At 41.5% G+C, this 115,719-nt stretch overlaps 4 protein-coding genes across 18 annotated transcripts; all 4 read left to right on the forward strand.

Annotated features, from left to right (window-relative positions):
* Nucleotides 1-1,690: 1,690 nt before the first annotated feature.
* On the forward strand, nucleotides 1,691-61,499 carry ubr5 (ubiquitin protein ligase E3 component n-recognin 5). 15 transcript variants are annotated; one of them, XM_015357949.2, is made up of 61 exons: nucleotides 1,691-2,054; nucleotides 19,485-19,529; nucleotides 20,362-20,443; nucleotides 21,323-21,399; nucleotides 24,055-24,174; nucleotides 24,972-25,212; nucleotides 26,308-26,467; nucleotides 26,893-27,042; nucleotides 27,864-28,075; nucleotides 29,774-29,890; nucleotides 29,974-30,084; nucleotides 30,328-30,482; nucleotides 30,723-30,840; nucleotides 30,983-31,167; nucleotides 31,440-31,549; nucleotides 32,101-32,213; nucleotides 32,709-32,852; nucleotides 33,582-33,693; nucleotides 35,098-35,252; nucleotides 35,426-35,623; nucleotides 35,981-36,191; nucleotides 36,322-36,375; nucleotides 37,007-37,133; nucleotides 37,695-37,846; nucleotides 38,480-38,575; nucleotides 38,962-39,085; nucleotides 39,276-39,373; nucleotides 39,643-39,791; nucleotides 39,922-40,013; nucleotides 40,433-40,579; nucleotides 40,663-40,781; nucleotides 41,170-41,296; nucleotides 41,387-41,516; nucleotides 41,631-41,791; nucleotides 42,105-42,344; nucleotides 42,650-42,773; nucleotides 43,204-43,315; nucleotides 43,682-43,813; nucleotides 45,389-45,421; nucleotides 46,037-46,294; nucleotides 46,922-47,190; nucleotides 47,514-47,725; nucleotides 48,879-49,112; nucleotides 49,429-49,502; nucleotides 49,699-49,779; nucleotides 50,344-50,585; nucleotides 51,823-51,936; nucleotides 53,198-53,415; nucleotides 54,411-54,531; nucleotides 54,995-55,340; nucleotides 56,535-56,622; nucleotides 57,352-57,496; nucleotides 58,201-58,331; nucleotides 58,412-58,472; nucleotides 58,852-59,027; nucleotides 59,149-59,233; nucleotides 59,316-59,471; nucleotides 59,685-59,798; nucleotides 60,040-60,184; nucleotides 60,562-60,647; nucleotides 60,851-61,499. In XM_015357949.2, exons 1-61 carry the CDS (start codon nucleotides 1,993-1,995, stop codon nucleotides 61,061-61,063), a joined length of 8,664 nt encoding a protein of 2,887 aa, XP_015213435.2. In that variant the 5' UTR covers nucleotides 1,691-1,992; the 3' UTR covers nucleotides 61,064-61,499. The 15 variants fall into 15 exon arrangements, with proteins under 15 accessions (XP_015213435.2, XP_015213434.2, XP_015213436.2 ...); XM_015357948.2 differs by having other exon boundaries at nucleotides 1,692-2,054; nucleotides 58,849-59,027; XM_015357950.2 differs by having other exon boundaries at nucleotides 1,692-2,054; nucleotides 27,882-28,075; nucleotides 58,849-59,027.
* A 2,452-nt stretch (nucleotides 61,500-63,951) lies between these two features.
* On the forward strand, nucleotides 63,952-70,426 carry rrm2b (ribonucleotide reductase M2 b). Its single transcript, XM_015358072.2, has 9 exons — nucleotides 63,952-64,101; nucleotides 64,837-64,995; nucleotides 65,743-65,859; nucleotides 66,661-66,794; nucleotides 67,528-67,622; nucleotides 68,127-68,260; nucleotides 68,621-68,725; nucleotides 69,093-69,206; nucleotides 69,592-70,426. Exons 1-9 carry the CDS (start codon nucleotides 64,060-64,062, stop codon nucleotides 69,742-69,744), a joined length of 1,053 nt encoding a protein of 350 aa, XP_015213558.1. The 5' UTR covers nucleotides 63,952-64,059; the 3' UTR covers nucleotides 69,745-70,426.
* A 1,257-nt stretch (nucleotides 70,427-71,683) lies between these two features.
* Nucleotides 71,684-87,946, forward strand: mtdha (metadherin a). The gene is made up of 13 exons (XM_069194826.1): nucleotides 71,684-72,572; nucleotides 73,488-73,592; nucleotides 74,177-74,261; nucleotides 75,229-75,396; nucleotides 77,791-77,838; nucleotides 78,768-78,938; nucleotides 79,164-79,253; nucleotides 80,496-80,579; nucleotides 81,069-81,196; nucleotides 81,847-81,960; nucleotides 82,236-82,352; nucleotides 83,955-84,114; nucleotides 86,167-87,946. Exons 1-13 carry the CDS (start codon nucleotides 72,225-72,227, stop codon nucleotides 86,235-86,237), a joined length of 1,689 nt encoding a protein of 562 aa, XP_069050927.1. The 5' UTR covers nucleotides 71,684-72,224; the 3' UTR covers nucleotides 86,238-87,946.
* A 2,904-nt stretch (nucleotides 87,947-90,850) lies between these two features.
* laptm4b (lysosomal protein transmembrane 4 beta) lies at nucleotides 90,851-113,566 on the forward strand. Its single transcript, XM_069194827.1, has 7 exons — nucleotides 90,851-91,244; nucleotides 95,307-95,418; nucleotides 99,087-99,160; nucleotides 100,663-100,785; nucleotides 102,683-102,781; nucleotides 104,972-105,067; nucleotides 112,219-113,566. The coding sequence occupies exons 1-7, from the start codon at nucleotides 91,152-91,154 to the stop codon at nucleotides 112,294-112,296; spliced, it is 675 nt and encodes a 224-aa protein (XP_069050928.1). The 5' UTR covers nucleotides 90,851-91,151; the 3' UTR covers nucleotides 112,297-113,566.
* The last annotated feature ends 2,153 nt before the right edge of the window (nucleotides 113,567-115,719 follow it).

Here is a 115,719-nt window from a genome sequence, read left to right on the forward strand (position 1 = left end):
GCTGTTTTCCTGGGACAGCAACAATAATAGTGACTTAAAGTCAACATGCTCAAGATATTGGCACATGTAAGCTCACTTACAGTGCCTTGCAAAAGAACTCACCCCCTTCCAACGATGTTGTAATATCTGTGTGCGTCAGCAGTGAAACTGCATGCTGATTGGTGGAGGGCTGAGTGGGAATAACGGTTGTTTAGGGTCACAGGTCATAGGAATGTAGGAGCTAACGGGTTCGGAGTTACAGGTTAAATAATAAAGAGTTTGTTCGAGTGTCACATCGTCGTCCTGGGTTGTTAATTTCTACACTTTATGTGTACGAGAAACGAGACATGGTGTCAGCAGTGGGATTTAGATGCATAACTAATGGGTTTGCCTTCTTGTAGCAGAACAGCACCCAAGCCATGCTGTGATGCTGTGATGCGTCAACTTGAAGTTGGAGATCTTTGCTGGGGTCAAAGTATGCCAGAACTGGACCTGGTTCCCTTGTGGTAAGGTCCTTCATCTTCTGGAAAGCCTTTTCCTGCTGCACATCCCAAACAAACTCACTGGATTCTTTTAGGAGGTGATGCAGTGGGACGTTAATGTCAGACAGGCTAGGGGAAAATTTTGCTAGTAGTTGTAGTTTGCCATGCCTAGTATTGTTTCAAGCTCTCCTTTGTCTTTGGGAGGTTGAATTCAATCTGTCTCTATAAAGGCCCCTGAATCTGGTAGTGAACTTCAAGCAAAGACCTCATCATGAAGCCCAAGGGCCTCCAAAATCAGTTTTAAAAATACTGCATAGATTGATTTTTTAAAAGTAGACTTAAATCCACACTTTTTTGTCTTGTAAAATAATTGTTGCGCTCTCATAAAGACTTGATCAAATGACTGAGTCAAAAATAAATATTTTGATGTTGCTGTGTTATCAAGTACACCTGACCAAAGTTCCATATATCCCAGGTCGTTTCTCAAAAAGAGTAGGGGTGTAACCCCGGCTTCCTGGGCAAATTCCCCATTGGCCCTTACCAATCATGGCCTCCTAATAATCCCCATCTATGAATTGGCTTCATTACTCTGCTCTCCTCCCCACTGATGGCTGATGTGTGGTGAGCGTTCTGGCGCACTATGGCTGCCGTCGCATCATCCAGGTGGGGCTGCACACTGGTGGTGGTGGAGGGGAGTCCCCATTACCTGTAAAGCGCTTTGAGTGGAGTGTCCAGAAAAGCGCTATATAAGTGTAAGCAATTATTATTATTATTATTATTATATAGCCTACAGAATGTTGAGCATGAGCTCTTATCAATCTTACATTAAAGCAAAATATACAGGTACCTAATAAACGTGGTTATGTTTGCAAATCATTGCATTTCATGAAGTTCTTGTGTTTTACTAACCTCTGTCATTATCTGTTTTAATCTGTGTTTAAAAATATTTGAATCATAACAAGGTACAACCAGTGTTGAGTGTGTAAGTGGTCCTTACTGCACCAACTCAAGGCTTAATATCTCCTGCTCAAGGTTTACTTATTTCCTAAGACTTTTGATATGTTACACAGCAGATTGGACAAAAAGCACAGACATGCTGATGCCGGAAGGCCTTCATCAGTGTTGATCACAACTTGTCTCAGTTTCTCAACCTAATGGACAAAACAGGCAGCACTAGCAAACTTGAGTTGACAGCACATGGCTGCGGCTTCTCACATGATAAACTCCACCCCTCCCAATCCCCGTGACTGTCTTTATTCTCGACGGCCAATCCGGTCCGCGCTTACATTGTGTCAGGTGACCTGCCGTGGTCCAATCAGCGTCGCGCTTGTATTTCTGCTGATCATCACAGAGCGAAGGAGCTGGTAGAGTTAAGATGGCGGAGTGTGGATGAGGGGGTAGCAAATCAAGGCTCTGCTTTTCTTTCGTTATAATTCCGAGTTGTATGAACGCCCGACATTACAGCTAACGCGGAAACACTATTTCCCTACCATATCTTTTGCATTTATTCGTCTTATGTTGGATTGAAGTCATGACGTCTATACACTTCGTGGTTCACCCGTTGCCTGGGACCGAAGACCAGCTCAATGACAGGTATTTCTTGCGCGCCGGGGTGGTGGTGCTGTATGTGAGGGGGGGAGCAAGGGTTTCAAATCAATATTAATGTGCAGGGTGTGGTGCAAGACCCCTGCGTTTCGTGTTATTGCGGTGTAGGTGATGCCGTTTCGTCGATCTCGGGCGAGTAAGTGTAGCATTTGCGGGGAAGTACTTCGAGGCCCGGCAGATCGCCCAGTCTTTTCGGCGCAGGGTGATTGGCGGAGGTTTCCGTATTAGTCAAAGTTGAACTGAGACGGACAATGCGGGCTGGGGGGATGGGAAAAGAGCGAAAAAAAAAAAGAGAGGGAACATCAAAGGGAATAATATTATTTGTTTTGTGCCATCGGAGAAGCCTTTGTGTGTTATGCGGCACTTGTTGGGGGGTGCTCGATCCGATGTAGTCCCGTGCATTTATTTCAAGGCCGGGCTTTAGGGATCCAAAATAAATCGCTTGGAAGAGCCACGCTGCCAAAGCGTCGATTTCCGTGACCGATTAGCAGCCCAAAACACAACTCGGAACATTTCCCTCCCCCCGTTGTCATTTCTGATGAAAATGTTAAACCCGTGAACGCGGCTTTTCGAGATGTGATGCGTTTTTGATCTGGGCTCCGAGATTCAAGGCAAGCTCCGTGTGCTTTGGATATATTTTTTTTTTCATGGGGGTAGCGGGCGTTGTGTGAACAACACATCAGCGCTTTATTTAAACACTCGTTTAGGAGCCCGCAGCGTAACGTTTTATCTTCGTTGAGCCTGGTCGGTTTCATTTCTGTGCGTGCGATTATGTTTTTTTTTTCCGATTAGGCCTCTGGAGTTCACTGACTGTACGCGTTACACACGGAAACCCTGCAAACTGTAGCTTTATGTCGACCAAAAGGAAAAGTTTCACAAAAATGGATTGGGATTTTATCAAGTAACTTTGAGATAAACCCGCCGAGCGACTGCGACCTTAATTCAGAAGTGTAACGTGACCCCATTTTAATGGCTTCGATCACTAGCAGGAAAAAAGTTTATCTAAATGTAAACGACTTTTTCAGAAAAATTTTACGCGAGTGCAGTGTGTAATGTTGTTCCAAGCATTGTGCGTGTCTAGCTGTTTGTTTAGCATTCGCTTAAAAATTAGCTTCGTAATGGTCGTATTTCCAGTTGGATTCTGTTGCTTAACGGACACCTTAATTAAATCGGTAATGTAATGGACATTTTAAGTTTTCTTTTTCCAAAACTTTGATTTTCAGGTTACTCACACGTTCACCGGTAGATTCGCTGAATGCCTTGATGAACTGTCAAAAATGTTTTTCATGAGCTAATTGGTAAATTCTTAAGGCCGAGATTCAATTAAACATCCCGAGGACTGAGATGGGGAGTCGTGGACTTTTGAGTATTGAGTATTATTAATATTAATAAATACTTTGAGGCCTTCATGAGGAAAGGAAAGCAAAACCGCGTTCCATCCCACGGAGGGAGATTAATTGCCAGCAAAGTATCTAGAAATGATATGCCAGGAAAAAGAGAGACAGAGCTGTAAAGATACAGACAGGAAACGTCTTTCTGCTCTTAAGAGACATAATTCAGAATGAATGTTAGCAAGCAGCCATCACATCTGTGTAAATAGAGATTTCTTAGCCCTGGCAGTTGTGCCCTGTATTTTAAAGTTACAAGTGCTTTATGGCAACACTATTTATATCATTGCTTTTGCCGCAGTCCTTCTATGCCTTGATTAATGGGTCATAATTCTACCCTTGAATTCCTGCCTATAAAGAGGTGAAGTTAAAAATGCTTGGAGCTGCTGTTTCTGGGGGAAAAAACTATCTTCAGAACTCGGATTATTTTCGTTTGGAGTTTTTTTTTTAGCAGAGAACCTTAATATGAGATTCTCATTTTGTGTATTTTTTCTCAGGGTTGGTTTTCCAGTACTTTGGGGATTTCAGAAATGTGTGAAAGGCACATTTGATGAAAACAGCCAACAGCAAGGTCCAAGTAAACGTTCTTATGCCATTCAGGAAACATCTCATCTTGGTTTATCAGCACATGCTTTTAACAGATATGACTCTCTTTCAGGATGTGTTATGTCTCTCATGGGTCATAAACTGGCAGTTCACAGATATGGGAGTCCTTGCCTCCTGATTTAACCAACAAATACTACTGGAGTGAGCACCTTGAAACCTTTACCCATGCTTGACTGATAATTGTATGATTTAAATCTATCATTAATTTTGTGTTTAGCAGTTCCAAAATATTAAATACCAAGTCAGCCATGAACATAACTAAATGTTTCATTACTTCTTCAATCTTTTTGTTAGCACATGCTTAATCATTTAAGCAACTGATTTAACTTGGCCTCTAGAGGTGCTGGGGAAAAGAGATTTTGTATTCTGAATTGTTTTAGTCCGTGTACCTAGCAGGCCAGACTGTTTTCTACATTTTAATTACGTTCAGCAGGTTTCACTTCAGGGTGTGCCTAGACATTTGGCACGGTCCCTTATTGAGCCCAGTTCATGGTTTTAAAGTTCTTTCTCGTATATTGGAATTTTACAGTGCTCACATGAGAACCTCATATGTTGTGGAAGATTAAGGGGTGGCCTTCTTGATTTTGGTAGGCTGCTGTGGCGGAACGTATTGAAATGAAAAATGCAGATGCACTCATGTAGGCAAAATAAAATCTAAAATCTTATTCCCAGCTGTCATGGTCAATGAATCAATGCATAGCTGAAAATTCTCTTATCTGAAGTTAAAAAAATGTATCGTGATTTGACCATTACTCTCCATGCATTTGGAAATTAAGTTCATTTTTGTTGTAAGAACAGAAATTGGCACAAAGATGAAGCTAACACAGAAGCAGTGCAATTGTAGTTTTGACATTTTGATGTAGTGTAAAGCATTATAGATGTTGGTAAGCTGGTGATAAGGTGCCAGTTGAATGAAAATGCTTGGATTGGTTGTTTTCCCATGTCTGGAAATGAGAAGCAGTGATGGTACTGCTCTAAATCCTAGCGATTTGGTTGACCAATCTTAGGTTGCACTGGGTCCTGCAAGGAGCTGAAACATAACTGACCAATATGAGGCATGCTTACTGATCTCTGGAGTCTACATTCACATAAAATAAGGTCCACTAACCATGGGCCGGGAGAGCCCCAACTCAATCTGCCAGATAGGTCTCTTGATTCGAAAGTGTAGTTAACACCTCTGTTATTAATTATATAAATGGAGTTTGAAGATTTTGGTCATAGGTGATCTCTAAATTGGCGTGGCACAGCTGCACATAGGTCAGCATTCCTTCCGTGCAGCGTTGGTATCCTGGATTCAGTTCAGTGGGTGCTGTCTGTGTGGAGCTTGTATGTCCTCTCTGTTCGAATGGTGGGTTAACTGGCCATGGTTTGGTTTGAATGTTGTGTGAACTTGGCTTCTGTTGCTTGCTGGGATAGGTTGTGGCACCCCCATGACCCTGTTTTGAATAAAGAGGTTAGGAGATGATCTCTAAATCATGACAATTGTTTCATATCTTCAGAAGTTGATAATTTAATGGAGACTAAGGAAAGAGCGAGTTGGATTTTTTTCTTGTAGCAATGACTGCTTGCACCCAGTGATGCTTATTGTGCACTCTGCTGAGATAGATTCCACTCAGCGTATTCTGCCAAGGGGGTAAGAAGGAAATAAGATGTAATTGGTTGCTGGCATTTATAGGTTCTGTGTCATAAAGACAGAGTGCTGCCTGTATTGTTAAAAATGGTAACTTTGGCATTTTATACATTTAAAACAAATTCTCAAATGTACAGATCCTTAAAAGGTACTCGGATAGTTGTGATTCTAGAGGATATCTACAGTACTTGCATGTGCTTTGTTAGAGATGTATTTGGAAACTGGATGTTAGCCTCGCAGTGGGGGAAAAAAAGCAGTTCCCTTCTTGTGCACTGTATACGTTTACCTTATACAACATCCTTTATGTACTCTTCTTTTGTTATTCCCTGTGACATGCATTCTGAGTGGCAAAAACAAAATTGATTTTGTAAGTTATGAAATTGCTTAAATAGTTCTGTGAATTTTAATCATCCTAAGAGATGAAAGCTCTGGTTGGCAGCATGTAATTAGTGCAATGCCCTTTAGGATCACTAATTCACTAGATTCTGGTAAAGTCAAGTTTGCATTATACAACAGTAAGAGGATTAGCAAGCAGTGTATAAGTTGCAAATTAAATCTAAAAAGATTTAGAACCCAGGACTGGACAGTTACCTGGAAGATGTTTAATTTCCACAAGTGGAGATTGAATTCCAGGATTAAAATCCTCTAGGGCATTTATCGAGTTAACTTGGCTGATTCTGAAGAAGTCGGTAATGAAACTTGAGATAGAGGACACAAATGAAAACTAAGTAGAAGTGCATTAATAAGTGAAAACGGGAACCTTTAACACATAGGTTTGTGAGTATGAAACAACTATTCCCTGCCATCTTGTTGAAGCCAACACGATCTTTCAAGAAATGGCTGGATGAGATCCTTGTAGCAGCTAGTTGCTGTCATTGCCAAAGATGGGCCTCTCGTCATCCCTGAATTGATTTTAATTTCTTAATTATAACTAGCATGCCACTTCAGATCTCAGCTCAAAATACACTGTACCTATCCTAAGGTCCTTTCATTAAGATTTCATGCTTATGAATAATAATTAGCTTTAAAATACACAAATTGCCTTTTTTAAGCAATTAATTACTTTTTAAGGAAGTAATTGCTTTCTCTTAATTGTAGTATCAAGCAGGGGCCGTATTCTTGAAACAGTCATGCTAATGAGAGGATTTACACAACGCAATAAACTAGCCTGTATTTGTGATGTAAGTTTCTCCTGAGGCCATTGATTCTAGAACATATGGTGGAGTTGAGACGCATTTTTGTTGATTCATTTTTCTTATTTTGTATATTGTTAGTTTTCTTCTTTCATAACTTAAAATCTTCACAGCTTGGGCTGCATAAGTACATATAGAAATGTGTGACATCCCTCTCCATCATACAGAAAATATACTGCTTGCTTCTTCAAGAGATTTCAGTTTTTCCATAATCTCTAGTGTCATCAATAGATCAGACTTTTTTGCTGCAACTTTTTTTTGGGACAACATTATATTATTTTTAATGTTAGTAACAATCTGTTCAGTTAAAGACGACAATGTGACTTGAACAGAAATAAGAACTATGAATTTCTGCAGTGTTTATTTAATAGGCCTCTGTGACCTGTAGTGAAAAGATCACTTCTTATGTGCTTTTCTCAGTTTAGGCTTAATGTTTTGTGGTCTTTTCACTCTGCTATTTTTTACACTTCTCAGCAGAGTTTTTAATGCAGGTCTTTATGCGAATATTTTGGTTAAAGGCATAAGCTGAAATATTTTAAATAATGCTAGTGGTAGCTCAGTGTGGAAAGTTCTCTAAATTAAGTTTAACCTCTACTTTAAAAGGTTATCTAAGGAGAGAGAGTTATATAAAGCATCTTATTTGCACTTTAATAAAACAGTACCCCATGTTTCTGTTAAGCTGTGATACTCTTTTTTTAAATGTCTTTTAAAAACATGGAAACATTACTTTTCAGTAACGTTTATGACAAAAACTTGATGGCACAGCAAAAAAATGAATTTCTGTGTTATGTAATCTTCATTTTTAATCTTTTCAGCTGCAACAAGAGGAAATCTTGGGGCACAGAACTGACTTCTGTTTATTAACCTAATCCCATTGCAAATAGCATTTGGTTTTCTTACTGGTATACTATTTACTTGACACCATAGTCATGGTGATACAGGACGGGGTTGCTTGTTCAAGATGTTTCAGTAGTTGTTTGGTGAACTTCACCACACTTCGATTGGGAATGCCAATTACATTTAATCTGCGTGGTCTTAATTTATGAAGTGTTTGACTTTGAAACACTGTTATACTCAATTTAAATAAACTGACTATTCTAACCCTGTGTTAAACACTGCCGAAGGAGAAGTTACAGGTGACAGAGGTTTATAACTGCACGTCTTGATGGCTGGAATCTTGTTTTGAAATATTGACATTTGGACACGTTCAGATCTTTCAACCACCGGCCTTTGGTAAATTTTGCCACATCGTATGCTCCCTTATGACATTATGCCTTAATTTATTTTAACCCTGTGTTCGCCAGCCTCTACTCTGAAGTATGGTGTCCCATTAAGTCCAATCTGTGCGGGTGCATTTTATATCATGAGCCCACCTCGGTTGCATTGTGTATAACCATATGCCTTAAACTCATCTTTCACACTTGTGAAGCTATACATTTGGATGCTTCACCTATCCCATCCTTATCTTTGACAAACTAGGCATAGTGAATGTCTAGAAGAAGCCCAGGGTGTGACTGTGTTCCACAGCTGCGAGTTTCCTTCAGTTCATTTACTACTGTTTTCACATCCCAACTGTTTGCAGCAACTGCAGCAACATATGGGCTTCAGATTTCAGCAGGCTGAACTGTCATGTCTGCCATATCTGTGTAATAAGGCTTGTATTAAGAACCCAGCTGAAGTTTTATGCACCCGTTCAATGACGTATAGGGTTTAAGTTCTGCAGGTCTTTACATAACCTGGCTTGCACAAATCGGAAGCAACGCTTTCTTAGTTGTTTGCATGGAAACACTTATAAAGATCCTGAGTGGTATTTCTCTATAACATTTTGCTTAATGAAGAAGCATTTTAAAACCCTATTTAGAATAAAGATCAAATGTTGACTACATTTAAAATGTACAGTAAATGTAACATTGGAGAGAGACCTGCCTTTTGCCAAATTTAAATGCTGTTGCATTTTATTGCCCTACACTGTACTGTTTAGGAATTAAACAGATGATTAAAATACACAGAAAATGATATTCACTTGGGTGCTTCTCTGATATGAGTGCACTGCGGGTGAGTCAGTTTTCAGCCAAAGAGTGAGATGTGTAGAGGAGGTCATGTGCTCAAAAACGGAGCAGGGATGAATGTGAAACAGCGCCCTGCTGGATGCTGGTGTCTGCATTAGATTAAATAAGATCACTTTATTGGCCATATACAATTTCTTGCATTAGGAATTTGTCTTTTTGCGTACCCCAGCTTGCTCTCCCTGAGATACACAGATGGGGAGAGAGAAGCTTGGGGTCAGAGCGCAGGGAAAGGCATTTATGTGGCGCCCCTGGAGCAGCTGGAGTTGCCCGGGGGCCCAACGGAGTAGGATTCCTCTGCCGGCTGCGGGATACGAACCGGCAACCTCTCAGCCACAGGCGCAGATCCTGAGCCATCGCAGGGCCCCTGAGCTTAAGCTTAGTCCGCGCGGTTCATTCGCACTCCTTGCTCTAGTTTCTAATGTGAACTTGTCCTAACCTTGAAAATTTCAACTTGGGTTGTGGTCCCTGGAAGTTTTTTACATGGTCACATTTGCATATGTTGAGTCTTGAAGAGCCTAGGGAGAGAGTCCTGTATTTCAAGATTTTGTGTCCGAACTTATTTTATTAAAGGGTAAGCAATGACAGTACTGTGATGGTTTCCAGTACTATAAGCTATTTTTCTGTTGTGTTCCGTTAGTGCTTGTGAACCCTGTGCACGCTAATGAGATAACCCATTTTCTGGCCCAATTCATAAGTTGAACCACTCGCGAGGCAGATAAATTGATAAAGAAATCTGATGGTTAGTGAATACCGATACATATCACAAGTATGAATGTGAATGTTTCCTGAGAGTCATGGTGTTTTCCAGAGACCCAGTTAAAACCACATGTAACAGTTTTCTTTAGTATATCTAGGTACAACCTAGAAATCTGGGACTTTACGGGCACAGTGCTCAACACGAATATATGCTGCATTATAAAAATGTTTAGCTGTGAGGTAATCGCTTCTAAGAAGTGAAACAAGTGCTACAATTACATTTAAACAATCTGAGATACAGTCAACCCTTGTTTTAACTGCCTAATAGGGGGAAGAGGTCTGTTATTGACATTTTTCAGCCCCAAAGCAGTATCATATAGGAAAAAATATACTATATATGCTTTCTGAATCTTTTCATGGATTTTTTTTAACAATAGGACTCAACTCAATGATGGCTACGCCTAGACTTTATCATAAATATACAAGATTTTTATTTCAGGTGTTGCAAATATACTAAAGTTAGACGAACACCCATAGTAAGCACTACGCCTACCCCTGTGTTTCAAGCAGTGTTAGTTCTGCAATAATGACTACCTGACTTGCAGGGGTTAACTTTATTTATCTGACCTGTCTGTGGTACAAATGGTGGGCAGCAAATAGAACTGACTGACACACTCACACCATGTTATTCCCTGTCAACCCTGATATGTCCCATGAGGAAACAAAACACTCAATGTAGTTTCTGCCTTAATTTCTACACCCTATACAATTTGCCCTACCCTGTAGGGCACCAATGATATTTGTGCCTTACAGACCTTTTTTAATGTATGTTGTACAGAAGATGTTATTGTTTCCTTATTTTTTGCATTTTACTATTCTTGTAAGGAAAGTCTGCCGTTTCTGATTTGACAAATTTTGTCCGTTAAATCTGTAATCTCTTAATTCAGGGGTTTCCTGTATTAATGAAGGCTGAATCCAACAGGTTTAAAGAGGTGAAACGGTGAAATGATTAATATCGCATTAGAAAACATTTTAAAATTCGGTTTCTGACTAAAAAAGGTTTTATTTTCTATGCACTTGAAGTATTTGTAAATAAAAGGTTGTCAACTGCAGCAAGTATTCATGCTCATTATTCACCATCACTATGTGACATAAAATAAAGATCATTTAATGTTATTGATAAATCTGTTCATCATTTATCACTGGGTCACCTTGTTAGACCGTGTACGTAAGTACATAATTTAAGATGGAAACCCTTTACATATTTTAAGAAGATCATGGTTTCTGGCCTGTAGAGAATCCTGTTCTGCCAGGAACCATGTTTATTATAGGGAAAGCTGAAATGAAAAACCTTGACTCATTTATGGTTTTCAGTAAGAGTTGACTCATTAATGGCAGATTGTAACTCTTAATAAACTGAAGTTTTGAATATTATTTTCCTCTCAAAGAAATAGTTTTTATCACCCAAAAATTAAATCACATGGTATGGTGTGACCTAACCATCTGTTGCTTCCTTACATGCAACAGAAATCTTAAAGAAATTTAAATCTAGAAAACTCTTGATTATCAGTGACCACTCCCACACAGCTTTTCCCTGCTTCCCTGGGGTACAAGGCTAAGATGTATCAAATCTAGAACAGAGCAGCTCTGGAAGACCACCTATCCTGACACTATTCAGTCTTGTTACTCAGCATTGTTATAAAAGAAAAGGTAAAGGTTTCTTCCATGCTGAAAGGAAAAGAAACGCAACGTTTCAGAAATCTTTCTTTTCTACATTTCAGGATGCTACCCAGTTCCCTACTTAACCTTTACAAAAGGATTTATTGCTAAATTTGTGAATTTTAGCCCGAGTGTAATGTAGCTTGATAGTTTTCTGTATATGTGATTGTTAGGTAAGAAGATCACTTCATTAGCCATATACGATTTCTTGCATATGGAATTTCTTTTTGCATACCCCAGCTTGCTCTCCATGAGACACAGACACACAGACAGGGAGAGAGAATCTTGGGGTCAAAGCGCAGGGTCAGCCATTTATACGGTGCCCCTGGAGCAGTAAGGGTTAAGGGCTCAGGGGCCTGACGGAGTAGGATTCCTCTGCCGGCTGCGGGATTTGAACCGGCAACCTTCCAGCCACAGGCGCAGATCCTAAGCCACAGAGCCACAGCTCCGCCCAATTATGTATATTCTCTTGTATCTCTTTTTTTGCATCTTATTTGGAGCACAACAACAAACAAAGGGTGGGTTTGTAAATGCATTTGACTTTGACAACGCTTTGCCCCTAACCTGTCGATGAAATTTGTTTGTTAATTTTGACCCTGCTGAAATTAATTTGATGTATAGCCACTACGCATACTGCACTACGTACGTAATACCATAATCTTGTACTGGATTAGGGAGAGTAAAAAATGTTGTTCCTCCCCCATTCTCACCCCCCCTTAATGTGTATGGTTATAGTTGCTTCTCTTTTTTTAGCAGCCATTAAAAAAAGACAGACCAAGATTGCCACAAAGAGCTCCTCCCACTTACTTAAAGCATATTCTTCAGCAGGTTAATTTTGTGTGCACATTTCTAAACCGTTCTGTCCTTTCACACTTGGTTTCTGGAGCCAAGTTGGATTAAGTACGGAAATAATATCCCTTTAACTTTTTGGACACCAGGCATCTAGCCAAGCAACAGTGCTTTTCCACTCATTCACGAAGCTGTTCCTTGTTGCAGCATGGGGAGGCATCTGGCAAATTGCTGGTTGTACTACTGTGATAAATTGTGTTTTGGGTTCAACCACATTTTTGTCGTGACATCTGCGTGTAATGTGTTGAGGATTAATGAAATGATTGTAGTTAAAAAGTTCGATGTTTCTTGTAAACAAGATTCTGGTTTACCGTTAATTCCACCTGAAGAGGGTGCTTGTGAAAACCCGTTATGCCTGGACTGAATAAGTGTCTGTAGACAAGAACAGTTGATTGGTCTGTAATTGCCTGCATATGTTTTTTTTTTTAAATAAGACATTTTAGTTTGGAAATGAATTTATTACTGCGTGATATTGTTGGCACTCTTTAGAACCTTCTGCTGAGGCTGCTATCTGACTGGACCATCAGAAACCGTCATTTTTTACATTTAGTAGATTCCCCGAGTTACACACACCTTGTAAATCGGGTTCCTAACCCTGAAATAGTCAACAATTGGCAAAATCTGAAAATGATGCAATGCTACATAATGTTTCATTATGCAGAAGAAAAGCTGAATGCTTATGATTTTTTAAAGCAGTAATTCTGGATCAAGGACATATCCACTCCTCTTAACTCATCCAGTCATTTTGCCCAAATTTCCCTTCATTTTTACTATGCAGATTGACTTCCAGTTCAGGCATTTTTTTCCACTATTTTTTTGCCCCTTTTCTGAAGTAAATCCAGTCTTCACCCCTCAGGTATGGTCTTCGTGTTTCATGATCAAAGAATAAAATAAAGCACCATTTGAAATCATGAGTGCGTGAAAGTAAGGAGTTTTGCTTAATGTGATTGTAAACCATCCTTACTAAAATATTGATGTAATATGTACTAGTCCTTATAATAGACTATCCACAATTCAGGTTCCCTGTTTTTATTGTATTATTGGGTATTTTTACTGGCTGAGTGAAATGTCTGCGTTTTGTCTTTTACTGGCTGATTTTGGGGTTGAATTCCATATCCTTTAAAACTATTAAATACTATTATTTATACTATTAAACTACTGTTACTATGAAGTTTTAGTTTTAAAGGATAAGTTTGTCATGCTGTCAGCAGTTTTTCATACATCGTTTTCCTTACAGTGTGTAAATACTGGTACTGAAATACAGATTTTATGGTTCTACATCTGTACCTTGTGTAATCATTTTCCCTACAATCATGAGGAAAAGGCGGCAGTGCTACCTCTTTAACATATCTATTTTTACTTCTCAGCTGTGTTCTTCAGTGTGGCAGGCATCTGACCCCAGTGCAGAACTACAACTGATGGGCATTGTTTTCTGTTAAGTTTCTTGTTCGGAGCTCTGTAGTTTTGTGCGCCCCTCTGACAAGCATAAGATGCAGATCAGACTTGAAAAGCAACCGTGTGCAACTACAATGTTCTTTTCCCCTCAGATATTTCACAGTGCTGACAGCAAAATAAGTTTGTCCTAAAGGATATGTGGCTCTTTTTTTAATAGTGTCTTTAGCAAAGAACTGGTAGCCAATGACTTACTTCTGTTCTAAAAATTAAGACCCTGCATGGCAGAAATTAACTGGAAGCCATCTGCAAACCAGTAGGAAAAGCCTTCATACATTGTACAATGGAAAGTTCTGTTATAGCAGCTGTTCTAGCTACAACAGCAGTTTCTGTTCTAGAATGTCTTTTAACTATACTGTTTTCTCTAAAGTAGTGTTGAATCTCATTTTATAGTATCTCCGTTATAGTAGTGGTTGTGCAGCACTGCGTGTCCAGCAAAATAGTTAATTGAAGACAGAACAGAATCTGGTGAGAAAGGTGGTTTTTTCCCGTTTTGGCACTAATAGGAGTTTCTTCCATTTCTTACAGGTCTCTAGCAGTGCCCTTGCATAATTGTTCTTTCAGAATAAAGTACTGTGCTATAAAGCAATATTAAAACTAGGGGCGGAAGGATCGACCGGCTATAGATCGTAATGGGCTGATTTCCATTCTAAATACGTGATTTGCGATTGGCTGACGTTCCTTACATTTGACCGATTGCTGAGACAAAATATTTCAGCCAAAATTTCGCCTTGTGCCTTGGAATGAAAACATGTCATCTGTCTGGCAGTTTTTAAAAAAATATTTGTTCCAGATCAAGCCAATGTTAATTGCAATGTTTGTAAAACTAACTTGTCTCTGGGGGTGGGAGCGACACAAAGAATTTTAATACAGCTAACCTGATACAACGCTTGAGAGCACATCCCTCGACCCAGTTCTGATACTCACTTTGACTACCAGAGCTAGCAAAGATGGGTAAAGCTACACTGACATTAAGACAACTGTCAGTGCAGGCGACATTTGAGAGATGCCAAACGTACAGCAGATAAAAGAACTGTTAGAGCACAGCTTGTGAGTTGGTTGCAATAATCGTTGTCTTACTTGTTAATAAAAGAATTTTAGCTTATACCATCTTTTGTGTCTTTGGCTGGATTGTGACACACCAACCTCCTCTTTGTGGTTTTAGTATTAGCACCATCCAGTGGAATTAATTGTTAGTTACTGGTTTTCTGTTTTGCCTTTTGCTACAGTTCTGCTGCCATCGGCCATATTAATGGAAATGTCTGTGACTGCAGTTTATAAATAATACGTTACGACTGCAGATTTGTGGCCTGGGGGCTTTTTTTAAGAAATGTTTCAACAACCTATGACTACAATGATTCTCAGCTCTTGTTAGCTCTCGCACAGAAAAACACTTTTAGGGTCTCTATTTAGATGACTCTTATATTGAAGAATTTTAATTTCTTTGTGAGAGGTTAGCTGATGGAGAGTCCCAAGTTGGGGCAAAATACAGACCGTGCTCTTGGAATGTGTAGTGGGTGCGATGCTGTGTGCTGCTGGGTAGTTTATTGCAGGAGATGAGTGGCAAAGAATTTAGCGGAAATACAATACCCAGCAGATGTGATCCTTCTGTAAAGGAAGAGGAGACTGTCAAAAGGACGGTGAGGGACAAACTGCTGCGTGGGTGATCAGAGGGCCTCTGGGATGCAGCATGACTGACTGGTTTTATTAATAATCGCATTAGAGAGGTTTACAAAAAAGTTTGTCCTTCTGCATCTCAGCCATTGTTGTTTACTGCATTTGGATCATTGCTGTCATCAGACCTCTGGCTCGTGGGCCTGGCATGCTCTTGTAATTCGGACACAACCACTGCAATTAATTCGTGTAAACAGAATACGCAACAGAGGTGTCTTCACCTGTTTTTTCAAAACGGACAGATTTATAATCTGATTAGCTGTTTTGTAGACTGGGCATACAGGGGAATTCATTAGAGACAAGAAAACTGGAAATCATTCTAATGCTTTTTCTGTGTACACACCTACATCCTTTCCATGGTGTATGCCCTTTTCCATTTTACAGGTTTAAAGTAAAGATTGCTAAGTGGAGGATAACAGATGTATGGTTGTACGGCGATTGTGGGCTTTTCACCTTTCTTTGTGAATGTGTTCCTGTTTTTATAAGTTATTTCTTAGTTTCCTTTTGGCTTTTGTTGCAACTAGTCTCATGTGGTGCTCCGGAGGAACTTCATGGTAAACAAAGTCTCCAGCAGGTCGAAGTGTTTCTCACCATCGGCTCTGTGTACATGAAAAAAGATCCGGATTCCATACTGTTCTGAAGGAAAATGAAAAGCGTAAGACAGGTGTGCTCAGATGTAAGCGTAAGACAGATGTAAAGACCTAGCAGGTCTGTATAGCATTTCATGTTTGGTAATTAATTCTTCAGGTTAATTTTAAGTTGTAGGGTAAAATTTACAAATCCATTGATAATTTTGGCTTTTTAGATTCTTTTCGAGCTTATCGTACCTTCAGGTTTGGAGCTCAGAAAATGGTTTGTGAGGGTACTTTGTTTAAAAGTATTTTTAATGTTTATTAGGGTGTAGCAAAGGGGAAGCATTTGTTTGTTACATTGATCTCGAAAAATTTTCTGCGTCAATACTGAAAATCCATCCTTTACCTCAGACAGGAAATGCTAGGTTTAGTGATGGTTTTTGTACCACAAACACGTTTTAACAGATTGTGGCTATTTGTAGCTCTGGAATGAGTAAAGGTTAATTACACGCTGAAAGGAGATGGAGAAGGCACGATGTTTTAGAGGTGTCGCCTGAAGAAGGCTTAACAGACGAAACTCTCCTCTTTCTAGTTTTCAGCATGGAATTAACCTTTGCTCGTTCCTCTGGAGCCGATGGACTCAGACACCGCTCCTTATTCAGTCCTCTGTTTGTAGCTTTGGCAGTTCAAAATTATCCAGGATAAAAGCACTTTTCTTCTTTTGTGTTGAATCAATGGACAGGACCGCGAGGTTTTGACGTGATCAGAATAGCTTTTTTTTTTACTTGTTCCATTTTTTAAGTGAATTTTAAATGCCTCGTCTCTGTTCTGTTTTCCTGCTCGAGTTTCTTGACTGCGCTTCAGATTTTTAATTAAAGGAAGTTATGTGCGCCTTATCATATTTGCAGTTTTAGCATTTGCGCTCAGTTAAGGAGCAGTCAGATCGGTTTATAGTTGTACTCCTGGCTTTGCTGTTGAATTTGTCAGAGGTTTTCCTGGGTTTTATATTTTTGTAGTGGCCGTTGTCTTTTTTTTTTCTCCTAGTGATTTGAACAAGTAATTGGGTGTTAAGAACTATTTTTAGGTTTTTAATATTTTTTATTTTTTCCAAGTATGTGAAGAAAATGAACAATAATAGCTGAGAATTGTAGGTATCTACGAGCTTAAAGAATCAGAACGAGCACCAAATGTAGCGTGTTAAAAAAATAAACAGTACGGTAAATTAGGGAGTTACCCTTTACAGAACTTCTCTGTACTGTACTTACTGACTTGCTCTGTCCTGTTCAGTAATTAAATACAAAGAGCAGAACATCGAATAAGATCACTGTGGTGGTTTCCCGACATGATTGCCATATGCATAACTCAAAGTTTTCAACCAGTTTGAAGAAATGAGCGAGAGGCTGCCACACCTGCCTGAAAGCACCTCCAGACTGAAGGAGAAAGTGGGTGGCTGTGGTGGTGGCTGCACTGCACTTGCTCCTCACTATTGACCCTGGGAATAAAGTGCTGTGCTACTTACTCCTCATGCATGTGACATCAGCTTTGTCTGACTGGATTATTTTGTTATAATGAGACCCATGGGAGCTTTTTGCATAGTTGAATTTAGGTAAGCTGAGTCTTGCCTAACCAGGGGAGGGGATGCAACACAAGTTTCATATCATGAAATGCAAAAGAGAAATCTACTGCATAAAGCATTATTATTGGTATACTTTCTAAATATCCCTTTTCTCCTATCTTTATTGTTGTGGGATTTGTCGGTTCTTTGTGCTGTCCGTGGAGATGTGTTCTGTGAGTCCACGGTCCCCATGCTGCAGCTTTGCCTGAGCTCTCGTTACTGAAGGGCCGTGGTCTTTCCTCTGGACCCTGATGAGCTGGTCAGGCTGGGATGAGAATCTGCTGTGCTGGGGTGGATCAAATAAGGAATGCACTAAAGAGCTTGGCAGAGAAGTCCTGTTTCTCAAGAGTGAGCAATTGACTTAAGCTGGGCTATCTTGAGGTTTATAATTTTCCGTCCGTTGGATGAGAAGTAAAACTGAGGTACTGACTTCCCGAGGTCGTTAAAAATCCCAGAGCGTTTATCATTAACCCCCATATCCTGTCCCAGTTTCCCCCTGGCCCTTCCCAATCTTGGCCTCCTAATAATCTCCACCTATTAATAGGCTTCCTTACTTCATCACTCTGTTCTCCTCCTCACTGAGAGCTGGTGTGTGGGGAGCGCACTGACACACTTTCGTTACCATCACATCATCCAGGTGGGGCTGCACACTGGTGGTGACAGTGGGGTTGTCCAGAAACGTGCTATATAAGTGTATTCTTATAACGTAAATCATTTCGTAAACACTTTTTAAGTAAGACTCGATTCGACTTCAGTGTCAGTCCCAAAATTCAAATAAAAAATCTAATTTATACTCAAGTTTAGAGATTGAGATTCGAATACTTTTAAATTGCGAAAGTGAAAATCATTTGATAACTGATGAGATAATTTTAAGAGCGGCATGAAAATATATCTTCTGATCAGCACATTTCACTTCCTATGGCTGATGTAGGCTGATGCAGTAACTATGTTGCAAAGGGCGAAATAGCAGGTTTCATATAAACCAGTTAGGTCCTCTTAAAAAAAAAAAACTCGATGACAAGCCAACTGCTATGGCAACCTTGTTTGGCTCGGAATTATATGTGGAGACTCCCTCATGGCAAACAGAACGTGATAAATACACACTTGACGTGTGTACTTCACTTTATTAAGGGCCACTTAGGAGGAGTGTGAATGAAAATAACTAGAGAAATATAGCACCTTTAGCAAAGCCAAAGATTTGTGCATCCTTACCCCATCTGTTGCATTAGGATTTGTTTAGTGAGGTGTACACTTGTGAAATAAGTGTACTGTTTTTTTTTGTTCTGCTCATTTTGATAATGGTAAACTATTTTTTTTTATTCTGAAACGGTAATTGCATTTCTATGCTCTGTTATCTTTAAGGAGCGAATGTTTTGTGCAGTATTAAAAATGGTTGTTGCATTAAGTTGTGATGTTTTTGATTTCCCTTTATTTTCGTTCTATATCTTGTATGTTGTGTTTTCGCAAAGGTGTTACTCTATTAAAGACCTGGAATTCTCATTAATGGTCTAATATTTGAATGCCTGAAATGTTTAGAAAGAATAACTGGAGTTGCCATTTGAATTATGGATGTTATCTTTCATTTGATTGTCATGTTTATATTTTGTCAAGAAAAAAGAGTTTTTACTGTAGGTCTTTTATTATGTGAACCGGCTGAAACCATTTATCCTAATCCACCTGTGAATATTGATCTTGGTGAAACTGAGAGCTGAAAATATCCTGTGTCTTTCTGAAACATGCCCAGTATGCTATTATTTTTTTTGTATTGTAGTTTGTTCAAGCTTAGTTTGTAATATTACCAGGTTAGGTTAAACCATTAGGTTTATTCTTCAGTAGATTTAAAAGGTCTTGGTCCTTGTCGCCTATAGGGATCCCTGTAGTCTTACCAGTTTGTCATAGTTGCCTCAAAAGGGACCGACAGCTTTCTCCAACCCTTCTGCCTTTTCTTCCAACAGGCTGCGGGAGGTCTCAGAGAAACTTAACAAATACAACTTCAGCAGGTAAGCCTTTCATCCACAGAACATTGATCAATTACAACATTTTAGCCTGTGACGGAGAGCTGCTATTTGCCAATGAAAACCTAATTGTACAGTTCTAAAACCTAAACCTTAAGTCCTTGCTTAGTGATTAGGTGCACATCTGCAGCCTCCAGGCTATAGGACTCTAGCGTTTTAGGCAGAGGGCTTTACTAAATGACTGAAGTTAGTACTGTGTTCTAGAAGTATATTGTGAAGGTTCTTTAAAAATGTCTGATTTACCTCCATTTTTTTTGTAGGTAACTTCAGAAACCAGGGTGACTAGTGAATGGATGTGCATGCTTATTTTCTAATCGGGATGGGAATTCTGATCTGGCTGGAAATATTTATGCTTCCCAAATTCTAATTGTAAATGTGAAGTGGACTTGTAAATGCATACACGTATGACGTGCTTACATATATAAATTAAAGCATGGATGAGCTTTTCATGTCCGTGGCTGTTTAGATTGATTTTCTCCCTTAATTCCCCAACCTAATTGTTTTGTTAGTTGGAGTTTGCCAGCATCAAACATACTTTCTCATGCTTTTCCAGTACGTGTTAGTTTTTCTATCCTCAGAAAGTGGTCTAGCTGGCTGTTTGGAATGCATTTACTGACAAGGTGATTAGCTGCTGCTGATTTAGCATCTTCTGGACTGCTGGGTACTGGCTGGATTGCAGCACCAGCGTTAGTGTTAACATCGCTTACATCTAGCAAACCTATGTCCTTTGAGGAATTTTGGAGACTGTGCTGTATATTTTAATATTTGACTGTTATGTCCTGAAGCAGTTTTGTCTTATTTTTTGTCTTCCCTTCAGCCATCCTCCTCTAAATGTATTGGAACAGGCCACAATTAAACAGTGTGTAGTGGGACCAAATCATGCTGCTTTTCTTCTGGAGGTAATTCTTAATCATTCTAAGTTTATTTTAATTTCACATTTCACATAGTTAAAGGACAAACACTTTGGTACATTGGTACTCAGTACAGGACACAATCATTCATGTTCCATCTGCAGTACTAGTAATTGTTAACTAAATCTGATAGTCAACACATTAAATATGTACTGTGCAAATTTCAAGAAATGATCACTGACAAAGTAGTTGGGCAAAAACTTCTGTAGAACTGTCTTACCTCATGCTTCAATATGACGAATTGTATGTTTTTAAGATGCATGTAATAATAACTCTACTTTTGAATGCATGCTAAGGTTTCAAAAATCCTTACAAGCAATGGATAATGCACATTGTATCTAAAGGGAGGATGCCTGTATTCAATAGAAATATTACATTATCATTAGATATTGAGTGGCAGTGGCTCTCTTCTTAGATTGAGAATTATTACCATGAATTCAGATAATGTATGTAAGCTTATACAGTTCAGAAGAAAACTGTTAAAACTGATTAGATATCTCTTCAGAGTTAAAAAAGCAAAAGATCACCCATATACTGTTTCATGCAATAAAATGAAAATAAACTATTAATAACTTACTTTTTATTGAAATTTTATAAATATCGGTATTTATCTGTTCTTGTTCAGACCTCATAAGATGTCCATGATAACTTAGGATCCTTCAGTCAAAGCATACTTGGAAACAGTTGTTGAAAGAGCAATAGGTGCTCTACTAATCTTTTCTGAGTGTTCCTAAAACACACTCCTGGGTCATAATCATCTGGACTGAGGATTTATTGTGAATTGTGACATAAATGTGCGTTTGTATTAAATGTATTTCATTAGCTTATTTCTGTCCACTGTGTAATGTTTTTTTGCTTTTATTTTAGGATGGTCGTGTTTGTAGAATTGGTTTTGCTGTGCAGCCTGATAGGTTGGAGTTGGGTAAACCAGATGGCAGTGATGGGTGAGATTATTTTTATTCTCTTGCACTAAAGAAAAGAAAACAAAGGATAAGGTGGCAAGCTCAGCATTCCTGATTGCAGTCTGCAGTTTAGTTATTTGCCCCTTTTTGTGAACTATACTTTCAGTGTTTGATACTGCCTCTTTAGTAGGCTTCAAATGAAAATGAGCTGAAAAACTAAATCTTAAGATGATCATGTAAACCTACTTCTCTAAGGAAGAATTCTTGACACTTTCTCTGCTTTAATTTAGCTATATTTTGCTTTGTATTTTACCTTTAATATAGGGCAAATATATTAGGTCTACCATCTAATATAATGTTGACATGTATTGATATTAAAGATGGAATTAGTGAGCAACTTATTGTTACCAGAGATGCATGTTTTTATCTTTTTGTGAAACTGTAGATTTTTTGCAGTTGTAGGATGTTTTTAGACTTGGTGGTTTTGTTAATAATCATTGTACCTCAGCGTTTATCTGATGTTAAGTTTCTCAGGAAACCAGCTTATAGTATTGTTAAATGCAGAGAACTAGTGGATATTAAGAGATGGATATTTAAGGTTAAATTAGAGATCTTCATAGTTTGTCATAAGAACGGATATCCCTTTTGTCTTGAGAAAGTAATTTCCTTTAAAAAGTAGTGCATGTTGAGATTTTTTTTTGTGCTGGCACGGTGGTACCCCTATGGTCTTTGGGCTATTCATGAATGAATAATTGAATGAAAAATCCAAGCATGAATGTTGTAGCAAGTGGTAATCATTGACTTGAAGGATAGATATTGGTTTTGTTTCCTCTCCAAATCGGAGCCTTCGGTGAAGTACTTGGGAGGATGTTCCGTGAAATAGGAAGAAGTTGTAGTGAATTAGTGCTCATGAGTTTGTATGTCTTCACTTTAAATCAGCTTTTGTACAAAAGCTTTGAGAAACTGTCTGGGATGTGAGTGTGTTGGCCGCATGAACTTGTGGCTGTGACTTTCCTATGTTCTTCCCTGTGGAAATGCCAAGAATGAGGGTTTAGAGGTCTGTTTCAGGAATCCAGTTTGTTGCTACTCCTGCCACGACTTTATCTGCAAAAGAACATTGTGTAACATGGAAATAGCAGATTTTGCTTTAAAATCCTTTAAAGTTTACAAAGTCTAGTTCTTTTCCTGCAGAGTGTGTAAACTTCATTTTAACATGGTGTATATTCCTCATGCATTTTCTGAAAAACGGGATGTTTAATGCCCAGATTATCATTTATATACTTCAGTGCCCAGATTATCTATTGAAGTGCATATTTTGACAATGCATTGGAACTGTAATGAACAACACAGGGTTTGACCACTAATATCATGGGTTTTTAATGTGCCATTTTCTCTTTAAAATATTCATTTGAATTAAAACTGAAAAGTTCTGATTTTGCTGCCTTCCATCGGTGTTTGCCTGAAAAAAGGACCCAAATTGCACGCAGGTTTGAGCTTCTACAATTTGCCATTTCTTGTCGCTTGATTGCTGTGCACCAAGGACGTTCCTATAAAATCAGCACTTGGAAGATAACAGGGCCAGGTGATACAAAGAGTAGAATTTGGGATTAAGGGTTGATATTTTCTCTGCCTCATTTTTATGACAGACAACAGGATAATTCTTTAAAGATAAAGGAGAAAGTCATGTAGTTCATAAAAGGCACTCAGCTACCATAAACTAAGTTCTCTCAAATTCAGATAATCCCTAGGAAACATTGTGGTCATAGCTGTTTATCCCAATATTCAGTACATGCTTAAGAATGTAATATTTTTTAAATGTGCATTAAGTAGAAATACTTAAATAGTATGTGTGTGCCTCTCATAAAATGTACCACACCCTGGATGTCGCCTTACATGTGTTGTGTATTTTGATTGGTGGAGTAAGATTAGTGCAAGACTGAACAGTTCTAACTGCACATTATCCAGCTGTCCTGCTGGGATTTACCTTGCCCTGTGAAGTTCCGTAACTTTAATGGAGTTTATTTTATGAAGCGTTTTATCACAATCATACTTTTAAAATGACTGATAAAATGGGCAATCAAGCAGTCAGATCTGAGGAATGTAAAGAATTTTAAGATGAGGCCCCTGTAAGCTGCTTTGTTCTCATTTCGTTAGGTGCTCAATGTTAAGTTTTCTTCAAATCTCCTTCCATCTGTGCTATTATGTAAATGAAAACATTCATTCTTATGCTATGTCAGTAATTAAATTTAAATTGTGTTGTAATGGTTTTATTCCCCAAATCTCTGGACACCTTTGGTTTGTGCGTATGATCTGTTTTGAGTTGATAAAATAAATGTAACTGTGTGGATTACATATATCTTATATGCAATGATCTTTTTTTTTTATTCTGTGTAAGGTTACTCACTTTAAAACCTCACTGTAAATTATTATTCTATAGTTTTTCACCAGCTGTTTAAATTTAAATATGCCTTAAATCTAGAGGGTGTTTGGCGATGACAGAAAATTCTTCCCACTTCCTTCTGGAAGTAAAGCACAAAGGAGCTGCATCTGCAGCAGCCAGAGCCAGTCCCCAAGGGTGTTGCCAAGGCTAGTTGCTCTCAATCCCATGGGCTGTAAGACCTGGGACTTCCAGGTTGTTCTCAGTGACCCCATGTGGGACACTAGGTTTGTAACTGATCTCCCATCTTTTGTTTTCAGTTCAAAGTTGAGCAGTGGTTCAGGGACAGGAAGGACCTCCAGGCCAGGCAGGACTAGTGATCCGCCCTGGTTTCTGTCTGGTTCTGACACACTGGGCAGACTGGCAGGCAACACCCTTGGGTAAGTTTTGGCAGGGTCATCATTAATGTAGACACCAGGTGAAAACCTACCAGTACTACAAGGCCAAATCCTCTATTAAGACTTAAAGAACTATTATGCAGTTTTGGATTTGTAATAAACCCTCATTCGAGGTATTAAACAGTAGAATGGACTCAAGAATGGAGACGTGTATGTTTTAAGTTTGTAAACATTTTAGCCCTACGTTTCAGGAGTTTCAAAGCTTTATTTACTCTGCCGCTACTGGCGCTTATTGGTTTCACTCTCCTTCCAGTGCTTTACATGGGGTAAATGTCAAAGCACAGTGCAGTTAAGGGACTTCCACCCAAGTGTGTAGTTGGTGGCTCTGCTGAAATGCAGCCTCTGCACCAAACTGCAGGTTTCCGTATCAGTGCCGTCACATCACCTTCTGCGTTTACTTGTGTGGACATTATCCTCTCTTCCCATCCCTGCATTTTTATTTTTTTAATGAAATGTGGAAGGAATACCATATGTACATGATCATATGGCAGTAAATTCCTCTGCTCTGCTCTAAAACTGTGTTTTTGGAGGACTATGAAAAATGTTTCAATACAGATTTTTCAAAAGCTCTTTTTTTCAATGAATTTTTAGTTGATGGGAAGCCAGCGAGAGACAATGTAGGAGTTTACGGTTTCGTGTTTTTTTTCCTCACAACTTACATGTTGGCTAAACGCAAATGTACAGTTAAAGCGGCCTCCCCATTTCTTCTTTTGCAATGTCTTTGATGTCTGCTTGACTGCTGTGCTCAGCCTCCCTGACCCGTGAGCTCTGTGTGACAGGAACCGCTGGAGTTCTGGTGTGAACGGTGGTGGTGGAGGAGGAGGAGGGGGCGGCGGAGGCGGCGGGGGCAGTGGCGGCGGCGGCGGCGGCTCGTCGGGCAGGTCCTCCACCGCGGCCAGGGACTCCAGGAGGCAGACCAGGGTCATCCGCACCGGACGGGACAGGGGCTCGGGGCTTCTGGGTAGCCAGCCTCAGCCCGTCATTCCAGCCTCGGTCATCCCTGAGGAGCTCATCTCTCAGGTCAGTCCCCACAGCTGCCAGCCGCCCACGTGAACAAAACTGTTTTTAAGATTCAACCCGGCTGAGCTGCTGCCACACAAGTCACAATAGTTGCAAGAAAAGGCCATTTTGAAACGGGACACGAGGGTCCAGGCCAGATGTAGCTTTCTATCATACTCTTGATTAAAATACAAGTTTCGAATGTTCAAAGGACCTACTGATGTGTTAGTACAAATTCTGCAAAGAGCAGAAACCTACATTATTGATATAAATAAGGAAAACGAGTCCAAGTACAGATCCTTGATGTACTCCAATACTCCTATGACTCCAGTTTGAGAGTTAATTTGAGATAAGGTAAGACAGCCTTGTGGTCAGAAAATGCTTCATACAAATGCTTGTACGTTGGACATGCTTAAACCGACTCCAAAATTGATCGTCCAATTCATGGAGTTGTTGATTCATCATACCTTTACAGTAGAATCCCCATATATATATATATTGAAATTGCCAAGAAGTAAAATACTTGCAAACGCAAGACGGATATAATTTCAGTAACACTTTTAGTAATGTGGGAGTATAGAATATGATACCCAGAAATGTTGCCGAAGAAAATATCCTGATTTCTTTCAAGAAACAAGTGGATGAGATCCTTCGATCAATAAGCTACAAAAAATGGGTTAAATGGGCCAAATGGCCTCATGTCATTTGCAACTGTTCTAATACTAGAATATTATGCACAAGTAAAGAGCAGTAAATGATGTATCCATTTGGCCTTTTTATTTTTTATAACGGTACATTTACTGTTTAGGAACAAGTAATATGTTTATTCCATGCTGAAAAGAGAAGAAAGAAAACGCAAGTTTCGGCCGTGGGTCCTTCATGTGTGAGCAACCTGAAGAAGGAACCTCACACCCGAAGAAGGCTCCACGACTGAAACGTTTTTCTTTCTTCTCTTTTCAGCAGGGAATGGCCTTATTGTTCCTTTGCAGCCTACGCATGCTGATGCAGCCACCCACCTGAACTATTTACTACTTATTGGAATTATGTGACTGAGAAATTTGAATTGTTACAGCAATAGAGTGGATTGTTGTAAGGCTTTTTTCCCCCGTTGATTAGGCACAGGTAGTTCTTCAAGGGAAGTCCAGGAGCGTTATCATCCGAGAACTCCAGCGGACTAACCTGGATGTTAATTTGGCTGTCAACAATTTGCTGAGTCGTGATGATGAGGATGGTGATGATGGTGATGACACTGCAAGTGAATCTTACTTACCAGGAGGTAGGTGTTGGGCTACTGCTCTTACTAGACTTTTCCTGCTGCTTTTCTTTTTGTCCTTAGGCGGCTGAAGATTACTTGTAGTTCTGTGTAATGTACAAGTATCTACATTTTTTTAATTTAAACTCTTAATAGCTCTTCAGTTGTCCCAGTTAACTGAAGGTAGGAATATTCTGCTTGTATCTCCAAACTTATGAGAGTAATACAGATGGAGGTTACACCGAGCAGTGTTTGTCACCATATCATGATAGTTATTTCAGTAGGCCTTATAAGCACTTTGTATTTTAAAGTGGGATAACAGGTTTTTTTTTTCTAACACTGGTTCTGCAGAAAATCTTTGCTGCACTCAAGCTTCCCCTACAATGTACCTAGATTCTCCTGGATACAAACCCTGTTAAATGCTGTTCTGTCCTTTCTGCTGTTTTCAGAGGACTTAATGTCTCTGCTGGATGCCGATATCCACTCGGCCCACCCCAGTGTCATAATTGATGCGGACGCCATGTTCTCGGAAGACATCAGTTATTTTGGATATCCCTCCTTTCGCCGTTCTTCTCTCTCAAGACTTGGATCCTCACGAGGTAATTCAGTACCTTTTATCTTTTAAATAATGGATAAGAGGTGTAGATGAGTGAGCAAAGCAAGATTCTCTGTGGGCACATATTCATTCTATACGGAGAAATTAAAGAAAGCAAATGAATGTAAGATGTGTATCAAGATTTTTTTTATTGCAAGTAAGTGCTTTCCAGTGTAGAAAAGCCTACTTGTGAAGGTGGTAGATAAACATATTAAAGATTTTCCTACCAAGAGGGGAGACAAACATCTAGATGTTTTAGAGGATGGATAGAGCCATTCACAGTTAATTTGAACTCTTTCCAGTTCATAATTATTAACTACTAATTAAATTACACTAGTACATATTTATCCAGGCTTACTGTGTTATGAGGTCTTTCCTGGAATGTATTCTTAACCCTTTAAGGCTGTTCTCTGGCCCTGTGTGTATTTGTTCACCTCTTAGAAAATAGAAAGACGGTAGGTATGAGATAAATGAACACGTATATTTTAATTTATTGGCTCATTTTTACGTTTGTGTTGCTATTTGTGTGTTCATTCTTAAGAAGCTTGAGCACATTGGATAAAATAAAAGCAGTGAGCCCTCTGAGAAAGGCCCAGTAGTACCATCTGGTTTGTGTATTGGGTTAGGATGTCCAAGACCCTTGACTGCAGAGTACACTGGAAAGTGTGAATCACCTGTTTTTTTTTGTCTGTGTTTATTTTTAACCTCTGTTCATTTGTGGGTGGACATTTTTTTTTATTATTTTGCGATATTTTTTTTTGTGGAGGGTCTTTCCCAGAGAGTGGCTTACTTTTATTCCACTGGTGTGACCCCATTGCATACCAGTTCTCCTTCTTCCCTTAGAGAGAGACTCGGAGCTGTTGCGTGAGCGCGAGTCTGTGTTACGTTTGCGTGAGCGGAGGTGGCTTGATGGAGCCTCCTTTGATACCGAGCGAGGCTCCACAAGCAGGGAAGGGGAGCCGAGCATGGACAAGAAGAATATCCCGGTGCAGAGCCCCGTGTCCCTGGGGGAGGAGCTTCAGTGGTGGCCTGATAAGGTTTGCCGTAATAGTTCATTCTGCATTTCGTCTGCACTGTTTATCGATTTGCATGTTCCCGTTTATTCCGTGCTGAGTGCATCTTGCTTTTTTTTTTTGTAGTTTTAATTTGAAGCCTGCCCTTAGACGACAGTAGTTAGTTTGGGGGCAGCTGGAAACAAAATACTGAGTGTTGTTGAAAGTTTTGAAAGACATTTTAAGATTATTAGAGCAGATCTAACTTTTCGATGCCACACCTACAGTTAATGCTGTTACTATGTTTTTCAAAGATATTTGGAGTAGGAGTTAAGACATTAACAAAGCAGTGCCAAATGCCTGCACTCCTGTATGTCCAGCCTTTGAATACAAACCTGGATAAAATGGGGGGAGGGGGAATAAATGCTGTGGAAATTGTTTCCTCCCATCATTTCCTGTGTCTCAGAGGGTTATATATATATATTGGGTACATATACCAGAACAGCCATTAAATACCATCGGTGCAATGCTGTTCTGAATGATTCTTGCTAAGACAGTCATTCTCTTTTAGTGTTCCAGTGATGGATGATTTCTCTGGATTGATGGCACTTCCTATTGAAATCCATAGATTTGTGAAGAATGCAGTAGTTCAGGACCATGACATGAAGTGTTAATTGTTGAATTAGACGATAAAAACTTTAACAAGTAAAGATGCCAAGCTCAGGCTTAGGTGTGGACCAGCGTGTGACCAGGACTCATGGCTCAATGCTGTTGAGAGAAGGGTTGGGTTTAGTCAACTCTTGTCAGCTCCTGGCAGCAGTGACCCCTGTAACCATCCAAGCACCTACAGACCTGTGGTGCCGTAGGTTTGGAGCATGTCTCCTCCAGTTAGCGCTGAGTTAAACCTGTCGCATATAGCTGCGTAGCCTGTCGTAGGTTAAAATTGATCAGTCAGTAGCTTGAACGTGGGCTAGTTGGAGCAGTCTGCCTACTCTTGTTCGTTCTTCCCTGTGTGCGGCTGCAAAGTTTCTGGCCATGCACTAAGTCTTATAATTGACAGCTTGAAATTGGGTGGGCTCATAGCAAAATAATTGTACATTTCTAACTTTATAAAAAATCTAATTGTGTAGATTTGAAAATTGAGGATTTATGTTTACTTTTAAGTAATCATTTGTGCATACTTTCTTTAGTTTGTATATGCTTATAGTATAGTAATGTTTTTCTGTATGAATGCAGAACCACAGATTCCCCTGGTCTGCACCAAAGAGTCTCAAATTCTGTATTTTCAGCAATGTCTGTAAAACCCTCGAAAGATACTGTGCTCCTCAAAGTAATACATGGGAGGCAAGCCTAATGTCTAAAGTGAAGATATAACGACAAGCAGGGATATTTGTTCTTGTCACGCAAAAAGGTAGCATTTCTGACCAGGATGTTTTGAGCATTGGCAGTGACAGATGTGTTTTTCCATTGAAGGGTGTTTCCAGAAACAGTGATACACAAATGTGATGCAACTGGGTGTTTGGAACTTTATGGCTGTGAAATTTCCTTCTTAAAGCAAAATGGGACAACTGAGCACATTTGTGGATGTTCTTTTCAAGATGTCCTTGGATTCCTGTCAGTATTGTACACATTGCACGTTTACCGTAGGCATGTTTACAGTCTTGAAAGCGGAGGCTCGTACTTGATACAGTTGATTCCTTGAAATAATGGATATAAAACTATTTGTATTTTTTCCCTATAAAGGATGGTACGAAGTTTCTCAGCATTGGGGCCTTGTACTCTGAACTGGTGGCAGTGAGTTCAAAAGGAGAACTCTATCAGTGGAAGTGGAGTGACACTGAACCATATAGAAACGCACAGGTATTGTCATGCCGTAGACTGTGATTATAGATGTTTCACACTTTTTACAGCTGAGAATCTTAAAACAAAATTCCAATCTGCAGAACCCTGCTGTGCATCACCCAAGAGCCAGTTTTCTGGGACTGATCAACGAAAAAATCACCCTCTTGTCTGCCAATAGTATAAGAGCTACTGTTGCTACCGAGAGCAATAAGGTCAGTGTGCCAGCCGTTCTATTACCTTTCTTAAATTAACAAAATATTAAATATAGGGACACTTAAACATTTGTATTTTTGTTCATCTTGTATTTGGGTTCAGAGCATCTTTGCCGCATTAGACATGTTAAAGTTTGACGATGCATTGTTTGCTTTATCGTATTCATTGCACAGGACATATTAAACTTGATTACTTTTTTTTTAGTTGTAAGGTATGTCTAAATCTTTTTTTTTCCTCACAAGGTTGCCACATGGGTGGATGATACACTTAGTACTGTAGCATCAAAGCTGGAGCACAGCACACAGACCTTCACTGAACTGCAAGGAGAGCGCATTGTGTCCCTGCATTGCTGTGCCCTTTACACCTGTGCACAGCTAGAGAATAGCCTGTATTGGTGGTAAGTACTGTTTTGTGCTTCCAAATGTCTGGAATAGTACCATTGTAAATTATAACTTAAATCATATCCCTCTAATGTGTCTGGTGTTGCCAGAAGAGACCCATCAAGCAATTGAAATCTGTAGTAGTTTCTAACCTTTTAGTGTCATGAATAAATACCTTCTATTTGCAAACAACTTGTAAAAATGAATGGGTACGTTGTAGTTTAAGAAATAAAACCACTTCTTTTTTTGTTCTTTAGGGGCGTCGTTCCTTTTAGTCAACGGAAAAAGATGCTAGAAAAGGCCAGAGCCAAGAATAAAAAGCCAAAGTCCAGCGCTGGCATCTCCTCTATGCCCAACATTATTGTGGGCACACAGGTGAGAAGATTGTGGATTTGTCATTTTTTAATGTCGCGTGGATTTGTCATTTTTTAATGTCGCGTGGCTTTTCTTTAAAATGTGACTAACCCTGTTGGTATATGAAATTGTTGTAAACATTCTCCTATTTTGCCATCATTAGGTCTGCCTGAGGAACAACCCTCTTTACCATGCAGGGGCAGTTGCCTTTTCCGTCAATGCTGGGATTCCTAAAGTGGGGGTCTTGATGGAATCCGTATGGAACATGAATGACAGTTGCAGGTTTCAGCTCAGGTCGCCAGAGAGCTTGAAAAACATGGAGAAGACTAGCAAGACGGCAGAAACAAAGTAAGTGCAGTGGATGCAGATTTTGTTGTGCAGAATTGCTGCCTCGGTTGATTTTCTAAGCTCTGGCTCTGTGATGCTCTCCTCTTTATAGTGTCTTTCATCTTATTAAAAAACACTTTGAACTTCACAGCAGTATCCACACGTATAACTTGATGTCATATCAGGATCTAGAATTAGTCCAGCTCAGTTTCTTCTGTAGTATTCTTAAAATTCCCTTGTTTAAATATACTGTTAACCAGTTTAACAGATTCATTTCTAACTTCTGTCCTTAGAACGGAGAACAAACCTGAGTCTGTGAAGACTGAGATGGGACCACCTCCTTCTCCAGCATCTACTTGTAGTGACACATCCTCTATCGCAAGCAGTGCATCGCTGCCTTACAGTATGTCTATTAATTGCAATGTTAACTGTTGTGTTCCTTTATTTCAAAGTTTTTTCCAGTTGTGAACTGTCTATAGCATTTCAGCTAGAATCAGGATTAAATTTAAGTCGAAGTGATAATGTGAAGGTTATCACACGTACACAAATGCAAAGCGAGTCTGAAGTGTATAACAGCCCTGCTGGATGCTGTTGGTGATTGCATTGTGCTTCCTCCCTGCTATTCATTCACAGACAGAACTGCTGCAACACTTGTCATTACCCATGTAATATAAACTTTCCCTCAATGAAGCATTTTCTGATGGGGCCCATCAACCCATGTTGCAGAAAATCAAATCGTGAGTCTTGTGTAACCTGAAGAGTCTGTGTATAGCAGAGAAGGTTTCCTCAGATTCATTCAAATTTGCTTTTAGTATATTGCAGTCATCTTCCTTGCCAAATACCCTGGACTGCATAAACGGGTACCTATCGTTCTTAATATTGCGCTAATGTGAAATGACAAAGTCTTCGATGAAAATCTGCACTTTGTAATGACGACTGTGTGCCTTTTTACAGAGCGGCGGCGCTCAACTCCAGCCCCAAAAGAGGAGGAGAAAGTGAATGAAGAGCAGTGGCCTCTGAGAGAAGTGGTATTTGTGGAAGATGTTAAAAATGTCCCTGTTGGAAAGGTGGGTTTGAACTGACTTTGGAGATACCTTTCTGTATAAACCTTCTACGTACTGAAATTCGGTAGCTAGTGGTAATCTGTGATTTGCTTTTGTGTGTTTTATTATTTTTTCCATCAAGTTTAAAGTGGGATGAGTTGTTGGGATTTGGCAAAGGACAGTAAGCACCCCCTTAGGTTGCCAGATTAACTATTGACGATTGTAACATTTCTTAAACGTAGTGTTACCACACTAAAGAACAGAAATTTAAGAAAGAATATTCTATTTCTTGTGTCTCTAAAAATCCAGTCTTCGTATGTAATCTGCTAAGTAAATATTTTATATTTTAAGGTACTTGATTAAACTTAGTTGCCTATTATTAGTAATCTATCATCTTCCTAAGAAGTCCATTCTGTCTTGTGCAACGTGTGTATTGCCAGTTTGTTTTTCCATAAATTGTGATTTTTGTCTGATGCAGTTTGATACAACATTTGCAACAGCTCTTTTTTTTAACTCAAGGTGCTAAAAGTCGATGGTGCATATGTTGCTGTGAAATTTCCAGGAACATCCAGCAGTATGAGCAACCAAAGCACAGCTCCTTCTGACTCTGATCCCTCATCACTGCTGCAGGACTGTAGACTACTAAGAATAGATGAGCTACAGGTATAGAGAGCAATCCCACTATATTCAAGATCCTTGTTGAACATTTTTCTTAAAAGGCTTTGCGCATTACTTTACAAGCATTTTACTGAAAGCATTTGGCTATTTTTCTACCCACAGCATGTCACATGGATTTAAGTTCTTGTTGAGACCTATTACAATATTTGATAAAATACTGTTTATAATTAAGTCTCCAATGTTCTAATCTTTTACCTTACATTTGTGAGTACTTTTGATGGTTGTTGGGTATGCTCCGTTTAAAATGTACGGTGAAACATATGAGGATAAAATACCTCCTAAAGTTTTTTTGTCTTAAAGGGTAAAAGGTAGCTATTGTAATTAAGTGCAAAACTCTTGCTACACAATGGAATTTGTATTTTATTCCCAAACTGTGAAAGATAGCTTTAATTCCCTGGAAAATCATTTACTCTGCCCAAGAATATTATCCTGAGTTGTATTTCCTTGAACATATAATCTAAATAAACAATTTAATTAAGAAATGCATGTAAAAATAAAAAACAAACCTTAACACTCTTTATTGGGTATTTACTTCATGAATACTCCACCCTGAGATCATAATTAAGGTATTCTGTCCTTAATTAATTGCCAAAAAAGGCAATGGTAGTATGCTTTGAAATTTTGGAAATGTTTTGGGAAATTTGTAAGCACCTATGCATTCCTTTTATAAACCATTCCTTCCATGATTTCTTGACTTCCCATGTTTTCCAATAGGTTGTAAAAACTGGTGGCACTCCAAAGGTTCCGGATTGCTTCCAGCGCACACCTAAGAAACTTTGCATCCCTGAAAAAGCTGAAATACTGGCCGTAAATGTGGATTCGAAAGGTTAGTTTAACTGATGCACTGCAGAGAAGTTCAACCTGAGTGTTCAATACTTTCTCCTATCAGACTCGGGTCTTGCTCAGTCTGGCATACCTAAATGTCACAAGTAATAGGTTTATTCCATGCTGGAAAAAAAAGGAAGAAAGAAAACACAACGTTTCGGCAGTGGAGCCTTCTTCAGCTTCTTCACACCTGAAGAAGGCTCCACGACCGAAACGTTGTGTTTTCTTTCTTCCTTTTTTTTTCAGCATGGAATAAACCTATTACTTGTTCCTTTGCAGCCTACGCATGCTGACGTAGCTACCTGCCTGAACTACTACGTATCTAAATGTCTCCTCACTTCTGTTAGACACCTTCTCACTTTAATGGTGCTGCTGGTGCATAATGGCTAAAAAGTACAATGCATTGGAGTTCAGGTTCTCTCTGGCTATGTAGTACCAAAATACTATCTAAATATACGAGACGTATACACCCGTACCACTTTTTACAACACATAATCCGGTCCCAGAAACCCTTTTGAAGAGTGAAAATATGTGAAAGGAAAGCCTATTCGGTTATTTCTTATGGGGCAAAATTATCATCGGTTTCCAACCTCAATGTCACCCCTGCCTTTTTCAACAAAAAAATCATTCATACTGTGGTTTGTTTTTAGTAATAAAAACACCGCTTAGCTAGTAAGGCATCATTAATCACAACTAAGTACAGTACAGCACTGTATTGTACAGTAACCACTTCATTTGCTTTTTGTGTAATTACACACACAATTTTCATTTTCTCAACACCTTTAGTCCATGATAAAGTCTAAACCACATACTCTTACAAAAAGTAAAAGTGCACACACTAGCAAAAAATGCATGAAGCAAGACTCGGCTAACCCTATCACACACGTCTCTCCTGCCACTCTGTAGGCTCTGTGCTAGCCCACACCCTTACTAGTTAGTGGACTGTGATGCGAACACTCAATACGAGGCGAGTTGTATGAGATCTTCCTCTTCACTCTGCGTTTGGTGGAGGTTTCAAAATTTCTTCCTACCGCTTCTTCATATTTTGGAAGTTGGTTTTCATTGTTCGAGATGTGGGTAACAATTCTCCCGCTTCGTAATATTGAATTTTCGTATAAACATTCGTAAAAAGAGGTCTGGGTTTGTGTGTATATATATATAAAAATACATAAACCAAAATATTCCTTGAGTAGGGCATGTGATGTCTGGCCTAGGGGTTAGCAGGTATAGCTTGAATGTGCTTGCACCAGAGTCGGAATAAAACTAAAATCATTGAAATGTCGGTTTACAGTTTTTAAAAATGTGGATGTTTCTTTTCATTGCGTTGGCTCCCACCGCGATTTTCATGCAGAGATTTCTTACTCTTAGAGATTTGTAAATGTTGTTAATTGTTTTTGCTCTTTAGGAGTACATGCTGTATTGAAGACCGGCAGCTGGGTGCGATACTGCATCTTTGACCTGGCAACAGGCAAAGCAGAACAGGAAAATAACTTTCCCACCAGCAGTCTTGCTTTTCTGGGACAGAATGAACGGAATGTGGCAATTTTCACAGCGGGGCAGGTGAGGGGAAAAAGTGTTGCTCTCTTGGAGCACAGAGTTAAAAGTTGTGCTAAGATATAGCCCACCCCGCCTTCTTGTAAGTTAAACACTGGTTGTTAATGTGAAACAGAACACTGGATGCAGAAGCAGTATAGTAACTTATTTCTGTTATGACTCTGAATCTTTATAAACAGGAATCGCCTATCATTCTAAGAGATGGAAATGGGACTATCTACCCAATGGCTAAAGACTGCATGGGTGGCATACGAGACCCTGACTGGTTAGATTTGCCACCCATCTCGAGTCTTGGTATGGGAGTGCATTCCTTAACTAATCTTCCTGCCAACTCCACTATTAAGAAGAAAGCTGCTGTTATAATAATGGCTGTTGAGGTAAGTGTGCCAAGTGGTGTGAATTGAAAGGCCTGGTCATTTTAGTCACTGTCATTTTAATACAGTCTGTGTCTGAGGACTTAAATTGATTAAATCTAAATGAAAGCCTTGTAGAAAAATGGAAAATCAAGTTAAATTTGTTATATACTTTTTTTTTTAAATAGAACTTTGGCTTATCTCTATAAAGTAGGTGCCACCAATTCAAAAACCTCTGCAGTTTTTCTACAGAATTCCACTTCACTGATTTAGATTTTAAAGGGTGAAATTTATGGAATGGGAGTTGTCATGACTAATTTCATTTTTGAGGCTTCACTGAAAGTTGATTACAGGCCATTTCTCATGACTTCTGTCTTGCAGAAGCAAACCCTGATGCAGCACATCTTAAGATGTGATTATGAAGCATGCAGGCAGTATTTGATAAATCTGGAGCAAGCCGTTTTGCTAGAGCAAACGCCTCAAGCACTGCATGCACTCCTTGGCCACAGGTGTGATGGGAACCGCAACATCTTGCACACATGCGTTTCTGTGTGCTTCCCTGTCAGCAACAAAGAAACTAAAGAGGAAGAAGGTAAGGTAGCATTTGAAAGAATTTTGCCTAATAACAGAGGCATCTATGGATGCACAATGGTAGAATGGTCAGCCGGTAATGGTACAGTAGGTAACAACTGTCTCGATACCTTGCATTGGTATGTCTCCAGGAGCTGTCTACAAACAAAGACATGGGGAATCTGAAAGAAGATTGCAATATAGAGGTAAAAGTTGATGTAATCATAAGGAAGTTTGCCAGTAAAGATCAATATGCTCTGAATGACATTTAAAAAAGTATTTCAAGTGCCATGGCCTATATGTACGGTACTTGCAATGCTTGTATTACCTTACCTCTTTTAGTGAGGCACAGAGATTGGAATTGCATTTTTTTGATAAATGCTTAGTGAGCCCAGTTCTAAATTGTACTAAATGTAGTATATTGTTTTGTTTTTTGTATTTGCTATCCTCCCAGCAATTAAAAAAAATGCTTTTCTCACTTGTTCCTATATCCCGATGGTTTTCCAAAATGCTGTTGAGACCCTGAAGGTGCTGTATTAAGTTTGATAAAATGTTCTGTTTGATAATTTTTTGTTGTTGTTCATGAACCGTTCAAAAACATACCTCTGAACAAAATATCCTACAAAAGCAGTATGGTGTATGAAAACCAATAAGAAAACATCTGTAAGTATTTTTTGGGAGGGTTCCAATAAGACCTTTGACCTTCATCTCATCTTTAGACATTATAATTGTACCTCCTAAACATTGCGGACTTACTTTTTCCACTGGGGAATATGCTGTAGTTTTCTAATTTTCCTTTGGCCTTTTACTCAGTATTATGTCATTGGTGTTTTCCAGAAGCTGAGCGGTCAGAGAGGAACACGTTTGCAGAGAGACTGTCTGCGGTCGAAGCCATAGCCAATGCGATCTCTGTGGTTTCTAGCAACAGCTCTGGAAATAGAACAGGGTCTTCAAGCAGCAGAGGGTGGGCTCCCCATCTTTCGGACTCGACTTACTCATTGAAATTTTCACAATCTGTTAAAATGGACTGAAAAATTAACGTACATTGACATGGACACTTGAAGTTTGAAAATTCTCAAGCAGGACTCGTGCTGAGCCATTAAAAAGAATACTGCCTGATAATGGGAGGAATACTGCCATGGATAGAGTTACTATATGCGTTTTGGGCTGTGTAGTACAAATATCTATTGAGGAAACTACTAGTATGCTATTGTGCAGCCTCATGTTTGTGCCTTTATGGTATTATGATATAATTCTGTCTAGGAGTTGTAAAAGTTGTTGTTTAGAATTTGCCATTTCAGAATATTTGTGAATTTCTTACACTGCTTAAGTATAGGGGAACGTTCTTTCTTTGCAGTTTTTCCTCACAGAATAGTGAAATTCAGGGAAATCTCTTGGTCTTTTAGGTTGCACCTCTGACTGGAGTTGTGCTGTGTCTCTGCATTTCTGCCCATGTGTCTTACTGCTGGTGGTCCTATAGTGAGTTCTAGCCCTGTATCCTAACGCGGGGTTATTATTTCCCTAGTCTGCGGCTGCGAGAGATGATGAGGCGCTCTCTGAGAGCCGCTGGTCTGGGACGACACGAGTCCGGCCCTTCGTCCAGTGACCACCAGGATCCGGTGTCCCCTCCCATCGCTCCACCCAGCTGGGTACCAGACCCGCCCCCCATGGACCCAGGTGACTCATTGTCTTTGAGCAGCTTCTAGTGTTTGAAGGCTTCCCTTCTCTCTTTTTTGTATATAAGGTTAAAATACGTCCTTTACATAAGCTTCATGAATGGTTTTAGCTGATACCGTCATAGAATAATTTGCCTTTGGTTTGCCTGTGTTGTATTGTCAGTTGTCGTCTTGTAACTTAGTAACGTGTTCATGAGGGTGAGATGTTTATATCTTTCATGGTATGTATCAAACCCAGTTTGATACAACTTTTTGGTTAGAGGATTGTTCAAAATACATAGAATTTTTTTTTTGCGCCATCTCATGCGCAGTAGAGTAAACAAAAATTGAGTCTCCGGGTTTTTAGTAACCTGGATGCTATGTTAACTGCTGTTTGCTATGGAGAACTTTACTAATTGGGAACATTTCTGGTTGAATCCAGCTTGCTTTCTTCGTTGCTGCCCCAGGGAGCCAGATAGTAAATCTTTTACTGTACTGTTGCTAAAGTCCAGAATGAACATGTTAAAGTTGACCCAATTAAAGTTTTTCCTGTGGTGATCAGAGTGTTTGCACATCATAAACTTGTTTTGCCTTGAAGTGTGGTTTCATGATCACTGGGGTGTCTTAATATGTCCGCTCTTTGTTTTTCTTCAAGATGGCGATATTGATTTTATACTGGCTCCAGCTGTGGGTTCTCTCACCACCACATCAGCGGGCACTGGCCAGGGACCCAGCACCTCCACCATACCAGGTGAGCTGAGAGCAGAACACAGGAGCACTGCTGTGTTTCTTCAGTGAAGACCTTCTCTATACAGATGTGGCAGTGTAAACCATTTGCTTTAGTACTTTAGAAAAACCTGTATTCCCATGTTTCTTTCCCCCTACAAATTAAGAGATTTTGGCCTTCCAGTTCTTCACTCTTAGAGTTAAGGGAATGTTTCTTTGGTGTATATAAAAGTGATCTTTGATATATATATATATTTCATATAATTGCGGTATTTAGACGCTATCAGAACATCTGGTATGTGTGAAGCAGCTTGAATATGGACTGTTGTGTATTGCGTAGTGATTACATTTTTTTCTGTTCCATGACATGCTTTTTTGCTCCTTTAAAAAAAAAACTTTTTTTCTTACCAGGCCCTTCATCTGAGCCATCAGTGGTGGAGTCCAAAGATCGGAAAGCCAATGCCCACTTGATACTGAAATTGATGTGTGACAGTGTTGTTCTTCGTCCCTATCTCCGGGATTTGCTTTCTGCAAAGTACGTGGCCTTGTCTGAACACAAGTGTAAATTGTAATCGCCCTGAAGTTTTAGGACAAGTGCGGCAGTGAAGAAATTTGCCCATACTATTCAGTTTCATTTTTAAGCACTCATTTTTGATGTTTTTAAAGTTATGATGATAAATGAGTTTAGTGCATCACTGGGTGTTTTTAATTTTGGCAATGTACAGGGATGCGAGGGGAATGACTCCGTTCATGCTTGCTGTTAGTGGGAGAGCATATCCAGCTGCTATTACCATTCTTGAAGCTGCTCAGAAAATAGCCAAAGGTTAGTAGTTCTTCTCTTTTGATTTCTACAGCTTGAAACTATAACACAGGGTTCGTTTTTTATTGCTTTCACAGAACCAAGCGAAGAAACCTTACTTGTTTCACGGTGACAGTCTGCTGCTGTGTTTATTTTGGCATTTCTATACTGTCAGTATTTGAAGTATTAATTGTGACTTGTCATCTGTCAGTGGTCCGTTTTGTCTAACACATCTAGGAGATTTTTGTGCACTGTCAGCTTTATCACTGAAGCGATATAACCCTGCACTGTAGGTGATCCTGCCTCAAGTGAAAAGGAGGATGCTGTGTTCATGGAAATGATCTGTCCATCTGGAACCAACCCGGATGACTCTCCTCTCTATGTCCTCTGTTGTAATGACACTTGCAGCTTCACGTGGACTGGAGCAGAGCACATCAATCAGGTGGGCTGCTCACATTCCATTGGGCTTATCGGATGTGGGTGGCACAGTTTTGTAGTTCTGTAAGAGATTGCTGAAGAAGACGAAGCTCAGCAGGGTCTTTCTGACTCGGATATTCATCTTGGCATTTCAGGATATTTTTGAGTGCAGGACGTGTGGCCTGTTGGAGTCTCTCTGCTGCTGCACGGAATGCGCCAGGGTGTGCCACAAAGGACATGACTGCAAGTGAGTGTGTTTCATAAAGATACATGGCTGTTTTGCTATATGTTTATGGAGTATTAGGATGTCATATCTGTGTATCTTTCTATGCAGAGTCTGAGATTAAATTACATAACATGAGGAAGCATTTTTTAAATGAAAATGTAAAGAAAAGGCCATGTCAGCTGCTATGAGTGCATTGTTACTGTTTTGGTTCATAAACCTTAAATGAGGATGAATACATCACCAAGTCTGTTTTGGTTGTCTTGGGCTGGACTGCTGTAACACATCAATTTCCCTACAGGATTAATAAAGTCTTATCTATCTATCAGTGACTATATGCGTTACCATTGTTTGCAAAGCCTCTTGATGACAGTAACTTGTGTACCTTATTCAACAGGTGACTTGAATGTCATGTGAGTTATGTTTTTGTGGTTTACACGCAGGCTCAAGAGAACATCACCTACAGCATACTGTGACTGCTGGGAGAAATGCAAGTGTAAAACCTTGATTGCAGGACAGAAATCTGCCCGACTTGACCTGCTGTACCGACTGCTCACCACCACTAACCTTGTCACCATGCCAAACAGCAGGCAAGTATATGCTAGTTGTCTTTCGGGGACAATCTGTTGATCGCTCTTTGCAGTGTGTGTAACAATGTTCTGTCTCGCCACAGGGGAGAGCATCTCTTGCTGTTCTTGGTCCAGACTGTGGCCAGGCAGACAGTAGAGCACTGCCAGTATCGACCACCACGCATCCGAGAGGACAGAAACCGAAAGGCAGCTAATGCTGAAGGTCTGTTGCGCCTGATTAATGATTGTCTAGGTGCTTGCAAGCTTTTCACTGTTGGAAACATGGTAGCTCATTATAACCACAGATTTGCTGCTGACAGATGCTGTGGGAAGGGCTGGAGGATGCATCGTTCTGCTTTATATGTCAGTTTGTTCCTGTTACAGGATGTTTGTAAACATTAAGAGCCAAGTAAGCAATGTTGCTGAAGCCCTGGAGATTGAAATATTTTGTCTGGATTGTAGTGAACTGTGCGAAAATTGTGAGGAAATATATTTTGTAAATCAAATTTCAAGTGTTTGAGAAGCCAGTCACCTGATATTTTTGTGATTGGCTGTGTAATATAACTGGTCGATGGGTGTTTTTATCCCTGTTGTGTTTTTTGCCCTGGAAGATTCGGACATGCCAGATCACGACCTGGAGCCACCCCGCTTTGCTCAGCTGGCTCTGGAGCGTGTGCTGCAGGATTGGAATGCCCTGAAGTCCATGATCATGTTTGGATCACAGGAGAACAAAGATCCGTGAGTACCGCTGTTGACTGTGGACCTTCAGTTCTTTCTAAATAAGAGTTCTAGCTCAGCTGACACGATGTCCTTGATTTTCCTTTGCAGACTGAGTGCAAGCAGCAGAATAGGTCACCTTCTTCCAGAAGAGCAAGTATATCTCAACCAGCAGAGTGGAACCATTCGGCTTGACTGCTTTACCCATTGTCTCATTGTTAAATGCACTGCGGACATTACAGTAAGTCCTGCCTTAATTTGCCTTGGATGAGGAAAGACAAAAAAATCCAAGAGCAGTTGTCAAATTAAAAAAAACAAAAACCTGTGTAATACTTATCTTGTTTTGTCCTTCAAGCTTTTAGACACCCTGCTGGGAACTTTGGTGAAAGAACTTCAAAACAAGTACACTCCGGGTCGAAGGGAGGAAGCCATCAATGTCACCATGAGATTCCTGCGCTCTGTGGCCAGGGTCTTTGTCATTCTCAGTGTGGAGATGGCCTCGTCAAAGAAGAAAAAGTATGTGTACACGCGTGTTCAGCAGTTAGAATATCTATAAAGTGTGAAATGTTTAATGACGTCCTGAAAACTGATTTTGTGTACACGCGTGTTCAGCAGTTAGAATATCTATAAAGTGTGAAATGTTTAATGACGTCCTGAAAACTGATTTTGTGTACACGCGTGTTCAGCAGTTAGAATATCTATAAAGTGTGAAATGTTTAATGACGTCCTGAAAACTGATTTTATTTGTCTAAGCCTTCAGTGTTATGCAACACGTTGGCCTGGTGTCTGGAAGGACTTTGCAAGTCGTGATTGTTTTTTTTCCCCCCAGTAACTTCATCCCCCAGCCCATAGGGAAGTGCAAGCGCGTCTTCCAAGCTCTGCTGCCGTATGCCGTGGAGGAGCTGTGCAATGTGGCCGAGTCCTTGATCGTTCCCGTGCGCATGGGCATTGCCCGTCCCACTGCGCCCTTCACCCTGGCCAGCACCAGCATTGATGCCATGCAGGGAAGTGAGGAACTCTTCTCCGTGGAGCCTCTGCCGCCTCGACCCTCACCAGACCAGTCCAGCAGGTATGCTGCAGTGCTGGATATTGGGGCTGTCGCTATGAAGCGTATATGATCTCAGCAGAATTCGTACATGCGGAGGCTTTTGTGGGAACTCGCCGTTTGCATTTGGAGCTCAGGGTTACAACTCTTGCACGTTTCCCAAATTTAATTTTAAAAAATGGAAGGATTCCCAGATTTAGTACATGCTTTCTTTGGTAGGACTTTCTGCCGCGTTTAATAAGCTTAGCCTTGAAGCTGTGGTTCTCTTTCGTATGCAGAATGTGCAGTGGGCTGCCAGTCACAGCCGAGGTGTATCTCTCTATCTGCAGCTCTAGCCAGTCTCAGTCTTCGTACATCATGAGGAATCCTCAGCAGAGGCGCATCAGCCAGTCCCAGCCAGTCCGGGGGAGAGATGAGGAGCAGGATGATATCGTGTCTGCTGATGTAGAGGAGGTAACAAAGCGTTTTTCCAAATGTATGCATCTGTAAAAAGACCCTTATTATGTTGCATTGCTAATTTGTGAAGGGTAATGTAAAATGTCGTCTGAATGGTGGCAGTTTTTCCCCCCCAGAGTGAATGGTTATTATAGTCCAACAAGGAATGAGACCTTTCACTTATTTAAATGTCTTATAAATTATTGGCAGAGGAAGTCTTAACATCTAACGGCTAATACAGAAGATGTCAGTGGCCACTTCTGTGCAGCTTTGTTCCACAGTTCATTTATGGAGTAAGTTTATTTGAGACTGAAGGTTTGTCATTGAGGATTTTGTTTAAAATTAGAATGAAAAAAATGTTTTTTTGTCCTGTGATTTTTTCGTCGCGCTTGTGCCCCGCATGCGCTGGGGGAGACGTGGCCCTGAGCAGTGTGTATGTGTTCTGCAGGTGGAGGTTGTGGAGGGGGTGGCTGGGGAGGAGGACCACCACGATGAGCAGGAGGAGCAGGGCGAGGAAAACGCCGAGGCCGAGGGACAGCACGATGAGCACGATGAAGACGGTAAACACTGCCAAAGCAGGGAGGCCGCTGCCCCCACCACCTGCAATCCGCACAGCCCCAGTGTGAATGATCCTCCCCTCCATTTTAAAACTGGGGACACCTGATATGTTTTTGTGTCTCGGTATTGGTGTGATTTATCAATATTTCTTTTTACCATGTATTTGGACATTTGCATTTCATTTGTTATCTACTACCTAAACGCAGGAGGTATGTACATACAAACTCGAGAAGAAAAGGACTACAAGTGAGACTAGATCAAGTCACCTCCCAAAAGCGGTTTCAAAAACGTTTTTGTGAGGTGTACAGATTGACCCATTTCTTTTCCTCCGTTAATAAGAATCCTGTTACTTTTTCCTCCCCATTCAGGCAGTGACATGGAGCTTGATCTGTTAGCTGCTGCAGAAACCGAAAGTGACAGTGAAAGTAACCATAGCAACCAGGACAATGCCAGCGGTCGAAGGAGTGTTGTCACAGCAGCTACTGCTGGCTCTGAAGCAGGTACATTTTCTCGTGAAGTGCTGTTCCTTGCTTCTGCATCAAGATAAAATAGATCCTGGCATAATAGAAATTCTTCCCTTGAGGAACTTTACATTTTTTTCAGTTATGTGATTTCCAAGGTAAAGAAAAGTGCTCTTTGATGAAGGACATCCTTAGTTATTCCCTGATGTTGGTGTTGGTTTCCTCTGTGAAAACAGAACTTGTGATTGGCTATAAAAGGATATACAGGTAGTGAACAAAAAAGGAGACACCTGGGGAAATAAGGGACAACAAATAAATTTAAAGCAAGGACTTCCCCAAAGCAAGGGCTAAGCATGTCAGGTCCCAGTGTGCTTAGGGTCATGAAGAAAAATGCTGGACCATGGAGGATTGTAATCTACCATTGCTGCAACAGGAGACCGTGGTGACTTTGAAAGAGGGTTGATTGTTTGGCAGGAGCTTACCTGACCAAGACAGCTCAACTTGCTGAGTTTATGAGCGGCTATGTCTACGATAGTCAGCATGGACCTGCGAGGAAAAGGCATTGGGCAGCAGTGGGAGGCGCCATTCCACGTTCATGATGCCCAGTTTTATCAAAAACAGTGCACTGAGATCCTCACAGAGCGGGATACACCACAGTTGAGGTGTTGTGCACATCACAGTGCACTGGCACTGTGGACACGTGTGAGCCTCCTGGTGTAGAGAACACAGACTATGGAGAAATGGTCAGACAGAGAGTGGACTTGTGGTACCACCCAAAAGATCTCTGATAAAGGGTTCTGGTGGGTCTGTAATGTTGTGGGGTGTGTTTTCCTGGCATGGTTTGGGTGCAGTGTTTCCCATAGAAAGCGAGGTCAGTGCTAACCCCTTCTTAAGGGTACTGAGTGATCATCTTCACCCAGTGTTGCAGCATTTCTTTCCCACCTGTGGGGTATCTGCCAGGATGACAAGGCCCCACACAGCCCATGTGGTCGCCCAGTGGTTTGATGAGCACGGCGCTGGCCTTAACAGTAACCAGAACTGAAACCAATCAAGAAATGATGGGCTGTTCTGGGATGACGCTGTTTGGTTGATTAACTTCCTCATGGGAGAATGATGTCATACTGCCACATGTGGTGACCCATTGCATTGTTACATTACCTTACCTTGGTGTTTCCATTTTTTGTCCACTCCCAGTATAGTACTGTGCAACTTAGATGAAGGTCTTGCAAACTTTTTGCTGTACATGTATAGATGCATTAGGATCGATATAGTATAAAATTGCTCATTCGTTACTCCCTCAATCAATCATGGTCTTGTTTACCTCGTCAAATACACTAATTTAAAGCAGACTTACCACAGCCCATCATCTGTCCAAATATTCTGGTTTTAAAATGAATTTTGTGTAAGTTAGTGCAGTTGCATCAGATATTTTGTAATTTCCTCAGGAAAGTTTTTTTTTTTAAAGCAGTCAATTAGAATACCCACACGGCTTTAGGATCTTATTTCCATGGCTTTAGTGATATTTCCAAAGTAGACAAAAGTAAATCCATCTGTAATACATTTCAATACTATTGAAATTAGTCTCTGGTTGAACACACAATTTTTCATTTGCAGGAAGTAGGGCCTCCCTGGCATTTCCTTTGTTTGGTATGGGCTCCTCTTTATTTATACATATATCAGGATAAGAGTGACCTTGATTTTTTACACCAGGTTTATCTGAAGACATTTCCCCAAGTTAGCCTTGTTCTAGTGTCTTTATCGTTTGTTAACCTACTGTGCTAACAATATAAACTGCCTTTGTTTTTGTAGTAATTAACAAACTAAAAAATATGGCTTATCCTGCTAACTGGTGTGTGTATTGATCTTTAAAAAAAGTTAGATGTGCTTCTGGATTCTGTTTCACTTTTCGTTCCTTTGATGTGATTCTGGCTTACCCACTAGTGATGAAGGTTTAACAGTTAACTGATAAATTGTAAGTTTGGGATTGCATGATGGCAAAAAAGGAAAACATGCCATTTTTTACAGTAAAAAAAATCCTAGTCGAGCTACTATTTATCTGAGACTGTGAAGTTTTAATATCGCTGCTTTTCCAATTCATATTTTTCACGGTGAACCCTAGTGATGTGTGTCTAGTAGTGGTGGCATGTGTCTTGCGGTGGCTTTGAGAACTAACGAGTGTTTCCTGCATCTCAGTAGGGGGAGCGGCCAGCCCCTGTTCTGCCCACACTGAACTGTCTTTGTTTTGAATCCCTCCTCCTGAAGGTGCCAGCAGTGTCCCTGCCTTCTTTTCAGAGGACGACTCCCAGTCGAATGACTCGAGCGACTCGGACAGCAGCAGCAGCCAGAGCGATGACGTGGACCAGGAGACGTTCATGGTGGACGAGCCCCTGGAGAGGACCACCAGCAGCTCGCATGCCAACAGCGCAGCCCAGGCACCGCGGTCAATGCAATGGGCAGTACGCAACACCCAGAGCCAAAGAGCCACCAACAGCGCCCCGTCCAGCACCTCCACGCCTGCAGGTAAAAACACTGGGCACCATCAGCTGAGCATCACTCCCTCTGCTGCTTAGTTTACATCTGCATTTTCATATTAGCCTCATACTGTAACTCTGTAACTCAGTGTTACCGTTTCCATAACTACTTGTCTCAGTATCTTAGGAGAATACTTTCACAGCCCAGTTGTGTGATAGCCTGAGTGAGCAATTTATCTAGAGGTCTGAATCCCATAAGCGTAATGACTGTGCTGTACCCACATTTTTCTATTTGGTCCTGTACATGGTAGACAATATAGTAACAACTTCAATTTTTTTAAAAATTGCACATATCACTGCAAAGGAAGCAGCAGGGCTGGCAAGATAAAATGAAAAATTTCTCAGACATACAGGTCTCAATCTACAGTTCTTGGGGCCATGTTTTAAATTCAGTTTATTTAAAAATTTGATTTTTAGTCTGTGCATATCAGTGTGGTGTAACCATTTCAAAGGAAATGTTCATTTCACTTTGTTCATAATGGTGTATGTTCTTTCTTAAGTTTATTTATGTAGTTGGATTGAGTAAAAGGACACCAAGTGCTCAAGCCTCTCAGACAAACATGCATTCACTGGTTACTTTACAACAAACCCCTGTCATCTGACTTTGTTCTTGCAGCCAGCTCAACGGGACTCATCTACATAGACCCATCTAACTTACGAAGAAGTGGTGCCATCAGTACCAGTGCAGCTGCTGCAGCTGCTGCTCTTGAGGCCAGCAACTCCAGCAGCTACCTGACATCAGCCAGCAGCTTAGCCAGAGCCTACAGCATCGTCATCCGACAGATCTCCGACCTCATGGGCCTCATCCCCAAGTACAACCACCTGGTGTACTCTCAGATACCTGCGGCTGTCAAACTCACCTACCAGGATGCTGTCAATTTACAGGTGTGATACTGGGCTACAGGCCTCTCACTGTGGAAGGCTAACCTTCTGAACAGAGGCTCACTACCACAAGGTGTGAGGCGTGGAAATGTATTAATTAATAAAAGCAGAGTTAGGAATTGGATATGAAAGGTTACGTATGTAGAAGTGTGTTTTAGAGACAGAGGTGTTTACTTGGGTAAGTTTGTGAAGACCGTGAAAGTTAGGCAACTTTGTAAACAGATGTTTACAAACATTAAGAAACACAAATTTAATATTTCACTAATATAAAATATAATATAAAAATGCAACTGTATTGAGTCTGTCCACTCTTGGTTGGAATTCAGAACTATGTGGAAGAGAAGCTGATCCCGACATGGAACTGGATGGTGAGCATCATGGACTCCACAGAGGCCCAGCTGCGCTACGGCTCTGCGCTGTCCTCTGCAGGCGACCCCGGGCACCCCAGCCACCCCCTGCACGCCTCGCAGCACTCCGGCCGCAGGGAGCGCATGACTGTGCGGGAGGAGGCCAGCCTGCGCACGCTGGAGGGCCGCAGGTACCGTTCCGCTAGCCGTTTCCCTTCTGCACGCTGCTGCACGGCCAGTACAGGAAGTGTGCGCTTTTTTTACTGTCAGTATGGTTTGGTTATTGGCTGAATTTATATCAGACAAGAAGTTTGGCATAGGTACCTAAGTCTGAATTGACAAAAACGAATAGAATCTTTTTTTTTTTCTCCCATGGCAAAAGAGTGGTTTACACTCAGATTAAACTTTAGAGTAAAACATACTGATTCTTAAAACATTTTCTTTCCCACCAGATAAGAGTTGTGAAGAGTTCACATTTGCTACTTATTTGAGCGTTGAAACCCTGGTTGTTGGTATTGCTTGGGGTATGTAAGTTATGAACTGAAAAAGAATTGCTGTAGTTCAGTGAGAAATTTCTGGAGTAGGTATGTTTCAGTCTGCACAGGTGTAGCTTTTGTGTTTATGTTGCGACAGTGGCAGTGCTGTAGAGTTTGAGGGTTTTGTGTCCGATTTAATAAATCTTAATTTGGCAATAACCAATTCTTTTCCTTTCACGATTCATTCCATATTGCTATTTCCAAAGTTGGCTTAAATTTTTGAATGCGGACAGTGTCACTTAAAATTAAGAATCTTAGTAAAACATTAATTGCAAGAAAACGTCTGGCTAACTATTACATTCATAAACTTTTTTTCCTTGTCAAGTGATGCTGTGATTATCGGTCTGAGTAAATGACTGCACCTTTTGTTTATCTGGTAATCGAATCTCTCAAATTGATTTTTTGTAAATCACGTGTGATGTACTTGCCTCATTACTGAAAGCATGAGCAGCAATTGAAAGGATGAAATTAGTTTACGTTGGTGCAGTTTTTCCTTTTTCAAAACAAATATAAGATTGATTTAAAAGTCTATGAAGCTCATAGGCATTGCTTGATGGTAGACCTGTGTAGCGTGCAGTACCTTGTCAGGCAGGAGGGGAAGCGACCAGGTCACACTCTTCTGAAATGCTGGTGGGCTTTTGCCTGGGCAGGCAGAACAGTGACAGTGTTCCAAACCAGCCGGGCAGCAGAAGAGTTAAGCTAGACAGACGGCATTGCAATGGTCTAGTTTTATTAGGCTTCCTGATCGCAGCCGCAGGAGAATTGAGGCTAAGCAGCTCATTGAACAAGAGCCCTGTGTTTGTTTTAGACGTGCTGCTACGTTGCTCAGCGCTCGGCAGGGAATGATGTCGGCGAGAGGAGACTTCCTGAACTACGCCCTGTCTTTAATGCGCTCTCACAATGATGAGCACTCTGATGTCCTGCCTGTCCTGGATGTTTGCTCGCTCAAACACGTGGCATATGTGTTTCAAGCACTTATTTATTGGATCAAGGCGATGAACCAGCAGACCACCTTGGACACACCTCAGCTGGAGAGAAAGAGGTAATGTACAACTGTTTTTTTTAAAAAGCTGCAGTATATGAAGATGGGAAGTTGCTTTTTAGAAATGGGGCAGTGTGTTTTTTAAGTAATCATCCGATAGAAGCATCTGTATTTTTTTTCTTTTATGGGGAGGGGAAAGTGGTGGAGGCCACGCACTGGACTCAGTTCTCGAGATCATGTGTCCAAAGCAATGTCACTCTTAATTAAAATGTTTTACTTTATCAAGTTAGGTTTATGGCAAGCTTGGCAGGTACTGCTGTCCTCTTCAGTTGGGATGCTGGTTCTTCTGTAATGTGCAATTCCATTTTGTTTTTAGAACCCGTGAGCTTTTAGAGTTGGGACTGGACAATGAAGACTCTGAACATGAAAATGACGAAGACACTAATCAGAGTAAGTTGCCTGAGGGTAGGAATGCTCTAGCCATTCAGTGTTGAAGCTCCCCAAGAAAAACGGCACATTATTAGAACATTTCTTAAAGTACATGTGTAATGTCAAGAATGCTAAGGTGTTGAAACCTTTAATACCTGGTAGAGTTAAATCATGTGACGTTTCCACGTTTTAACAGTATACTTGGTGTTTCGAGTAGGTTCTCTTTCAGTGGAAGACAGGCACAGAAAGATCACTTTAAGGCAAAAAAGAGGCAGGAGGAGGATATCACATTGGAAAGGTAGAGTCAGATTAGGAATTGGGAAACCTAAAATGCCTTAGTTAAACAGCCTATTGAAACAATGTTGAATATTGAATATAACTCTTGTATCATTTCTTCTTAATATTTTAAAAACTCTGGGGCTTTAACTTTTGCTGAAGATGAAATGGTTTGGAGTAAAATTTGAGTTCTTGCAAGTTCGCATTTTCAAGATTTTAAAAAACATTATGGATAAGCATTTCTGAAAGTGATTTTATTCCATGCTTAAAATGTAAGTTCTAACTCAAATTGCTGCAGTTACCGATACAGTTTTTCTCTACACTATTAAAGGAGAAGTGTCACCTGAGTTTCAGCTATGAGCCATGCTGATTATTTTTTGTCGTTACTCTTCTTTTCAAGACAATTTTTTGGCTGCAGGCAGCAAGCTATAGGGGTTAAACATTTTCTAATATTTTTGCCTTTGGAAAACGAATGGTCCTGCCTTGTAAATAGCAGTAGAGAGAAATTGACATTGCAGCTGTTTTGAGTACCCAGGTGAGGCCATTTGCACAACTCCTATAAGGCTGACGCTTAACCATTCTTTAGGCTCTGCCCTCCACGACAAGGATGAGGAACCCCTCCCAGCAGAAACGGGCCAGAACCACCCCTTCTTCCGCCGCTCTGACTCGATGACCTTTCTGGGCTGCATCCCTCCCAACCCGTTCGAGGTGCCCCTGGCGGAAGCCATTCCCCTGGCTGACCAGCCTCACCTGTTACAGGTAAAGGTCCCAACTCTGCAGGCAGGAAGGCCAGCTCCATTCAACCACTTCTTCCCATTGCTCTTGTGTGTAAGTGTCCCACCACCACATTCTGGCCTTCGGCTTCGTTTTGCTTTGCTTTTCACAATGCACTGTCAGTATTTCACTGTGCCCAGGTTGACGGAAATAGTATTAATACATGCTGCTCATTTTCTCAGTTGAGTCGGCATTACGCTTTTTGTGGTAACTTATAGCCCCTAGGAAATGAGCCAAACTTTATTTCAAGGTAGTGAAAGCCATCTCACTTTGGTCCGGGAATATGATTGTGGTGGTCTTGCATACCTGAATAAGGTCTGTCCAGTCCAGGAGGATAACAAATTGGAAAATTGTTTCTAGTTTGGATATGATGCTTGGATCCGTGTTCCAGAAAATGTATTGACGGAGATATCACTCCATCATAAAGAAGTGTTTGCCTTGTGTTCGGTAGAAGGTAATTTACAGCTAGATGCTGTGGCATTGTGGGACAGCGTCCCCTTTTTCTAAAGCAATCCATCTCTTTATTGAGTGTTGCTCGTTTACTTATCACAGTGGTGATGCATTCCTGTCAAATGCAGCATGATTGAAAAAAGTAAATTAGGATTCCCCATAGGAATGAATGTAACTGGGGTGGGGGGTCCTTCCCAACCAGAGGTTTTTACCTCTAAATGGGGGAAAAAAACACATCTTTCATGCAAGGTGTTCGTATAGTTATACCAGAAGTAATTTTTAATCTGTTAATGTTTGAGTTGTACTGCACAACTGTCCGTTTTGTGTTGTCAGTGCTCCCTTTAAATGCCATTGATTTAAAGTGCAGTGAGTAATCTGAGTGTTTTTCCCTTTTGGGGGCTTTAGCTGATTCTTAGTTGATTGTTCAATATCATCCTTTTATTTATTGAATGTTAAACATGCGTATCTTTTAGAATTATTGTGTGGCTTAAAACATTCATATTAACATCCTTTCTTTCCCTGCCTTGGCACCTTAAAAAATAAAAATAAAGACCTTTTTGCTGTTACTGTTTGCTTATGGAGTAGTGAAATGCATTTCCTTTTTTCTCAGCAGAGCTGATGTAGTTACTTGTTACTTTGTGGTGACACTGTTCATTTTAGAAAATTATCACATGATGAGATTGGTCAAATGGCTTTTTTAAAAACAACATTAAAATGTTTTATTTACATGTTCTTTGCTTCGAGTTGCATTTTGGCCCAAAAACTATAGTTGAGCTTTAATTTATATTTATAAACATAACGCATTCTTAAGTTCCAGTGCTGAAAGCTGTTTTCTCTTCAGCCAAATGCAAGAAAAGAAGATCTTTTCGGACGTCCTAGCCAGGGTCTGTACTCCTCCTCGTACAACACAGGCAAAGGGCTGACTGAGGTGACTGTGGACAGAAATTGTCTGGAGGTAAAGATGTGTATTTTAATGTATTTTATCAGTACCCTTCATGATAAACTGTTAAACCTGCACTGTACAGAATAGATCTTATTTCATAAAACTTTAAAGGGTGTGAAAGGTTTCTACAAACCTTTCATATCCTTTATAGTAGTTCATTTGACTCCTCTCACTAATTGACTTTCTGAATTTAGAAGTGTTTAATGAGTAATAAAGTACCGTAGTCTCTCGTGGTATCATCCTATGCATTATCATAAACTAATTTGCTCAAGCATTAGACTCCTGTGAATGTCATATTAAAAGCTTCTTGTGATGATTCCGTAATTTGAATTTGGAATTAATCATTTCAATCAAAGGAGTCCTTTAAATTAAATAAAAAATAAGTGTATTTTCCAGTGGGATTATTCATTAGGTGTCATCTTGAACTCTTTATCGCTCCGGCCAGTAGGTTGTGCCATGGGTAAACAAACTAACATTTCTTCATGTCTGGTAGAACAACTGTTTGCACTACCTTTAAATATTTACAGAGCGGTGGTCCCCTATCCTTGTTCTTTAGCTTTATAGGGCTCTTTACAGCAACTCTGTAAGGGCTGGGAGAAGCTGTTACAATAGTCCATTTAAGCCAGTTGTGAGCTGATCTATGGCATTAAAGGGCACAGATGGAAACCTGTAGAGACACTGCCCCTTCAGTACCAGGACTGCAGCCCCTGCAATAGAAGTTACTATTCACACAGAACTGGCATGCTTGTTCTCTTGGTCTTAGTTCGCCATTTATTACAACCCCAATTAATTCTGTATGCTCTCATAATATTTTGCGATTGTAGATTAGTTCTGATGGACATTTCCATGTTTCACCAAGACAGTTTATATTTGAAAACCACTTTGAATTAGTCTTGTTCTGCTTGGGAGTTTTTTTCCCAGTTTTTCTGGTTGGAATGAAACTGTAGTTCCACGTATGATAACTGGAATGCTGCAGTCAAGTCCATTCAGAACCTTAAAAGGGAACTGTAAAAGCCCACATTAGTGAAACATTCAAAGTGAAATGCAATATTGTGGCATATGTATCTGTTAAACCCTCAAAAATTGAAGTACATGGTCTTAATGTGAATTCCCCTTGGAATGACTCCATTATACAGTATAGTCTTTTGTGTATGATTTACAAAAATATGCAATCTAAGTGACTGAAATGTAAATACAACTGTAATTGTTTTGACCAGCTTGCAGGTGTTTTTTAAGGATGTGCCAAATCAAGCTTTTTGCCTCATTCCTATAGGTGCTGCCAACTAAAATGTCTTACTCTGCGAATATGAAGAATGTCATGAGCATGCAGTCTCGTCAGAAGACAAGTGAGGAGCAGGCTCTGCCTGAAGAAGAGCCCGAGGGCACAAAACCTGGCCCCTCTGCCCATGACCTGGCCGCACAGCTCAAGAGCAGCCTGCTGGCGGAGATCGGGCTGACGGAGAGCGAGGGGCCGCCTCTCACCTCCTTCAGGTGTGCTTTCGCTTTCTTCACCTCATCCGTCACAGCAGGCTCAGTACCAGTCCTCCGCTGGAAACAGCCAGGAAAGATGCACAAATAGATCTGTTAAGAGGGATTTCCATGAGCTCCCACGACCCTTTTCTCCAAACGTAAAGAACAAGAATGAAAGTTTTCCGTCACCGTCAAGTTGTAATATTGTGTCCATGCCATCTGCCTTAAGAATGCTGGTGCAGATGTTGTTTGACTTCTCAGTGTTTGTACTTATGAAGGACTTCCCTGTAAAGTATTTACTACTTAATCTTGCAAACATTTGGTCATGGTTGCAAACCTTGAAGGATTGGATGTTCACAGCATTGGCAAACAGTAGTTTGGCACCATTTTATGTCCACACAACTTTGTGTTCAGTGTGTGAATTGGTGACCTATTTGTGCTTTCTTTCACATTCATAATAGCAAATGTATGCAATAGCAAAAGTGCAAACATGGTGTCATCCAGTAACTGATTTTTTTTTTAAGATTTAGAGCAAAAACAACTTTAGATAGAAGTAATTAAACTGCAAATATTGACGCACTTCTTTCTCTGAGATACATATTCAGCTTATTTAAATTTACTGTAATTGTTTAAAATTCTTTACTCGCATAACCTGATATCCCTTATCATTCAATATAAGCCATGACGTAAATTCTGTACACGGAATGTGGCTCCTACTGTTTCAAGGGGTGAACATCATTTTTGAGTTCTGGACATTTGGACAGAACAGCAGGATTCAGGAACATAATCACTGGACACCAGTCTGAATTAATGCCCTTACTCTTAATTTTTAGCCCCTATTTTTCCCTTTGATTTTGACATTTTGTGCCTCCTTTGCCAGGTGCTGTTTGACTCCACAATTTAGTTAACATTTTAATGATTACACCATTACAATTTAAAGTTTATCACTGTAATGACTGTTTTTCCACAAAAATAAAACCTGGAATCCTGAACTGTTTTTCTCCCTTCCCTAACAGACCTCATTGCAGTTTCATGGGAATGGTAATATCTCATGACATGCTTCTGGGGCGATGGCGTCTGTCTTTAGAGCTTTTTGGACGGGTGTTCATGGAAGATGTTGGAGCTGAACCTGGATCAGTGAGTGTTTTTTTGTTTTTAAGAGGAGGGGGTGAAGTGTTTTAAGAAATCCACAGTATGTAGTGCTGTGCACTACAAGACTAAAGTCAATACATCAAAAACCATAAAAGAGTTGGTAAAAGCCCACATTAGGTATAAATTTAAAGTGAAGTGAAATATTGTGGCAAATGCGCACAAACTTTTTACTTGACGGGCTTCAACAGCAAGACGTAGCTTCAGTTGTCTGACCAGGTTGTCATCAAACCGTGCATCACTTTAGTTTTTGTGCTTTTGACTGCAAGATCTAATATGATAACGATTCACAGCAAACTTCCATTTTTTAAAAAAAACCTGTAATTTGTAGTAGAACTGAGTCTGGTTAAGCTGCGTCCCTTAGCAGTTCCTGCTTCGGCCTGGTAGAGGTAGGGGGAGGGCCATGGCAGTGTGGCCGCTATATCAAAGCATGGCTTTGTCGTGGGCGCAGATTCTGACAGAGCTGGGCGGCTTCGAGGTGAAGGAGTCGAAGTTCCGGCGCGAGATGGAGAAGCTGCGGAACCAGCAGTCCAGAGACCTGGCCCTGGAGGTGGACCGGGACCGGGACCAGCTTATCCAGCAGACCATGAGGCAGCTGAACACGCACTTCGGTCGGCGCTGCACAACCACCCCCATGGCCGTCCACCGAGTCAAAGTCACCTTCAAGGACGAGCCGGGGGAGGGCAGCGGGGTGGCGCGTAGCTTTTACACCGCGGTCGCCCAGGCCTTCCTGTCCAACGAGAAGCTGCCCAACCTAGACTTCGTGCAGAACACCAACAAAGGCATGCAGGCCAGCAGTAAGTATGAGTGATGAAGGAGCAAATCAAAGAGTCGAATGTTATATCTAAGGAACCTACACAACCTTCAGATGTTTTGGTATTCACTTGACCATTTGTGACAGGTAAAAACTCTGATATTAAACTTTTCTCTCCTTGTGCATCCGATTTTGTATATTTCTGATTTATACATGTACATAGACTCCGTGTTTGCCCTTATTCAGGCTTTGTGGTTATTCATAGTTTCATTATTAGTTCGACACTTTTGTCCACGTTAATTTGAAGAAGAAAAATCAAAATTTAAATACAACTTAAATATTAATGAGGGACAAGTAATGGGTTTATTCCATGTTGCAAAGAGAAGAAAGAAAACGCAACGTTTTGGGTGTGGTTTCTTGATACCGTGACACCCGAAGAAGGCTCCACGGCCAAAACATTGTTGTCTTTCTTCTTTTCTCAGCATGGAATAAACCTATTACTTGTTCCTTTGCAGCCTATGCATTCTGACGCAGCTACCCACCTGAACTACTTAAATATTAATATGCATATTGTAGAAATGTAATGCGTTATCATACATTTTCTATATATATGCGTTAAAAATGCACTACTGGTGGTCTTGCAGTGCAGAATAATTACAGTGAATGAAGAGCATCATATAGTAGCTGGTAGTATTAGCAGTATGGGAGCCAGCAGTGGCAGAGCAAGCCGAAGTGTCGGCCGGTGACTTCTGAGGAAGCGCCAGGAGATCGGGAGACATGGAGGAGATGGAGTGGGATGTAGGGAGTAACGAGAGACTGGAGGCAGGAGGGAGAGGAGCAGTAGAAGGCACATTAAGCCTGGACAGAGACGTGGAGCTGCAGTGAAAAAAAGAGAAAACTACTCCTGTTCTGAGCCAAAGGCCAGGACCATGTTTTACGACAGAGCTGGGGGTTTTTCCCAACTTTTCCTTTCCAAAGCTCTTTTTACCTTTTAAATGTATTTTAATGGTCTAAATGAAAGTACTTTTTATCAGTCGCGCATGAAGAACCAGGTCCAGAGAAAATCAGTCTGGTCAAAATATTTAAATGGGTATGCATATAGGCCATAGAAAAGTAGCGGATTTAAATTAACGTTTGGCTTGTATAGACTTTGACTTGAGCCTCAGTGAAAACGACAGTGTTGCAGAAATAGTGCCCCTTTTTTCCGCCTTAATTACATCTTACTTGATGTGTTCAGATCTAATGCAGCGTCTGAGGAACAGAGACCGGGAGCGAGAGAGGAGGAGTGGGGGATTACGAGCAGGTTCTCGTAGAGATAGAGATCGGTAAGTGTACCCCCTGTACACTATTTTTCCTATTTTGACTTTTCATTTACAGATGTCCGACTCAAGTCCTCGATGACCTGGTGTCTTCTGGGTTTTGCTATACCCGCAGTCCAGAGTTACATATTTGGCCTAATAAACTTCCTGTATTTAAAACTTTTAAATACTTCTGGGGGTGGGGTTTATGGGTCGCTGTACCATTCATTACATGAATATCTGCTGCAATCAACTTTAAAAGACTTTTAAGACCTATATAAAATGTATAGTTAAGAAAATTAGGTTTAAGTTTCTAATTGACAACTGGCATTAGAGGAAACTCCCAAAGAGACAAGGTGCCCCAGGCACTAGTGGTCTCAGGAGTGGCTGTTGTATGGAAAGCCAGACTTTCTTGTTTCTTGTCCAATTCAGCATCACTGTTATGGGATGTCCTCGTTGCAGTTGGCTAAAGACAGTAGCTTTAGTGAGGGATAGTGAGGGACAGTGAGGGATAAGCCAATGACGTTTTAAAGCCCCCCCCCAATTTAAAGCATCTGTGCTCCACATCTGTAATTGATTTTTATTAATAGCTCAAGTTAATTTACCATTTCTCTTTAGAATTATTAGAATGCTTCTGGGAGAAAAGGATGACGCCAGATAAAAATTTCAAGATCTCTGGCTTTTGTTTCTTCCCATACACCTTTGTGCATTGGCAGCCGCCCGCCCATATGTGCGTAACGCGTGTTATTTTTTAAGGGATTCTAGGAGGCAGCTCTCGGTTGACACCCGGCCCTTCAGACCAGCTTCTGAAGGCAACCCCAGCGATGAGCCCGACCCCCTGCCAGCACACCGGCAGGCCCTGGGGGAGAGGCTGTATCCACGCGTGCAGGCAATGCAGCCGGTAAGCCTTTTCTGAAGGATCAGATAAACACGCGCGCTGTGGGTGTGCTGCTGAAACCCGCTGGTTGTGCTTCTCTGTCATTTTCCCTGCATTGTTTCTTCCAGACCTGGGATTATCCAGTAGTCCGTTCCTCAAACGCAATAAATATAATAGAGGTTTGGTACCTTTTCATGAAGTGCCACCAGGAAATGTTGATTTACAATCCATTATAGATTGAGACCTGTGGGCTTTGTTGCTGGCATTAGCAACAGAAAATTAAAAGTAAACATTGGGTACCATAAATAGCTGATCGACAACTGAGCAATGAAAATATTGGGTACAACATGGAGATGCCAGATCAGCTTATCATACATTATTTCCTGAGACGTCTTCCATTCCTGATTTCTAAATCCATCTGAAACAGGACAGTATGTAGAAGGCAGGCATCCAGCAGAAGATTTCAGTTTACATGTGTCAATCAGCTTTAGTGTTAGATTTAGGTATTTCCTTGGGCACAGCAGCTCGTGAGTTACAATGCATCAGTGTTACCCCATTGTAGAACAGGCTATAATGCCATGATTGATTGTATCAAAATCGGCATTCATTGACTGTTGGAGAAATGGTAGAGTTGCATGCTAGGAAATCATTAAAGATCTATTCATCTTTTAAATGTTTTTAGAAAAACTTTTTAATACGATTATTTTACTGACTGCGATTTCTTTTAGGCTTTTGCCAGCAAAATCACAGGAATGCTTTTAGAACTTTCCCCTGCACAGCTGTTGCTGCTCCTTGCCAGTGAAGATTCACTACGTGCACGAGTGGAAGAGGCCATGGAGCTCATCATTGCTCACGGAAGGTAAGGACGAAAGACCATTCTGGTGTTTTAAATGAGGTGCTTGTGGAGCCGGTTCTCATTCAAATCATTTATTTCCACAGAGAAAATGGGGCTGACAGTATATTGGATCTTGGATTGTTAGATTCCTCAGAAAAGTCACAGGTAAGACTCCGAGCTTCGTCAGTATCTTTTTAGTTATATGCAAACTGAGTGCTGCAGTAGTGGTGTTTTTTGTGTATGCTTTACAGCTTTGCTGAAGCCTTTTTCTCCAAAGCTTCTATTAAGCATACAGACGTACATCAAACCCCTTGATAGAGCCTGCCTAAACCTGTTGAAACCCTTTCCGATGTATCTGACCACATATTTGGCATGGAGTTGAGGGCTGTTAGAAACAGAGGGTGGGTGTTTGAAAAATATCTAGCCCTGAGAGCTGGCCGCATTGCGAGGGCCTGCTGTCCGGACCGGGACCGACTGTGAAGCGAGCTTGGGGGCGGAGGGCAGAGTCCAGGGGGCTGAGGGCTGTGTTCGCTGTCCGCAGCAGGAGAACCGGAAGAGGCACGGCTCCAGCCGCAGCGTGGTGGACATGGAGCTGGACGACCCCGACGACGGGGACGACAACGCTCCTCTTTTCTACCAGCCCGGGAAGAGGGGCTTCTACTCCCCCAGACCAGGCAAGAGCAGCGAGACGCGGCTCAACTGTTTCCGAAACATTGGCAGGTATGGGTTAGCATCGGTGCCATTAAATATAAAACAGAGAAGAAAGTCCAGTCTGACAATTCCAGGTAGAGAGATTCATGAAGGTTATTTGAATTTTCTGTGCGGTTTCTTCCTTTTACAGAATACTTGGACTGTGCCTTCTGCAGAATGAGCTATGCCCTATTACATTGAACAGACATGTCATCAAGGTCTTGCTTGGAAGAAAGGTATGACTGTCAATTCTTGTTTACTTTTATTTTCCAGTGCTGGTGGCCTTTGTGTTATTTATGAGATATCATTTTTATTTAGGTGAACTGGCATGACTTTGCATTCTTTGATCCTGTGATGTACGAGAGTTTGCGACAACTGATCCTGGCCTCTCAGAGTGGCGATGCTGAGGCTGTCTTTGCAGCTATGGATCTGGCATTTGCAATTGACCTCTGTAAAGAGGAAGGAGGAGGACAGGTAGGAAACACTTAATACTTATTTTAATTAGTCCTGTACAGATTTTTAATGAAGCACAATAGATAAAATATTCCCAATAAAGTTGTGGAACAAACATGTTCAGACTAAAGACAGACGTGACCATAAACTATACACATTCATGTGGTCCTGTTTCTTTCTGAAGTCTCTGAAGGCACAGAAAACTCGCGTGACTTAACCAATTCTTTATTTTAGGTGGAGCTTGTGTCCGGTGGTGTAAATATACCAGTCACTCCTCTGAATGTATACGAGTACGTGAGGAAATATGCAGAGCACCGGATGTTAGTGGTGGCAGAGCCATCGTTACATGTGAGTATTAGTGGCTTGGCATAAACTCTCCGGACAAATTTGGTTCACGTGATTGTGCCTTTAGGGATAGGCGCCGACCAGTCAGTAATGGCAGTTCAGGTGATGTCTGTTTTGTCTTTGCCAAGTAAAAAGCTATTTCACTTTGCTCTGGATAAATCGGAGGGGGTTGAGTTTTGAATAACTTTAGAAAAAGAAAATGTTTAGCATAGCAGCTATGAACAATACAACATTTTTCATTCAGGCAATGAGGAAAGGCCTTTTGGATGTGCTTCCCAAGAACTCTCTTGAAGACCTTACCGCCGAGGATTTCCGCCTTCTTGTCAACGGCTGTGGAGAAGTCAATGTACAGATGCTGATTAGCTTCACCTCGTTTAATGATGAATCGGGTATGGAATATTTTTCTATGGCTGTTCTGTTTACCTAACTAATCAAGACAATGAATTGATCAAGGTTTCTTCAAAATAATTTTTGGACTTCTCTCTGGATACCGCAGGAGTAAGCTCGAGTAGCTGACATTTTCACAAAATTGATCTTAATGTGCACGTCTGATGACAAATAAGAAGGGTTCCAAGCAGTTGGAAGGAGATCTTGGTTATAGCTTGGGGTTTCAAGCAGCAGAATTCCCAGATGTCATGTGGGCGTGGTGTCTTGAGAGTAAAAACTGAAGCTGTATCTATCGATAGCATGAAACATAACTTTGGATTTTTCACCTTGAGGAAAGTATGTTATTGTTCATTAACATGTTTTCACTTCTTATTAACAGGGGAAAACGCAGAGAAGCTGTTGCAGTTCAAGCGCTGGTTTTGGTCAATCGTGGAGAAAATGAGCATGACCGAGAGACAGGATCTAGTAAGGGATTATTCTTGTCTGAAATGTATAATCGTGGTTTTGCAAGATGCTGTAATATTTTATAGTGAATTCTGGAGTGAAGAGGCTTCCTTGGCCACAGTACATTCCTTGTGGCTTAAAATGTATAAGGTGGTTTTGAACTTGGAGCTGGAAAGTTCAGGGAGAGTGAGTGATGATTTTTTTGTTTTTGTCCTTTCATGCAGGTTTACTTCTGGACATCCAGCCCATCTTTGCCTGCAAGCGAAGAGGGATTCCAGCCTATGCCATCCATCACCATACGCCCCCCGGACGACCAGCACCTCCCCACGGCCAACACCTGCATCTCCCGCCTCTACGTGCCACTCTACTCCTCCAAACAGATTCTCAAGCAAAAACTCTTACTAGCCATCAAGACCAAGAACTTTGGTTTCGTGTAGAATTTAACGGAAAAAGAAGTGTTTGTTGTGTAATATTACTAGTTGCAGTTTTGTAGATTTATTTTTTAATTGTCTATACTATTTTATGAAATTAAATGCTGTCACATCCCTGGCGGTCACATTTTTTTTTTTCCTGAGTTCTGAATAAACATACATTCCTGCATTGGGTCTGTAAAGTTAAACGCCCACAGCTCTTGGCTCTACCAGCTTTGACTGAAACCTCCTGGGTATCTGGCTAGCCATTGAACTGTTAGACTAGCCCCAGCCAAAGATGACAGCAGAAATTTGTAATTGTTACACTGTGATTATGATTTTTTTTTGCCCAGAACAGAATACTTAAATATCACTGGAATTTCACTGCTGCCTTTGTGGAAAGTCTCAATTTTTTCTTGTATAGAGGGAGTAGGGAATTTCAAAATAAACTTGAGGATGGAAACATTTTTTTTTTGTTTGTTCTCTCGGGTTTCAATAGCTATACGTTTCATGCACAACACATGCACAGAATTGTGGTGGTGACTACATTCTTATGACATTCTGATCAGTGACAGTACAAAAATAAGTTGATTCTTCCAAACCCCACTAGAATTGTAAGTTCATTTGATTAAATTCTGCTTATTAGAAAAAATGATGGTGGTGACTATTTCTTATAAAAAATAAAATATTTATACAATACATTACAATAAAATATTACAATTTCTAGCTTGTCTTTCCAAATGTCTGCTATAAAACTTGGATCGTGAAATGATGAGATAGGAAAACTACAGTAGGCATACTTCTGAACACAGGAGTACCAATGAAAATTAGGCGTAATATAGTCTTCAAAATGTATTGATATGTGGACTTAGTAGATAACATTGATTTTCTTAGAATACTTTCTACTTTATATTTTTATCCTTGAATACTTGGTTCACCTTTTCCTTTAGTCTTTTGTCCTGGCTTTTCATTAGATGTTGAGTTGTTGCCCATACATTCATGTTTCAATGTGCCTCGATTCAATTTAGCAAACAAATTAATCTATTTTTTTGATGATCAAATATGCTTAGCCAGGGAGACAAAATATGCAATAATAAATCATTAAAACATGGAAAAAAATACATAATTATGAATTAATGTTCTGTGGTTGAGATGTCACTTTGCAGGATATAACTGGTCTTAGGAAACCATTATACGTATTTACTTGCAGTATTAGTACTTCACCCCCTAAATAGTGAAGTAGAGATTTAGTGAATTATTTAGAGCTCAGTTTTCCTTTGCTAACCAAGCCATCTGCTTAGTGTTCTAATTTAATACTGAACTGAATGGCATGAGACTGTCATGGGGCTTGTCCTGCATGAGAAATTTTGAATTGTTTTAAATCTTGCATTTTCTGTTTTCTTGGGGCCATGGGTTCTAAAGCTTTCTTAAGATCTTTGCTGTGAAACCTCATTCTTCATTCTACCAGATACCTCGCTGTATATTAAAGTGTATGCGAGTTATGTCCCAAAGAGCATTGTCCGTATTCAACCTATCTGTTTAGTGACAGTCCTGTATGACTCTGGATGGCTGGACTGGCTTACCTGCTGTAGTGAACCTAGTCAACTGCAACACTAATAGGATCATAAACCATAAATATTTATATATCTAATTAAAATGTGAACAACTACAGATTTCAGGGGGGTAAAGGAAAATCTTGGGTATGGAGCTGATGTAGAGGTGCCCAGCAAAGCACCAGTTTTAACGATGTTAAATTTAATCAAGCTGTTGATTAAAACTTTTTTTTTTATGTTTTGAGGATGATGTGATTTCCTCAAACTTGATTTGGCTACAAGATCTGAAAGCATAAGGATTCTTTTCCCCATCTGGTTCAGAGTATTTCTCATTTTCTACAGTACAGCTGTACAGGTACCCAACATTGTACATCATAGCAGTCTCCACAGTGTCAAGGCTGTATTTTGGCCAGTGTTCATCCACTCAATTAATTGAACTCTGGACATATGAACAATAGTGAACAGGAAACCTACTTAAAGGTTATATTATGGTACAGAAACTATCATTTCAAATCTTCATAGGTTATCGGTCTCAAGGGACTTTGACCTCTTCTTATTTTACTTGGTTGCATTTCTAAAGGAGCAGGATTATACAGCAGGAGTGTCCACACAGATCTTAGGAGGGCTGGCCTGTTTGCAAGTTTTTAAGTACTCTTAAATGCAGTAGCACGCAATAATTAATCATTCCTTACACTTCTATAAACGTGATAAATGAGGAAGATCTTATCTATCTAGACACTTCACTCAAAGTGCTTTACAGGTAATGGGGACCCCCCTCCATTACCAGTGTGCAGCCCCACCTGGATGATGTGCCAGCAGCCATAGTGCACCAGTACGCTCCCCACACACCAGCTCTCAGTGGGGAGGAGAGCAGAGTGATGAAGCCAGTTCAGAGAGGGGGGTTATTAGGAGGCCATGATTGGTAAAGGTCAGTGGGGGAAATTTGGCCAGGACCAGGTTAACACCCCTACTCTTTTCAAGAAACACCCCGTAATTTTTAATGACCACAAAGAGTCAGGGTTTTCCGTTTCATTCGAAGGACGGCACCTTTGTACCGTATTGTGCTTCCGTTACTATCCTGGGGTACTGACCAGGCTCACACCTGCTTAGCTTCAGTAGGCTGCCAGTTGTGAGTTGCAGCATGATATGGGTGAGCTGTGAGATGCAGTTCAATTGATCTATTTAGAACAGTAACCATCTGGTTTAGGTCTCTTAATAGATGTATTGGCATGAAAACCCACAGAAACACCGGCCCTCTAGGACCAAGATTGGACAGCCCCCTGCTGTACAGTACAGGAAAACAAAAGCTTGTGTAATGTCACCGAAATGCAGTGCAGGCAAGCAAGCAAGAGAGGCGCTGTCTCGCATATTTTGAGCATTAGTGCACGTTTCACTGTAGTGTTTCTACAAGACAGGTTGTAACAAATGCTGATCCAGCTTTAGTTGTTTCTGTTGGAACCCGATCTTGCGATGGACTATCTGAATTCACAGTCTGGTCTCCAAAAAAGCGAGGTAAAAACAGGCTATTCATCAAATAAAAGTATTTTTGGGGCTAATAAAGAATGAATGCAGAGACCGAGAGCAGTACGTTGATGGTTTAAGATATTACAGTTCATCAAGTCTTCAATCTGAGTCTATGTTATGTAAATATTTAACATGGACATTTAGATTAAAAAAATAGAAATACGTTGGAAAAGGCGTGTTAGTTACGTATACCTTGCTTTACAGAATAAATGTAGTTAGTAAGATGTCGGTATGTTTGTTTATCATAAAAAACGAAACAAACACGTTTAATATGCGTAGTCTATATTAGAACCAAAACGGTATTTAAAAAACGAGTTAAAACTGGCAACGGCGTACTTCAGCAGATATGACGAATTTAAATGCCTTCGACATCCATGGCAAATCGTCCATTGTATTTAGCGTAATCATAATGTAGACGTCATCAAAATGCTCTGGTAGTGCTCACGTTCGTCTTAGGTGTAGACGAAAAGTCATTAGAACAGATTGCCAAACATCTCATGAAAGAAAAAAAAGATAAATGTCTGCTTAAAGTATTAGAATTTGTCTTCTTTCATAAATAAACTGCCTGAATATTGAAATGATGAAATCAGAAAAAAATACCTTTTTTTCCCATTAAGTGTTACTGTGGTCTTGAACGCAAGGTGATGATGATGATTATTATTATAATTATTGGTGATAATAAAAATTAAAAATATATTTAATTAATTATGGTCATTTTCCTAGAATGGGTTCGCAGAGACGACGGAAGAGGACAGGTCAGGAGCCGAATGCGAACCTCTTCTCAGAGAGAACCCGCTCCGGTTTGTCATTTTCCCCATTCAGTACCCTGACATTTGGAAGATGTATAAACAGGCACAGGCGTCATTCTGGACTGTCGAAGAGGTCAGTTCTGTCGTGGCTATAAATAACATGATGGTGAATTGACATATTCTTACACAAATATTGGGGTTGTTTTTTCTCGAAATTGTTGCGTTTGTTGTGAAATAGGAAAGGTCCTTTGGACATTGGGGATTTTTTGGCATGTTAGTGAGGAAAAGGGGGTCTAGTACACATACCTCTGTCATACCTACTGTAGATGTTCAATCCTCCAATTTCTAAACCTCTTTATCCAGCACAGACTGGAGAGTGAGCTGGAGCCTGTCCCGACAAGTAACAGGCGCCATTGCAACACACACACACACACACACACACACACACACACCAGGGCCAGTTTTTCCAGACGACATTTAACCTACCAGGATGTCTTGGAGAAGAAACCCATGCGAACATGGGGAGAACATACAAATGTCACACAGATGTGTGGAGTGGAGTGTCACACAGATGACACTCCAGGAATTGCACCCAGGGCCCCAGTACTGGAGGCTGCAATGCTGTACCTCCCGTGCCTGAATCTGAACTCTGTTATTCTGGGCCCTGGAGTTCAGTTAGTTGGCGAGCAAGGCCATGCAGAGTGGAATAATTTGTTCTGTGTGCAATTCCAGAAGGCTTGGAGCTGAGTGTTTCCAATCACTGGTTCAGGCTGGGGCAAAGGACCTCTGTACAGCTGGAGTAAATGACAGAGTGTAAACATTACTTTGCGATCCTTTGGCGAATGTGTTAACGAGGCCGGCTTGTGATCAATCTGTGCAGGTTGATTTGTCGAAGGACCTGGCTCACTGGGACAGACTGAAGCCCGAAGAAAGGCACTTCATCTCCCACGTCTTAGCTTTCTTTGCTGCTAGCGATGGAATCGTCAACGAGAACCTTGTAAGCAGAGCCTCCGTTTTGGGACTGCTGGTCCAGTTAAGGCCTTGTTGACAGGGGGTCCATTGTGTTAGACATATCTTATGGGTCTTTAGGTAGAAGTATTTAGGGGAGTCCCACAGATGGGGATGGGAGGGAAAAATGATCACAAGAAGTAACATTTCTCTTGTCTCTTTTACACAGATGTGTACATCCAAAAGTAAACACTGTGATGTTAAATGTTATTCTATCCCAGAATGTATGGAACTATCACGTCATCACAAAACTGGGATTCCCATTCAGATGTTATTGCTCTTGGAGAAATTTTTTCCCGCTTCCCCTTAAAAGACAGTCAGGAGTCCATCTCAGAAGTGAAAAGAAGTTTTTATTTCATGCACATAGGAGCAAAACACACAGAACTGCTCGGTGTAATTTTCTCAAAGTAATCAAACTAGAACAGTCCTTAAATAGTTTTCTATTATCTATCACGCTTCCCTCTGCTTACAGGATTGGCAGTGTTCCAAAATCACGCACATCTTCCTCCTTCCCTATTTGCTGAAGATATCTTCTTTTAATACAATTGGTTACTTAGGTTCCTAGCAGGCATTCCTATATGACGGTATAGAATTACATAGCAGCCCTTGTGTCCAGCAGTCTTCCAATCCAGTTCAAACCAGTTCTAAATGTCCACCTTCTAAAACATTGAATCTTTCGCAGGGAAAGTGTGTACAAAGTTCACAGAGAACAACCAACACTCTCAACAACCTTGTGTGTGGAGGTTTAGTGCAAATAATGAAGTGAAACCTGGTTTGCGGTGTTTCTCAGGTCCAGCGATTCAGCCAGGAGGTGCAGGTCCCCGAGGCCCGATGTTTTTACGGTTTCCAGATCCTCATCGAGAACGTGCACTCTGAGATGTACGGCATGCTCATTAACACCTACATCCGGGACCTGAAGGAGAGGTAAGCATCAGGCTGGGCCCTGTTGGCTCACTCTCCTGAAGCCGCCAACACATGTGAGGTGTGGGGATGGACTTGAGCAATCAGCCGGTCTCAGATGCTGGAATGTAACGGTTCTCAGTACTTTCCCAAAAGACTTTACTGGATTGTCCCAGAACCATGTTCCTTAGCACGAGACCCTGCTGGTGAGTATTTAAGCAGAGACCTCTTGTCTTGATGAGGCGAAGAGAGTAACAGGGCGTGGGCTGGTATTCAGAGTCACTTGTAAGAACGGACTTATAAAAGACACATCTGTGTTTGAGAGCGCCTCCCACAGGGGTGTGTCTGTGAAGATTATATTATAATATGTAATATAGTTATATATATAGATTATATTATTTTCTAGATTTTACTACATCATCATTTTTTTACCATTTGCACAGCCATGCTGGTCAGATAGCCTGCCGTTTCCACCAAGAGACTGTAAGTCTGTCTTATGCACAGGGCAGGCAGCTCACAGGGCTTTTCATCAGCAGGACAAGGGCTTGTGCCCAATTCACTGCAAAATGACAAATCTGTGTGGTCAGTTTAAAACGAACAATTGCAGTCACATGTACCTGATAGCCTGCTATCATGGTAGGTCTGCATATATATTTACATCGGACTTGACAAGACTACAGTAGGTCCGTTTGTTTGTCTATGCTTTTTCTTAAAGTCTGTTTACTCTGAAATAAATGCGTATTTTCTCTGTTTTTAGGGAATATCTGTTTAACGCAATTCAAACTATGCCCAGCATAAAAAGGAAGGCAGACTGGGCTTTACAGTGGATATCTGACACAAAAGCTACTTTTGGTAAGGTCTGTTTAATGCATGGCTGGCAACAATTCAAGTGATAGTTTTGGTAAGTTGACAGTAATGTTTAAGAGGTAGACACTTCTATAATCAAGTCAACACTTACAGCTCTCATTGGCTTCTAAAGAAGTAGCATGAAGAGCTCAGACAGCGACAGAATCGTATGAAGAAAAGCGTATTCCAACTTTAGAAGGACATCACAGTGAAGGGTCAATGATTCTGCACTGGGTGACATCATTACACAAAGTAAATACTGGAATCAGATGACAGTTGCAAAAGCAATCCAGCTGTCCAGTTCTACATTTCATTGTGCCTCATCTGAGGAGCAGTGCATCTTGCAGTACCTGCTCGTTAGAATTAGCTGCAGTGCCACAGTTCCCACTTCAGTGAGGAGAAGCAATGGCAAACAATATCCCACAAACTGCACCTCCGTGACGTGATTTTTCCCCCCTTAGTTTCCAAACCTAAACATTGAACATTTATGCAGCATTTTCTTCTCTGCAGGAGAGAGGATTGTGGCCTTTGCTGCAGTAGAAGGTATCTTTTTCTCCGGCTCTTTCGCTGCTATTTACTGGCTGAAGAAGAGGGGTCTCATGCCAGGACTGACCTATTCCAATGAGCTTATCAGCAGAGATGAGGTAAAACCCAAAAGCAATGATAAGAACAGAGTCGTGTGTGTTTTGGGATTACACATTAGCCACAGGAGCCAGCAAGCAACTTCAGCTATGATGCACAAAGCTAAAAACAGTGTCCAATCCCCCATGGTGTTCTAGCAGGTAGTCTGCCAGCACAGAGAGAGGCTGCTGTAATCACATTGGTGGACAGAGGTCCTGAGGGTGTTGAGTTCACACTACAAACTGAAAATATTTTGTTTCAAAATATATCCTGGCGGTGTGTGGGAGGAGAAATACTTCGAGAGCTGTCTTGCAGTCATTTTCTGATCTGTCCGTCTCTCTGCGATGCATGAGCAAGTGAACATTTCACTAATTTCCAACCAGGGGCTGCACTGTAATTTTGCCTGTCTGATGTACAGCTACCTTGTGAGGAAGCCTTCAGAAGAGAGGGTGAGGGATATCATCGCCACCGCAGTCAGTATTGAGCAGGTAAACAGACAATCTGCCAGCAGCACAGTGCTGAAATGAACTAATCACCCCCTTTCAAGCACCACATCAACATGCGCTTCAAACGCAAAAAGGAGAAGAAATTGGAGAACACAGCTGTTGACTCAGTTACATTGATAGAATTAAAAATATACCTCAGGCATAAGTGCTATTACAAGAGAGATGTAACTGATTACAATGTGATTTCAGAGCTACAATATTTCATTTGAAACAAATTCACAAACCACTCTTTTCCAGTGTCAAGCAGCTACGTTTGATATATTCAAAAACCATGATGTAACATAATCACCATACGCTTGAGCTTTAAAGAGCTTAGTGCTACAGTACAGTACGTTTTCTGTCTTTGAAGGAGTTTCTGACAGAGGCTTTACCAGTGAAGCTCATTGGAATGAACTGCACCTTAATGAAGCAGTATATTGAGTTTGTGGCTGACAGGTTACTGACAGATCTGGGGCTGTCCAAGGTAAGACTGTATGAGTGTAGTATGAAAGTGCAAGTTACCCTTTACAGTGAACATGTCTTTCTTTTAATTATTCTAACACTGTCAGATTTGTTTTAAAAATGATACAAAAATGTCTTTAGTTTTTTTATGTGTGATATGTTTTTGAACTGCGATTTTGTCCGAAATGTCTCAAATTAAAAGAAAAAATATATCAAATTTACTGGGAAGCAGTTGGTCCTGTTCAACCCCAGACTCATAGTTTGCGTTTTTAATGCCGGGTCTCAGCATATAGGCATGAGGAAAATGAAGTAGATATGTTGACATGTAGGAAAGACAAGGTTTAAAAAGATAAAATTGATGCTCTTTCCATATCTTATGTTTTGTATGTTGTGTCTGATTCTTTTAGATATATGAAGCAGAAAACCCATTTGATTTTATGGAGTCCATCTCCCTGGAGGGGAAAACCAATTTCTTTGAGAAACGAGTGGCAGAGTACCAGAGGCTGGGCGTCATGTCAAACACAGTGGACTGCAGCTTTACTCTGGATGCAGACTTTTAAAATTACTTTGGGGTCGTTTAGTTATTTTGATCACTTTCATTTTGCATTTGAGTTTTGCGTTCATCTTAAGAAAATAATTTTAAACATAAAGGTCATTGGCCAGATAAAGAACTTGTCTGTTTGGTCTTTGCTGGGCGGGTGACCCAAAAGGAGTGTTGCATAATAAAGCCTTTTATGTAACCTTCACACGTTCATGCAGGAAAGCAGAAATATTTTTTTAGCAGGTATTTTCTCTCTTGACCAGTGTTCCGTTGATACCAGTCATGAATGACACCTCGTACTGACAGTGTTGCAGTATAGCTTTCAAACAACTGAATGCAGAGGCTGTGAAGTAATCCCCTTTCCCTACATGTAAGCTAAGCTCTGAGGTACAATATCAGGTCTCGACTCCACAGCCACATTTTATAGAAGTGCCAGATATTGGTAATGGTAACCATTTGCTGATATTTGGCCATCTGTTTTGAAAATGTGGATTCTTATCTGATTAACAGTATCGTATTTCTCCTTATAACCCTGGAGCTATGATGAACCACAAATGTTCAATATACTTCAGTGAGTTTGCAGTCATACAGTATACAGTGTGCATAGTATACAGAAGTATTTTGTCATATGCAAGACGTTTTCAGTAGTGAACTGTCCCCTGTACTACTGATTAATCAATAAATTTGCTAAAATATCTTAATCGGCTGTTTGACATTTTTCCTAGCCTTAAAAGTTTCAATATCAAAAATATTTGTAAGAGAGAGGTCTAAGAAATATATTCATTTAAAAAAAATCTAAACATAAATAATTGATCAAAAGATTAATTTTATGTCTTAAAGTTAAAGGTCTATGAAAACATTTGGAAATTGTAATTTGGGAAACTGTTCATGGTTCCTGGTAAATTGTTAGTTTCTGCACTACCATCATTGAGGAAATCCAGTATTAGTGTAAGCCGATGTCTTTTTTGCTTTAAAGAAGACATATTATTATGCAGTAGCTTCTCTGCTCTGGCCACCAGAAGAAAAGTCAAATTGGTCAGTAGCTCTGATTTTGTTTTACTAATGGCCACTGATACAACAAAAGAACATACTGATAATAAAGTGTAAAATATGATTTGTCAAAACTATAACATTGAGATCAGGATATATATATATATCTTTAGCTTATATAGCTTGAATATGCATCCATTTTCAATTCAGTAATCACTTTATCCTTATAGGGCTGCAGAGAGCTAGACCCTGAGCTTAACCCTGCATCAGTCTGAATTGTTCTTGCAAGTCTGCACAGACCTCTCATCGACTGTCACAAAATATAGGAAAACAATAAAGCTAATGCTTTTTTTATATATATGTGACCTAAAATACTGTGTCTTGTGTACTGCACTTATCACTGTCATGTCATGTAAAAATATCAGTACAGGAGGAAAATGACATGACATCCACTACTGGGTCATGGTTTATACTGAGGGGTCTGAATTTAGTCCACTAAAAAATGTAAAAACTGCATTCTTACTTTCGGGCTGGAGTCAATGTTGGCATTACAGTAGGCTGATATGCCTTGTTTATATCGTCTTGTAACATTAGGAAATGCTTTCAGTAACTGTTAAACAGTTCGTCTTTAGATCCTGGTTACTGTTAAAATCTTCACTCCAATGCGAAGACCAAGGCAAACCGTCTATAAACGAAACAATCGTTTACTGTTAAAAGTTAGCTTAAACTTAACCTGTCGCTTTAAAGACCACTGTCGTCCGACTCTGGACATTTGCGGACGGCTGGAAAAAAAAAATGTAATGACGGGCATCGTGTAGCACCGGGGCTTCCGCCGGATAATAACGCCTTATCATTTATTTGACGCAATTAGACGCGTTCATTTTCTTCGCTTCGGTATTTGAAGGTTTACACACGAACTATTTTTAAACACGTTTTGATTTTTTTTTTAAAAAAAAAACTATTATTATTACCATCTTGGTTTCGTTTTACCACGCAGGAAATCTCGCCACACTCTCTCCAGCAGGCGACGCGTGTCCGTCTCTTATCTCTTTTTCCTGCAGGCGAGTCCGGGCAATTTCCCCCTCAGAGACCAGCTCACCCGAAACCTACCCAGGATCCCCCCTCCACCTCCTTTTTTTTTTTTAAATCGCATCCCTTCCATTTTAATGGTGACGTTGCACTAATCTGCAGGAGGGAGTCCGGGCCTCGCTGGGGCTTTGGACTGACACGGAGCAACTTTCGCTTCATCGCCAGATCCTGGGAGTCGCGAAAGGGAGGGAGCGCCGCGTACGGGAACCGTAATAACACCGTCACCGCCGTCGCTAAGAACAACGAAAAGCCGGTGATGAAACTTTAAATCGTTAAAGAATCAGGGAGCTGACGGTTAGGTACGGTCTCGGTGGTTTTTCTGTTGCCTTCGGTAAAGGGGGATGCTGTCAAACTGAACCCCTCCCCCCCCCCGTCGCTGGTCTCTGCCCCACGACTGTCTGTCAGTGTTCAGTGTAAAAGATGGCAGCGAGCTGGCAGGAGGTGGCGACTAGGCAGGCCGAGGAGATATCCAGCCGCCTGCGGGAGTTGCTGTCCTCCGGCCTGGGCCTGCTCCGCTCCGAGCTCGGGGTGGACCTGGGTCTGAAGCCGGAGCTGTACCCGTCGTGGGTGCTACTGCTGCTCACGGCCTTCCTCGGGCTGCTGGGGGTCGCGGCCGTGTGGGCCGCGGCCTGCGCCGGGCTCGTCGGGGGCAGGAAGCGAGGGGCCAGAGCGGCCGAGCCGACCAGCCAGGGCGCAAAGGCCGCGGCGGCCAAGGCGGGCAAGCCCGAGGAGCAGAAGAAGAGGAACAAAAAGAAACCTGTTGATAAGGTAACGAGATCGCCTTCGGTACAGCCTGCGCTTGGGCACGACGTCACGATCGTTCTTGCACGGACAACTGAGCCGAAGTTGTCGGCGCTGAAATGTGACTGTGCAACTTTTTATAGCGTTTTGCTCAAAACGAGAATCCAAGGAGCGTGCACGGCGGAATAGGTGCATATATGTGTGCATTTTATATCAGTTGGGGAATAGTTTATGGCAGGCCATTTCTTGTTTGAATGAAAAATGGCGAAGGGGCAGTTTCTGGCGACCTCTCCGTGAGGCCGAAAGTAGGTGGAAATGTTTTGCATACATAGATTGTTGTAGGTAAACGAATGCATTTGTTTAGCTGTAAATGGGGTTTGCATTGCATCCCAATAACAGTTGGGGAAAAACGAACTTTAGCACAAAAAAACACGTAATAATAAACTTGATTTTATTTTACGTTGTGTTACGCACTTGTGTCTGTTTTACAGACACGTTTTTAAAAGGCTTTATTAAAAAGGCACCGGACTTCGCTGGGCACATTGTAGCTCTGTGAAGTACAAAGATTACGCTCTATTACGTCAGTGCTCTCTCGAAATCCACGTAATCCTTCTCGCAAGTATCGCTTAACTTCCTGCCCCCTTTTACCGTTTGCTACGTGTTAATCGGATGTGATTGTAAACGGGGAGGTTGAATATTTTATCAAGGATGTTGTGTGGAATTGCTAAACGCAAAAATACAAAAGAGCTGCACCTTATAAATGCAGCGACACCTAATATAAATCCGCTGATCCTTCTGTACTGACGTGTTCACTAGAAAATTAAAGCGGTGCTGCTTTCTGCGTACTTATGTACTTGTACTGCCATACATGTGGCAGTAAATGTGCACTTTCTTGTCGCCCATGCTGAGAGTTCGTCTGCGTGTGTTTCCTGTGTCCCGCAGAAAGCCCAGCCGAACGGACGCACAATTGTTGAGCTGCAGGAAGATGATGTCAAAGCCGCGGCAGAAGACGTCTTGAAACAGGCGGCAGAGGTGAAGACCGAAAAGGTGTGTTTGCGGTGCCGTCGAGGTCGCTTTCTAGACTGGCAGCCCAAGTCCGCAGACTTTCTAAGCGGCAGCAGTCCTGCCGTGCTGCGAGCGCAAGGGTCGGTTTTCTCCTTCCCTTCTGGAATAAAGCAAGGAAAAACGCGACCTGCTGATTTGTCGATATTTTAGGCGTTGACAACTGTGGGTGTAGGGGTGGTGGTGGTGGTGGGGGGGTGCCTGCCCCTGATCTCATGGAAAGGGCCTGGCGGCGCCAGCTGGCCGTGTCAGGTTGCGGACTGGACGTGCGCGTGAGGCCAGTCCCCTGCCGAGCTGTCCGAGCGACCAGCGGACAGGGAACGGACCCCGTAGTGCCTTTCACGAGCTGATGAGGAGACAGAGGGCGCTTTTGTTCTGGGAAAAGCTGAAACCCCTCTCGCTGACCGGTTTCTGACGAAAAGAGAGTCGGCACGTTTTTCCACCCTGGACAGAATGTGGCTCTGCATCTGCATCCCGACGGTCATTTGATGTGCAAAGCAGTGCGTTTAGTGGCTCTTGTGCGTTTCCGTCGCTCATATCTCGGAGACCCGCTCTTTCTTGCTTTCTAGACGAAGAAGAACAAGAAGAAGCCAAAAGCTGAAGCAAAGCAGGCGCAGAATGCTTCTTCGGCGGATGGAAAAGAACCGGATGAAGGTATCGTTTCACCTTTGTGAATTCAGAGGCTGTTGAATATGAGCAGGTGTGTGGTAAATGGAAAGGGAAAAAAAAAAGCACATGATCCTTATTGCTCCAGGTAAAGGAGTAATGGTAAAGTACTGGCTTTTTCCCTAGCATCAATCCAAGTGCCGCAGTTCCTCCTTAAAGGCTTGAAGAGCCGAACCATTTTAGTCTCAGACAAGGACTCATCCTCATAGCCTCGGACAGAGTCCGCCCAGAGGACGTCTTTTAGAATGAACAGTGAAACACAAGTCGGAGGTCACACGCAGGAGCTATGAGGACGAGAGGCGGTTCTTTGTATAAAGAGTTGCGGTAGTGTGGAAAAAGCTTAGTGCCCCGCCTTATTGTTGAAGCTTAAACCCTGACTCCCGTTAAGGAAGGACTGAATGAGATCCTCGGCTCGGATAAGATCACTTTATTGGCCATTTACAATCTCGTGCGTTAGGAATTTCTTTCCGCATACCCCAGCTTGCTCTCACAGGCACACAGACGGGGAGAGAGAAGCTTGGGGTCAGAGCGCAGGGTCAGCCATTTATAAGGCGCCCCCGGAGCAGCTGGGGTTAAGGGCCTTGCTCCGGGGCTGAACGGAGTAGGATTAATCTGCCGGCCACGGGAGACCAACTGGCAACCTTCCAGCCACAGGCGCAGATCCTTAGCCACAGTGCCACCGCTCCGCCCTAACTACCGCTCCGTAGTTAGCTGCTAATGACCCAACCAGCTGGATATGCTGGATTCCCTCTCGTTTGTAATCTTTCCTGTGGTCACGGTAATGCTCCTGTGACTGTAAGCGGGCCGCAGAGAGACCCCCTCTGCCCCGTTCCTTCAGGGAAGGATGGTCTCCTCGCCCGGGGAGCTGCTTGTCCGCTCCGGTTCCCCCAAGACGGGAGCCGAGAACTTGAGCCCCCCCTCCCCGTCTCCGATCTGGCTCCTCGCTCTCGTTCAGGCACCTGGGAGACCAAAGTGAGTAACCGGGAGAAGAGGCAGCAGCGCCGGAGGGACAAGGGGCTGACCGAGGACTCCGGCAGCCCCGGGGAGGCGGCCCCCGCCAGCCCGCCCGCGGAGCAGCCCGCCGCCCTCGCCCCCGCTCCGCCCGCCGCCAGGAAGAGCAAAGGTAGGGGGTCCGGCTGGGGGGGGGGGGGGGGCACGTCAGCGCTTCTGGTCCCGTAGCTTGGAGGAAAGGCAGCTTGGTAGAGTCTGGGCTTGGTATGTCCTAAAGAGGGGTGGGGTGTTAGTGGTTCAATTCCTGGGGTGCTGTCTGTGGGGAGTTTGTATGTTTGCCCGGGTCTCCTCCGGATGCTCCGGTTTCCTCCCACGTTCCAAAGACAAGCTGGTGTGAGCGTGTGTGTCCCGCTGTGGACTTCCCTCCTGTCCAGGGTGTATCCGGCCTCGTGCCTGGGGCTTGCAGGACCAGACTCCAGCTCAGCCTGAACGGGATAAAGCAGTGAGAAAATGGGTGGGTGGACACGTACTAAAACGAGCAGCTGCAGCCAAGGGCTGGAGATTTTCATTAAGAATGCAGCATAGATTGTGAGACTATTATTTCATACTCGCGATTTGGAGATCCACTAAAATGCACAGATGTTTGCATGGTGCGGACTGTGGATGCTAAGAGGCTGGTGAAATGGACTGGGGTCAGGTTTGATGAGACGTGCTGGAAACGCTGCTCCAGTTCATGTGATACTGGTGCTTGTAGCTGTATAACATAACTTGTGGGGATTGGAAGCCTTGTAGTTTCTTGCCCACCTGAGACAAGTTGTTTTTCTTTGTGGTCACTCACTAGGGAGTATAAGATTCCCATGGAAAAATGCTCTGCTACTTGGGGATAGGAGGAACTATTAAATGCAGTAAGTCGCTCAATATATCCTCTGAGTGCCTAAATGGGTGCTTGTGCTTTGTAAGTTACATTTACCGCTGTGTAGAGGTGTGTATAAATATTTCAAGCAGAAATGCTATGTATAGAATATAGAAAGATTGTGGGATTATGGACCAAGAGTTCCTTTCTAGACACAGCTAGCTGAGATCCGTGGATGAATGACTAACTGCCGAATGGGCCAGATGGGACGAATGTCCTCTTCTCACTTGTAACCCTTCTTAGGTTCTTAAACGAGTAATCCTAAATACCCTGTGATCAGGGTCTTTGTTCTTGTCAAATGCTCTTCATCTGGTCACTTGTGTTTTGAGAGAGAGGGCCTGTGTCTGGGCTTCTGCAGCTGCGTTTGTCGAACGGTCTGTGAAATGAGCCGAATTGCAGCACGGCCGCTGGGAGGCGTTCGATTCTCTGTCGGAGACTTGTGCTGAGTAGCACATGGCCCCATGTGTTTTCCGAGCCACCCTGGGGCTTCTGTAAATAAAGCCACCTGTGTACCAGGGGTGCGCTGCTGTCTCATTCCAGCATATGTTTACTTCTACCCCCCCAAATCGGCATCAAAGGACGTTCAAATGTTGGAAAATGTTTTTTAATACCGTAGATAGACAATGAAACACAACCGGTATGTGGTAGAATTTCTTTCCCAGTAGTTTAAAACGCTTGGTACCTCAGGTTTTGATGTGTGCTTGTTGAAGAAGCTTGCTCCAAGCACACAAGTAATGAATCTGTGTTAACTGAGCTGTTGGGTTCCTCACCACCTCTGTTTCTGATTGGAGGGTGGATGGACCGCTAAGAGGAAGTGTTGCTCAGATATACCGGTGGCTTAAAACTGTTATTTAGCCCATGTGATGAACTGTGCGTGATAAACAGGCACTGCCGAGCGGTGAGACTGGTGCTCGTCGCACACAACAGGGAACATGGGGACACCTGAGTGGATAACAGCAGCGTCCCCGTGTGCTTGTTTTTGCTCCAAGCGTGGAAGTGGTCCCCTGGGTTGAGCCTGTTTCTGCCCATAGTTTTTTACACTTGGCTCTCCTTCCTTGTACACTGAAGGGTTTTAGTTCCTCTAACCTGTCTTTAAATGTCAGGCTCTTGAAACCAGGAATCGTTTTTGATGTTCTTCCTTGAACGTTTTCTATGGCTATAATGTGCATTTTGTAATATGGTAACCAAACTGGAACACAGTCTTGTTGAGGTCCTACTAGTGCATAGTGGTTGAGTATACAGTAGTTTCCCTGGATCCTGGATTGAAATTCTTCCCTTTGAGCTCTAACTTTGTTTGCTCTTTTTATTTCTTCCTTACTGTGTCTTGATGAGGACGTGGAAGATCCCACATAAACACACAGACCCCCCCCCCCCCCAAGACTGAACCCCAGCTGCTAAATTTGACACCTGGCCTTTGTAAAGGCAGAAATGAACTGTGAAAAAAAATCTGCTTGCTAGTTGATTTCAGCTTTTTGGTTAGGAGAACCCTTTTTCACTTGGAGTCATTGTAAATAGAATAATATGTGTATTTGTGTGAAAGGAATGTAACCGTTTGACGACACGTCATTTAGTCCATTTAATATTACATCTTGAACATTCACACCTGACTGCCTCCCTACAGTCATTTTTTTGTAATATCACCTCTTTTCTCAGGTGATCTGCATCGTAACAAGCCCGGGAAAGATGCTGTCATATCTCAGGGTAAGGAACTTTCTACTAAATGTAGAAATTGTTGCTACTGTAGAGGGGGGGTGCATTTTAATTTTAAGATGTAGGTCGTGTTCACAAGCATGTTCATAGAATGCTGTTTTAATGTTCATTGATCCAGCTGCCTTTAATGTATCTTTAAGATTAAATGGGGAAATGAAAGTCTATTCACTGGTATATTCAGTAGAGGCTGTATAAAGTAGTGAAGAGACTTTCATTTCCCCATTTAATCTTAAAGATACATTAAAGGCAGCTGTCCTGTGGAGTCCCAGTCCGGCAGGTTATGTAGGTCAGTATTAAATGATCAATTTCTAAAGGTATGGAATAATTCTGTTGCCAATTTTCAAGGTTAGCATTGCTGTCCCGCAGTGCTGGGGCCCTGGGTTCAATTCCAGCCCTGGGGTGCTATCTGTGTGGAGTTTGTATGTTCTCCTGTGTTTGCATGGGTTTCCTTTGGATGGGCTGGTTTCCTCACACAATCCCAAAACTTACTGGTAGGATAATTGGCTTCTGGGAAAAACTGGCTGCAGTATGAGCATGTGTTTGTGTGTATCCTGCCTTCACCCGTTGCTTCCTGGGATAGGCTTTGGCTCCCTGTGATCCTCAATTGCAAGAAGCAGTTAGAAAGTGGATGGATCGAAATGTTAAGTAATTTAGACATTATTTAGGACTTAGTACCAGAGTTCTCCTAATGGAACACATTCCTAGATTGAATTATCAGTAGCTTAGGTGTCAGTCCTTAAGAACCGGTGACCTACAGTATAACACTCACTGGACTGGGGCCCTCTGGGATCGGGGACGGAGAACCCTGCTCTCGTTTCAGCTATGCACTTGCTCAGCCCCGAATATCGAGTCTAGCCAATACACGTCGGGGAAGACTGCGGCGCAGTGTTTAACGAGCTCGCGCGGTGTCTGTCGCGCAGTGTCGGCCAGCTGGACCGAGGCGCCGGCGGTCAACGGGGGCGGCTGGAATGACATGGCCATGAAGCTGCCGGCTCAGCTGTCGGGCGTCAACGGGGAGACCTGGAGCAGCGCCTCGGAAGCACCTCCCAGGAGGAGCCTGGAGCCCGCGGCATGGGGCCAGGGCACAGAAGGTACCTCTGCGGCTCACGCGCGTTCTTCTGGCCTGTGTCTGAAGTTTCCGAGTACAGTACTGGAAGATTTTGTACAAAAAAAAGAAAATACTAGGTTTAGCTGAGAAGTTTTCCCCAACATAAACACAGTTCACTAGAAATAGCAATGTAATGCGCATTGTTCGCTCCTTGTTCTGGCTGCCCGCACGCAGATACATCCTCAAATGCTGTAATAATCTTTCGCAGGTTCATGGACCACAGTAGATGCAAGAATGAAGAAGCCAGATCTGAATCCCTCGTCTTTCACCGCTCTTGGCTTAACTCCTGCTGTTACTGGTATGAAAAGTCTCCCAGTTTCCAATATCACTTCCTATTTTGGAAAAGTACCCTTCCGGTGTGAATCTGTATCGAATCCGAGTCCATAGTCTGCCTGCCTTCACTACAGGAAGAGCTTGCAGTGCCAAAAAAAAAGTTTCTGCAGATGTCTGCGATGCCAAGCATCGACTTAATCGACTGATAATAAGACAAATTTAAATGTACACATTGAAATAGGTGTTTTGCATCTCAGATGAATATTATTTTCTTAAATGTAGCGCTATTTGAATTTTGACTCCATAATGGCAAAAACTGAATTCTTAAACTAAAAGCTGTTGGTTTTTTTTACCTGAGCTAAGAGCAAATGCTCAGGACAGACAGAAAAGGGGGTACACCAGATTTTTCTACTTTACTTTGCTCTTTTGCACACCCTCCTGGTGATGGAGGGCCACAGCCCACCTGCAGTTATGGGTAATTTTTCATTCTCAATCACTGCTAACTTGTAAACATGGGCAATAGAGAACTCAGTGAACAGTTCATTTGAATGAAGCCATTCAGCGTTCGGGGTGACCTGCACCTAGACACAGTGCTCTAATGGACCAGGAGTGAAAAATTGTGAAATAGATGATAAACCTAGGAAAATGCACATTTTAAGTCTCTGTTTTAATGCACATTTCAGTGCATGTTCAGCATCTGTTGTCATCCCACCACCTTCTGTAATAATATACGTGTTTGAATTAATCTTGCTTCATTGACCTGTGTTCAGTGTAGCAGAATATAATCCATACATAACAGTTCACACACGTTTTTTGCATGGCAAATGTTTTTCTTAGCAGGTTACAGATTAAGTAGTTTTGTGGAATTACTGGATTTGAAACTCAGTAGTTTCTGTTCTGCTTAGTGGTATCGCACCATATTATACCGCTGCTGTGAAGTGTTTCATTCTCTTCAAAAGAAAAATAGTCCATGGATTAGTTTGGTCACTTCAAACTGCATAGTGTAATTCCGCCTGTGCACCAGTAGATGGTGTTGTTCACTCGTTCACATGAGTCTGCCTGCTTGTGGATACGTCATTGCAGGAAACTTGTGGTACTCGTGAGGATTTCATGTGACTTGTGAGTTTAGTCTTTATAATGCATTGCTAATTGCATTAATTGATTGCAATTTAATTGATAAAGGGGTAGCATCCATTTGAAATGCAGTTTTTGAGATGGAGAAACTTCCGTTGTCATGCAAGACAATGTGCTCTCTTTTGTTTTATAGGTGCAGAACCAGGATCCCAGACTAACGCTGACCTGCAGTGGGATGGTGGCCAACATAAAGTGGCGGATGAGTGGTCTGGCTTAAGTAAGAGATGTCAAATGACACAAAATATAACGCTGTGTTGAAACGTGTCATTAATTTCATTTCTTTTTCAAATATCTGGTGTCTCAACTTTTTAATGTGCTGTTTGATTGTGTTGCATTTGTGGATGCAAATTGTCTTTTGAGCTCTTTTTTCGCGAAGGTCTTCTAACCGACTTGCGCCACGCGTTCAGCAGGTTCTGGTGCGCGCAAGCGAGCAAGTCGTCATCGATGTTGAGACAGTTCTGTAATTGTGATGCAGCCTGGCGTGTTGGTATTCACGTGTTTCTAGAACACCCGCCGTCTCGATCGCTGCAGGAATCCACGGCAGAAATAGTTTCCCTTATCTAGCCCATGCCAGCTTATCCACGAAGGAGGAAGAAAAGCTGTTATGTGAAGCGAAGGGAGAGAAACTTGGGAATACAGCCTTTGTCAGCTGGGTGAAACACCCATCTGCACCTGCTGCTGAAACCGCTGTGTGGTTGCTCTGTAGATGGGCTTTCCTCGGTGGACCCCACCTCAGACTGGAACGCTCCCGCGGAGCTCTGGGGGAACTATGAGGAGGAGCCGGAGGCCCAGACTCCTGCCCAGCCCCAGGAGCCGGAGACCGAGCTGCAGAAGGTCAGTGGCTTAGCCATGCGTGTGTGTAGAAGTGTTGAGCTCACACTGTCGCACACCAGGATGTCAAGTCTGAGTAAATCTGCATCATTGCCTGATAGGATTAATTAACCAGTTTAGAGTTATTTTTGTTGCGAATGAAGTGGCAGGATCGTCGCCTCTCCTCTGGAAGCTCTTGCCTCTTAGCTGCTGTTCTCAATATATCTTTCTTTAAAGTTCAGCTGAGCTCAGGGAGCTCAGAATTGCCATGCTTTCTTACTTTTGCCTTCCTAAACCGTACTGAACTTTCAACTCTTAATTATCTGCCAGTTTCGGGACTGTTATGAATGAAAATCCTTATGAATGGCAGAAGTTCTTGAATAGCTCAAGCAGAAGTTCTTGAATGTAAGGTTAAAGGGACACAAGTATTGTACAGTATTTGAGGGCGCATTACGATTCGGTTGTTTGCTTTTTTTCCTAAGTCAGGATAATACGCTGCATGTACATGTATCGGTGGACTTATTTTTGCAGATACTTCATCTTTTCTCAGTGATTCTCTGACAGAAATGTCGTTTCTGAAGCTCGGTCTTTAGGCTGGCTTGTGCTTTATAGCGCGTGTTGCAGAAGATCGCCCTGTGCTTACAGAGCCTTTTGACTTTGCTGCTGTGTGTTAGGTATCAGATGAGGAGAAGGAGAAGGTGGACTCTGCTGCTGCTGGTGGTGGCAAGTCGAAGAAGAAAAAGAAGAAGAAGAAGAAACAAGGAGAAGAAGCCAACGCTGCCCTTCAAGTATTGTTGAAAAGTTACCGTATAAGAATCTGTAGTTTTGCAAGATTTTGTGCTTTAGGTGTGCACGTTTTAAGGCCAGAGTGATCAGTGTGACACGCCTCTCTGATGCCTTGTAAAACCTCAGCAGGGTCCCAGTCTGACTCTGTGACTTTAGCCAGGGTGTCATGTGCAGCCGTTTCCCAGCATTCTCTGCACACAGGCGTGTATATTGCCGAGCAACTGTAGCAAAGCTGAGTTTTAAAAAGTCCTTCCTGTTGCATTTTCTGAATTGGAAGGAAACGGAAGAGCAAGAAAAGGAATCCTGGGCCGAAAGCGAGGCTGGTGCCAAGCCTGCCCGACGCGAACAGGAGAGTGACCCGTCTGCCAAAACGGCATCGAGCAAGCCTGCGGAGGTCAGTGCGGCCGCCGTCCGCGTGCAGGAGAGAGACCAGGCGTGCTGAGCACCAAAAGAAACGCCACATGTACAACTACAGCCTATTCACACGGGCTCATTGGGGAAAATGGGCACTTTCTTATAGCAGGTGCACTGATATCGTATTGCACAAACGTGACACAGGTAAATATAAGCTGTATATTAAAATTCTCATCAGCAGGGGGTTTGCTGTGAAAATCATTAGGCTAGTTATAATAATAATAATTGCTTACACTTATATAGCGCTTTTCTGGACACTCCACTCAAAGCGCTTTACAGGTAATGGGGACTCCCCTCCACCACCACCAATGTGCAGCATCCACCTGGCTGATGCGACGGCAGCCATAGTGCGCCAGAACACTCACCACACATCAGATATCAGTGGGGAGGAGAGCAGAGTAATGTAGCCAGTTCATAGAGGGGGATTATTAGGAGGCCATGATTGATAAAGGCCAATGGGGAAATTTGGCCAGGACGCCGGGGTTACACCCCTACTCTTTTCGAGAAACGCCCTGGGATTTTTAATGGCCACAGAGGGTCAGGACCTCGGTTTCATGTCTCATCCGAAGGACGGCGCCTGTTTTACAGTATAATGTCCCCGTCACTATACTGGGGCATTTGGACCCACATGGACCACAGTTGTGTGTGGTCACAGCAGTACCAACTGTACATCTGTGGCTCATGCGTAGCACCAGGCTACAGACGCTGTCCTGTGTGAGTTCTGTACTTCTTTCTTCTCAAAGAGCCAGGACCAGCATGTCTCCGTTTGCTGCTCTCTGAGCCCTAGATGCAACATTTCATCCCATAAACGTTCAATAAGGCTCAAGCCTCGCAAGTAAGGGCATCCTCAGCATAACTGTCCCATTCTTGAACAGCTTCGTTCTAGACATTTAGACATCTGTTGTCCACAACAGTTATGTGCAGAGCCAGACGCTCTAGACCTGGATGTGGGCCACCAGGGTGGTCTACACAAAACCCTTGTTCGTCTCTAAAGAGCACTTGGTTCTACTGCTGGTCAGTTCACCTGAGGTGCTGTTCCAACTTAGTGAAGGCAGGGAGCTGTTGTTCTTATTTGATAAATGGGGCACATTGGTACTTTTTTTTTCTTCATTGATTTTCGCCAGGCCTTACAATCAACAGGTTGAGCCACTTCATCTCCTGTGTGGCGAGATATATCCCTGCAGTGGTATCTCACGCGCATCATGGTCAGTCAGGAATGGTTAATCAACATGACGTCTGAAACTTCCAGCCCCTTTCCAATTTCAGTTTTACATCATAACTCAGAACAAAGAGACATGGTGAAAAGTTTATTTTGATTTTTTTTTTTCTGCACCTTTAAGATTTTAATCCAGCCAGAGTAACACGTTTCTGGAAGTTAAACTTCGGCAGGCTTATATGGTTAAAACAAAAATGCTGTGTGATGTATTAAGACAAGTAAGCGAAAGGTTTGTAAAGAGATGGTGAGGGGCTGGAATTTAAAACGGGCGGAAGAGCAGCTCTGGTGAAAAGGCTGACACTATAGCCATGGTGCTGTGGGATATATGAACGGGTGACGATGACGCTGTGCCGTTGTGCTCTTCAGGTCCGGACGGAGCGGGCTGTTCCCGCAGTGACCCCGCTGTCCGCTCCCGTGCAGGAGAGGGTTTCCCAGAAGACCCCTTCACAAGTGCCACAGAGGCCGTCGGGCCCAGAGCCTGCAGTTCCCACTGCGAAACAGAACAGCGTGCCTCCACCTTCACAGAGTGAGTCGCCGGGGCACCTGCCGCGCCGGCTGTTGGTTTAGGGTTTTTTCTTTAAGTGGGGCGGGGGGGGGAGTGTGACCGGAGCCCTTTATCGTCAGAAGCTGGCCATTTAAAAACAGACAATAGACCTGCCTTTAGAACCCGGGTTGACGCATCGCTTTGGAAAAGGGGGGTTGCTTCTGTTTCTTGAATGTTATGTTGCGGCTGGAGATGAGGTTTCAGCAGGGCCTTCCTCCTCAGTCCGGATGATATTTCTTCCCCATGCTGAGTGTCGTTAAGCAGACAGGTTATGTTTTAGTGATTTATAGGTGTGGAGGAAGTGGCCTGAAGCCTGGTGATTATTCACAGATGTTTCCTTGGTTTGGATGAATGGCAAATCAAGTTTTTGAGTGAACATGCCTTAATGGATCAAACACACTCCTTCAGTGCCTTCTCATCCAGATGGGCTTTTGCCTCTGCTGTGTTGTGACTTGCAGCCAGAAGCTGTGATAATAGAGTTTTTTTTTTAACTTTTACTGTCTTGCGACTAATTGGAGGAAATCTGAGTGACTGCAGTCGCGGTTTCAAAATTAAACAGGATTTAATTTGTTTGAGTTGGTTTCACATAGTCTTTTATGAAAAGAATGATTGTTGTCGTATTAAACACAGCTGGCCTTGGCTTTCCATAGACCGTTGCAGTGCCTGAAAAGGTATCACTCTGTGGATGTGACTGCCAGTTATATTCCAGAAAACTGCAAGGGTCCATTTTTGAGTCTGAAATTAGTAGTAACCTTCCCTCGATTTGTCTTTTTTAAGAAAAAGTCTCATCATTTACAACTCATTTTAAGAACAGTGTTTGAAAGATGGCTTGCGGTCCAATTATTTTTTTTCCTCAATGCTGTCCATCCAGTTTTTTTCTCCTCTTCTACATATCATTGTAAGGAGGCATCTTACATGGTACAACAGACAGCGGACTGTAGAAACATTCTGTGGATGAGGAGGGGAGGAATATTTGCTCTATTAAGCAGCGAACCTCAGACTATACCAAGACCATACTGCCTACCAGACATCATTAAGGTGCTGCAGATCATGAAGAAATGCTTTTGTTTTGCTTGCGGTCTCTCCATATTTTCAGTGCTGTTACATCTTATGAGGCTGACCTGAAGTGTTCGTAGGAAGAAGATGCTTCTATAGTTTTTGTTGTCAAGTGGTACTATGGATTAAAATTTTGTAGCTCAGTTTGAATTGAGGTGTCATGTGATGGTATTTGAGGTTCTTCCATTTAAATAAAAATAGGTATCTTAGAAGCCTTTCAAATAATATTTTAAATATTTAAGCAAAAATATTTGCTTGCTTTACAGATAGCCATGTATTCATAAGAGGTTAGGATGCATCTCACAGGGTACATATTAAATTATAATAAATAGTGTTATTAAAGGATGTGAAATGAAAACAGTTTCTCAAAGAGAAATTTCTTTAATGTCTTTCATTAATATTTGTTGCAAGTTGCTTCTTAAAAAGCGATGTTGGCATTTTTGGATTTATATTACACACACCTGTAACTCATGACTTAAGATGTACAGTAGGGCAGTGATTTATTTTACAGAAGAGGAAAGCAGGCAGTTGTATCTGTTTGGGATTCACAGGATTAACGACTAAATTCTGTGCTCAATAAGAGGACCATAAGAGTACAGTTTGTGTATTTTACTTTTTTTTTATTTAGCACATCATTGGTCATAAAAACTAGGGAAAGTTATGATATGTTGATTTTCCTTTTTTTGAGTAATATCTTTAGAATGGCAGATTTAATTTGCATTGTCAAATAGTGTTTTCTGGTATTTACAGAAATGATGCATAGTAGCAAAAAGCATCTTGTTGAGTAAGTAATTTCAGTTCTAGTGAAAGGCAGTACTTTTCAAATTGCTTTACTTGTTTCTGAAACAGCTTTTATGCTTTTAAAGCAAAGCTGTCTGTCAAACCGATCACACAGGGGACAGTAATTGGCCACATTAAGATGGTCGACAATAGTGCTGCTGATCTTCTATCTTAACACTTCTCCCGGTTTCCTTTCAGAAAAACCGGAAGAGAACTGGGAGTCACCAAAGCAAGTCAAGAAGAAGAAGAAGGCGAGACGGGAAACATGAGTTGGAACCTGAGTAGAGATGAATAATATGCAAAATGATTTTGAAGAAATTCATGTTTATGCAATAATTTGAAAGTGTACAGAATTTTCTACAAATTTTGACTGTACTTTTATAACATTCAGAATTGAACTGTAGTCCTGACCAGCTTTGTCCTGAGCCAACCAGGACTCATGAATTGCATCTAACATCTGTGTGCTGCAAGCAATGCTGCAGGTGAGGATTTCCAGGAGGTGTAAACCATTAAAAATGATATCTGGTTGGGCACAAGGTCAATTTTTTTTTTTAATTTACATTAAAATAGTTTTGGGTGATGTACGTCCATTAACCCTAAAAAATTACGTTATTGTACGACTAGTATTTGCAGTGAAATAAAGACTACAAAGGAGAACAAATCCTCAAGTTGCTACCATAGGCCTACCCTTTTTTTTTTTACACTTCACATATTGCACATGATAAGGCGATAAGTTCTAGTCAAGCAACTCGGACATAAAAGCAGTCAAAATGTGAAGTTCCTCACTTAGGAAATAGAAGGCAAAGAAATGTGTATCCAGCATGTAGCTGGCTAATTCTAATCAATGCCTGCGATTAAGGAATATCTCTTTCTGGGGATGTTTCTTAGTGTATTACACTAAGATATTTGATTAGTGTGTTTTTCTGCCTATTTTCCATACTGTACTGCATCGTGCCCCAACCTCTTAATGTTATCATTTCTGATGCTACCATTATATTGTCTTCAGTTTTCTTTTTCTTGTAACCTCTTTGCCATAGAAAAAGCCAAGCCATTTGTAAAGTAATATAGGCCTTTTCTACAAATTGAGATTACTGTGAGTGCGCTGTGCTGCAGGTTAATGTACCTTCAAGTGTTTTTATTCTTATTCTTAGAAGAATATTCTAGAATGTATGTCTTTCATTCCCTTTTTTTTTTTACTGCTTGAAGGAAGCAACATATCGAGTGCAATATGTGATGTAACATAGGCAGACAGGAAGGAGGTCTTTAGGGACAGCTTTAACAGTATCAGGAATGAAATTCTATTGCCTTAAGCTGTAGTATGTAGGATGTACCTTTAGATCTGTTCACTGCAAGTAGGATTTTTGTTTCATCAGGTCTTTTCAGGGCTGAGGTGGGGGTGGGGGGTGGTCTAATCCTAAACTGTATTTTTTAAAACAAAATGTGTTTTTGGACCTGATTGCCATTGATGGACACTGTGTGATATACAAATTTAGATTGGCAGGTTTTCTTTTCATTTTTTTTTTAATACTAGTTCATGCTGTGACATGTACACTGTAAATAGCCTTTACCAAACTTACTAGCTTTTGAAAAGGACCACATATGCCAATGCCAACCTAAGGTTACGGCTGTCACCGAAACAAAGCTCCGGGATGGTTTTGTTTCTGACGCTTTGAAGAGAACGAGAAAGGATGGTGTGTCGCTATACGGTACTGACCTGTGGCACTGTCTGGTAACTACCTTTATGCATATTTGTCACAGTGTATAGCAGTGGAAAAATACTGGTATAGCTGCAGAAAACCTGCCTTATTAATGATATCATTCTGTTGTTTTCCTAACCAATAATGATGACTAAATTTAAGCAGATGTGTTTCTACCTGTTCCCAGATCATGGAAAACAAGTATGTTTACGTGTTTCAAGCGTTTGTTAAATGCAATGACATTTCTAAGTTGATTTGTTTAAATAAATTGATAAACTTCATATCTGCACGGTGTTTAATGTTATCGTCTTCACAGGTCTCGGTGTATTAATTTGTGAATTGTTAACTGTGCAAATATAACATTTGTGCAGAAAGTTGATCTCTGAAAAGGATCTCTGAATTGCGGTATGAGCCTGTATCTGAGCTCAAGCATTTATTCAAAATGTTTTTGAAAGTCCCATAGCAAGAAAAATGTTAAACCTGATCATATTTATCTACACAATGCACATTTAGTATTAATAAGAAATGTAAATAATTTGCTTTGGCACTTGCTGCAATTCTGTGAATGCGTGTTGTTGTAGGGGGTTTTAGTGGTTAAACATTTAGCCATCCCTTTTCTAACTGCTTCATCCAGTTCGGGGCTACAGGGGAGCTGGATCCTGTCCTGGACAGGTCTCCAGTCAATAGCAGGGCACACACTCGCACCAGGGTCGACGTTGCCAGACGTGTGGGAGGAAACTGGGGGACCAACGTGAAATTGAAATCCACATGAACATGGGGAGACCATACCAGCTCTGCACGGGGCCCCAGTGCTGTGAGGCAGTACAGTGGCGCTGTGGTTGGCATCGTTGCCCAGTTAAACATTTCATTAATATTGCTGCCAGCCTGGGTACAAACTGTTGGTAAAAGTCCAATCTTGCACCCCCACCAGTCAGGTAATAATGAAGACAGATGCAACACACGCTTACAAGAGGCTTATTGAGTAAAAGAGCAGACAAAACTGTCTTCAGGCTAATATTTACAATGGGAGGGGCTAGCAGAGCATGTACATCCTGCTCCCACTAGGTCCCTCACATTGACCGTCACAGTGCACTCGGAAATGAACCCAGATCTTCCTCGGGGGGCGGGACACTGCTTTTCTGAAACCGATCCTTCACAAGGGTTCCTGTCTTTTAAGCCAAAAAGGTGACACCAGTTTCTGACGCATTGCTATTTTGTTGGGATTCCCTTTCTCACATTGTTGGCACCCAGAAGCAATCGGGAACAAGGGTCAAGCCAAAACCAGGTCTGAAGAACAAAACAAGAGACCAAGGCAGAAAACCAACACCGAGACTGCGGCACTCACAAAGGCAGGAGGGGAACTCTGCGTTAGAATGAGGGGTAGCATCTTTCGCGAGACTCGAATAACCACTGGTGAACCAGGCAAGTGCTAGATAAGTTTCATTCAGGTAGTATTGATCCCCAATTCCACTCTTGTTACAGTGCTAAGTGGTGGAGTACCAGGCTGAGCAGGTGGTTGCCTGGAAATGGGGGAATCACTGCTCTGTGCACCAGTGGAATTTCAGCTGTGGGCATAAGACCCCCATAGTGGGGGTTGGGGAGACACAGGGGGGGATTTCCAGTCGCAGTCGGCTAGTGCTGCAGCCCAGACTCGAACCCACAACGCCTGGATCACAGCCGAACCTGTACTCGGGCAAGTGCCTGTACTAGCTGAGCTACCCGAGAACCCTGGGATCATTTTTTCACGGTCATTTCTGTCCAATGTTGGGAAGCTTTCTCTGAAGACCTGGCCCAACTCAGAATAAACATGAGCCGACGGTTGAGGCTCAGTCACTTTCTTTGTATTTTGTGTGTCAGGTGCTTAGTGACAATCATACGTTGACACAGGAACTTGTTCACAATGTTGAGCTTTGCTTGATTGAAATGGGTCTTTTTGCTTTCATTATAACCTAATGACTTATAAACAACCTGATGTTTTTCGCAGTAAAAATGATCAACCATCAGCCATTCAGCAGATGGCATGTTATATATAAAAAAATGCTCTTGATCTCTAGCAAAAGTTTGATATAGTTGTTTCTATCCATAATTTTACCAGTTGCGGGATCATATTTCAAATGATGTTTGACATGTAGATCCCTTATTTCTGTGGGGGGAAAGAACTGTAAAAATGAGCTCTACTCTTTCTGCAGACTGCACTGAGCTGTGAAATGGGCGAACGCAGTGCTTCTGCACTCTTCCATGGCAGCTGCCTGTAATTTGCCCGTGAGCAATTACTGCACAGAACAGTTTATAGCCACACAGTGCATGAGCTTCCACTCCATTTGATGATGTGCATGATAACTGCAGGTTTGAACAGTGCACGGAAATAGTTCTGGCCTATTTCTGAAGTCAGGAAATCACAATGGGATCTGGGGGAGGTTTCTTTTTCTCACTTCAATCAGTGATTCTCATTTCTGCTTACTTGGGATTCCCCTGTGCTGGTTTTTGTTCCAGCTTAGCCGTCAATCACCAGTATCGGTGATGCCAATAACTGACCTGCTCGCTGATTCTGTTTCTTTTTTTTTCTGTGCTCAGTCCTCGGTTTCAAAAATGCTCATGCTCAAGTGTGTGATTTCCAAACGCTTCTGCACGCAGAACTTTATGTAGTCTCTCCTCAGCCTTCTAACTAATCCATCCAGATATCCATGTGATCTTTATCCAACCCAGGGTTGCGGGGGAGCCTATCCCAGCAAGCAATGGGCGCACGGAAGGGTACACCCTGGATGGGACACCAGTCCATTGCAGGGCAGACACACACGCACAAAACTCACACCAGGGCCAATGATCCCAGATGCCAATTACAAATCTCATTCAGATTTTCCAAGAGCCCAAAGAAAATTGAGAGATAAAGACGAACGGAAATAAATCAGCCTGTGATTAAGAACTCAACTGGAGCAAAAATTAGAAGACAAAGGGGGCCTAAATTATGTGTCCTAAAGTTTTGTGTGATTTAGACCTCACACACGCCGCTCACAGCTCCCTCCGTGTTGTGCCAAAAGATGCAACCAGGTCCTATGAAAGCTAAACGCCTAGGCGAGAAGTCACACGTGTTGTTTGTTAGCTGGGCGAAACACCCCTCATCACAATGCAGAACGTTTACCCTGCGTGTAAGTAGAAGAAACAGCCGTGCAGGTAAAGGAATTTCCGGTCGTCATTCCTAGGCTTGCCCGGTGACGAGCTACGCGTCTCCCTGATCCCGGTTTAAATCGGCGGTCACGTGTCCCGGGATGTTTGTCAATTACTGCTGAGGAGCTTGCGGCGCCCAGGAGGACTGCGCACAGGAAACATCAAACGGATTGAGGACAGCTCCGCATACATGCCCTGCAGCTGAAGTGGGAGAACCGCCGTTGACGTTTTTCTACATATACGATTTCTTTAAAAAAAAAAATTCGAATAGATTTTTTTTTTTTACATGAAATAGTTCGTTCCAACGCCCGGTCTTCCATCATGATTTCCCCTTTGGACCGGTGGTACTCCACGAACTGCTGCCTGTGCTGTCATGTTCGGACTGGCACGATTATTCTCGGGATCTGGTACTTGGTGAGTAACCCCCCTCTCTGAGTTTTTTATTCCCGAAAACGCCACCGTGTCTCAAAAGATATCGACGTGGAAAACGCGACTTCGCCGTTAACGGGAAAACGGACTGTTTCAACTTTTTCGCTTCAAATACGCAAACTGCGCGTTGTCAATTGAGAAAATCCGTTGTGCGCCCGTTGTTCGAAGTACGTTTGATATCAGCCCTCAAAATGAAATCTTAATGTGCGATACTTCTGTAGCTTCTTCTGATAACGTAGAGTTGCATGCGCAGAGCATATTTGATTACGTCTCGTAACATTTTCAATTATGTCAACTCGGCCAAATTTGTGCCAAGACCCCAAATTGGTCATTTTCCAGGGGTGCTGTCTGGAACATGCGCTCTTCTCTTTAGCTTTTAATTTGCGTAATGGATTTTGACCCGCAGAGAAGGTTATTTAGATATATATGACCTCAAAGATTGCTATAATGTCGTATATTTCGTGCGTTGTGATTCTGTTTTCCCTCACAGACATGCATGGCATTCCTTGAAGTATATGAGCATACGCTGTGGTTAAATATGACCGGACGCTCACTCGTTTATAAATAGAGTTCTTACTGAGATAAACCCTTGGCACTGTTCCTTCTCGGATACTGCAAAACATTTCCACTCACGAACTTGCTCGCTGAAAACAGCCGGGTCCCTGAACTCAAACAATGACAAATAAAAAACATGTAAAAATGAAAATCAAAAACAGTACAGAACTTTCTAAAGGACTTTCTTTTTGTTTGTTTTTTTATCAAATGTGTCAAGAAGACTTTTATATGTGGATCATGTAAAGTAACTTTTTAAATGAGACTCGTGTACCAAGAACTTGGTGTTTTTGCCTTTAAGGTTATTTTTTTCTAGAATCCGCGCTGTGTAGACGGGGTTAATGTCTATTACGTGCTTAAACACACACACACATAGTCTCTTGAGATTGTATTACCACCATGTAAAAATAAAGCGTTTAGAGCAATTCAATCATTTAATTATTAACGGGTCTGGCTCACCGCATCCTACATCAACTAAATCAAACGTCGTATCGATTCACATTAATATTGACCCTGTCTTGTAAACTGCTTCAGTCTGAACTTGCAGACGCAATACATCTCCTCCAGAGGCATCCATCTATATATACCATCAATTTCTTTTTCAGCAGACATTTTTTAAAGTACCGGTGTCGCATCTAGTTCGGTATCCCCTGGAAATGTGTGTCCCCCTCCGAAATGCGCAGGCGCCGCCAAATCGGGGATTTATATGCAAAACCTGAAGGCAAAAAGACGCACTTCGCCTTTGTGTGCTCGTGTGCCCGCTTTCGGGTCCCCCTGTCTTGTGTAGAGATAACGTAAGCTTTCGTTCAGTTGGTGGCGGTTCAAGTTTTGCACAACAGGTTAATTCAGTACACCGAGAAACCGATATAAACACACACAACGTCTTTTTTTTTATCCATATCGTAACAAGCAAAAGCAAGAGTCGCCTCTATCGTGAAGCATCCAGGAGAGTGCGCATTTCGGAGGGGGTAGAGATTTGCAGGAGATACCGAGTTGCACACGACGCCCGTCACAGCCCTGTTACACGTGTTTATAAAGTCAATTTCAAGTACATGTTCATTCTGTTGCAGCATTCTATCAAGTCCTGACGAAAACCCCGGAGTGCGAGCGCTAAACAGTTAATGAGAGCAACTTTGTGGTGTTTTATTGCGACGGCTTCCAAAAGTTAAAGACCATAGTGCGCTCTGATGATCTCAAAGCATCTTACAAAATTATGTCAAAAAACAAAATTCCCAATTTTAAATAAATAATAAGAAATATTGCATTTTTACACAGACATATCACACACTCGTATGCCTAAGAGCAAGTTGAATTACCTATGATACGTTTACAAATGCGTTAGATCATTCACCAGATATTGTAACTGCAGACATAGGTGTCGATGCCAAAAATGCTTTTCGTTGAAATGGACATGTGTCCTTCCTAAACTATTCTGCGATACTTTGGCAATTAATAATTAACCGAGTTGATGATACTTCCTCCCCCGGCCGCCTTCAACTACTGCATATCGGTTTGTTGACGCATGTTTAATCCCAACCTCATCTCCAAACTCCTATTGCCTTTAACTCACTCCAGTGAAAGGAAAATACACACAACCTCACCGTTTAAACGTTCGCAGGGAACTATTAAATCGAGTCGTAATGCTGTAATCCGATCTCATTTCCTGAGTACAGGATACGGTTCCACAGGACAATAGCGGATTTTCCATTACCGGCGTTAGTTTTCAGCCGGCGTTTGGAAACGCGCTCGCCGTGTCTGCCCGGAGGAGCTGTCCAGCACTTCAGCGACCGGCTGTTGGTTTTCTCTTCGTTTCCCCGCAGTCAGTCCATCTGTCGTCTTCTGCCGATTGTGTTGGAGGCTTGTTAACCTTCCTTTGTTTCCCAATTTGTTCTTGTTTGTCAGCCTCATTGCAGTTCCAGCGGTTAACTAACTCGCTGTGAACGAGCGATAGGGGCGCATCTCTTTAACATCTGAATTTACCTGTTGTTCCATTTTGTTATATGCGTTCCTGTTCATTTATTCTTTTTATTTATCCCTACCAAACAGTGCAGTAAAATATTTTTCCTGAGCCATTTGAAAGGCTATTCTCAGAGAAGTAGTGTTCCTTAACAGTAAAGCAGTGTGCCTTGAAATCCAAGACACTTTTTTTTTTCCTGAACATCAGCTTAATCAAATTGGAATTTACATGGTGCACTGCAATTAAATTTTGAATACATTGGAACCTTGTTAACTGGAACTTTTGCAGATACTGAAATCAATGGTAAATCGTGGCGGCAGTTTTGTGAAAGGTGAAGAACAGATTGACAAAGCAGGTCATTGGAGGTCTGTTAGACCATTGAAGAACCCACATTTGTCAAGAGGAATTAAATTCCATCTATCCTTTGTTGTACATAGAATAACTTCCTAGACAACATGGAAAAATTATGGATTTCATAATGATGAATGATAATGGCCTGTACATATGTAACTATATCAATTAAATAAATTGTGGATATGTTTTTCTGGTCCAAAGCAGATAAATCTCTGGAATCATGTTGAGGCCCTGATTCAAGTTATATTTTCCTACAATATTTTGAGTAGGTCTGATTGTAATTCAGGATATCGACAAAGAGACGCTGACGTGCCTGTGCTTTCAATAAGCCTTAATTCTGTGCTTCAGCGCCCTTTACTTTCTAGGACAGTCTGACTAACTGAGGACCTGGGAGTTTAATACGTTCCCCTTCTGTCTGAGTGGTGCTATAATTCTTCATTACAGTCATGTATCCAAGGGCTAACAAGGGGAGATTCAAATCCACGGTGATTTATTTGAACATAATAATGAGGCAGCTATAATGGTTTTGCATATTTCCTTATTATCTCTAATGAGTTTTTTTCAGGGATGTTATAAATACCTTGTGTCTGAAAAGGCATACAAATGTGTTGACACAGTACAGCCTCTGTGCACGGGTGTCCATGTCTCTGTCATATTTGTATTGAGCCCACATAAGGGTAGATACGATTGTGCTTCTTGTTAATGGTGGCCTCAGACAGCCCACTGAAAAAGTTTTCTGACTCTGTGTCAGTCTGAGAGTCAGGCCTTCATTTTGTGACTCCCTCCTGAAATGAATAGTGGTTCTGATTTGAAACTAAATAAACGGATAAATTAATACAACAGTTTGGATAAGTTGTTATTGAATTTATACACAGATATTCATGTAAGTAATCTTTGTTAGATGCCATTTTATCTTCATTAGTATTGTCGATTCTGTACATATACGGCCCAGTCCTTGTGAAATCTCACAGGTTTGTCAGAATAACTCTTTTGGAACAGCAAGTTTAGGATTAAAACACTCATAAAGAGTTATGGAATTAGGACAATGTCTAGCAATCCATTTGTAGCCTCTGGAAGATTATGCTGATAATTCAATCCAGCAAAAGTGCAGCACTGAGCACAATAATTCTGCAACTGTGTGCAGCTTTCTTGTCAGCTGCTGATGTTTTGCTCTTTGTCTGCAGATTATCAATGCGGTGGTCTTGCTCATTCTGCTTACTGCCCTCAGCGACCCAGACCAGTATCACCTGAGCAGCGCTGAGCTGGGGAATGACTTCGATTTCATGGATGACGCAAGTAAGGACAAGTGATGTTTTGTGTGTTAAAACCTTGGAAAAAAGGAGGACTGCCTTCTTTCTGCAGTGTTGCTTGGTATGGTTGCTTGGTACTTTTACTCAATGGTCTCCCTAACACTATTCTCAATATGTCCAAAACTCTGCAGCTAGAGTTTTAACTCACACCAGACTAATTTTCCTGACTTTCTTGGAATCTAAACCTGAAACTCACCTTTTTACTAGGGCCTATATCTGATTGCCCTGCACTATATTGTATCTGTCTGAATCTGTATATATTTGTTTAATTTATTTTCTTATACTTGTGGTTGTACTTTTTTTGCCTTTTTCTTTATCATAATGTATGATGTATTTGGGTTTGGAGAGGTCCCTAACAAGTAAAATCCATTATTATAATAACAATAACTGAACTAACGGTCATAAAATATTTGGGCAGTAAAGAGAAAGTGCACTTGTGTAGCTCAAACGCAGTGGGAAATTGACAGTGTTTGGCACCCCTTGCAATTTAGAAATTTGAGAGCTGTACAGGAACACCCCTTGATTCAGTTAAAAATACAAAAATCAGGATTCTTGATGAAAGATTAACCATTAACGTCCTCAGGAATACAGACCAATCCATTGTCTGCCCATTTTTCATTTATGCTATAATGTAACTGCATTGAATGCTGCGATTAAGATTCTCTAGGTACAGCTACATATCTGTTTTTTATATTGTCAATGGTTTAGTTGTAAGAAACTGTAACTGTCTCTTGGGCCCCTTAAGAGCATAATTTACTTTGTGCTTTTTTAAAATAAAAATAATAAACAGCACTTCATCCCAAAAAATTCTGACTTAATTGGTCGTCTGTAAACTGCATTTCTGCCACTGGCACTGGTGACATCTATTAAAACCGACTGCCCTGTCCTAATTCTCAAGGATTAACCAGCTTATGGATGTCTGCTGCTGGCTCCTCTTATCTGACGTAAGGCCCCAGCCTGCGAAGGGTGCAGCAGAGCTGCGCACTCGTTTTGAGAGAGCTGTGGAAGCACACAGTGTACAGTGTGGATTTTCCCCAGATGCAGAGGATCCTAGCGTGGGTGTGTTCTGTTTTACAGCACATCTGCCATGATGATTATACAGTGCAGAGGAAAAAACGAAAAAACCTGTAACAGATGTGGTTTTGAAATTCAAGAGTGTTTGGTTTTAATATCAAACCTCCAGGCATGTGATGTTAAAATGTTACTTTATTACAATATATTGTATTTAGTAAAGTTGCTAACTTTTGCCTATATTTACCTATGTTTTATAATTTCCTAGGGATATTATCCCTATAGTTACAGTATAAGGGAAGAATGGATGATTTGTTCATTAATTTATTTTTCTTAAGGAAAGAATTGATCAGAGATTGATGTACAATTTAATCAATTTTAAAAAAAAGATGCCAGGAAATTGGATGCAGGCAGCATTTAGTAGAATGTGGAGTCTTGATACAATATTGCAAGTCTTCCTACCAGGGCTGTTCACTTTCACTGATACGATGTTCACATTGACACCATGTCCGCTAGGAAATATGTTTGATGCCCTACTCAAAAACTCCTTCAATGGTGGAGAAGTGTTGTGCTACCTTTTAACTCACAGAATATTGCTTAGTCGTTAAGATTTTTAATTGGAGCATAAATCGATTTTAATGAATCAGCACGTGGTTGTTATAGTGCCAGTTAAGACCTAACGATGTCACTTCTGCATTCCAATTTTCTTTCAGTCAATGGGACACAATTATCACAGTGCTTTCTTCTTATTATGGCACATTGGTAGTTCCAGAAACTGACCTTTCAAATCATTAATATCTGATGGTCTAGGCCATAAGTGTTATTTTGGGTTTACTCCTTTCAATGAAATGCACTGAAGTGATTATTGGAAAGGAATCTGCCCATTATCAAAGGCAGAGTTTCAGATAAGCCTTCCCTTCTAAAATAAACTGCCACATTAATCAGTTTATAACTTCAAAAATGTTAGAACATATTATAATAAACAAGGTCACTTGCTTGACTGCTCAATTCTGTGGCTTTTCAAGGGGCCATTCCCCTGCATTTGTTTAACCGTATTTCACAATGTTAAGCCAAAGCAAGATCAGAAAAAACAATTAGTTTGCTGTCTTAACCTTTATTGGGTTATTTGGAGGCATAATGGTTGCGTGTTAGTTCTCTAAGCAATGTTAAAATTTCACAATATCTAATATTTGGTGTCACCTATTTGCAAAAAAATAATGAAACATTGCAATTTTCAGGAAATCGGCATAACTTTAACATAACTTTAACAATTGTTTCATTTTAAAAGAAGAACATGTGTTTTGGAACTGTTAAGTCTGCCAAATACCATCAGTCATGGAACTAGATTTGTTTCTTTCCTGCAGATATTTTAGATGTTTTCAACGTTCATAGGTATTTTTATAATATAAAAGCTTCAATGTGTTTATGCTTATATTTGTAGTTATATTATTATACTTGTATTTGTTTCTTATGAAGTACAAATATTTGAATACCCTATCAGAAAACCTGATAGCTGCTTAGACCTGCTGTGCACAGCTGCCCACACTGAAAACTAAGTAACACCATTTGAAAACTTGCAAAAAAATAGGAAACATGGATACACCTTGAGGTAAGGAGAGCCACACTAACTTTAAAATAAACGAGTGTGCATTCTCCATTTTGTATTACCCATTCCTTATAATTTTGCTGCCGGTATGAAACAAGTATGACACTCTCCCACTACTAAACTTTTCCTCTGACACATTCATTCACTACTCTCCAGAACTGCCTGTGATTGTAAGGCAGGAGAGAATTATTCTTCTTTTTAAAGATCATGTGCTTTGAATTGTTTTAGTACACTACCAAACTTAGAAAATAAAGGAGGCTTTTGAATTAGGTGATGAAGCAGGAACTCAGAAGTCATCTTTGTTACTGGGCTCGGCCAGAACCGGTCAAACGTGTCTCCAGAGAGATTCTGGTGGAACGGGGAGTTCAGGTTTCCAATGGTAAAGCAACTGGCAGAGAAAATCGGAGGGGAGCTCTGTGGATCATATCTCAGGGTAGGCTATGATCCGGTGAAACCTCTAGTGTGAGACGGCCAGACCCTTCCGTCACTCATGAATTCTTTAAGACATAATGAAAGGAAAAATAAACCTGCAATCGACACTGAAGCTGCATCTCCCATTCGTAAAAGAGTTTTAAAGTAGCAGTCAGCCTATTGCTTGGCGGGAAGAGCAGCCTGCTTTGCACTGATAGAATTTGTGTCTTATTCACATTAAAGGCCTACAGTCTCTCCATCTTTTCCCCCAGTTTGGATTTGTCTTGGTCTCTGACATCATTTAGGAATGACGCATGGTCAGGTCATTAAAGAGTTTTTTGGCCAGATCCTGTCTGATGCTCAAAATCATACCTTGGGCAAGTGCAGCAAAAAAATCAAGATTCAAAATGTCATTGTCATTTGAACCAAGGCATGGGTGCAGTTACTGTACATGGTGAATTTTCATTCAAGCGAGCTGAACTGAAAAATCAGTCAAGGGGCATTAATAAAACAGACTCTATTTATGGAATAAACTAAATGAACTGAAGTCCTTTTTGTTTGCTCTTTGAAGCTGTGTGTAATTGCACTTAATTGCATATTTTTAGGAGTGTCTTATTTCCTTACAGATATCTGCATTGCCACTGCAATTTCCCTCCTCATGATATTAATATGTGGAATGGCAACATATGGTGCTTACAAGGTAACTGTTTACATTTATTTAAAACATTCCAGTTTTCCATCTTGCAGTGCTCATTGATAGAATCTACTGGGGTATTTTAATTGTATTTTTAGCCATGTTGAGGTTAAGTGGTAATTAAGACCTGTGTTTCTGATCGCATGCCTCAAGGACCTTTGCACATGAAAACACTCCACTCCACCAGGCATTAATCACACTTTTGGAACAACTTAAAAAACAAACCTAACTAGACTTCTTCAGTCTCTCTCAGTAAATACAGCTGGGCAGCTAAGCTATTATCCAGGTCCATAAAACAAGTCTCTCTCCGAGACCAAAAGAAAGTCACAGTTTTATATCTCTGGGCTTCTTGGTTGGTCATTTCCTTCTGTGCTCCCTTATCCCTCTTATTATGAATTGCATAACAGAGGTTCTGATGGCTTTCTAGAAAGCAGAGTCTATGATCCCTTGGAAGCCTCAACTTCCTGGTTTTAAATGTCACCTGACTAATTGTCTTCCACTAGTTGGTCAGGTGACTGAGAATGCTGGTCATTCCCCTTTGCCTTCTGGGGAATGCAGTTCAAAGAAGAGTCTCCATCTTGTTTGAACCTACCACCCTCTCACAGTGGTCAGTTTAGCCCAGTATATTGCACTGACGATGTTTGCTGTGTATTAATTTACTCCCACCTTTCAAAAACATTCTGCATTGATTACTTGATGTAAAAAATTGACGCCGTTTGAGTGTGCCTTGTAGTGGATTTGAGCCCCATGCAGATTGTAGTTCTGCCTTGCACCATGTTCTTCTGGGATTGGTTCCAGGTTACTGTGATCTTTATCCACAAAAGAGAGTTTTTGATAATGGATGGTGTAATTCAACTCACGAGACAAGAAAAAGAACTAGAAAAGTAAAAACAAGTTTCACATTTGTCATCAATTTTAAAATATTTAAAAATATAGATTTTCCACAAAGTTGTTTTTTGCATTAAGAAGTGTTTTCTTACCACATCTTCCTGATATAACAAATACTCTGGGGTAGAAATTGTGAGTATTTTAGAACTTGTTACTTTATTATTTGTGAAGAAAATCCCATCCAGTGGATTAACAGCAGACAAAGAGATTCATGCAACTGTTTTTAAGAGCTGAGGAGATGGTCAAGCCCTAATCTCACCCATGTCCAGCTGCCTACATATTAATATCCCTCTTCTTACTTCACTACTCGATTGTGTGTTTGCTTTTCACATCCCTCCCTCCAGTCCAGCTCCCTAGCTTGTCCTTTATTAAAGGGGGGCTCAGATACCCCCATTCTTACAGATGGGGTGTTGTTCTCTAAACCAGGTGAGTAATCCCTATATAGCTCACTATTTGTAACACATTGTTCCACCTTAATTAAGGTTCGTCCAAACTACTGAACCTCTGTGTCTGAAAAACAGCTCTGTGAAGGCTCGCCTCTGACGTGAACAGAAGATGGCTTTCTCAAAGGTGATTGTTGTGCTGATGAGCGTTTACACTCTCTCCTCTTGTCTCAACAGCAACATGCCGCTTGGATCATCCCATTCTTCTGCTATCAAATCTTCGACTTTGCTCTTAACACCTTGGTTGCAATTAGTGTTGTTGTTTATCCCAACACCATTCAGGACTACCTCCAGCAGCTGGTAAGTATGGCTTTCACTTTTTGAAAATAAAATCGTTTTGTGAATAAAATGCATGTAAATTCCTATAGTAATCAGAATCATTGAGTGAAAACATCAGCAAGTTCTAACAAGGATCTATTTCAGATGTTTCCTCTTTAAAGTTCTGTTACCAGTTAGGAGTTTCGAAAATGCAAATGACCGAGCAGATAAATCAATAAGTAAATCAAAGAAACATAACTCCCAATTTGTAAGGTTTTTGCCAAGAATATACCTGAGCAGTTGGTATGATTAGAGGTGCATGCCTTCCTTTTTCTCTGGCACAGCTTTGGTGAGAAGAGTAATAATTCAGACACACTGGGTTAAGTAGTTTAGTGTGTCACAGACATTTTATATATGACACACAACTAAACTACACACAACAAAAACCTACAACACACAAGTTTCACTCTTTTCAAAAATTACAATAAAAATAAGGTGTTGCAGTGGCCATGTTCCAACCATCCAGAAAGACCTCAGACTGCTTCCAAGAATTCGACTCTTAAATGACGCCTACAGAGGCCAAAAGACGGGATAAGCTGCATTCGGCACTAAGCAGAATGCAATCTGTGGTTAACATGGAGTTACATGGGGAGATAGGTTCACATCCATTTGGCGAATGGCAACCTATCTCCCTATTGTAAAGAGGGATTTGTCACCAAGCGTCTTTCAGGACCCTATGCAGACAGCACAATCCAGAGAGGGGTGAGAAAACATGGGGAAAAAGGCTAGGATAAGGATTGGAAGGAAAACGGGGGGCGTGCCCAAGGTGTGCTGGTGTTCGGGGGGGTGTGTCCGAGGCAAACAAGTCCAAAGGAGTCCATAAGAATATCCAGAGTGAAGCCAAAGTCCAAAACCGGGTGATCCATCCTGACAAAGACAAATGTAGTTAAAAGCCAGAGCGGGATCCGGTGAAGGGCCAGGAGAATAAAAGGGGGGTATGACCCAGATGGTCAGGATGCCCTTGTGAAGCCTATGCCGTCGATTTGCTCCTGGATTCGCGGGGAGCCGGGCTTCTGGGCGTCCATCTTCCAAAGCTGAGCCCAGATAGGCAGGAACGTCTGGCTTTTATAGGATGGGGGCAGGAACCGGAGGCAGGTACAGGTGATCAAGAATAAAACAAGGAAGGGCTGGAGCGTCCTTAAGAGGAGGGGTTTACGATCGTGACAGGATTCTTCACTCAGGAAATCAGTTCCCTAAAACCACAGAATAGCAGGCTCTCTTAGCAAGGTTCAGATACTTAGCTCCAATTGGGTCTTTTTGGTTGATCCGGAACACAGGAAAGGAAGACGCCCAAGGCAAGACCTCCTCCTTCTCATGTCTTGTCCTTTATCTTCTAATACGGTGTCTTTCTGGACTATTGATTGACACTTAAATAATTTCCCCAGAACTTACTTAGCTAAGTTAAACCAAGGTAAACTTTATGATTGCTTTGATCACAGACTCCCTTTGAGAGCTGGAAATGTTTGCAATGCCAGATGTTACACATTTTATCTAGATTATTTGAGGTGCGTCCCTAGTCACCTACAGCTGTAACAATATAGTAAAAAAGTCCTTTGTCAGAAGGTACTGTGTTTTGTGATAGTCAGTATTTGGCAAGGGTCTGTGGAACCTGTTTTTCCCAGTGGGTTAGCTGCTAGGAAGAGCAGGTATTGTAAGCATAAAGTGTGGTGTTCTGGATATCACAAGGGAAGGCTATGTGGAAAAGGCCTGGAATTCGAAGTGGTCCTGCAACATCATGCTCAAGCTCTGTGCGTAGAGGACATTACTTGAGGAGTCCAGCGTGTTTTCGGCAATCAAAAAGACCATCATTCTGGCTTCCACAGGGGGGCTCCACTCCTAGTTTGGATTGACAGTTGCTCTGTGTCTTCTCCTTTCACAGCCAGGGAACTTCCCATACAAGGAGGAGATCATGTCCATGAACGCCATGTGCCTGGTCCTCATTGTGCTCATCTTTATCGGCTGCATTCTGGCCTTCAAGGTAACGTTGCTGGCTATACCTTGTTACAACCCATTCTTCATCCTGTCCAGCCTGGAGCAACATCATCTGAGCAGTGAACAACATAATAGCCAGACTTTAAAGTATAGAATGAGGAAACTTCCACTCTCCATAAAGATGTGTTGATCAATAAGGGCTCTTGAAACTGGAAGTGCTTGTTTAAGACCCATACATTTCAAAGTATAGTGTTTGTAGGACTGTTCGGGGAAAAAAGTTAAGACAAAAATCCATCCATTCTCTAAGCTCTTCATCTAATTCAGGGTCTTGGGGGTGCTGGAGCCTGCCCTGGCAAGCCTGCCCTGGTGCGAGTCCATAGACACAGACATAGACGCAACACACACACACACACACACACACACACACACACACACACACACACACACACACACACACACACACCAGGGTCAGTTTTCCCAGAAGCCAGTTTACCTACCAGTATGTCTTGGGTCTGTGGGGAGAAACCGGAGTATCCAGAAGAAACCTACGGTATGTGAACACGAGGAGAACATGCAACGGACATGCAGATAGCGCCCCAGGTCTGAGCGTGATTCCGGGGCCACAGATCTTCAAACCACGGCACCACCATGCCATCTGTCAAGACACAAAAATCCATGTGACAGATTTTAACTTAGAAGCAAACAACTATTATCATTGCAATTGAAAGATTATGGTGTTCTATAATGCCGAATATATAATATATCATCTAGGAATAGTTATGTATAAACTTCATCCACGCTAGTGTTTTCCACTAGTGTCATCATACATACAAAACTGAAAATGCAAAAATCCTCAGCACTTCTAATTTCAGCAGACCTCCATCCACTCATATGTCTGCAAAGTATGAGAAGAATGTGTTTTCTTTTTAAAAAAATAACATTAGGAGTACAGGCCTAATATAATTTTTACTTTATGATGTATATGCTTCCATTTCCAGTAAAAAAGCATGCATTTGCATTAATTATTCTCCAGAGTGCTTTTTACTATAAATTTTACATTGTCAAAGAAGAGAACCATGGTTGTCTGAAGCATGAGTCAAATTAGTTTTATAATGGAGCTCAGGGGATATTTTCTTAAACTTCAAATGATGTGGCTAGCCCAGAGCCTTTAAAAAGTGAGCTCTTCCAGCACATTTGTTTCTATAAAGCAATAATAGAATCCATTGATAGAGCAGCTCTTTAATGTTGCTTTTGGCTGTTTCAGCACAGGGCTGTCATGTCACCCTGAGAAATGGTCAAACTGCTTAACATCCTACTGTGCAGTTATATTTTTATTTCACAGTGACAACCAGAATATAATTTTAGTGAAGCTTCAAGTTTCAATGAAGGTTCGACCACAATGTTGCTATTGTTTGATTAGCTTGTTGTGTATGCTAAGTAGAAAATATAATAATATTTTATTATTATATTTACGTCCCTTGGAACATTTGCAGTTTTTGTTGTATCAAGTGCAATAACAAAATCAAAGCAACTGATCGTTCCCCTAAAAAAAAGACCAATAGGAACTGTAGACTGGAATTAACAGAAGCGGTATTTTTCATATTTACAGAAATAATACATCTGTCTCTTCTTCCTCTGGTTTATTGTCTTTCGTGGGGATTACTGTAAACATTTGTCTTCCTCTGAATGTCCATAAGGTTCAAATTTACAGCATTTTTAGTAAAAAGGCTGATGGGCCTATTCTGATACCAATGAGCGCTGTAAAGGCAAATTACAGTTCAGCAATTGGGTTACAGTAAGTCCTATTTATGGTGGACAATAGGCAAGGTTTGCAGAGTGAGCTTTATTGGGGTAAGTCATCTAGCTGAGGCAAATGACACCTCATTCATAAGGACAGAGTGTTTCTCTGAGCCCATAAGGGGAACGAAGAAGGGCACGGAAATGTTCAGGGTCCGATTACCGGTGAAGATGACAGAGTTTATCATGGGATTGAGTGAAAACAATGTGGTAATGGGAAGCAGACAGAAGAACGTCAGGTAGCTGAGATGTGCAGGGGAAGCAGTCGGATCTGGGCTGGAGACAGGAGGGGATGATGGGTAGTTAGCGAGTGGTAACGTTGCAAACAGGAACCGGAAGGCTATGAATGGGAAAAACTGTAAGTAACTACTGGATTACTATATAATTATCAAGTGAGACTTATTTTGTTATTCCATTGCTATTTCCTTTGTCTCCCTAGGCGTACCTGATTGCCTGTGTGTGGAACTGCTACAGATATGTCAGTGGAAGGGGCTCTGCAGACATTTTGGTGTACGTGACAACTAATGACACTACAGTAAGTCTGCTCCAGAAAGCCTTCATGCAAATGCAAAACTTAAATGGGGAAAAAAACTTTTCCTGTTTGTACAAGCCCTCTGCTGTCTGAATGTATGTTCGGTATGCTTATATGTCATATGTTATTTACTTATTCTTAATCCATTTTTGTTTCTTCTCGGTCTGAAAAACCCAATTGAGTCTTTTTAACCTCAGCTGCAGCTCGCAAATGAGTGAGGAAAAAGCGAGTCTCCTCCAAACCACTGACAAGACCAGTTTGTGCAGGTTTACTTTTCCATGGATACCTGCGTATTTCCAAGAATCTTTTCCTTCACATTTCCAGAGAAAAGTTCTGACGGGCAAAGAGCTTTATGAAAATCACTCATTTACCTAACAGAGAGACAATTATGAAGGGAAAAATCTCTTGGCAGGTTTTTAACAGAAACAACTGGGAAACTGTCATGCTGGAAAAGGAGAGGAAGCACAAAGTCTACAGTTGTTTAAAGACTTTAACCCAGAAGACACACACTGACAGGAACATTAGCTTGGCCAGTTTACGATGACTGCTGAAGACTGCAGGCTTTGCCCTCACCCTTCTAGAGCATAGATTCAGCTTCCCAAAATATTCCTCTGAAATATGCTTTTTGTATACTGCGTGAAACCTCCATAGGAGGCGACATCCATAATCCATTTTCTAACCACTTTATTCAGTATAAATGTATCCACAGTGCAGCCTGAGCCTTTACTGGTAAACTACAGGCACAAGACAGCAGGCACCCTGGATGGGATGCCAGTCCATTGCAGGGCAGACACAGACACAAACGTACGTGTGTTCAGACTCTGGGGTTAGTTTTCCCAGAAGCCAATGAACCTGCCAGCGTGTCTTTGGACTGTGGAGGGGAAACCCACACGAACACGGGGAAGAGAACATACAAACTCCACACAATAGTACCCCAGGAATTGAACCCAGGGTCCCATCACTGCGAGAGAAAAATGCCAACCACAACCACTGGGCAACCATTTCTCGCTAGAGGCTACATAAGATACAACATTCATAACCCTTTATGACTGTTGTTCTGAAAGACATGACAGGTGTTCATTCCATTTGTGAAAGTGCACATTCCAGTATGTTTTAGGTTCAGAACTATGGTTAGGGTTAGAAGTCAGTGTCAGGGTTAGCATTAGGATTTGAGAAATTGTGAAATTTTTTGCAAATATTGTCTTTTGCAAGGCTTATGAACCTTGTTATGACATCTTAGGTATCCACTAAGTAAGTATTGTGAAGGTATTATGCAGGTTCCATAAAGCTTAATTGAGAAATAAGAAACCAGCACAAAGATACCATTCAAACACACATTTTTAACATTACCTCAGTTTGTAATGTGACCATGGCTGTATCAAGCCAGATTGAATGCACCTTAAGAGCAGCAGAAGCCAAACGGGATCTGTTTTATTAATCACGCATAATTGCAGCTCCCTGTATACTCTGAGCAGGCTGTAGCAAATAAATTAAGTACTAAGCTAATGAGAAGCAGTTCAGTGTGTGACAGCAGCAACACTGAACACCTGTCTCTTTTCGGATGGAGTTACAAGGTGCCGTTCACTAGTATCCCATGAGGGTTTGACCTCGGACATGGTTATTGTCCTAATGCGTATGGCACAATGGCAATTTAAGCAGTAAAAAAAAAATACCGACTAGATCCTCACCCAGCACCACCATTACCACCCAGTCAGTAAATCCTATTATATGTGCTCTCTAACTCGGTGTCTTAGGCTGTGTGAGGCACCAGTAGCCCCAGTAGCCTGAAACATCCCAAGAACCCAACCCAAGAAATCCATCTTTATCGCAGTGTGCTTTTTCCCTGTTGCTTCATTGGCGTCCCACCTGCTTGCCTGATTTACTCTTGTTAAGGAAAAATCAGAGTGGCGCTGCGATTGGTGAGCTCCCTGTTGATTTTCTTTTGGCGTTAAACTTACATTCACTGGAATCAGCCATCATAAATCCTTCACAAGACATCCCACGCTTGTGATGTAACAGATTTCTGCAGCAGGTGTGTCCTTGACAGCGGAAGAGAGTAATAATGGTCTTTCTATAAGCAGCCGTTGACCTCTGTAATCCCTTGCTGATCCCTAGTGTTCTAACTCCCCGCTGCAGAGATCAGTAGCCCAGCCTCTGCCCAGCGAGATCTCCAGCCAGAGTCCAGTCCTCAGGGTATCGCTGGGGCTCTTTGTTTTCTGCCTTTGCTTTCCCCCCCCTCAATAGTACAGAACTGTCCCATCACAATGATCTTGGAATCCCATGATCTGGCATCAGGAAGCAGGAGTCAGATGAAGCATGTTAAAGAAATAGGCGTCCGATTTTTCTCGTTCAAGTGCGTGGGCACAGCCTTGAGAAGAACAAAACAGAGACACAGAAGTTAGATTTCAGTAGTTGGACTCTCAGAAGCCCAGAATCGCCAGCTGTGAGAACTTAATGATCCCTAGGTGTCATGTGAGGTGAGGCTGTACTGAGACTGACACTGCTTGACCTTTACTTGAAGATTCAGCTACACTTTCCTGCTCTCCCGGGTCTTGGAAGAACTGTATGCCCAGACTACCTTTGGAGAAAAGAGAATGAAGTCCATGTGGATTAAATGTATGAGGCGAAAAAATGTTTTTTTCAGCTCAGGCACAAGAAGCACAATAGCAGCACAATTAGTTTAAAGCAGACGTTTGCACTAAATCTTGTTGTACTGTCCAGCAGAGTCCTGGGAAATGGTCTCTTACTTTGCTGCTGTGCATAAGTGTAGAGCTATGGAAAACATCTTTCGGATTTGTATTTTTATATCCCACTAAAGAAGAAAAGTAAGTCACTTTAATATATTATTCCCTGAAGGGCACTGTTCTTAAAAGACGTCTTCACCTTGGAATTCATTTTTACAGTATTGCCATGGGTGTCTACAAAATTCCCCTCAGAACATTTCAGCTTTTCACTACTTTGTGGCAGGAAGACGCACTGACCATTGCACACCTATAAAAGGGATTTCCTCAAAATAACTCTCTCCTAATCTTACCTTACGCTCTTCGGACTAAATGCGTTACGTCCTGAATTTGTGACCTGGCACGATTCAGAGCACGTTAACATCTTAGAACTACGAACCTTAATTATACTTCATTCCTTCAGGTTCTAAGGTGGCCAGTCTCGATTGAAATATGTTTTAAAGAATGTTTTCCAGGGCTGTATTTCAAGAAATGACCTTCAAGTCTTTAGGATAGTAACTGTTCGGTGGTTAGTGACCCAGGCTGGTCCAACACATCCACCTCTGAACATAGTGTCGTTAACTGTGATAGATTTGCTGGTAATGAAAACAACGCCTGCAGATGCCTTCTCAAGCTAAGATAACACCGGGACGTTCTCAAGGTTTCAATTACTTTCACTGCTTAACGTAAAGACTTAACGTCTTTACTTAATGCAACATTTTTGATCAACAGAGAAGAATGTCATTAGTAATTTCATTAAGAAAATATAGGTAACACAGTTAAGATAAACATTATTGGCAACCAAAATGAAAATGGCAACCTAATCCATGTGTTATATTGGCTGCTAAGTAGTGTTTATCCACAGGGGTCCCTTATATCTACAAAACAAATGCTGTAATGAATTCTAAGTGTGGTGCGGAAACGTCTTGAATATATGGCCCTTAAGCATTCAGCTGCTTCCGAAAATGCAAATCAAAACAAAAAAACATAGTTTCTCTTCCAGCTCATTGCGTAACATTCCCAATGATTCAGAATCCCTTAATCTGCATTAAGGTGCTTTTCCAGATTTGTAGTTCTGTTAGCTCGAATTTATCTTGAGCCGAAATTAGCATGATCAAAATCTGTAAAACATTTTGGGATATAGATAGATCGATACTTTATTGATCCTGTGAGGGAAATTGCAGAATGCAGTTCTCTATAATGTTTTACTGTATATATTGCTGATAAATACTAGGTGCTAGTGACAATAACTGTATCACTGGGAGTTTTTCCATTTATCTCTGCCTATACACTCCAGTCCCAGATTTATTGCTATCCACTATCTCTTCATGTTGATGTTTGCTAATTCCCCCCAATCTGTGAAAAGCTCTCTCATGTGATCTCCTCTGGGTAAAAATGACCACCTTCTTCCTCTCTTTTACTTGAGCTTAGTGTTCATAAAAATTGAAAATATACACCAAGGTACTGTAGATTTGTGGAATTTTTAAGCCTAACTGCAGAAGCAGACGATTATCTGTTGTATAATTCAGGCGTCTTACATAAAAGTAATTATTCTTGGCTCCTTTCCTCAAAATGGTTGAGTAAAGGCAATAGGGGGCATTTGAATGTTTTTATTAAAAAAGACTAGCTACTGTGTGGGTCAACAGCATCATTGTCCATTATTGTGAGCATGAACTTACCACCTCTCTGATGTAAGAAGGCCATATGCAGACTGTCAAATAACTATCCCATCTAATATTTGTAAACTACAAGAAATTTCTTAAATCGTAGAACAGGGGTGATTTGCCAAGCAAAATAACATCTGTGTTTTTGGAAAAAAAACACAGACGGGGAAGAATGGATTTTGAATCGCCCTTTCATGAATGTAAACGTTCAAAATGTTTTTTTTACGTTGCAAAAAAATGGCAAATCAATTTGTAGAGCAGAGGTGGGCAACCCTGGTCTCTGGGGTGTGTGTTTGTTTCTGTTCTTATTCCATTTCAGTCCTTAATGACTTGAAATAATTAATTAGGTGCTTAATTATTAGGTATTAGGTATTAGGTGCTGATTAAAAGGTGCCCTGAAAATCTTTCAGAATCCAGTACCAGAGATCCAGGCTTGTCTCTCCCTGTTGTACAGTTACAAGGGCTGCATTCTCATTCATATTAGACTGGGTTTCAGATATTGTTTGCAATAGTCTGACATCAGGCACAGAAACAAAACAAAAAAACTTTTAGGGTCAACCATACCAGACCAAAGCAACCTCTTCTGACTTTGACACTAGCTACTTCCAGAACTAGTCTCCATACCGAGTGGGATGCTGAGATCCCAGAGTGACTCTAATGATCCTTAAACACTCTTGCAGATGGCAGCTATACTACAGAAATGTTTGAATATGGAATTCCACATTATGGATGAAAATAAGAAGCAACGGTCCCAGCAGGCTGTCAAATGAATCAAATCAAACAGTTCATCTGGCTGTTTGTTTTTGAAGGAAGCCAGGCTGTCAGTTTCACCAACGTTGGCTGGGTAGCTTGTTCCATACTCCCACAACCCTTTGGGTAAAGAAATACCTACTGTTCTCAGTTTTAGACGTGCTTCCCTAAGAGAGAATAGATATGAAAAATAACCTTATGAATTAAATAAAATTAAACAGAAAATGGGATTACTTATTTACTTTGTAAGTTGATTTTTTTTACACTTCTCAAAAGTACAAGCTTGCCACATAACTTGAACGTTTAAGGGTTAAATGTTTCCAGTGAGGTAACAGCATGGACAGAACAGCCCTTCCCGCAGAGCTGAGGTGTTGTGAGAAAGGTGTAGAGCTTTTGTCAGAACAAATGGATTCTCTCCTGCAGAGACCACTTGAGGTTTTCGTTGTTAAGTGTGTGGTTCAAGCGCGGACTGTGTTTGAATTAATCTCTTTCCTTGTTCTTTCCCCTTCAAATGTTTTCTTCAGTTGCACTGAGGTGCAGTAGTTGTACTCTCTGCATTTTGATGTTCACTGTCAATGAGGCACTTTCTAATTAGATTTAGTTATAATAAACACCAGTTCTTGATTTGCATTTTGTTACAGGTTTTTTTTAAAGATAGTTCTAGTTCATTTCTGTCTAGGCAGCAGGGTGAAAGAGTTGTTGGGATTCTGGCTCTGTAAGTAGAAGGTTGTGAGTTCAAATTCCAGGTTAAAGTGCTTCTGCTGTACGCTTGAGCAAGTTGCTTCACTCAGCTTAATACAATACAATAATGCTGCTTTCACATTGACTTACCAATTAGCAACTGAAGTACTTGTGTCTCAGCAGCTGGTAAAACATCTGACTAAGGATCAGCTAATGTCATCTTTACTTGCTCCAGAAGAAAAAGTCAGACATTCAGGCATCTGTTTATGTGAAATTAGTCAGATAATTACACAATGCTTTCTATAGAAGGGATAATATTTCCCTATTATTTTATTATTTTTATTATTTATCTTATTTATAAGATAAGATCATTTTATTAGCCATATACAATTTTTTGCATTAGGAATTTGTCTTCACATACCCCAGCTTAACACTCCATGAGACACAGACAGGGAGAGAAGCTTGGGGTTAAAGTGGAGAGTCAGCTATTGTACGGCGCCCCTGAAGCAGTTGGGGTTAAGGGCCTTGCTCAGGGGCCCAACAGAGTAGGATTCCTCTGCTGGCCGCAGGATTTGAACCAGCAACCTTCCAGCCACAACCTGGCCTCTACTGTCTATACTTACAAAGTTATTACAAAATGTTTAAGGTGGAAACTGCTTCTGGAGGTCTGTGACACATGGCCATGTTAAAAGGTTAAAGGGGGAACTGCACTATTTTCATATTTTGGGGTTAGATACAATCAGCACTGATGAGTGCGTTTCAAACCACAATAAAAGTAAAATGTATTCAGTAACTTGTAAAGCCTCCAATTTACACCACAAAATAGACAAACTTTCCAAAATATGCACAGCAACATCTTCAGCGATTCAGAACGAGGCAACAAAACTTCCAGTCTGTCCTGTTGCAGCCCTATGACACTGTAAACAAGCAGGCTTGTGAATACATCTCTTTAAATCCAATAGAAATATTGCAATCGGTTTCAATACGGTTTTGCCGACAAATACTACTTACTTGTTAATTATACATGGGACATTTCTGTGATGAAATGTCTGCTGCACCACTTGTATTTATTTGCTTGTGCATCACATTACATGAGTCGTTACAGTGACTAGTGAGCGGGAAGGGCCGAATCACGTCGATATGCGAGTTTGCGACAACATGGCAACTTACGGTACTTTCACAAGATTCACGTTTTTGCGCTCAAATAACGTCAAAGAATTTATCTTGTTGCCGATATTATAACCAGTCTGAGGATTTGGGACTGCAGTGCTGTTCCCCTTTAAGTGAAAAGTCAAACTTTGGTGTGAATAGAATAATGACCTCTGTGTCCTCGTTCCAGGTTCTGCTCCCACCATACGAGGAGACACTGGGGGGTCCCGAGAAGCACCTGCCTCCTCCCCCCTACGTCTCTGCCTGAGAGGAGGCTCGGCCCTCTCCACTCTCTCCTCCAGCAGCTCATCTGTCATTCCCAGAAAACAGCTCCTGCACTACACTACACTTACTAGACTCGATTCGGCACGTTTGAGAGTTCCAGTCATCTCATTGCTCTTGCTGTGCTCTCCTGGGAGCGCGCTATGGTTAGCTTCATGATGCAAATCCTGCCTGCAGCGTGTGGTAGTGTCCACTTGTTACCTTTCTAGTGTAAGACTGAGTCCGGCAAGGAATTCTGGAAACTGATCATTTAGCAAGGGGCGAAACCTTTTAAATACGAGCACTTTTATAAGTACACTGTCCCCCATACCCGCTGAATGTTACCCTAGGTAAAGGATTTTTATGAACGTTGTGTAAAAATTAAACTTTCACATTGAAAACTTATTTTTTCCATTCAGAACAGAAGACAAACATCAACCCCTACAGCAATTCAAAAGCATGCAGACCTTATTATCACTTTACATTTGAATCTGGTCATGTTCGTGGTCCAATCTTTCTGTTTTTTTATAGATTAGCTCATAAACAGATCAAAGATCAAGATTGCCTTTCCAAACGATTTCTTTTCTGATTGGATGCACTTTATATATGTAGTGTTTCTGAGGCGGGAAATGTTCCAAAGAACCTGCCTGTATCCTGGCTTGATCTGAAAATCACAGAAAATATGTCATCATCATGATATCTCACTTGTAACGTGTCTTGTGTATTTTGCATTATGTTTGCAAGATTGTGTACGTGTTGCCAGTTTCTTTTTCTTATATGTAAAATTGATCTCTCGTGTGTGTAATGGGAAAGGAAAAGCAAAAGAAAGAAATTATTTTGAATTAAAAAAACGGGGCCTGTCCTTAGAGGACATAGGACAAACTGTTTCCTAGTCTAAGTCATAAGTTAATAACTAGTACTATGTCAATGTGATATCATCTTATAGCACTGCGTGTCCTTTTATTTCGCTCTGCATTTGAAATGATCCTGGCGTGGTAAGTTTCATGGGAAGCAGCTGTGTTGTAATACTGTCACCAGACACGTCATGTCCATGTGCCTCCAGAAACAGGCTGGCAGCATGCACTTCCAGTAACAAGATGCCAGTGCGGTTCGGCCTCACTTACTGTAGTTTGTGTTTCATTTCACTGTTCCTATTATCTTACAGGGATCGGGATCTAGTGTTTCGGACTTATTCACACAGTGCACATGCAGTCATTCACCCAGCACCGGGCTTGTTTGTGTGGCTAAAAATAATAATAAAAAAAGATAAACCAGCAGTACGAACGGTTTCGTTTACTGTAAGTCAGTGTCGCCCTGTTTGTTTTTCTGTTAGAAATAAAACAGTTTGGGGATCTTCTGAAACATGTCTAAATACAACCAAATTTGTGCATGATGGAATGTTTTAAAGCCCTCTCTACAAAATGAATACTTAAGGACGCATTACCCTGTATAGTTTGCTTTATTATTTGTAATATCAATACAATCTTAATGAGTCTAATAAATCTCCTCATATTTACGGTAATTATTTCGTCTTAAAATTACACCACAACACAAAATAAAAAATGCTGGTATTAACCAGTTGGTATTAACCCATCTTTATGTATAGCGATCCTTGATTATATCATATGCAGACAGCAGAATCCAGAGGGGAGTGAAACAAGAGGACTAGGATCGGGGCTGGAAGAAGAACAGGGGGGCGTGTCGACGGTGTGCTGGTGCTGGGGGGGGGCGTGGTCCAGGCCAACAAGTCCAAAGGGAGTCCGAAGGGTAATCCAGAATGAGCAAGAGTCCTTGGCCGGGTAATCCATCTAAGACAGGGACATGACAAAGTTAAAAGCTGGAGCGGGATCCAGCGAAGGTTCAGGGGAATAAAGAAGGGGTAAGGGGGCCAGGCACTCCCAGCCCCGGACCCAGATGGTCAGGACGCCGTTGTGAAGCCTATACCGTCAAGCCACTCCTGGACTCGCGGGCAGGCGGGCTTCCGGGCGTCCATCTTCCAAAGCTCAGCCTGGAATGGTGGGGGCATCCGGCTTTTGTAGGGAATGGGCTGAGACAGGAGGCAGGTGCAAAAAATCAGGACAAACAAGGAAGAGCCAGAGCGTCCTTTAAGGGAGGGGCTTACGATCGTGACAGCACTGCCATCTTTATCCTTCGGGCAACATAGTCAGTTCTATCAAATCTGTCCTGTGTTTCTACTTCGGCAACAAGAAGTTTCAAACAGTTTCTCCAACATTTATTTTCAGACCTCCTTCAGGACCAAGGAAGTAGAAAAACCACATCAGCATCAATTAGAGTAGTTGGTGTGTTTAAAAGGGGCGTCCATCTCCAGTCCACCGTGCAGCAGGTTGTACAGGTCTCTTTAAATCTCCAGCTTCCTAAGAACAAGAACATAAAGCCAGTAATGAGCTCAATTATGTAATTAAGGGCCCAGGTGGGGAGAAAACCAGACATTTCCTGATCCTCCAGGGCTGGAGTTGTCAGCATCTCCTGTGAGGATGAGGGTTAAGTCACAGAACAGGCAGAAAATACTGCATCTGCACGTGTTGTTGCTTAGGGCTTTGGTTTACAATATACTTGCAAGCAGGGCCAGATTCAGTTCGAAAAACACACGGTGTAAAAATGCCACTCTCATGGGCAGTCCTGATCCTGGAATGTCAGCATGTCTGCAGGTTTTCGATTCAATTCACCTCCTAACGAGCTTAATTAGATCATTGTTGACTTAATGGGACCAGTTTCAAGAGCTTCTCCCAGCCCTTCAAGTGCTTCTGCTTTGAGGAGACTAGGAGAATTATTCAAATTCTTCTCCTATGAAGAATTTGAATAAAACATCTGAGGGTATTTACAGTATCGCCCTCCAGTCTCTTTTGGCCTAACCCTGAAGTTGAATGCAGAGGGCAGGATCGCCGACAGTCATTTTCGAGATGTGCTGTTTGACTCCGAAAATGTTAGAGCTGCTGTTTGCCGCATTTATTTTTCAGAAATTGATGTGGGCGGCTTCCCCTGAGATACGTGTTTTTCCAATATTTCCAAGAGTTTTTCCAATATTGTATTCCTGAATCAAAAAGCAAATATAGGAAGACAGCCATGTGAGTGGAAGAAACAGGGCCTCTTCACGCCGACTTGAGCAGCAAAGGCGGGAAACACCGCGATGGCAACCTAAAGAAACAAAATGACACGTAAATTAAAATAAATACTCCAAAAACATATTTCCTTTTTTCCCCCCCCGATTTTAAATACGACATAAATCAAAGAAGAGAACAGAGGAGAATGGCGCGGTAATTAATGAGCGCCCGAGTAATTAACAGTACGTAGTGCAATCTTTGTGGACCGGCACCTGCCCCACTGTCTGCTTTAGGAAGACCTTTGACTGAGGGGAAACTCAACAGGGAGACAAACGTACCTTCGAAAATATTGGCCATTCCCTCCTGTC

This window comes from Lepisosteus oculatus, chromosome 10 (assembly GCF_040954835.1).
Source record: "Lepisosteus oculatus isolate fLepOcu1 chromosome 10, fLepOcu1.hap2, whole genome shotgun sequence".
In the NCBI taxonomy this organism is placed as follows: Eukaryota; Metazoa; Chordata; class Actinopteri; order Semionotiformes; family Lepisosteidae; genus Lepisosteus; species Lepisosteus oculatus.

What these genes read in the sequence shown, in the direction of transcription:
- ubr5 (XM_015357948.2), top strand. Translation starts at nt 1,993, where the DNA reads ATGACGTCTATACACTTCGTGGTTCACCCGTTGCCTGGGACCGAAGAC. An exon ending in CAGCACCTCCACGCCTGCAG is followed by an intron (nt 46,295 to 46,921) that starts GTAAAAACACTG and finishes TTGTTCTTGCAG; the next exon opens with CCAGCTCAACGGGACTCATC. An exon ending in TTGGAGCTGAACCTGGATCA is followed by an intron (nt 54,532 to 54,994) that starts GTGAGTGTTTTT and finishes TCGTGGGCGCAG; the next exon opens with ATTCTGACAGAGCTGGGCGG.
- rrm2b (XM_015358072.2), top strand. Translation starts at nt 64,060, where the DNA reads ATGGACTATCTGAATTCACAGTCTGGTCTCCAAAAAAGCGAG. An exon ending in ATCCGGGACCTGAAGGAGAG is followed by an intron (nt 66,795 to 67,527) that starts GTAAGCATCAGG and finishes CTCTGTTTTTAG; the next exon opens with GGAATATCTGTTTAACGCAA. An exon ending in CAGATCTGGGGCTGTCCAAG is followed by an intron (nt 69,207 to 69,591) that starts GTAAGACTGTAT and finishes TGATTCTTTTAG; the next exon opens with ATATATGAAGCAGAAAACCC.
- mtdha (XM_069194826.1), top strand. Translation starts at nt 72,225, where the DNA reads ATGGCAGCGAGCTGGCAGGAGGTGGCGACTAGGCAGGCCGAGGAGATA. An exon ending in ATGGGGCCAGGGCACAGAAG is followed by an intron (nt 78,939 to 79,163) that starts GTACCTCTGCGG and finishes AATCTTTCGCAG; the next exon opens with GTTCATGGACCACAGTAGAT. An exon ending in CGTGCCTCCACCTTCACAGA is followed by an intron (nt 84,115 to 86,166) that starts GTGAGTCGCCGG and finishes GTTTCCTTTCAG; the next exon opens with AAAAACCGGAAGAGAACTGG.
- laptm4b (XM_069194827.1), top strand. Translation starts at nt 91,152, where the DNA reads ATGATTTCCCCTTTGGACCGGTGGTACTCCACGAACTGCTGCCTGTGC. An exon ending in AGGACTACCTCCAGCAGCTG is followed by an intron (nt 100,786 to 102,682) that starts GTAAGTATGGCT and finishes CTCCTTTCACAG; the next exon opens with CCAGGGAACTTCCCATACAA. An exon ending in TGACAACTAATGACACTACA is followed by an intron (nt 105,068 to 112,218) that starts GTAAGTCTGCTC and finishes TCCTCGTTCCAG; the next exon opens with GTTCTGCTCCCACCATACGA.